The sequence below is a fragment of the Quercus lobata genome, chromosome 4, assembly GCF_001633185.2.
Source record: "Quercus lobata isolate SW786 chromosome 4, ValleyOak3.0 Primary Assembly, whole genome shotgun sequence".
Taxonomy (NCBI): Eukaryota; Viridiplantae; Streptophyta; class Magnoliopsida; order Fagales; family Fagaceae; genus Quercus; species Quercus lobata.
The window spans coordinates 43,319,148-43,463,326 of NC_044907.1; the positions used below are offsets into that span (position 1 = coordinate 43,319,148).

Here is a 144,179-nt window from a genome sequence, read left to right on the forward strand (position 1 = left end):
TCTATCCAACTAACAAGAAATCCCATCTTTTCCATAATTCTCTGCAGAAAGTGCCACTCAACCCTGTCATATGCCTTGCTGATGTCTAACTTCAATGCTAAGGATCCCTTCTTCCCCTTTTTTCTGGATTGCATAGTGTGGAGTGTCTCAAAGGCCACCAATACATTGTTTGTGATCAACCTCCCCAGTACAAATGCACTCTGAGTGGGTGAAATAATTTGAGGGAGTACATGTTTCAATCTGTTTGCCAACACTTTGCAAATAATTTTGTAAATCACATTACATAGGCTTATTGGTCTAAAGTCAGACATTTTCACAAGATTTTTAACTTTAGGGATAAGCACAATGTTTGGGTGATTAATTTCAGGTAACATATTCCCATTATTTAAAAAATCCAACACAGCTAAAACTACATTATCACCCACAACATGCCATATTTTTTTATAAAATAAAGTATTCATACCATCAAGTCTTGGAGCTTTTGTTGGTCCTATTTGAAATAGAGCCACCTTCACTTCTTCAGCTGTAAATTCACTGGACAAAACTTCCCACATATCATCAGTTATTGTACTCTGAACTGCATTCAGACACTCATCCATCCATATTGGGAATTTGGGGATTTTGATGAATATGAGTAGTTTTGATCTGAACTGGTTCATGGGTTGTTGTGTATGCATGTTGGCGACACGTTTTTCTATCGTTTATATTCAAATTTTTCACATCTGGGTATGCATGTTGGTTCATTCGCCAATCTTGTTTTTCATGGAATTTGGGTTTTGTTGAATTGGGTATAATTGCCTGAAATTGACCACCGTGCTAAGTTTGATGGATTGGTAGTCATTGGTTTTACACCTGCTGCACAATGTGCACTATGGGTTCGCATGTTTTTCAAATAACTTGACTGCATAGGTCAATGTTCATATATATAACGAAAATTGATCATTTCAATGCATTCATTCATGCCCCAATTGTATCCATGCATCATGTAGTCTTTTTCCCATGCATATGTACATTCTGTTTATGTGTCTCTAACGCAGTTCTGAATATTGGTTTTCTGTTGTGCTTTCGTTCCGTCTCTATAGATCTTATTTATGGCTCCTAAGAAGTCTAAAACCGTTAAAACCAAAGCCAAAAGAGTGTCTGCTTCCTCATCTAAGCCTGCAATTGTGTTTGATCAAATAACATTTCAAACAGTTATAAACGAGTAAATGTTTGAAAACGTAATTCAATATAGGAATATTTGGCCAGAACGACAAATCAATCCAGATGAATTACCTCTTTCTGTCCATAGGAATCTACAGTGTAGGAACTGGTTGTCTCTATGTAAAGATTTACAACCCCCTCCAGCTGCCTTGATTAGAGAGTTCTATACTAATACCCATATTGGTTCTGATGATAAATTGAGTACTTGGATTCGAGGTCAAAGTTTTATCATAACTAAGAATGATGTATGCAATGCTTCTAATGTACCTCGTGTCAGTAGACCTGCTTATCCATACTCGGAGCGTCCTCCTATATATGATGTTATGACTCTTCTTTGCGGAAGATCAATGACATGGGGATCTGACCCAAGAATTAACTCGAGTGAGTTAATCGAGCTTAATTATATCTTCTTTAGGATAGCTTGTCACAACATCTTCCCCATCTCCCTTGTCCATACTATTTCTATAAAGAGGTCTTTTTGTACGCCCTCGCCACTGATGCCTCCATTTGTTTTCCTTCCCTTTTCTATCAAACGCTTGTTGAGGCACATATGAGCAAGTGTAAGAAGCATGGTCTATTCTTCCCAGTTTTCATCTATAGGGTTCTAAAGTTTTTAGGGTTAGAAAACTTTCCTTCCCTAGGTTGGAGATAAAGTTTCTTCATGTGATACAAATCTTAATTTGATTACAGTTGAATTACATTTGTTGTGCTTAATATATAATTAAATAGGTTGGAGATATGTCTCTGTGCAGTTTTCTTTAAAAATTATGTATTTCAATTGAAATAAAATTAGATTAACTTTAGACTTTTTGCCTAAGGTTGAAACGTAGTGTAATCCAAACACTTGCACCTATGGATTGGGCTTTGAGAAGTTTGATTCCTAGAAAAACAGTGCATAAGGTTTCAACTTGTACTTAAAGTGGTCTAATACATCTTAAATTGCATCAATGTTTATATATTTAAAAAAAAGAATAGATATTTTTTTTTCTTATCTTTTTTTGGATTAAAAAAAAAGTGATATATGATTGAGTTAAGGTGATTATTTTTCACACCTCCACAAATTAAGTTTGAATCCAAGAGAAATTGAGTTGAACTAACTACAAGAATTTTGGTCTTTTGCGACCAATGTTTTAGCGATGACCAAAAAGTCGTCACTATTAGGCATACATTAGCGACGATAATAAATGGTCATTGCTAATAAGTGTATTTTAGCGACAACACTAAGTTAGTCGCTAATAAGTCGTCGCTAACGCCATAGAGGGAATTTTATTTACTTTTGGAAAATGGAGAGAAACTTTTAGCAATGACAATAAATTTTGTTGCAACGACATTTACTTTGCTAAAATAAAGTTTATTTTAACGACGACATCTATCACCACTAATAATCATCTTTAGTGACGACCTTATGTTTCATCACAGATATGTGGCCAAAAATATATAGTAATTATATTATATATATGCTTTATTTATCAGCGATGACACATTAGTGGTCACTATTAGAAGGCTATTAGTGATGACACAACATGTCGTCGCAAATATATCTACCTAAATATAATGGAGGGTAAAATTTTCACTCTCAAAAAGTGGTGGGAATTATTGGAGGGAAGTAGATTATATATTAGTAACGAATTAGGTGGTCGCTATAAGGGATCTTTTAATGAAGACAAAGATTGTCGTCAATAATATGTGGCTAAATTTTTTTGATATAATATGATTTTTTTTATTTATCAAATCCTCCAAATGCCTCTTAAAATATTTAAAATGACATAAATTCCTCTAAAATATTTGAAATGATTAAAATACCATTAACCTCGTCAAAATGACCAAAATACCCCCAAATTTATATAATGACCGAAATAAACTTGAAACCTCCAAAGTAACTTAAAACTTTCAAATCCATTAAAAAAAGAAAGAAAAAAATGAGACAACGGAGGGCTTGTTGCTTCAAAATACTCTCAAATCATAATGTTACCCATTTGAAACTTGAAATCGATAAAATAATAAAAATTGAGAAAGTTCTGATTCCACTCAAAATACTAACTAATTCTCATAGTTATCAAAATGTGAATTGTATCGTGAATCAATTTTTGATTTTTCTATATCATGTGTCATAAGAAAGGTATTAGTCAATATTTACCAAACTAATAACTTCATTATAAATATATGAAAGGTATATTCATTATAAATTCATAATATATTCAACTAATAATCAATTCAATCATCAATTATGTAATAATATTTACAAAAAGTAAGTAAATAAATCAAATTAAAATATATTTATAACATACATATTCAAATTAAATAAAAAAAGATTTCTCTCTCTAAAAAAAAAAACAAATTAAATAAAATTAGAAGTGATAATACATGATATATGAGCGAAAATAATAAAAATTTTTATCATTTTGTCTAATCAACTTTACCTAAGTTAATGTTAACAAGATGTTCATCATCATTCAAAATTATTTCTTTATTAACATTTTCTAACAACTACTCCAATACCCAATAATCCATTGAAAACCTTCCCACTGAACCTAATTTTACAAAGTCTAGTGGTCTCAAGACCATCTATTAAGTTTGACCAGGTTTAACCAACTTTTACTAAACTTTGACTGTGCCTTTCTCTAAATCTAATATTTTGATTGTGACCATAATTTACTAAAATTAACATTTCATTATACTCTTCAAATCCAATGGTTAGATTTTAAATGTAAATATGGCGTGAGATGGACATGTGTTGTGTATCTATATAACTATGTTCTCTCAATCTAACCATCCAATTGGTCTCCAATTTCACCAACACCAATATGTCATCATACTTTTCAATCCCAATTATCAAAATTTGAATATAAATTTCACCAATTCTAGTGGTCACAAGACCATCTATTAAGTTTGATCGGGTTTGACCAACTTTAACTAAACTTTGACCGTGCCTTTCTCTAAATCTAGCCGTTTGATTGTGACCAAAATTTACTAAAATTATCTTTTCATTACGCTCTTTGAATCTAACTATTAGATTTCAAATCTAAAGATGGCGCATGATGGACATATGTTATGTACCTTTATGGCTATGTTCTCTCAATCTAATCATCCAATTATTCTCAAATTTCACCAACTCCAATATGTCACCATACTCTTCAATCCTAATTATCAAGATTTGAATATGAATTTCACAAAGTCTATTAGTATCGGAACCATCTATTAAGTTTGACCGGGTTTGACCAACTTTAACTAAACTTTGACCGCGCCTTTCTTTAAATCCAGCCGTTTGATTGTGATCATAATTTAATAGAATTATCCTTTCATTACACTCTTTGAATCCAACGGTTAGATTTCAAATCTAAGGATGGCGCATGATGGACATATGTTATGTACCTTTATGGCTATGTTCTCTCAATTTGATCATCCAATTGTTCTCAAATTTCACCAACACCAATATGTCTTCAATTCCAATTATCAAGATTCAAATATGAATTTCACAAAGTCTAATAGTCTCAGGACCATCTATTAAGTTTGACTGAGTTTGACCAATTTTAACTAAACTTTAAGTGCGCCTTTCTCTAAATCCAACCATTTGATTGAGACCATAATTTACTAGAATTAACCTTTCATTACACTATTTGAATCCAACAGTTAGATTTCAAATCTAAGGATGGCGCATGAAGGATGTGTGTTGTGTACCTTTATAGTATGTTCTCTCAATCTGACCATCTAATTTTTCTCAAATTTCACCAACATTTTTACAACAAATTCTAAGTGGTAGGTTGTTACTAGTTATTATTATTGGGGCAAAAAAGTAATGTTAGTGTTTGGTTCAAATTTGAACCAATAACAACTAACCACCTATGATTTGTTGTGAAAATGTTGTGAATGTAACACTTCTCGTAAAAAAAATGTGTGTTTGACTGGGTTTGAAATCTATTAAGTTTAACTGGGTTTGACCAACTTTTACTAAACTTTGAGTGCGCCTTTCTCTAAATCCAACCATTTGATTGCGACTATAATTTACTAGAATTAACCTTTCATTACACTATTTGAATCCAACAGTTAGATTTCAAATCTAAGGATGGCGCGTGAAGGACGTGTGTTGTGTACCTTTATAGTATGTTCTCTCAATCTGACCATCTAATTTTTCTCAAATTTCACCAACATTTTTACAACAAATTCTAAGTGGTAGGTTGTTACTAGTTATTATTATTGGGGCAAAAAAGTAATGTTAGTGTTTGGTTCAAATTTGAACCAATAACAACTAACCACCTATGATTTGTTGTGAAAATGTTGTGAATGTAACACTTCTCGTAAAAAAAATGTGTGTTTGACTGGGTTTGAAATCTATTAAGTTTAACTGGGTTTGACCAACTTTTACTAAACTTTGAGTGCGCCTTTCTCTAAATCCAACCATTTGATTGCGACTATAATTTACTAGAATTAACCTTTCATTACACTATTTGAATCCAACAGTTAGATTTCAAATCTAAGGATGGCTCGTGAAGGACGTGTGTTGTGTACCTTTATAGTATGTTCTCTCAATCTGACCATCTAATTTTTCTCAAATTTCACCAATATTTTTACAACAAATTCTAAGTGGTAAGTTGTTACTAGTTATTATTATTGGGGCAAAAAAGTAATGTTAGTGTTTGGTTCAAATTTGAACCAATAACAACTAACCACCTATGATTTGTTGTGAAAATGTTGTGAATGTAACACTTCTCATAAAAAAATGTGTGTTTTTTTATTGTCTTTAAAAACTTGAAATACATACTAGGTTTAGAATAAATTAATTTAGTTTCTATACATAGCACTTCTCATAACAAAAAATGTGTGATACTTACTAGATTTAGAATAAATTAATTTAGTTCCCATATAAATCAAACATGTCATGCAATGGTGTAGTGGTTAGTTCCTAGGTGCATTAACTTTGCTCATGTGTTCGAATCCCCCTTGTTGTTCATGGATAATATTTTTTGCTCATGTGTTCGAATCCCCCTTGTTGTTCATGGATAATATTTTTTGCTCATGTGTTCGAATCCCCCTTGTTGTTCATGGATAATATTTTTTGTCAGCTTCTCTTTCTTCTTTTTAGATGTATTTTGGTGTACCGTATTTAAATTTTTTTTTTTTTAAAAAAAAGAAGTAATAAAAAAAGAAAAGATGTGAAGTCGTGTTCGAATCCCCCTTGTTGTTCATGGATAAGATTTTTTGTCAGCTTCTCTTTCTTCTTTTTAGATGTATTTTGGTGTACTGTATTTGAAGGTTTTTTTTTTTTTTTTTTTTTTTAAGAAAAGTAATAAAAAAAGAAAAGATGTGAAGTTTGTATTGATCTTAGATGTCAGACACACAAAACAATAAAGAAAAATATAAAATTATTTTATTCAAAATAAATTAATAAGAGCATTCCCATTAAGCCTTCTAAATGCTAAAAGATGCTTTTTTTTAGCATTTATAACCCAAAAACCTACTCCATCAAACCGTGTATATGCTATTAAATTTGCAATCTTGCTATAGTGCACTCTCATTTTTGAGAGCGCATTGTAGCAAGATTGTATAATATTTTATTAATTTCTTTATTCTCTCTCCGGCTCTCAGTCTCTCAGTCTCCCACATCTCTCTCTTTTCTGATTTCTCTGGTTCTCTCTCCGTCTCCACATCTCTTTCATTTCCTCACTCTCTCTCTCTCTCTCTCTCTCTCTCTCTCTCTCTCTCTCTCTCTCTCTCTCTCTCTTATTTCCTCACTGCCTCACAACAAGATTGTACATTTGAGATCTGCTTGGTGGCGAGAAGAACGGCGCGATGGCGTGAGATCGGCGTGGAGGAGATCGACGTGGAGATCGGCGTGTTGTGTGTTTTCTTGTGATGATTATTTGTGGTTCTTGTGGTGGTGGTTTCTTGGTGGTTCTTGTAATGTTTGGTGGGTGTTTGGTCCATCTGGGTTGAAGTTGGTTGTGGTGGTTGGGTTGCTGGGTGGTGGTCATCGGAGAGGTTGGGGTGGGTATGGCTGCGGCGTGTTGGTGGGTTCAGATCGGGGTTGAGGTTGCTGGGGTGGTGGGTTTTGTGGCGGTTTTGTGGTGGGTTTTGGTTGCGGTTTGTGCCGTCGGTTTTTTTATTTTTTATTTGGTGGTTAGGGGTTGAGGTTGTGGTTGGTGGTGGTGGCTATAATTGTGGTCGTGGTTAGAGGTGATGAGCTTGAAAAGCTCAGGCCATGGAGATTTTGAGAGCAAATATCAGAGGGAGGGAGAAGCTTCTAGACCGAGAAAGATGGAGAGACAGTGGGAGAGAGAGACAGAGGGAGAGTGAGAAATAATTAAAAAAAAGAATAAAAAATAATAAAGAAAGAATATTTAAATGAAGTGTTAAAAAAATAGAAGTTTTGATTTTTTTTTAGAGATAATTACAACATGTTGCTAACCCCGTAGCTCGAACATTTTCTCCCTAAACCCCCAAGAACTTTGATGTTAGGTGTATTGTAAAGTGATGTGTTAAATACTATAAATTTAGGTTTTTAGATGCTAAATGCTAAAATTTTTAGTAGGCTTAATGAGGATGCTCTAAGGAGGCTGAAGTTGGGACTTAGAAGAGTAAAGTAAGGTGAAGCACGTAAAAAAGCATAAAACAAATGTTAGGTTGGATAAGAAAGTCTACAAGTGAACAGTGACAAGACAAGAAATCATTAAAAAGAAATGGTAAATGAACCCACAAATTATGTAAAAAATTATTACTAATTTTAATTTAAATCCACCACATAAAATTAATTTTTTACTCACCAATATTTGCTAATAATAATCTATTATTTAAAATTTATTGTGAAAATATTGTGGTAGCATTTCTTAATTGTGATTTCTTATTCTTTATATTATTTTTCCTTTTTTTCATCCATACGTTTTTTTTCCTCCACCCATGTATACTGGTGTACCATTTCGAAATTACCGCTATTTTTAAACAAAAAAAATTGTATAATTATAATATTAATGAATCTAATAGTATATATATGTAAGGACACAATTCTGGTGACCCAATCCTTGTCAGTCAAGTCTTGGCCCAAGAAGTCCCACACAATGAATTTTTTTGTAGAATATGGGCTAAAGAACTTAGTTTCAGTTAGCTTAAACGGTCTGTTGCATGGGTTAAGGGAATACAGAAATAAGAACGAAAAATGGCACCGTAAAGAGAGGTCCCTTACAAATGATAAGGCCTAAAACTTGATTAATGGACACAGATTAATGCAGTAAGATTTCTCTACAGTGTTCTCTCCTCCTTTTTCTCCGTCCCCCTTCTTGGGGGACTTCTTACATATTATATAGGCCTTTTCATATCATCTGGGCTTTACACTTGTTGATCATCTAAACCCCTACTTGAGCACCTGTCCCATTAGACACCCCTATCAATTCTTTGTGAGTTGCGGTAGCCAAGGTAGCACTGTTTAGGGGTCTTCTCCTCATTAATGCGGCCAGGAGAGTAGTTGTAATGTATTTAATGTGATAGCGGCAGCATTTGCTGAGATATCTCGGGTTTCCTTCCTTTTTATGTATTTGGAAGATGGATTGTAGTGGCTTGGACGCGCCTTTGATCTGGATTTTGTAATGTCCGAGGAGAAATTACTCCTCGGACATGTTCTCTTTGCCCTAGTGGGCTTAAATAAGGATTGCTTGGGCCACGACGTCTCCTCGGACAGGCTTTGTTCTCTGACGAGCCTAGGGCCCAACCAGCCTATTATTTTGGGCCGGTCCCCACAATAGCCCCTCAAAATTCCGGTTTTTGATCTCCTTCCGAGAAGAAAAGCGGGGTTTTGACATTACAAAGGATGGAATTAATTAGATCCTGGTTCACGCGTGTGGGGGCAACTACTTTTGATGCACTACAATTTACGAGGCGCGGCTATTTACTCCAGGTGGCTTTGTGTCTCCCTTATCTAACGGCTGACATTCTTCCCTGAATCCTTGAGCAGGAGTGATTTCCTTTTTTCCCCTTAGCTATATAAAGCCTTAGAGAGGCTTATTTTTCTTTTTTATCTACATATTAGAAGTCCAGAGAACTCCAGAGCCCAGAGATTTACGAACACTTCCTGTCACGACCCAAACCTGTATTTCAGAGTTTAGAGCATGACCGGCATGTTAATATCAAGTTTACCTCAATATTAACACGAACCAACCTAACTGAAGGTACATATCAAGAATTGTTTGTTCAATTCCTGCTTATTGTCTTGCATAAAAGCCAATATATAAACAAAAATGATGGCAACCCTGAAATTTCATTTCCTTCAAACTTGGAAACAAATACCACCTGTCTGAAACTTAAGGTATTCAAGTAAAAATTTACATAGCTAAACGTTTAGCAAAACTCTTATTACAAACCTAACCCCAAAGACATACAACTGGGGTTCAAAACAGACTACAATACCGAATTACATATGTGCTCAAAGGATCAAGTACATCTCGATTCCTTCTATACATCAAAAGAGCTAACTACTATACAACAAAACTCTACATTCTAATAAAACGAGAAAACACAGAATCCTTGCCACCTCTCATACTCTCGCTGCTTCCAGGAAGAACCTGTGCACTGAAATATAATAAGGTGAGCTGCGAAGCCCAGTAAGGTTTTAAAGCTCCATGGGCCTTTAATAAGAATGCGTGTAAAACAAATAGTTTATGGATATGCCAACTTTGATCAAATAGCCTTCATACTATTCATATTGCTCTTAAATAACTTATGAACTTTTCAAATAAAAATATTTCATTTTCCTTTCATATAAAAAAAAAATAAAAGGACATAATAGGGAACATACGTATAATTTCGTAACCTTATCTTTATAACAAAGACTATAAAATGTTTCATCATAACTTCTTTTCATGAGAGCTTTTAATTTTCATAATGCATTTTAACAAAATCATTCTCTCATGCTCAATAACATAATGTAGCTATTCATAACATATTAGTTAGTCCACTTTTGATAAGTCTGTACAGAGAAGGCCTCATCACATTTGGGTAACCTCGTGTGCATGATATTGTCCTCTTTGAGAGGCCTGATGGCACATCTCCTCAAGGTTTTATTCCTCCCCGCCGTCCGTACACATTGGGGAGAAGGCCTTATTCAGATTAGAGTTACGGGCAACCCCATTTCCTCTACTTTAAATGGCCTAGAGTTACGGGCAACCCCATTTCCTCTACTTTAAATGGCCAAACAGATAACATATTTCCATGGAAAGCCAATAATTAACCCCTATTGGCTGAGTTCAGAACATAACAGTGGAATAACCCGAACGCTATATTTTTCCGATAGCTATACTTTTACATAATTATTCCATAATAGTAGCATATCCACTTCATTCTAAAATATTATGTTCGTGACATAGGTACTAGCATTAATATGCAAAAATTATCATATACATAAGATTGAACAACTCACGAACATATACTTTACTTAAATCATGCTTATATGTAATATCTCAAATCAACAAGTTTTAATGCATATTAGTTTTCGAAATAAACTTTATACTTATTAAAAGCACACGTCACAAGTCCCTTACCTGAAAACAGAAGGCGCGAGAGATTTTACGCGAGGAGCTCAAGTATCCGTGTTCTCGTTCTCGCCACCTAAACGAAAAGAACCAAAACTTATTATGGACAAACTCTTCCTAATATATAAACTTATACCTAAAACACCACCTAACTCTCAAACTCAAGGAAATCCTAATTCCCATCACATAAAGTTTCCCAAAACATATGATACAATCATCAAACATATTTTGCAGCCAAACCATAGAGAAATCAATCCATAAAATTTATATATACTTCAAACATACCAAAGGATGAGTGTATAAAATTATAGCCCAAAACATACATCCTAACTTGAGAATTAAATCCACAAAGTTAGGTGTAGTATATATTGTTCACTGCTCAATACAGCCACGTATGCTCCATTTGTAAAATACAAACGGGCTGTCTACACACCTCCAATTGTCATGAAATTTTACAGGACTACTCCCCTGTATGTCCAATATAAATCATAAAAATTTCGGAGTCAAAGCATTAACCCATGATTTACTAAAAATCACACAATGCAGTATACTCAAAACTGTCCTGACAGAATTTCTTGCAACTTACAAATTAAACCACTAATTTTATGTTCATCCAAATTCTGTGAGACCACTTCTATAACAACCATATGTGTCTTAGAATTCATAAAAACTACTCCTTGCATCCTAATTCACAAAATACAATTTAATACAGAATTTTCTTGTAGTAAACATCAACTTTGTCACAGAGACAGCTTCAGTACATATTCTTACAAAAATCATCAACAAATAGCAATAGGTCTTAATTTCATTTGGATATTTTTATACCTATAGTATACATATTAAAATACCCTAATAAGCCTTCATTTGATCAAAATATCATCAAGCTTCAAGTAACTAAAACAGAATCACCAATTCAACTTCCAGAAACAGAGTAGAGAACAAAGAGGGAAAATAAACAAACAAATTTTACTATCCAAAATACACAAAATCAGATGAAGTTTAACTTACTTACCCACACACTTTGAAGATAAAATCTTAGGGTTAATTGTCTAATTTCTTCTTCAAAGAAACTAGAATTTTTGGTGAGAAAGGGAGGGAGAGATGTTGCCGTGTAAGGAAGGAAGAAGAAAGAAGAACAAAGAAAGGGGAAATAGAGAAAGAAGAAAAGCAGCTGCTGGACTTCAGAAGCAGCCAAGAAAATCAGAAAAGTAAGAAGACTTTTGGGGCTTGGGTACGTGTGTGGCTAGGGAGAAACAAATATCACAAACACCTTTTCCAATTTTTCTTGTATTCACACACACACATATAAATATATATATATATATATATATATATATATATAAACTTTGCATTCACACTTACTTTTTTCTTTGCATTCACACCAATCTACAAAGAATAAATAACACATTACCCACACACATATATATATCCTTAATTTTATAAAGTTATATCTAACACATTAAAATGGCATATATGTTCTATAATATAACAAAATCAAAGTTTCATGCACTTAAAAGTAATTAAAATAATAACATGCATATAAACCCATAAATTAATTAGGCAGTTAGGTTGGGGTGTTACACTTCCGACCTCCAAATTTCTGTAGCCCTTTCTGCAAAGCATTCTTCCTTGAAAAGATTTCCAAGCATCTTGCTGATCGTTTGTGAAGATACTCGTAAGTTTCGCTCGTTTCGTTGCTTCGAATTTCTCCTCGAATTTCAATTTTCACTTCGGTTTTTCTTCCTGTCCCTCCAGTTTAGCCTAGATGGGTCTTTAGGGCAAAATATCATATCCCAACGGGTGTGGTTCTGCAATACTGTCCCCCAGAAGGAATATTAACAAATAGAGACGTGGGTCAAGTCGTCATTCCCATGATTGCTTTTATAGAAGGGGAAATGACACTTCCCATGCGTAGGATCACCCGGGACTACTTATATCACCATAGGTTGACACCGCATCAGTGCGCTCCAAACATGTTCAGGATATTAGGCTGCGTAGATGTTCTAAACGAGCGGATAGGTCTAGGCCTTACCTGGCACGATGTGGTTCATCTGTACGAGTGTCATTACATCGAGAAGGGGGGGTATTATCTTAAATCTCGGTCCGAGATCGTTAGGTTAATCTCCTGCCTCCCCATATCCAATAAGACTATGAAGGATGATTTCCTCATTACCTCAGGAGAGTGGAGCGATGGTTTTCATTGTCCAACTCGGACAGGAATTCCAGGTGCGGCGCCTTTAGGGCCAATCCTTTAGGGAGGGGGCTTAGCTCTTTGGATTCATTCCCTTTTTTGCTTAAGAATCAAAAAATTTTATAACTTAACTCTAATCTCCTTCTCGGCTATTTTGCAGATAGAGCTCAAGTTGCTCCTAAGCTGAGCCACGTAAACGTTCAGGCCTTGAACTATCTGTTGAGGTCAGAAATCTACGTTACCGAGGACGGGCAACTACGCGCGGCTCATTTGGTTTTGGGCTACCAACCCCTAACCCGCTCTTTCCAAGCCATTGGCCACGCCATAAGAGCTGGTAGTCCAAGGTTAGCTAGGATTGATGTATCTAAGCCCAAGTTTTTGGCCCGACAAGATCTCAAGCCTATCGTGTTACCTGGCGTTCGGAATCCTCCACCAGTTGCGCAATTGCCTCCACCAGACAATCTTGAGGTTGCTGCATAACCTGAAGAAGAAGCTGAATCATCTCGTCTTTCACTAGAGGAGGAGATAGACGAGTTCTACTTCAAAGAAGATATTCCTAAAGCTTCTCTGATTGAGCTTTCTGATCCCGAGGAAGAGCAGGACCGAAATTCAGTGGTCGGCGCGCCTATAGTTATAACCTGCTTGGACGACTCCTCAGACGAAGAGGTAGATAATATGGCCGGCAAAGGAAAAAGCCTTCGAGAGTTGATGGCTACCCAAGGAAAGGGTCAATCATCAAAGGCGCCAGCCCAGTCACAGACCCCTGTCCTTCCTCCAGTTGCCCCTCAACTCCCGTCTGATCTCGGCCTTAAGGTTAACCCGGACCTAAAGAAGAAAAGGCCGGTTGACACCCTTGAGGAAGGCGAGGTGGTCCCCCACCCGGTCAAGCAGCAAAAAACCACCCGAGGGCAGAAGAATAAATGGGCTTCCTCTGTAGAAAGCCAGGAGGAAGAGAACCGGGCCGAAGTGCGTGTTAATCCGCGCACTTGGAGCCCGAAGCTGGAGGTAGATGGGGTCGCTATTCCTTATACTACCTCGGTCCGAGAATATAACAGGGGCCGAGCAGGATACATATCTGAGGCCCTGGAGCAGCCAGTGCTCCTTCCTTAGGACATGGAGGCCTACAGGCGATTCTCCCAGCCCGAGCTCTTTCTATCCCTCAAGAGGGACCTTGCAATGGTAAGTGACTCTTCTATCCTTCCATTAAATCATTAGACCTTGTTGCATTCTAAGACATTGTCTTGTTGTTTTGTGGGCAGATCACTCAGCAGGTGTTTGTGGCCGAGGAGTACTGCCGCAACAACCGCAACTTAGCTGAAGCTGAGGCTCAGTCTCGTGCCGAGGTTGAGAGATCTGTAGGGTCCCTCAAGCAGGAGAATCTTGACCTCTCAGAGAAGTTCAAAGAGTCGGAGAAAGCCCGCAAGAGCGCTTTGGCTAGGCTGAAGAATGCTGAAACCCAAGCCGAGGACCAGCGCCAAAAATTGTACGTGACCGAGACCAACCTTGCCACTGAAAGGCAAACAGTGTTGGATCTCAAGGCCGCATTACAGAAAGCTGAGGAGGAGGTCCGGCTGGCTAAAGAAGAGGCTCAGCTAGTCCGAGAAGCAGCCAAGGCTGAAAAGAAGGCTTCTTATCAGCTTGGGGCGGAGGAGACTGAAGCCAGGTTCTTTGAGGAGCCTCCAGAGGTATGCAGGTATTACTGTAGCATCTCATGGGCTCATGCACTTGATGCTGCAGGGGTTCCTGCAGACTCGGCCTTGAGGTTGCTCGAGAAGGTCTTCTTCCCTCTTGAGATCCGAGAGATCCCTGACGGTGCGCCTGAAGCTTCTGAGCAGGCCCTGGTTATTCCTGATGCTATCCCTTTGCTTGATAAGGCCAAGGATCCTGCCAAGGAGTCCGTCTCCGAAGGTCTTAGGGCAGATTCCCAAGTCAAAGAGGTTCCTCCTCCTCAGCCAGAGCAAAAAGAGAATCCTCATGCTAAGGCTTAGCTTCTAGGGTTTTTATTACTGTATTTTCTTTAGAACGGGAGTTGTCTTATTTTTTGTTCTTTTGTAAAGACTTCCCTTTGTATTGATCTCGGTTTATTAATATAGAATGATCTTTTTTCCATTTCTCTTCTAGTATTTATGACTCATGTTGATATAATTTCATTATTTTGTTCAAAGTTAATACTGTTCCTCTAGTTAATGTTCGCAACAATATACACAAATATAAACGAACGAGAAAAGGCAATGTTGTGCGGTGAACTTAGAACGATAGATGCCATTATACTAAACTACGCACGTACCTTGAAATCGCACAAGAGTCCTAATTTGTATATTTCTCGTCAGTCCGTGGTCCGAGGAGCCATGCTGGACTTTAGTTCTATTTAAAACTTGTATAAACGTCATAAGTTGTTAATTTTCCCTAAGTCTGTGGTCCGAAGAGCCATGCAGGACTTAGGTTCTGTTTAAAACTTGGAGAGATGTCATAAGTTATTAATTTCCCCTAAGTTTGTGGTCCGAAGAGCCATGCAGGACTTAGGTTCTATTTAAAACTTGGATAGATGCCTCAAGTTGTTAATTTCCCCTAAGTCTGTGATCCGATGAGCCATGCAGGACTTAGGTTCTGTTTAAAACTTGGAGAGATGCCATAAGTTATTAATTTCCCCTAAGTCTGTGGTCCGAAGAGCCATGCAGGACTTAGGTTCTGTTTAAAACTTGGATAGATTCCTGAAGTTGTTAATTTCCCCTAAGTCTGTGGTCCGAAGAGCCATACAGGACTTAGGTTCTGTTTAAAACATGGAGAGATGTCATAAGTTATTAATTTCCCCTAAGTCTATGGTTCGAAGAGCCATGCAAGACTTAGGTTATGTTTAAAACTTGGATAGATTCCTCAAGTTGTTAATTTCCCCTAAGTCTGTGGTCCGAAGAGCTATGCAGGACTTAGGTTCTGTTTAAAACTTGGAGAGATGCCATAAGTTATTAATTTCCCCTAAATCTGTGATCCGATGAGCCATGCAGGACTTAGGTTCTATTTAAAACTTGGATAGATGCCTCAAGTTGTTAATTTCCCCTAAGTCTGTGATCCGATGAGCCATGCAGGACTTAGGTTCTGTTTAAAACTTGGATAGATTCCTGAAGTTGTTAATTTCCCCTAAGTCTGTGGTCCGAAGAGCCATACAGGACTTAGGTTCTATTTAAAACTTGGAGAGATGTCATAAGTTATTAATTTCCCCTAAGTCTATGGTTCGAAGAGCCATGCAAGACTTAGGTTCTGTTTAAAACTTGGATAGATGCCTCAAGTTGTTAATTTTCCCTAAGTTTGTAGTCCGAAGAGCTATGCAGGACTTAAGTTATGTTTAAAACTTGTATAAACGCCATAAGTTGTTAATTTTCCCTAAGTCTGTGGTCCGAAGAGCCATGCAGGACTTAGGTTCTGTTTAAAACTTGGAGAGATGTCATAAGTTATTAATTTCCCCTAAGTCTGTGGTCCGAAGAGCCATGCAGGACTTAGGTTCTATTTAAAACTTGGATAGATGCCTCAAGTTGTTAATTTCCCCTAAGTCTGTGATCCGATGAGCCATGCAGGACTTAGGTTCTGTTTAAAACTTGGAGAGATGCCATAAGTTATTAATTTCCCCTAAGTCTGTGGTCCGAAGAGCCATGCAGGACTTAGGTTCTGTTTAAAACTTGGATAGATTCCTGAAGTTGTTAATTTCCCCTAAGTCTGTGGTCCGAAGAGCCATACAGGACTTAGGTTCTGTTTAAAACATGGAGAGATGTCATAAGTTATTAATTTCCCCTAAGTCTATGGTTCGAAGAGCCATGCAAGACTTAGGTTATGTTTAAAACTTGGATAGATTCCTCAAGTTGTTAATTTCCCCTAAGTCTGTGGTCCGAAGAGCTATGCAGGACTTAGGTTCTGTTTAAAACTTGGAGAGATGCCATAAGTTATTAATTTCCCCTAAATCTGTGATCCGATGAGCCATGCAGGACTTAGGTTCTATTTAAAACTTGGATAGATGCCTCAAGTTGTTAATTTCCCCTAAGTCTGTCCGATGAGCTATGCAGGACTTAGGTTCTGTTTAAAACTTGATAGATTCCTAAGTTGTTAATTTCCCCTAAGTCTGTGGTCCGAAGAGCCTGTAGGTTCTGTTTAAAACGAAGAGTCTGTGGTCCATCATGCAGGACTTAGGTTCTGTTTAAAACTTGGAGAGATGCCATAAGTTATTAATTTCCCCTAAGTCTGTGGTCCGAAGAGCCATGCAGGACTTAGGTTCTGTTTAAAACTTGGATAGATTCCTCAAGTTGTTAATTTCCCCTAAGTCTGTGGTCCGAAGAGCCATGCAGGACTTAGGTTCTGTTTAAAACTTGGAGAGATGCCATAAGTTATTAATTTCCCCTAAGTCTGTGGTCCGAGGAGCCATGCAGGACTTAAGTTCTGTTTAAAACTTGGATAGATGCCTCAAATTGTTAATTTCCCCTAAGTCTATGGTTCGAAGAGCCATGCAGGACTTAGGTTCTGTTTAAAACTTGGAGAGATGCCATAAGTTATTAATTTCCCCTAAGTCTGTGGTCCGAAGAGCCATGCAGGACTTCGGTTTTGTTTAAAACTTGGATAGATTCCTCAAGTTGTTAATTTCCCCTAAGTCTGTGGTCCGAAGAGCCATGCAGGACTTAGGTTCTGTTTAAAACTTGGAGAGATGCCATAAGTTATTAATTTCCCCTAAGTCTGTGGTCCGAAGAGCCATGCAGGACTTAGGTTCTGTTTAAAACTTGGAGAGATGCCATAAGTTATTAATTTCCCCTAAGTTTGTGGTCCGAGGAGCCATGCAGAACTTAAGTTCTGTTTAAAACTTAGAGAGATGTCATAAGTTATTAATTTCCCATAAGTCTGTGGTCCGAAGAGCCATGCAGGACTTAGGTTCTGTTTAAAACTTGGAGAGATGCCATAAGTTATTAATTTCCCCTAAGTCTGTGGTTCGAGGAGCCATGCAGGACTTAGGTTCTGTTTAAAACTTAGAGAGATGCCATAAGTTATTAATTTCTCCTAAGTCTGTGGTCCGAAGAACCATACAGGACTTAGATTCTGTTTAAAACTTGTATAGATGGAAACGGACCAATGGGTTTGCGATGATCATGGAACAAAACATAGGCAGAGCTGTTTTCATTAATAATAATATCTTCTTAGATTATTTACATTCCGCGGGCGAGGTACAGTTTTTTCATCTAAGTCTTCTAGGTAATAAGCACCTATTCCGGCCACAGATGTGATGCAATACGGTCCTTCCCAGTTGGGTCCCAGCTTGCCCCAGGAAGGGTTCTTAGCGCTACCGAGAATCTTCCGCATCACGAGGTCCCCTGGACTTAAAGGTCGCAGCTTTACATTAGCATCATATCCTTGCTTTAGCTTTTGATGATAATAGGCCATATGGATCATTGCTTTTTCCCCTTTTTCCTCAAGTAAGTCTAGACTTTTCCCTAGTAACTCGTCATTGTTTTCTGGGGTGAAAGTGCTAGACCTTAATGTGGGGAAGCTGTTCTCGATTGGGAGTACGGCTTCAGCCCCATAAGTCATTGAAAAGGGAGTTTCGCCCGTTGACCATCGCGGCATTGTTCGATAGGTCCATAAAACCTGCGGGAGCTCTTCCACCCATCTCCCCTTTGCATCATCCAATCTCTTTTTCAGACCGCTCACTATGACTTTGTTCACGGCCTCGACTTGCCCATTTCCTTGGGGGTAGGCAAGAGTGGAGTATCAACTTGTGATGCCAAACTCGTTGCAGTATTCCCTGAAGTTCTTACTATCAAATTAAAGACTGTTGTCCGAGATGAGGGTGTAAGGAGTTCCGAAGCGCGTAATAATGTTTTTCCAAATGAATTTCTTGGCATCCACGTCCTTGATGTTGGCCAAAGGTTCAGCCTCTACCCACTTGGTGAAATAGTCGGTGCCGACCATTATGTATAATTTATTCCCTGCTGCTTTAGGGAAAGGACTGACAATATCAAGACCCCACTGAGCAAACGGCCAGGGGCTGGAGAGGGGGTTAAGGACTCCTCCTGGTTGGTGGATATTTGGGGCGAATCTCTGGCATTGATCACACTTCTTTGCGTATTCTTGAGCCTCTCTTTGCATGTTCGGCCACCAATATCCTTGGGTGAGAGTCCTGTGCGCCAGCGATCTCCCTCTTGTGTGACTTCCACAAATCCCCTCATGTAGCTCTTCAAGCAAGGACTCGGATTCCTCTGGGTGTATACATAATAGGTACGGCCCAGAATAGGAGCGTCGGTATAGCCTGTGACCTTCTAAAAACCAAAACCGAGGAGCATTCCTCCGTATCTTCTCGGCCTCCAGTTTTCCTTCTGGTAATGTATCGTCTTTGAGAAAGTTCACTATAGGATCCATCCAGCTGGGACTCTTTCTAACCTGATGGACCTGAGCTGCGTCTCTTCTAATTGAACTCGTTTGGCCTAGATCCTCAACAAGGATCATTCGTGGCAGATCATGCGCCGAGGACGTGGCAAGAGTGGCCAACGAATCTGCATGTGTGTTCCCACTTCTGGAAACATGTGTCAGATTGAAGGATTCAAAGTCTGACTGCAAGCGTTTGACTCGTCCGAGATACTCTTGCATTCTAACATCTCTAGCTTCTAACTCACCCATCACTTGGCCAACGACCAATTTGGAGTCCAAGAACGCTTCCATTGCCCTTCTGCCCACTTTTTGAACCATCATCATTCCTTAAAGTAAAGCTACGTACTCGGCCTCGTTGTTCGTAGTCGAGAACCCGAGTCTTAGCAATTTTTCAAGGGTAATACCTTCGGGCGATATTAGAACTAGCCCAATTCCAGATCCTCTTTGGTTGGCCACGCCGTCCACGTAGACTTCCCAACGCGAGATCTCTCGTGCTGAGATTGTGCCAACCGATTTTCCATTCATGTCTTCCCTCTCAGTTATCGTTTCTATAGAGGGTTCTGCGAATTCTGCGACTAGGTCTGCAAGGACTTGACCCTTGACAGAGGACCTCGACATGTATTTAATATCAAAGGCCCCCAAAAGTGCACTCCACATGGCGATCCTTCCTGTGTAGTTGGCGCTTCGAAGCACCGATCGAAGGGGAAGCTGGGTTAGAATAATGACCGTGTGTGCCTAAAAGTAATGAGGGAGTTTTCGCGTGGCATGCACCACTGCTAGAATTGCCTTCTCCAATGGTAAGTAACGCACTTCAGCCTCGTGTAACGATTTACTTACGTAATACACTGGTCGCTGTACTCCATTATCATCACGTACCAGTACCAGGCTTATAGCATGAGGGGCTACCGCTATGTATGCAAACAGTACCTCGTCCACCTCAGGGCTAGACATAATGGGTGGTCACGACAAGTATTCTTTGAGTTGCTAGAAGGCCAGGACACAATCCTCCGACCACTTAAACCCTTTCCACTTATTCATTAAGAGGTAGAAAGGTCGGCATCGGTCTGCAGATCGTGATATGAACCAGTTCAATGTCGCGACCATGCCAGTGAGTTTCTGCACTTCTTTCGGATTCCGAGGAGCCTGTAGGCTATTAATCGCTTTGATTTGATCTGGGCTTACCTCTATCCCTCTGTGGGTTACCATATAGCCTAGGAATTTCCCAGATCCGACCCCAAATGAACACTTGGAAGCATTGAGCCGCAACTTATGCTCCCTTAAGATGCCAAAAATGATCTCTAGGTCTTTCACGTGCTCGGACACCACCTTGCTTTTTACCACCATATCATCTATGTAGACTTCAATAACTTTGCCTAGTTGTGGTTCAAACATTTTGGTCATCATCCTTTGGTACGTTGACCCTGCGTTCTTTAGTTTGAAAGGCATCACCTTATAGTGGTAGTTTCCGACGGGTGTCATGAACGCCGTTTTCTCCTGATCCTTTAATGCTAGAGGTATCTGATGATAGCCCTGGAAGGCATCCAGGAAGCTTATTCGAGGGTGGCCTACAGTCGCATCTACCAGTCGGTCTATTCGAGGTAACGGGAACAGGTCTTTCGGGCATGCCTTGTTCAAGTCTGTGAAGTCCACGTAGACTCACCACTTCCCCGTTTTCTTTCTTACCACCACCGTATTTGCCAGCCATTCGGGGTAAAAGATTTCTTTGACAGCCCCTGCCTTTTTCAGTTTTGTCACTTCGTCTCTAACGACACTGGCATGTTCCTTTGAGGGACGTCGGGGTGGTTGCTTCTTTGGAATGGAAGATGGGTTAACATTCAAGTGGTGACAAATAAGGCTAGGGTCAACCCTCGGGGCATCGTAAGCGTCCCATGCAAACACATCAACATTTCTTCTCAGAAACCCGACCAATTCCTCTTTTTCTTGAGGAGGCAACTTGGAGCCGACCTGGAAAAATCTCTTTGGGTCATTGTCAACGATAAACTTTTCCAAACTTTTACACCTTATCTCCTCGGTTGGCTCACTAACTTGCCCTGCCGAGGTGGCTGGTTGCTATAAGTTCTCAGAGGCCGAGGACTCGGCATTGGACTGACGTGAGATGGCGGCCACCATACACTGCCTGGCCATGGCCTGATCTCTATGAATCTCTTCTACTTGGCCTCTGGATGGGTATTTTACCTTTTGGTGAAGTGTGAAAGATACGGCTTCTAGGGCATGGATCCATGGCCTGGCTACTATCGCTGTGTAGGGCAAGTAGGCATCGACCACGATAAAGTCACCTCCACCACCTCTGACCCAGTCTGTATGGGTAGTATGATCTGCCCTTTTGGTATAACAGTCTTCCCTTCGAAGCTGATAAGGGGAGAGTCATAAGCTGTCAAATCCTCCGGCCTTAGGTTCAGCCCCTTGTATAGATCAGGGTACATTACCTCTACTGCGCTACCCGGGTCTACCAGCACCCTTCTCACATCAAAACCTCCGATTCTCAGCGTAACCACTAAGGCATCGTTGTGAGGTTGGATAGTTTCCCTCTTATCCTTGTCCGAGAATCCTAATATCAAAGAGCTTCCCTTTTTAGACCTTTTAAATTCTCTTTCCTTGTCCTCGGCGGAGAGCCGAGCCACAGATAGCACCCTGGAAGGAAATGACCCGGTTCTTTCTGGAGCGGCGAGGATGACGTGTATCGTCCCTGTGGGGGGTCTTAATGACACATCTTTTCGAGGCTCTTGCATTGCTTGGCCTGGATGACCGCTTGAGGGGTGTAAAAGGTGACATAACTTTCCTTCTCGGATCAACTGATCTAGGTGATTCCATAGATTCCTGCAATCCTCAGTGGTATGTCCATGGTCCTGATGATAGTGGCAATACAGGTTCTGGTTGCGTTTCGAAGGGTCCCCAGCCATTTTTCCCGGCCATCTGAAGAAGGGTTCGTTCTTCACTTTCTCCAAAACTTGTTGTACTGGCTCTCTGAACACGGCATTAACCGTTTGCATGTTGTTTTGTCCAGCCTGTCTCAAAAAATCTCTCCTCAGCTAGTTATGGTTATATCGTTTCGACCTGAAATCATTCCCTTTGGGGGGAATGATCTTCTCCTTTCCCTTTCCTTGTAGTTGATCTTCTTCCACCCTTTTGTACTTGTTAATCCTATCCATCAACTGATGAACGTTGGCAACGGGTTTACCAGTGAGAGATTTCCTTAAGCCATGCTCGGTGGGGAGATCGCTTTTGAATGTGCTGATAGCGACATCATCCTGGTTCTTATCCAGCTCGTTATACATCTCCCAATATCTATCCGAGTACGCCTTTAGGGTCTCTCCTTCGCGCATGGATAAGGACAATAATGAATTTAGGGGTCGAGGGACCCTGCTATTTGTAATAAAGCGAGAACAAAAAGCCTGAGTGAGCTGCTTATAAGAGCATATGAAATTTGTCTTTAGGCTGTTGAACCATCTCATCGCCATTGGCCCCAAGCTCGACGGGAAAACTTTGCACATCAGAGCCTCATTTTGGGAGTAGATGGCCATTCTTTGGTTAAACTGGCTTATGTGCTCCACCGGGTCTGCTCGGCCGTTGTAGATGGCAAACGTTGGTTAATTAAAGCGTCGAGGTAACTTAGCCCCTTCGATTTTGTGCATAAAAGGTAATCTGGAGATCTGATCTAATGCCTTATTCATAGCGTCATTTCCCAAACCCTTGTTGGACGGGCTCTCATACCTTCGCACAGGGTAAGACTCCTTCTCGTAAGAAAAGGTCTCACTTGGGGGTGTTCTCGACCTCCGTCGATAACTCATGTCTTCCTCGTTAGAGGATGCATCTGAGCTGGAGGGAGATTGCTTTCGCTGCGCATGTCGCAACTTTCTTTTCAGGTCATCTATCTCTCGCTGCATGGCCTGATGATTGTTTCGCCTTTGGGATACGTGACTACCTATTTGGGTATGACTTTGGCTCGTCTGGGTAGTATGTACGATTCCTTCATGATTCCTTCTGTTGCCTGGGTTGGCAGGATTGTTTTGCCGCTGAGACTCAATGGGTTCTGTTTGTTGAGGGTTAGCTGGGTGAGGATTCTCCTGGTGTGGACCTAGTCCTACCATGCTCAACCGTTGTGCTTACTGACACTTTAGTTCTTCCCACAGACGGCGCCAATTGTAAGGACACAATTCTGGTGACCCAATCCTTGTCGGTCAAGTCTTGGCCCAAGAAGTTCCACACAATGAATTTTTTTGTAGAGTATGGGCTAAAGAACTTAGTTTCAGTTAGCTTAAACGGTCTGTTGCATGAGTTAAGGGAATACAGAAATAAGAACGAAAAATGCCACCGTAAAGAGAGGTCCCTTACAAATGATAAGGCCTAAAACTTGATTAATGGACACAGATTAATGCCGTAAGATTTCTCTACAGTGTTCTCTCCTCCTTTTTCTCTATCCCCCTTCTTGGGGGACTTCTTACATATTATATAGGCCCTTTCATATCATTTGGGTTTTACACTTGTTGATTATCCAAACCCCTACTTGAGCACCTGTCCCATCAGACACCCCTATCAATTCTTTATGAGTTGTGGTAGCCAAGGTAACACTGTTCAGGGGTCTTCTCCTCATTAATGCGACCAGGAGAGTAGTTGTAATGCATTTAATGTGGTGGTGGCAGCCTTTGCTGAGATATCTCGGGTTTCCTTCCTTTTTACGTATTTGGAAGATGGATTGTAGTGGCTTGGACGCACCTTTGATATGGATTTTGCAGTGTCCGAGGAGAAATTACTCCTCGGACATGTTCTCTTTACCCCAATGGGCCTAAATAAGGATTGCTTGGGCCACGACGTCTCCTCGGACGGGCTTTGTTCTCGGACGGGCCTAGGACCCAGCTAGCCTATTATTTTGGGTCGGTCCCCACAATATATTATTTGAAAGTTTATAAATTTAATTTTTGGTAAAAATCCATATAATATGTGTAGGTACTCAAGAATTCTTTGCCTTTGGCTTTGGTTTTTTTGGCTTGATTGCCTTGCCTTGCCTTTGTCTTGAATTCTTTTATCCCACATTGGAAAGATCTCTTTCCTCTTTCTACTTTATAAGGGATGAACCAATGGAGTTAGAGTACCATTAGCTTGGCAATATTCTTTTATTGTAGGTACTCAAGAATTCTTTGCCTTTGGACTTGGTTTTTTTGGCTTGATTGCCTTGCCTTACTTTTGGCTTGAAACCAAACTAATGATACTCTAACTCCATTGGTTCATCCCTTATAAGGTAGAAAGAGGAAAGAGATCTATCCAATGTGGGACAAAAGAATTCAAGCCAAAGGCAAGGCAAGGCAATCAAGCCAAAAAAGCCAAAGCCAAAGGCAAAGAATTTTTGAGTTCCTACAATATGTTATGCATATTTATAAATGATAATAGTAACTAGTTAGTTTATATTCAGCAAAAAAAAGTAACTAGTTAGTTTATATCTAACCCAATGAGCTTATAAGTTATATATATAATTAAAAAAAAAGAAGTGAAAGAAAAGACCATGAGACAAGACAAGACAACATTAAAAATGAAATGGTAAATGATATATTGATGGACACGTTGGGAGTAAAAAATGATAAAAAATTAGAAATTTGTGGATGAAAATCCTAAAACTCTTTACCTAGTTGTTACTCCTCAGAGTCTTCCATTTCCCCCTTTATAATTTATCCATTTAGACATTTGATATTATTTTGGAATTTTTCTAGGATCACATAAATGAGCGTGACTTTGTGCCACAACTTACCATATGACGAATTATGATTGGCAAAAGTGTGTCAATAGACCATGTGAAGACACTTTTACAAATCACGCTTTTACTTATTCTTCATCGAGTTTAATTTATTATCCATGGAACAACAACTTTGTACTACATTCTTCTCTGCCTCAAGAGCAAGAGAGTTAATAACGTATCAGAAGCCGTTTCGGTTTAGTCAAAGAAACAAAATATTTTGGTACCTGATAGGCCACAAACTGAATGACCCCTTGTGATAGAAATTAATTAATTAATTAGCCAAGTTATTAATTAATCAATTTCACATGCAAACGCATGGTAGCACAAACAAATCACCAATAAACTAAATATGCAGCGAAAAATAAATAACATGGTGATTTGTTTACAAATGGGGGAAAACCTAACGGCAAAAACCCCACCGGATGATTTTCAGGTCATCACTCTCGAAACTCCACTATTATCATAACAAGCGGTTACAAGTAAAGGAATCCAAGTACCTTATCAACTTACAGTTGAATCCTTACCCCAATACCCAATTGGACTTGTTCTGTAGTGACAGTTCCCCTTTCGATGCACGACTCCCAAGTACATGACTAACCAATTGCGTAGATCCCAGTACGTGACTTCAATCACCAACTAAGAAAGTTGTTGGTTGCAAAGTTCTTCAGTTCATCCACACGATGAAGATCAAGAAGATACTTGGTTACAAAACCCTACGGTGCACATACACGGCAAAAACCCCACCGGGTGATTTTCAGGTTACCACTCTCGGAACTCCACTATTATCACAACAAGTGGTTACAAGTAAAGGAATCTAAGTACCTTACCAACCTACAGTTGAACCCTTACCCCAATACCCAATTGGACTTGTTCTGTAGTGACAGTTCCCCTTTCGATGCACGACTCTCAAGTAAGTGATTAACCAATTACGCTGATCCCAGTACGCGACTTCAATCATCAACTAAAAAGGTTGTTGGTTGCAAAGTTCTTCAGTTCATCCACACGATGAAGATCAAGAAGATGCTTGGTCACAAAATCCTACGGTGCACATACACAGCAATTTCTTCAAGAGAAAGAGATGAACTAGGGCAAAAACTTCGTCTCCGGTCACAATTTGCTTGAACAGAGTTTGCTCAAAACTTGTGCAACTTGTGAACTCTTTGACGACCCTTAAACTGATCCTTTTATATGTCTAGGGTTAAGAGAAAAGAAAGCCCAAAGACAAATTCACGGATCCCAAGAAAATCAGATTGAAATTCTGAAAATCTTAAACCTTGACAGATAGAAGGTGTCGAGCAAGTGTCGAGCACACCGAATGTAGAACAGCTTTCTTAAGCTCGATAGATGCAGCTGTCAAGTTTTAATGATTTTGCACTATGAACTTGTTTTCTTGAACAGACTTGAAGACTTCAATATTTGATCTTGAAACAAGGTTTCTTGAAGTATTTAAAGACATCCTAAATCTACCCAAATACAAGTAAAATGCGTTTTGTCAAAAGATAAGCCAATTACATAAAATCATGATATATGTTCTTAACATGTGAAACACATATATCCTAACAGTACCGATCAATACTGATATACCATTTAAGAACTACCACTATTTAAAAAAAAATTATATATTCATGAATTTGAAAACATATATATATATATATACACACTTTCATATTTAATTATTTGATAGAAACCCATATATTTTATTATAGATCTTTACCAATACATGCTACAACACTTACAAGTTTATAAGTTATAAAAATAAAAAATTAAAGGATCTGTAACTTTTATTAAAAAGTTAAACAAAACCACAAAATATCAGTTAGAATCAATAGATGAGATGGGTAGTAAGGGCGTGGGGATTTGCCATGGTCAGCAAAATGGATTAAATATGTTTTAAAAGAGCTAATTAGTCAAAGAAGGTGATAAAACCTAAAAAAATGACAGCCTATTCTTACTGTTTTTTCACTTCTCCCAACCTAGCTTCCCAGTTTTTACTTATTCAGTTCTTCTTCCAGTGTTTAGATCAAAAAAATCTCTGAGTCTCTTGCTCAAGAGTCCACCTTGGCCATTGCATTCAATGGGTTTGAGACGTCCCATCATAGTTTCTAGCAGTTATAGGCTATATTATATATGGTCCACCTTGGTCATTGCATCCAATTTTCAGTCCTGACTTTTATGTAAAATAAAAAAATAATAGTAAACAGTAGTTATAGGCTAGTAATACAGTTGGAAAGCATTATAGTTTATACTCCCGAGGAATTTTTTTAAGTTTTTACGTTTCATCATTGCTCTCAAGTCTGTCAATCTGTTTAACATTTTTATTTTTAAAATTTTTTTTACTATTCTCCTCTGACAAGAGATAAAGTGCAATCCTGTCCACCAATAAAATGCCATGCCCTTATCCTATCATGTCATGCCTTTCTGACTTTTCAGCCGTGTACAAAATGCCCTTATATAGTTTTTTTTTTTTTTTTTTTTTTTTACTTTAAAATGCTCTTGTATGGTTAACCCATGGGGGGAAGTCCTATTTAGCAAACGAGCTTACAACGTATGTGGACTCAACTTTCTTCAGGTAATTTCTCTATAAAAGAAACTTTCTTCAAGTAGTTTTTAGTAGAAAAGCTTTTTACCAATACATAGAAAACAAGAAGACTATAATAAGTTTTCGTATTTTATGTTTTGGTCGGCCAGAAAATATTTCTAGACCAGAATCAATCTGATCATCTTGGAGCAGGAGCTCAGCTCAGCCGTTCAGGTTCATGTGCTGACTTATTATTACGAGCTTTTAATCATTTACATATGCGTTAGATGCATTTTTAATCCTCTTGATAGCGTTTTTGAAGCGACTTATTATTATTATTTATATATATATATATATTTATTTTAAGAACATAAAATAAAATGCAAACTTTTATTTTTCTTCTTCCTTTTTTGAATTTAATAGAACCAAGAAATACAACTTAAAATATCTAAGCTCACTGATGGCCTTTTCTCAAAAAAAAAAAAAAAAAAACCTTATTGATAGCCAACTAAAAAGCATCGGGAAAAAAACTCCGGTAAGAAACACCATTGTGCAGAGAAAACCCGCCAAGCTAGCGCAAAACCCACAACCACTAGGTAGAAAACAAACCCCACAAGGAGGTCTGGGGGCTAACTCGGAGAAACCTCACAAGAGGTGCCAGAGAGGAACTTCAGGTCTGTGAACCGTAGGGGTGGGAGACCCCTGGCGGTGCAAGAGCTCGGATCTAACCCGATCCGGTCAAATTGGTCCGAAACCACCACTAACAAGCTAAAGAGGGAGGCCTGACCACCCCTAACGGGAATGACACTGTCGATCTAGGACGGCACGAGACCGACGGAGGGGACGGGGACAGAGATCACGGAGGTGGCGGAGCACACGACGAAGCCGGGAAGATCTCTCGGGCATCTAAACGCTCTCTCTCTCTCTCTCTCTCACGAGAGAACATTTCCAAAAACCGGTACACCTCCGCTGAACGACTTTTTTCTTCTCGCTTTAGGGTGACTTTTTTTTCAACCTTTTGAAACTCCAATTTTTCGAAAAAGTGGAGTTTAAAAAAAATTGCGATATAAAATTGGAATTTTTGAAAAATTTAAATCTTAGGAAAAAATTGTTAAAAAATACTTTTTAAAAAAATTGAAGATTTGACTAATATTTATAAAGGTGATGGTTTGATTGGTAAATTAAAAAAAAAAAAAAAAGACTATATATATATAAAGTTTATTTCATATTGAGTATCAACTTATTAATAATAATAATAATAATAATAATAATAATAATAATAATAATAACTAGTCGGAAACTCGTGCAACACACGGGAACTTACCTATTTATAATAGACTAAAATAATTTTATAAAATTTTAAATTGATTATGAAACTATACTATTGCCTGAATTGCTCCTATTTTTTTGAGTTACAATTTGATGAATAAGCCAAATTTAGATATTGAAAAAAAAAATAACTAAAAAGTTTTGATGTTAAAACGTTTGAAAGGGGAAAAAAAATCAGAAAATTTACTGGCACTGTCTAGAAATTATTGAAACAAAATAAAATATATATGACTACCAAATAGAGAAATATAAGAGAAAGATAGGTTACTTTCAAGAGAATAATCCATAGTTATAACAGTTGAAATTTGTTAAACTGTTTCAAATATTACAAAAAATTGAACCCAAAAATTTAGATGGTCAAACTTTCAAAAGATAATAAAATTAAAAATCAAAACATTCAGATCCTACAAATTATAAAAACAAAACAAAAAAAAAGTCATTATTGCGAGACAATTTCAGTAAGGATGGAAAGTTTTTCTAAGTTTTTTTTATCAAATTCTTCCTAATTGATGAAAAATTTGGTTCAAACATTGTTGAACACTTTGAAGGTGCAAATAACATAGGCTTCCAACATAATTTTTAATTAATAAACAAAGAAGCATGACATCATAAGAGAAAACATAAGATAATATATAGTGCATATACCTTATTTCACAGCTGTGAGAAAATATCCACATAAAAAGAATTGAAAACTTGTACATATGTCTCCATAAGGCAAAGCTTAAGGTTATATAATCTAAAATAATATAGAATATAGCATCTTTGAACCACACAAAAAGTTAGCAAACTTACTACAATACTTGTAGTTATACTATATGTTGTAAAGTACTACTCCATACAAAACAAAAGCAAAAAAATCTAATTCACAAAAAATAGAAAAGGTAATAGCAAGCGTACCAAAAAAATTGAAGTTTAGAAGTTTAGGGTTTTCTCTCTTAGTGGAGACGGACAGAAGAGATTGCTTTAGGGTTTTCAAAAATTTTGTCTTATATATATATATATATATATATATATATATATAAAAGAGATTTCTGTTAGGACTCTCTCACTATTTAGTTTTAAAAATTAAATTTTTTTAAATTAAAATGATGATGTGAAAAATTGTGAGAGTTTTAAAGGTTTCGGTTATATATATATATATATATATATATAGATAATAAAAAATGACTCTTAATATATTTTTTTTATTATGTTCATAATATTATCACAATAAATTTTCACATATTATTGTAAATTGATGTACCTCAAATATATTTTATTTTTTTAATATATTTATTGACACCTCGCCCACACCCGATTCAACCCAACCCATTTTTATTTTTATTTTTATTTTTTTTATCCTTCCGTTTTTCCTCAGCCACAAGAGCCAACCCTACATCTTTTGTAACTACCCAGCTCAATTCAAGAGTAAAGAAAAAAGAAAAAAAAGACCCATTCTCCTCAACCACACATCTCACAAGAATCCTCACTCTCTTGGCCGGCCACTCATTTGCTTTTCCCTTTTTTTTTTTTTTTTTTTTCATACAACAAACACTCCTCTCTATCACTCTCTCATCTCCTCATCTCCTTCCACCCACTCCATAGCACCAGGGACGGAGCCATTCATTGGCTTGGCCCCCCCTAAATTTTGAAAAAAAAATCAATAGTTTATATATAGCAACCTAATTTTTAGCAATTTGACTCAATAAAATTAAACTTGCCCCTTCAAACCAAAGAAAAGACTCATAAAAAAAAGAAAAGAAAAGGCCCATAAAAAATTACAGATCTAAAATTCAAAAAACAAATTAGATAGCCCAAAAATATTAACTCAACAACAAAATCAATAATAAAAAGTTAAAGAAAACTTAACCCAATCAGCAAATTTTACCAAAAGATTATCCCAGCCCTTAAAAATATTTGAAACAAAATCAATGTGAATCTTACATACCAAATCATTCTATCAAATTCCCAAAAAAAAAACTAAACTAAACTAAACATGAGAGACACAGAGAGTGAAAGATGCAGCAGCTGTGAGCTTGATTGTTGAGACTTGAGCTCTGGACAATGAGTGTCGAACCTGATGAGCTTCTGAGATCTTGCAGTGTATGGATGCAACAACGGTGAACTTCTTAGATCTAACAGTTAAGGAAGTAATGAACACAACAAAAGATTGTTTAATTGTGATTTGATTTGATTTCTAGACTTCAAGTAGGTTCAAATAAGAAAGAGGAAATTTTTGTAATTGTGATTTGATTTATAACTGAGATAGCACGTGAAAAGCTTTGAAAAGGCTGTATAATTTTTTTTTTTTTTTTTTCTTTCTAAAACCAAGATAATGGGTAATGGCTGTAACTCACTAACTGTAATAACATGTCTTTTTTACTTGATACTATTTTTTGTTTGTTAACCTTTTTTTAAGTATTTGTTTACTTTAAACTTTATTTACATTTTTTTGGTTTAGATTCGTGGGACATATTTATTTGGTTTTTTTGGTTAGGGATTAATTTCTAGTAAAGTATATTTGTAAGACATGAAAATAACGAAGCATCCTAAAAATAAATAAATAAATAATGGTTTTACTTCAATGAAATTAGTAATATTTCATTGTAGCGTTATAATGAAAGTGAATGAACTTACATTAAGTTTGCCCCCCAAGATTCAATTCCTGGTTCCGTCCTTGCATAGCACCACCTCCACCATCATTTTCCGGTAAGTATCACCGGAAAATTCCATAGAAAAAAAAGGTAAGACTCACTTATTTCTAAAGGAGTTTATTTCAGATCTGAAAGATTCACCTATTATTTTCTGTGTTTGTCATTTCACTGGAAAACTCTTCTCTATCACTCTCTCATCTCCTATTATTTTCTGTGTTTGTTATTTCAGTTTTCAGTGTATTTTGTGGTTAGTGAGATGAGGGTAATTTGGGTCATTCTTTGCATTTTCAATGGTAATATCGATCAAAAGCGCTTTTGCTTTTGCAAAAGCTTGAGAAACCTAGTTGCACATTTTGGATGAATTCTTTGCATTTTAAAAGACAGTTTTTTTGAGGAAGCATGTTTTGAAACATTACCAAACACTTGGTTTTTTTTTTTTTTTTGGTTTCAAAAAGTGCTTTTTACAGTGTGAAAGCTGAAACAAACGGGTACTTACCCATAAGGACATACGTCTAATTGTATACTCTGGTTGTTCCATTTTCATTTCAGCCACGGTTCTAGGAAATTTTTCTAGTTTTTTTTGGGTTAAAAAAAATAGCCAATATTTTCACAACAAATCATAGGGGTTAGTTATTACTTTTTCAAATCTGAACCTACCACTGAGATTACTTCTTTCTCTCAACAATAATAACCAGTAAAAACTTGTCACTTAATATTTGTTGTGAAAATGTTGTAAATATAACATTTCTCTTATAAAAAATGAGTAGAAGGGGGCGACCGGTGTGAAATTTACTTATTATTCTTTGGACCGTTTGGGTTTGGATGAAGACAGCTAATTGTTGAGCCTCAAACCCAAATCCTAAGACTTGTTGGCTTGATATCTTACTAGCCACCCAAATGTTGGTATTTTTCTAGTTAGTCATTAAGACAATATAAGTTTCGTGGATCCGATTGTAGAATCGGATAGAATATTGTAGAATTCTACTTTTATCAAAAAAAAAAAAAAATTATAAAGATAATGTATTTCATATTCTAATTATTAAAAAAGAAAAATAATAAGTTTTATATAATACAATTTTCATATTTTATATCCCTGCTAACTAAAAAACTATTACATATTTCTTACCAAAAAAAAAAAAATCAATGAAATAATTAAATGTTTGCATAACTCTTTTATGAAAAAAAGACTTCCATACAATAAATGATATATAAGTTTTTATCAACTAATAATAATAATAATAGATATACATGGCCTAACTCCTCTTAGGTGACGAAATAGATTCGTCAGCTCCCTTTTAGGGCTTTGAATTTCGGCCCTTACCTCCTCCATACTCCACAAGCACTTATATTTAAGAAGTAACCATCGTACTAAGGGTGTGTGGTGGTTAAAAATAATAATAATGTTCAAACTAAACGATTTTGGTTGGTATTAGAGTAATGCTAGATGTACAATAAAATGTCACAATAATTTCACATCTCTAAATTAGCTTACCAACTTACAAATGGACCAAACTCAATCTCTTATTTAAAAATTTTGGTGTAATAATTTAGGAATGTTTTGAAATTATTGTGATATTTTGTTGGGTCCTTAAGTATTACTCTTGTAATTAACAACACTAAAATGGCAAAGCCATTGAAAAAATAAAATTCTTAAATAGTTTAAAATTGTAGCATGCTTTTTCACTACAATAGAGTGAGAGAGCGCTCAACTATGGGTCTGTTTGGATATAACTTATTTTGCTGAAACTGAAAACTGAAAACTGAAAACACTGTAGCAAAATAATTTTTAAATGTGTAAATAGTACTGTGGGACCCATTTTTAATAAAAAAATTGATGAAAAGTGAAGTTTGTGGGTCCATAAACAGTACATCCGTGTACTGTTTATGGGAGAAAAGTCAACATAAGCTGCTAAAAAAAAAAAAAAAAAAAAAGGAGAAAACGCAGTGAAGAAAACGCAGCCAAATTTAAGTTGGATCCAAACATACACTATGTGTGAAGAAGACGAACGAAGGAAACGAAGAAGAACTCACCTATGTTTCCTAGTGGAGAATAAATTTGGGTTTAAAAATTTATTAGTTGTAAGCCGTGTGTTTTAATGTTGCTATCATTTCAGTTTAAAATTTTGGTTTATAAGCCATGTGTTTTAACGTCTGGGGTGTTCAAATTTTTTTTTGGGTAGTTAAAACAAAAAATATTTTATATATAAAAAAATTTCCCCAAATCAGGGTATTCATTTGAACACCCTTTCTTAAACGTGGTGCCGCCACTACAAGTAGCTTAGTTGCTTGGGGAAAATGAAAGGAAACGATGGTGTAACAGATCTCCCTATTATTAAAGCGCCTCTTATTTCTAACCTCTCTACCCAAAAAAAACCCTCTTGCCTCTTGCACAATATATGTCTTTAGCTAAATTGACACAAAAAATACTTTGATTATGTATGGTAAAAGTTTTTGTTTTCTATTTTCAAAAATTTATTTTTGAAAATATAAAGAAAAAACAATTTTTTTATATTTTTGAAATAAAAAACATGTTTGGTTAGTTGAAATTAAAAAATATGGTTTTAAAAAAAAAAAGAAAATACTAAAATATGTTGTTAGTATGATTTAACTTTAGTGCTAACTCATTAAATGAGACAGATTCATTAAATTAAATGCATGTTTTCATTGACTTTTGAATATTAGAAATTGAAAATGGCTTTTTGTATGTTTTCAATTTCCTTCACAAATTGAGTTTTGAAAACAGTTTTTATTTTTTATCTATTTTGGATTGCCAAACAAATTTTGTAATCTCAAAAATAAAAAATCATTTTTAAAAATAAAAAATAAGCGAAAAAATAGTTACCAAACCAATTTTTCTACGCGCGTACATTTCTTAATATCTATCTCTTACTTCGGTTAAATATTAATTTTTTCACTCATTATCTTTCCGTTTTATCATATTTTTTTTTCTTATATTGTTCTTCCCCAATATCAAACAACAAGACCCAGCACCATCACTAGTCAAACAAATCAGCCCAAATTATCATCCACCACCCAGCCACCACTGCACGTAGTGGAGATTAAAGACCTAGCCATGAACCAAAAGCAACCCAAATCATATTTACACAAATCACATACCCAGATCTAAACCCCCATCAACTACACCGTGAAATCCACCTCCACCAAGCCTCCAAACACCAATATCAATAAGACAAAGGGGCTGCATGCGGTGGTGCTAGGTAGACAATAGGGCTACGTGCAGTGAAATTCACATCCACCAACCCAAACGCTTCACCGAAGGATGTGATAACATCAACTAGCAACGACTATCGTCGCTTGAGAGAGAGAGAGAGAGAGAAAGAGTAGGGAAACAATAGAAATTAATATGAAAGTGTTTTGGCAATGAACAATGCAACATTAAGTGTGGTGAGTTACTGTACATTGTTAACTTTTTTTTTTGCTATGTGAGATACTTTTACTCGGGTTTACTTAAAAATTTGCTGAAATGTTACAATCTATCCAATTAAAATAATCTATTTTCTAGCTAATAACAACCCACGGCCAAATCCACCACTACCACTATCTTCGGCCAAAACACCACCATTGCACGACCAAAACACCACCCCATGCTCCTTCATCCTTGCCACCTTGTCCCAACATTGAGACCCACGTGATTCATCGTGACACAAGGTCGAGACCACCCTAAAGTCAATCTGAACCCAACGCCATCATCAAGCTGAAGCGGAGAGAGAGAGAGAGATAGATAGAGAGAAGAGAAGAGTGAACAAAAAATAGAAAAAAAAAATGAAATAGATGTTGCTACAGTAAGATCTATATTTAGATCTTACTGTAATAAGTTGTAAAATTTTTTAGCATTTTGTGAGAGTGAATGGAAATGCTCTTACATTACCACTTAAAAATATACTTTACATCCTATTCTTTATTTTTCAGCCTATCCCATTAAATTAATTTATTTTGTACCCACACCAACAATAGTAACACTAGCAACGACCCATGGCCAAACCCACCTTTGCCACCAACTTTGGCCAAAACACCACCATTGATGGCCAAAACACCAAAACCCAACCCAATCCATCTCTGTTAACCCTAAAACCCCAAACCAAAACCAAACCTAACAATAACCCAGAACTAGAAAATGAAGGAGACAAGACAACCACTGCGACCATTGCAACAACCCAAATCTGGATCGATGACCCAAATAAACAAAAAATCCATATTACTACCTACACAACCACCCTTGTGCTTCTCCATCGTCGCCATCATGACACAATGTTGAGACCCACACCATGACACAATGCTAAGACCCATGCCACAACCAATCTTAACCCGGGGGTAACCCGGGGGGGGGGGGGGGGGAGAGAATTAAAAAGCAGAAAAAAATAAATAGATGTTGCCCTAGTAACATCTAAAAAGTAGAAAAAAAAATGTAGATGTTACTATAGCATTATTTTTGGGCTTATTGGATGAAAGGGTGGTTTTGGAGTCTTTTGACTAAATATTGGTTAAATCGGAGTTTATTTGTGATATGTGTACTGTTCAAAGTTTTTTAGCTACATGAGGAGAGGTGAAATTCGATAATGGTGTAGCTTAATTTGTAAAAAAAAGTAGGAGAGGGGAGAGAATGATGTGACTAAAGGGGAAGGAGAGAAAAAAGCAAATTTGGCAATACTATTGTCACAATTCCTACTGCTCATTTTCCTCCCTTTAACCGACTGCCCATGACCAAAAATGAAGGGGAGAGAAAAATTTGTATTGTGGCAATACCATTGCTAAAATAGGAGAGAGACAAAAAATTTGTATTGTGGCAATGGTGTTGCCAAAATAGGAGAGGAGAGTGTGGGTGCAAGCGCCCGCAAATGGGTCCTTCGGGAGCACATTGCTTGTTTTGGGGGAGTACGCCTTGGTCGATGGATTGGGCAGAGGGTATGAAAATGGAGTTGCTACCTAGATTAGGTCTAAGATCCATATGTATAAGTGCTTCTTGTGGAGGGATTGATCTTACTAGAGCACATGTTTAGAGTTTAGGTATGGATATGGGAAGATGTTAGGCACCTAATCCCACCCGACTTGTGGGTCAGCCTCTGCTCATTTTGTTCCACATCCTAAGTCTATCAAAAGGTCCTCTAATAGGTTATCTTACACACACACTAAACCTACCCTAACATGCATCTAACATACAACCTATCATTCATCTAAGCATGGTATATTACATACATCACATGGTATCTCATACATGTCCTAACATGAATCTAAACATGAGATTTTAGATAATCCACATGCATAACCTAACATTCATCTAGGCATGGTATATCCTACCATTCATCTAAGCATTTCATGTCATATCTCATGTTACCATCCACTTCATCATATCATCATCATAGACATTTTATCTCATCAAAGCAGCAAGCATCATCACAAGGCAGCAAGGACATCATCACAAGCAAGCACATATGGCATCTATCATTCATATTCATCAACAAGTTCATCATGTTTATCATCACAAAGATCAAACAAGTATGCATGTTCATGTTTTTTATGCATGATTTACCTCACTGCATCTCAGCACCACAACACCAATGCATCATGTGCATGTTCATGTTCATGTTAAAATGCATGTTCATGTGCTCATACCAACATTCAGGGTCATATAAACCCTGTTCATTGATTTAGACTAAGAATGTAATAAAACATGTTATACTATTGCATACTTACCTACATAAACATAAACTAACCTAAACACGGGGCCAGCCCTAGGCTTAGGCCAATTAGGCCATTGCCTAGGGCCCCCTTACTAGAGAAGGCTCCAAATTTAAGGGCAAATTTATTTATTTTTTATATATAAATATTTTTGGGAGATATTAAAACATTTTAGTTTACATTTTTTTAACTATTAAGAAGGCTCAAAGAATTAAGTAATGGTAGAGATAGAGATAAGACAAATTTAAATAAATAGGTCTTATAAATAGACATGTTACTAATCACAAGTAATTCAAATACGAAAATGTTTAAAATACTATAAATTTTACTATATAACTTTTATTTATTTAATTATTTTTATACAAGATAAAAATTATACTTTAGCCTATTCTAAGTGTATATGTGTACGAAACTCTCTTCTAGAGACTTAAATCTTGGCCATTGCCCCCTACACTTCACAAAAATTTGTATTTGTGGAGTGATCACTGCACCAAGGGTGCTTGGTGGTCTCCATAACTTTTATAATTTGATGTGGCAATGAATATGATAGATAGATTTCAACAAACTATTGAATGCATTTTTGAATGAATATTTGTGATTGATGATATATTTTTGTAATTCTCATGTTGTAAATTTTATAATATTTCTAGTATTTTTGTAAGCCTCATGTTATTAATCGCATTTATTATAACACCAGTTTGTAGTAAAATTTGTTATAACTTTAGCATTTTCTCAAAAAAAAAAAAAATCATATTAAAGAGTAAAAAGAATGAATTTTAAAAAAATTATTATAGAAAATGCTAGATAAATATTATTTAAGTGAGAACATAAAAGCCTCATTTGAAAATTTCGCATTAGGCCTAGGAAACGCTTGGGCCAGCCCTGCCTAAACAGACCCTAATCATGCATTATAACTAAGCACAATAGAAAGAAAACAAGAGCAGACAATTCTGGGTTTTCTAAGTTGAACATGTGTGCACATACCTAAGCATGCGTATGCATGTTTGTGCATGTGTACACATCCCTACCCACAAATTCGCAATAGACAACACACAAAAACTACATCTATTCTACACTTAGCATGTTCGTAATTAAAAAGTAATAAGCCTAAGCTACGCAGGAAATTATTAAAACAATAAAATAGATATAAAAACGAAGGAAATGAGAGAGCCAAGGTTGAACCCTTACGTCAACCAAAAGAGCTCTTAGATCTTTGATTTTAATCACTCCCTTCAATCAATTTTTTGAATCTTTTTTTTTTTTGGAGTAAATTCGGTGTGTTTTGGGAAAAGGGCCGTGAGGCCTCTTTATAGTGTTCAAAGAGAAGGGGCAGGGATTTTCCTAAGCAATGTGGGATTAGCTCTGTCGTATTTTTTATCAAAATTTTCCTTACATAGCTTTTTGAAACACTAATGTGTATGCATGCTCGAGCATGCGTACACGACTTAAGAATGACTTAAGAATGCATGCACACGCTATGAACATGTGTACATATGTTTAGGGTTCATGCAAGGTTTTTCTCTTCCAAAACATCCTTCAAATTAAAAAGTTTCTTTGGTTAGGCTATAGACTAGTCTTGGACCCATCTACTGATATTGTCATTGGAGAATGGGAGCTTGAGTTATAAAGGGTACAAAATTAGGTTTCTATAGAGAAAAAAATTTGTATTATGGCAATGGAATAGCCACAATACACATGTTTTTTTCTCTTTTCTCTCCTATTTCGGCAATGGTATTTCCACAATACAAATTTTTGTCTCCCTTCCGTGGAAATGGGCAAAAACAATAGTGGCAATGGTGTTGTCAAATTTGCTTTTCTTTTTCTTCCCCCTTTGGTCACATTATTCTCTCTCCTCTCTCCTTTTTTTCTCACATATTCGGCAACACTATTGCCGAATTTCGCCTCTCTCCACATTCAAATAAAAATATTTGAATAGTACATATATCACAAATAAATTCATATTTAACTAATATTTAGCCAAAGTACTCGGTATTTTTGTTCATTTTGCATAAAAATGGGTTTTACTCACTCAAGCTTCAATAGATCGTGGAGGTGTCGAGCTTCTATCACAACCATTTGCAGTTTATAATATAGAATGACATTATAAGTTTTTAGTGACTCATCCTTAAATGTATATTTGTATTCTAATGTTATATCAATTTTTTTTTTTTTTTTGAGATGAAAAAATTAATGACATTACTTGTCAATTTGATATGCAATTTTCAAATAAAAATATTCTTAACATTAGATTTATTACTAATATTAAGTATTTTTTTTTATAACTTTATTAAAGATTTTTTTTTTTCATTTTTTTTTTATGGATTTTATTTCTACTTATTTATTTATTTTTCTTATCTAGTATGTTGTATTCTATCCTCAAAGTTTATATATTTAGTTATTTTTATGAGAGATTTAATTTTCATGTTTTTTACAAATAAAATGGTAGAATTTTCATGTTTTATATATAACATGTGTACACGTTGCCCAAAAAAGACTAAAATTGTTTTTTTTTATTTTTATTTTTTATATATACAACTAAAATTGTTGTCGTTGTCAACCCGAAAAAGACTAAATGTTTGGAAGACAGAACAATTTTAGTTGCCCCGATTTTAAACGTGTGCCTCATTGAGTCATTGTTATTTCTGTACTCGTTCAACCGGATTTTATTGCCAAAATGTAATCCTAATGCCATGTAGGTACACTGACAGAAAAAAGATGGAAACAAGATTTGCCTCAAGTCCAGCTGTAAGTGAAGTTCTAAACATAGACAATTACTTGGTTTGGAGCGTCCAAGTGAGAACTTATTTGATGGCTCATGATCTTTGGGAAATTGTTGAAGCAACGGACGGACGTCCTAAACCAGAAAATGATGAAGCTGCATCTAAGGCTTGGACCAGGAAGAATGCCATGGCTTTACATGTGATACAGATTTCCTCCGGGCCACGCATGTGTTTGCTGATTAGTCTGATAACTTCGGCCAAAGATGCTTGGGATACTTTGGCAGCAATATGCAGAATCTCCCAAAGTGAATATTATGGTATCTCTCTCTCTCTCTCTCTCTCTCTCAGCTGCACATGCTCAAACATTTTATACGTGAATTAAAATAGGCCTAGGGTCGGGAAGATATGATAAACTTGCACACAAAATAATAATAATAATAATAATAATAATAATAATAATAAAAGACTCTGAACAGTTGCTCTCGAGAAGGAAGAAAGAAATAAAAATGAAATACAGAATCATCACGCTATTCCTATCTCTTTGTCTTACATCTCGTTGTCACCACCTGTAAAACCTTAAGACACCATCAGGCAGCAGTACCTACGGATCCAAAGCCGATGGTTGAACAGCAGTAGGGGCAAATGATGATGGCCAAATCTATGATTGGAGCTGTTATGATTCTAATATCCCACGTGTTAAGTGTAAGCTTAACCATATGTATATAAGCTTTTGGACACCCTTCTATTGCAAGCTAGTTTTCACTGGTGAGTTTTACTCATGGGTTTGTACAAGGAGCCTCACCTTTTCCATGGTAAGGAGACTTCTCCATGAATTTTAAACCACCTTTATATTTTGTTGATAAACCATCTTCATTATAATTTAAAAGACAACAACTCAAAGAGCAAAACCTTGTAAGTAATTAAAGCATTTAATTGAAATATTACCTATTAAACTTTAAAGAACAAAAATGCCCTTCATCTTATTATTTATGTCTCTTTAATCCTCAAAACTTTTGTGATAACTCTTCTATGTAGCTGACTGTGATTGGTTGCTTGTCACACTCTCATGAACTCACTAGTTCTTCTCTACCAGTTCTTCTATTTGACAAATTTTTGTTACATGGCATACTCAAGTTGATATTGCATTAAAAATTGGTTCATGCGATTTGACCACAGAAGAGCATAGCTTTCAAAAAATTATGGAATAAATTGCAATTAAGGTGGTACTAGTGATAACCTAGATCATAATCCTTTTTTGTGATGCTCCAGGTCTATATTTTGAATGCAAGAGATGAATAGAAATTCTTTATTCCACTCTTAGTGCTCTAATATATAACTCTATCAGCTGTTGTACGGCATATGTTTGATTATTTTATTTATTTTTATTTTTTCATTTTAAACCCTGCTTATTTTATATGAAAAAAGAAAAAAGAAAATCTAATAAATTATAATTGATAAAGCATAAAGTGGAATGCTCAAAATGAGATAAATACTTTTTTTCAAAATAGATTTTCTAACACGTGGCTAGTCAATAACTGATAAACATTAATGTAGGGACGAAATTTGGAGCCCAAGTCTACACTGAGTAAACTCCTGGGTCAAAAAGCCCAATGCAATGAATTTCATAGAGTGTGGATTAAAGAACTAGGTTTTGATAAGTTAAGCAGAGGTTTGCATGAGATTAAGGAACACACAGTCAAGAACAACAACTATTATGATGAAATAACCTCTGATCCAAGGAGACATAGAATTTTGTTTATGAATTAAGATCACTATATTAGGGTTCTTCGGCATGTTACAGTATTCTCCTCACTTTTTTTCGTCCCTTCCTTATGGGGGCTTCTATACGTTACATAGGCTCTTTCCTATCATCTGGGCTTTACACTTGTTGATTATCTAAGCCTCTACTTGAGCACCTGTCCCATCAGACACATTTTTCAGTCCTTTATGAGTTGTGGTAGCCAAGGTAACACTGTTCATGAGTCTTTTCCACATTAATGCGGTCAGGAAGGTAGCTGTAGTGCATTTAATGTGGTGGTGATAGCTTTTGCTTAGATATTTTGTGTTTTCTTCTTTCTCATGTATTTAGGGGATGCGCTTCAGTGGCTTGGACATACCTCCGGTCCGGATTTTCAGTGTTCGAGGAGGAATTCCTCCTCGGACCTTCTTTCTTTGTTTCCCGTGACAAGGCTTAATGTGGATCGCCCAAGCCACGTTGCCTCCTTGGACAGGTTGGCGTCCTCGGACGAGCCCAAGGCTCAACTCGTTACTTTGGGCCGTAGCCCCCACAATTAACATTTCAAAATTTTCTTTTAAAGAATCCAACTGGTTTTTCTAAAAACACCTGATCAAAATTGATTCATAGTCCTTTGTTGGTTGCACACTTAAAAATCAGCTTGAAAATATTTTTTCCATTGAGGCTGTTTTGACTTTTGAGATCTCTCTCTCTCTCTAAAAAAAAAAGAAAACCATTGGAGCATGTGTGTATTAAGTTTTCCACTGATAAAATTAGCTAACATTTTTCATTTAAAAAAAAAAGATTTACTATTGACCAAGCACCCACTTTTACATTGACCAAAATTTTCTCTTTACTAACCAAGGAGGGCCTTGAATGAGGTACAAAGGGCCCAAGCATGGGTGTAAGGTCCACAGAGGGCCCAAGCATGGGTGCGAAGCAGAAGATGTTAAATAAGATCACTACGGAGCCCGAAAAGGAGTGGGCACAAAGGTCCACAGAAGAATGGGATGGCCATGAAAGGCCAAACCTCCCTCTGAAAAAACCTAAAAGGGAAGGAGATAGAACCAAGCGGTTACATAGGAACGATCATAACTCATTACAAAGATTCATCATATTTCTGGGTCAATATGCGTATGCATGGAGAAGGTTGTGTATGCATTTTTGTGAGCATGCGTACGCACCTTCAACCATGTGTGCACATATTTACTAAGAAACATGAATCCAAAATCATTCACATGTTCATATATATATATATATATCTCAATTTGACTATTTATTCAAACCAAGATCAAGGACACATCAAATCAAAAATCTATTTCTAAACATGCATTGGATCTAACAAGAACAAGAAAATACAAACAAAGCATATTTATTGATTCATATAACTATTAATATATTCATATTTTCAAAACAAACATAGCACAACATATCAAATTCAACTAAACCAAATCCTAATTCTATGGATGCATAAGTACTCAAATCTACATAAGAATAACAAACCACAAAGCAAAGCATGTTTAATGTTCACAGATAGGGCATAAGGAATAAAACTGATAAACATGACTATTAGAGGGAGGTTTTGAAAAACTGATAAACGTGCATAGTGTGGTGGTGTGCAGAAAATTGAGAGAGAAGAGGGTTTTTGGAAGACTTTTTGTAAAAATGACTCGCTCTCTAGCTAGAGTTTTAGTTGGAGGCATAAGATTGTGTTTATATACTAAAAAACTAGGGTTTTTGGGGTTATTCAAAGGGTTTTAGGGTTTTCTAAGGGATTGGGGGTTGCCTCCTAAAGATTGGAGTGATTGGGGAGCTAAAAAAGGAAATTTTTGTGACCTAGAAACTGAGTATGCGTGCGCATGGTCTTGGGTGCACGTGCATACTTTCAGAGTCATGCGTACATACTCACCAAGAACCCTAATTTTGATGCCCCAGCTTCAAACGGCTATAACTCACTAATTTTAAATCTAAAATACACAAAATTTACTGTTGGAAAATTTAGACTCCGGTTGATAGAATTAACTAGTTTTAAACTCAAGTTGTTAATTAGATTTATTATGAATAAAACTTGTTAAAACAAACAAACATCAATATCATGTGAATATCATGCACAGCGGAAAAATAAATAAGACAAGATATGATGGCTCAGGAAAACTAATAAAACAAACTAGTTTCACAGTAACAAAACCTGGGGGGAAACTTTTCTGAAAAGCTATTCACTATTATAATGAGAAGTTTCAGATTTAGTATAAAACCTTTGTCCCTAGACTCTACAATCCCCGTAGATGAACTTACAGTAGAAACTTTCTACCGCTTCAGAACCTTTGAACTCTTCAATATTTGAACACCACATTTTTGCACGGATCCCAGTACATGATTAACTAATGATACACGGTTCCCAGTATGTGACTAACTCACTAATTTGAAGAAGATGTTGGTTGCAAAGTTCATCACTTCATCAACAATGAAGATCAAGAAGTACTTGGTTATAAAACCCTAAGACGCAAAGACGCAGTAACTTTTTTTAGAGAGAATAAGGCCTTTGGTCACTTTTTGCATGTGTTCTCCTTGTATTCTCTTATATGACGGTCTTTAAAATAAGCTTTATATATGTCTAGGGTTGTGAGAAAAGAAACTCTGCACGTACATGTCAGCATGGACTGAAAATCAGATCTGAAATTTCTGATTTCGTAATTCTCGATAGATATAGTTGTCGAGCCATCTGTCAAGACCTCGATAGATATATCTGTCGAGACCTCGATAGATATATTTGTCGAGCTACCTGTCATGATTTATTAAACCTCGAAAGATACTGTCTATCAGTAGTTGTCGAGAATCTATCCAGTTTTAATCAACAGTTTTTCTTCATTTGTTTCTTGGTCCAATCTTCATGGCTTTAATGCTAGACTTTGAATTCTTGTTCCTTGAAATATTAAACACATCCTAGATCTACCCAACTACAAGTAAAGTGTGTTTTGTCAAAAGATTAGTAAATTCTAAATGATATATGTTCTTAACATGATTCACATATGTCCTAACATTTATGTTCAAATCGAAGCCTAGGATGTCTAATTGCCAATGAAACAAACTTAACTCAAAAAGGTTTTGGGTTCAAAAGTTATTATCAAAATGATGAGCAAATGTCATTTTTTAGAATCGTTTTCAAAGTGATTTGCAGCACTTTTAAGTTGAGATTAATAATGAACTATCAAGATAATTTCAATTACCTTTTGTTGATATATCAAGCTCATCATTATTAAAGAAGCATCTAAACCATTTGTGTATAAATGATTTAGGACTTGTTGAGTCACTTTCACTACCCAAAAGCTTCGCAATGTCGCTCTCACGATTCTACAAAGGGACCAATACCCACTAATCTTGGCAATCACATGATCTGTTTGAGGAAGGATCTTCTATTAAGAGAAGGAGCCAAGATACTTTCAAGGGTTGATTTACTAGGAGAACAAATCAAGAATGAAAGAAGCAAGAGATCGTGTAGTTGCAACTACCTTAAGGAAGTTAAAGAGGACGAAAAGAGAAGTCTACTGTTCCAACAGTAACTTCAGAATCTAACGGTAATATTAGACAAAATGATGACGTTTAGTTTAATGTTAAATGGCATCGTTTTGGTCCAAGTGTTTCTATTTAAAAACAATTACTGGGCAAAGGCCTCCTTTTCTTTCTGAAGACCAGTCTCTGGGCATATCACTGGGCAAACGCTTCCACCCATCATCCCTCGATGATCTCTCTCTAGCAAAACGCAAAGCCTCACAAGGCATTAACAAAAATGACAACCACTCTCCAATGGCGGTGGCTGCTCACCAGCCCCACCGAGCTCAATGAGTTGGCTTTGCTGGAACATGCGCGGGCTTGGGAACCAGTGTATCGTTCGAGAACTTGGATCCATGGTTCGAACTTAAGATCCCACTGCTCTTTTCTTGGTCGAGACTTGGGCAGGAGAAGATCGTTTGAAACGGCTGTGTCGGGAGCTTTTATTTGATCATTTTTGGATCATCCCTAAGGTAAATAAAACGGGATGTCTAGCTCTGTTTTGGAAAAAATCGGTCCACATTGAGGAAATCTCTTCCTTCCCCAATCATATTGACACAATTGTTGGTAGTAATCCAGAAGTCCAATGGCGTTTTACAGGTATTTATGGCTTTGCGGAAGTAGCAAGAAAACCCGAAACTTGGTCCTTGATCAAGTCTCTCCATCTTAGTGTTTCCTTCCCTTGGCTGTGCGCAGGGGACTTCAACGAAATTCTATGGTCTCATGAAAAATTGGGTCTCGGTCTGAGACAAGAAGGATGTATGAAGGCTTTCCGCGATGCCCTTGACGAATGTGGGCTCAGGGCGGTATGGTGTTGGACAGGCTGGACAGGGCAAAAGTCAGGGCGGTATGGTGTTGGACAGGCTGGACAGGGTAGTAGCTAACAACTAATGGTCCTTCCTCAACCCGGGCACGGCAATTCACCATCATAAACCAATAGTCATCAACCCGGAAGGTATAATCCCGAAGCTGAATAGGCCTTTCAAGTTTGAAAAGATGTGGCTAAGTGATGGGGGTTGTGGCCTGACTGTGAAGGACGCTTGGGGCCTCTCCTCTCTCGAAGCTTCAATGCCTGTGGTAGCAGGTAAACTAAAAAATTGCGGGGATAAACTCCTCTCTTGGAGTTGCCAATCTTTTGGTAATATTAAAAGATCAATTGCTATGAAATCGAAGAGGCTTAATAGAGCCGAATTAGAAGTTGCAAAAGGAAAGGGAGATGCAAATTTAATTTGGGCTTTGAAAATAGAGCTCAATGATTTGCTGGACAAAGAAAGTCAAATGTGGCACCAACGGTCTAAAGCTCTTTTTTTGAAGGAGGGGGACCAAAACACAAGATACTTCCACAGTAAGGCCTCCCAGAGATTTCGAAGAAATAGGATTTTGGGTTTAAGAAACGAGTCAAATGTTTGGTGCTTGGAGGACTCCCAAATTAAGGAGATTGCAACCCATTACTACCATGCTTTGTTCTCCACATCTCACCCCATAGAATTCGACGCTGTACTAGAGGCAGTCCAACCCTCAGTTACGCAGGAGATGAATGACCAACTCCTTCGGCCTTTCTCATGGGATGAAGTTAAGACAGCCATGAATCAAATGGAACCCATCACGACCCCTGGCCCAGACGGTATGCCCCCCCTATTCTATCAATCTTTTTGGTCTCTTGTTGGTGATGAGGTTTGCTCTGCAATTCTAGATTGTTTAAATAATTGCAAAATTCCTGATGTGATTAATCATACCAATATAACATTGATTCCTAAAGTAAAATCTCCAGAAAATATTACTGAATTCAGGCCCATCAGCCTTTGTAACGTGGTCTATAAACTAGTTTCCAAAATCCTAGCTAACAGACTCAAGATGGTCTTGCCTGCTGTAGTTTCAGAGAACCAAAGCGCTTTCCAAGCTGGGAGAGTCATCACTGACAACGTTCTCATGGCCTTTGAAACCCTTCATTATATGAAAAATCACCAGCTCGGCAAGTCGGGTTTCATGGCATTGAAGTTAGATATGAGTAAGACCTACGACCATGTTGAGTGGCTATACCTTGAGAAAGATGGGTTTTGATGAGAAGTGGGTGGCTTTAATGATGGAATGCGTTACCACAGTGAGCTACTCCATACTTATATACGGAGATCCTACAAGTGTGATCTGCCCATCGAGAGGCATCAGACAAGGGGACCCACTCTCCCTATATTTGTTTCTACTATGCACTGAAGGTCTCCATAGCCTATTACACCAAGCGGAAGCTGCGGGTTATATCCATGGAGTCTCCATTTGCAAAAAAGGCCCAAGACTCGCTTGTTTTTTGCCGGCGATAGCCTGATTTTCTGCTGAGCCTCCATGCTTGAATGCCAGAAAGTTCAGTCTTTCCTTTCCTGCTATGAGAAAGCTTCGAGGCAGCTCCTAAATATGCACAAAACGAGTCTCTTCTTTAGTAAGTCTACCCACCTGGACACCCTTAACCAAATTAAAGCTTCTCTCGGAGTCCAAGAATTGAAGCAATGTGAGAAATACTTGGGTTTACCTACCCTAATTGGGAAAAACAAGAGGGCAAGCTTCAGGTACATTAAGAAAAGGGTTTGGGTGAAGCTTCAAGGGTGGAAAGAGCAACTCCTCTCTCAAGCAAGCCGGGAAGTGCTTTTCAAAGCAGTCATCCAAGCAATACCGACTTATGCCATGAGTTGTTTCAAGCTCCCAATCACCCTTTGCAATGAAATAGAATCCTTGATTAAGAAATTTTGTTCGGGGCAGCGAGGTGAGCAGAGGAAAATAGTGAAGCATGATCATAATAGAGCCCAGCCCAGACCAACTCGTAACCGTGAACCCAAACCGGTTAGTGGTGTGCCTACTTGTGTTAATTCAGGTCAACGCCTTCCCATTCAGAGTTCAGTGAAGGGCAAAAAGGATTTAGCACGGCACAGGGGTACTCCTATTCCATCTGCTAGTGCTATAGATAGGAGGTTAGAGAGTGAGTGCATCGGTGAGCATTTGAAGGGTAATACAGAGGAGCTTTTGACGGCAGTAGGGAATAGAGATGGAGAATCATATGGAAGAGCTTCTAACAGTTTTCAGTTTACTGCTTCTAGTGGAAATCCTCGTGATTGTTCTGGTGGAGAGGGAAGTTTATCGGTTTCGAGCTGTGGGTTACAGCATGATATTAAAGGAAGCATTAGAGAGCATTTGTCCACTGATCGGAATGATCAGAAAAAGCGTGAGGAATGGGTGGAGTCCTCTAATAACAATCCCATGGTGATAGGTTCTGGTGGTTATACTTTCGCCGGAGGAAGAGCAGAGGCTAGTGTGGGGAAGCTTACATCAGTCAATCCTGATGAGTGTGGAATGCAATGTGAGTTTGAAGGTGTGCCGATCGGAAAGGAAAGTGCTAGAGAGGCAGTTAATACTCAGGCTGATGGTGTGCTTCAATCTCCTTGTGATGGCTCAGGAGGTGTTACGGCGGACCAAATGGATCTTGAGGGTGTCGGTGATGTTGATGCCGACTGTTGATGGTTGCCCTTTTCCTATCACCTGTTTCCCCATGAATGTCATCATCTGGAACTGTAGGGGTGCCCGTAAACCCTCTTTTCAAAATAGAATTAGTGATTTGGTCTTTAATCATAATCCGGCTGTGTTAATTGTCATGGAGACCCGGGTTGGGGGAGATAGAGCTAAGGAGTTGACGGACAGGCTTCCTTTTGATGGGGCGATTCACACTGATACCATCAGATATGCTGGCGGCTTATGGGTTTTGTGGAACTCAGATCGGGTGGAAGTTTCCCCACTTGCTAAAACTGAGCAAGAAATCCATGCCATGGTTAAGGTACGTTTTTCAAATACTGCTTGGTTATTGTCTGCTGTTTATGCTAGTCCTAGGAATGCAGAGAGACAGATTTTATGGGATAACCTTAGAAATGTTGCTGATCTTCATAGTTTGCCTTGGGTTATAGCAGGGGATTTCAATGAACCCCTGCTAGATGTGGATAAGTTTGGTGGGAGAGCAGTGAGTGTGAATAGGTCCTTGGTGCTTAAAGAATGTCTGGATAGGTGTATTATGATAGATATTGGCTTCTCGGGGCCTCGTTTCACTTGGACAAATTAGAGGGAAGTTCAAGCTTTAATTCTAGAAAGAATTGATAGATTTTTTGTCAATCCTAGTTGGTGCCTCTTGTACCCGGAGGCTAGAGTCACTCACCTCACTAGAAGCCACTCTGATCACTGTCCCGTTTTGTTAGAGCTGCTACCGAGGGTTAATCGAGTTAAAAAAAGGCCTTTCAGGTTTCAGACTTGCTTGCTCTTGGATGCAACCTTTCCAAGCATTGTTTCTCAAGCTTGGGGAGGTGGTAGTGCGTTGTCTGATGCTTTGGAAAATTTTTCTAAGGAAGCTGCTGCTTGGAACAAAAATCAATTTGGGAATGTTTTTACCAGAAAAAAGAATTTGATGGCTCGTATTAATGGTATTCAGAGGGCTGTTGCAAATAAGCCTTCAAATTTCCTTCTCAATTTGGAGAAAGATCTGCTTAGGGAGCTGGATATGGTGTTGAATCAGGAGGAAGAGCTTTGGGCTTTGAAGTCTAGGGTTAATTGGATGATCCAGGGTGACCAGAACACTGCTTTTTACCATGTTTCGACCCTAATAAGGAGGAAAAAGAATCAGATTTTGGCTATAAAGAATACTATGGGGGAGTGGCTGAATGTAGAGGAGGATATTAAGAATTTCATTAGAAGTGGGTTTGAAGAGATTTATTCCACTTCTTTGGTTTATGCTCCTAGAGATAAGCCTTTTATTTCTCAATGGCACTTGAGGCTCACGGAGGAGGAAAAGGAGGTTATTAGTGGTGGTGCTTTTGACGAAGAGATTAGAGGTGCTCTATGGACTTTAAAGCCTTTTAAGGCGCCGGGACCGGATGGGATGCATGCGGGTTTCTTTCAAAGGTTTTGGCCTATTGTGGGGAGATCGGTGATTAGGGAGGTGCAGAAGATTTTTGCTGATAGGAAGGTTCCCAAGTTTTTGAATTGTACTCATATTGCTTTAATCCCTAAGAATCAAGGTCCAGAAACTTTGGGTAGCTATAGACCCATACGTTTATGAAACACGGTGTATAAGGTGGTGACAAAGATTCTTGTGAATAGATTGAGGCCTTATTTGGATAAACTCATTTCTCCTTTTCAATCGGCCTTTGTGCCAGGAAGGAAGGGAGTTGACAATGTTATCATTGCCCAGGAGATTATCCACTCCCTTGGGAAAAAGAGAGGTAGAGTAGGATATATGGCACTAAAAATTGATTTGGAGAAGACTTATGACAAGCTGGAGTGGAACTTTATTAGAGAAGCTGTTGTTAGGGCTAATCTCCCTTGCGATTTAATTGACATTATTATGAGTTGTGTGTCCACGGTCTCCACATCCATTTTGTTTAATGGTGAAGCTATGGACCCTATTTTTCCTTCAAGGGGGATTAGGCAAGGTGATCCACTATCTCCTTACTTGTTCATTCTTTGTATGGACTATTTGGGTCAGCTGATTGAGGAAAAATGTAGTGCTAAGCTGTGGTGTCCTGTCAAGGCCTCCCAAAGTGGTCCTGCCTTCTCTCATCTCATGTTTGCAGATGATGTTATCTTCTTTGCAAGAGCTAATGGTACTAATTGTTCAGCTATAAGAGATGTGCTTGATGAATTTTGTGGCTTATTGGGGCAGACGGTTAGCGAGGCTAAATCCAGAGTTTATATTTCCCCGAATGTGGATAGGGATACTAGGGAGTCGCTTTGTGACATTCTTGGCTTCTCATCCACCCCTTTCCTTGGTAAGTATCTTGGATTTCCTCTTAAGCATCCTGGGTCCTCTTCCCAAGACTATAACTTCATCCTTGATAGGGTGAAGCAGAAGCTTGCGGGGTGGAAAGCCAATTTGCTTTCCTTGGCTGGCCGGGCTGTTCTAATCCAAGCCTCCTCAGCTGCCATACCTGCTTATATCATGCAAAGCACCCATCTGCCAGGCAAGATCTTGGATGGGTTGGATAGGGTAAATCAGAATTTTCTATGGGGTTCGTCAGACACAGTTTGGAGAATCCATTGGGTTGGTTGGGATAAGGTTACTAAATCCAAGGAGAATGGGGGAATCGGTTTGCAATCAGCTAAGGGAAGGAATGTTGTCCTCCTCTCCAAGCTCAATTGGAGATTTAATACGGAGAGGGAGGCTATTTGGGTTCAAGTGTTGAAGAAGAAATATTGTAGTGGGAGGAGAAGCAATGCCCATAATGCTAACGCTCTTCCTTGCTCGACGGTTTGGGCTGCAATGAAGAAAGGTATGGATACCTTTAATAGGGGTAGTAGATGGATGGTAGGCAGAGATAGCAATTTAAGTGTTTGGTACAGCAATTGGACTCTTAGGGGTTCTTTAAAACAGCTTATTCAAGGTCCTCTTACCCAGGAAGCAAGTCTCTTGGAGATCAAGGACTTTATGGTGGATACGGGTTGGGATTGGCAGAAAATTCCTTTTGAGCTTCCTCATGATGTTAAGACTATGATCCAAGCTACTCCTATTGCTCTCACTTCTAGAGGAGTTGATAAATTGGCTTGGGCAGAGTCACCAAAAGGCTCCTTTGAGCTGAAAAGTGCTTACAATATTGCTATGGGTTTTTTGGATGCTCCCTCCTTCCTGGCTAATTGGATTTGGAAAGCTGAAACTCTCCCTAGAATTAAGACGTTCTTATGGATGTGTGCCCATAATAGCATTGGGGTCAAGGTGTGCCTTGAGAGAAGAGTAGTTCAAGATAACTTATGTCCTATTTGCCATAATGGGTCCGAAACCATCCTCCATGCTCTCCGTGACTGCCTTCATTTAAAACCAGTGTGGAATGAGTTGGGGATAACATCCATGAACCATGGCTTCTGGAGGAGTGATCTTCAGACTTGGTTGTCTTTCAATGGCAAGGAAACTCGAAGCTTGCTTAATTCTAATCCCCCTTGGAAATTGGTTTTTCCCTTTGCTGTGTGGAGTATTTGGAAAAGCAGGAACAATTTTGTTTTTAGCAACAAGCAGAGAAACCCGAATCTGGCTGGGGATATTTTGAACCAAGCTTTGGAGTTTTTGCACTGTTTTTCATCTCCAAGAGCTCCAATGCAAAAGGTTTTGAGAGGTGTTTGCTGGGAGAAGTCGCCTGTAGGTTGGATCAAGCTTAACACAGACGGTTCGGTGGATGGGAGTAGTGGGTTAGCTTGTTGTGAAGGAGTCATCAGAGATGCTGAGGGACAGTGGATTAGAGGTTTTAGCAAGAGAATTGGCACCACAAACAGCTTTGTAGCTGAACTTTGGGGGCTGAGGGAAGGGCTTTTGATGTGTAGAAACATTATTAGTTCAGGCATTGTCATTGAAGTAGATGCTGCATCCATTGTGACTGTTTTGCAAAACTCTGGCTATGCGAACAACATTATCTCCCCCATTTTGGATGATTGCAGATCGTTGATCTCCCACATGCAACAGACTTGTATTAGGCATTGTTTCCGCCAAGCTAATCGTTGCGCTGATAGTTTAGCTAGATTGGGTTTCAGTCAGTCTTTTGACTTTTCTTTTTTTGATAGTCCGCCTGTGGACATGATTGATGTGTTTGAGGATGACCTCAATGGGGTGTATATAGATAGGTTATGCCCTGCCCCTTTTGTTTTGTCCTAGTTTTTTAATGAATCGCCGTTTACCAAAAAAAAAAAAATAAAAAAAGACAAGAAGAAATTCACCGGCAAATTTAAAGAATACAAAATAGTGAAGAGGCACTTTCACAAAACCCAAATCTCAATACAAAATGGTGTATAGACACTTACACCCATTTACATCGTCACCCTTTTTTCACTCCCATATTTTTGTTGTTTACACAACGTTGTCGTTGTTTTCACAGCTTGCAATGAGCAAAGTTTCTCATTTCACAACTTGCTTCGTCATTGGGTTTAATGTGTTTTCTCTTTTAGGATGTTAATTGGATTAAGCATCAATGCTGGTAGTCTCCTTGTTTTGTTGCCCAAAACAAAAGACAAACTAATAGATCCACAAAGTGGTCAAGAGATGGGTTGGGGGTTGAAGTTAGGGGTGTAATCGGTTTGGTTCGGCCGGTTTTCTACGTGTTGGCCAATCGAAACCGAAATTTTCGGTTTGTGAACTTCACCGAAACCGACTAAAGTAATTGGAAATCAATCGGTTTCAGTTGGATTTCGGTTTCGGTCGGTTTTTTCGGTTACCCAATTGAAGAGAATCTTGGTCTAAAGAGTGTTTGGGTTCAAATGATTTTTTGTTTGGATGCTAAGAAAGTGATGAGAATATTCTAAAATGATTTTACTTTATTTTAGATTTTTAATTTTTAAAGCAAGTTTTGATTTAAATATATTTGATATTTTAACAAATTCTTTAATTTAATTTAATTTTTTTATTCCATGTGACAGTACACATGTCATCTAAAGTGGCATAAAATAATTTTTTATTTGGGTCGATAGTCACATCAACATTTTCCATTCATTATTTAATGGTAGGGATCATTTTGACACAATACCAAAAAATTAGAGACCAAATTTACATATTTAAAAGGTCAAGGGTTAAAAGAACACGTGGCGGCTTAAAAGTTAGGGACATATACGTAATTTAGCTATGATAATAATAAATTGCAAATAGGTGCTGTGGGGGATGAATGTAACGATAAGAAGCCACATCCGAGTTAATAAACTTGCAATAGTAGGGGGATTATCTTCCACCCAATCACCCATTACATAGCTTGTTCATACAACTCAGCATCTTGGGCTAAACCTCTTTCTGGTCTATTGGCACGATTAGAATAGAGAACATAATATATATTGCGAAAAGCATTGGATGGCACTTAAAGGTCATAGATTCTATTGTTTATAGAAAAAAGAATGCTAATCATGAACTAATAAGTGTTAAACTAATAATGAACTAATAAGTGTTAAATTATCAATTGTCTCAAAAACTCAAGCTATAAGAAAATTTTGAGTTTAATCACTGAACTATAATTCTAATACTTCCTCACTTGTGGGCTCAAACTCCCTTTTAATAGGTAAGACCCAACATATGAGATTTTTAACATTTTAAATGACAGGTAGAGTGAAGACTGTGATTGAACTTAGGATCTCCTACTTTGATACTATATTAAATTACCGTGTGACCAAAAGTTTAGGCTATTAGAAAATTGTGAGTTTAGTCACTCAATCATAATTTTAACAATAAGAGCTCCATCAGAATAAAGATTGATGCAACAATAAATAAATCAATGATATAAAAACAAGTGAAACAAGGGTTGAGATTGAAGGGTTATTTTAAGAGTTTTAATATAATTTTCATTAAACCAAAACTTATTTCCTCTAATACCTCCCAATTTGGGGGAACAAAATTTTGAAGTTACGAGAGAAATGGGAGGAATGAACTTTCCATTGCTCCCATTAAAGCTCTCAGATAAGGGAAGAAAATGAATATTCTAAAACTATTTTTTTCATTAATTTCTATTTTATTCTGTATTTCCATTCACTATTTCCAAACGGGCTGTTAAATGTTTTTGACGCATCTTATCTCTCAACTATCGAATTATAAAAATATGTATCATATGTGAAAATTACTTATTTAATTGCTACTGTTCTTTCAGATTCTGATGAAGAAAGTTATATGACTTGGGCCGATCGGATGAAAACATGTTTTACAAAGAACGGTCTTTTGGAGATTGTTGAAGCAACCCCCGAACCTCCTAAGCCTGAAGACGATGAAATTGCTTTTAAGGCTTGGAGCCAGAAGAATGCATTGGCTTTATTTTTGATCAGAGAATCGTGCGGCTCGAACATATTTCCTCAGATAGGGAATATTAGTGAGGCCAAAAAGGCTTGGGATACTTTGGCAGACGTCGGGCATTATATGGACTTTTACTCAGGTAGCTGTCTCCATTCTCTGGAAAATTAACATGCTCATCGCTCAAACATTCTAAACTAAGCTTAAAGTCTACAAGACTGATAAATTAAAATTATTTAGTAAAAAAAAAATTGATTGAGAGTACCAAAAAACAAAAAAATGACGCTCTTGGTAGCCCAAATTGCTTCACGGAGAGAACGCTAGGCCGACCTATGCGGCTAGGTGTAGTCCTTGTCTGCACCACTTTGCCGCCATGTTGTTTGTCTAAAATTTCTTTTTGGTTTAAATTTATTTCTAAATCTTAGAAAAAGATTATATATATATATATATATATATATTTTCTAAGAGCATTCACGTCAAAAATATTAAAAAATATAGCATTTAGTGTGTGTTTGACTTCAAATTAAAAAGTCAGTTTATTTTACTATTTAGCTTATTTTTGCTACTATTCATGAGTCTCACTGCATTTTTTTGTACTATTCATAGGTCTTATGGTACTGTTTCAGCTAACTTTTACCTTTATTTAAATTATTTTCAGCAAAAAAAATTTCAATTTCAGCAAAATAAGCAGATTTTAAGCAGACACTTAACAACTCAACATATTACTTTATCTATTTTAACATTCCATTTTATATTACACCTAACATCAAAGGTTTTATTTTAACACTTCTATAAAATATTCGTTCTTTATTTATTATTTATTAATCATCTATTTCTTTTTCTTTCTCTTCCTTTCCTTCTTACTCATCCTTTTTGTCTCTCTCTATTCTTGGAAGCAATAAGAACAACCACTTACCACCACCACCCACCAAAAGCCCACCAAAAGCCCACCACAACCCACCACACAAATCCAAGCACCCACCAAAAACACATCATCCATACCACAATCACCACAAACCTCAATCACCCACCAAAAACCTACCGCCCATACCACAACCACCACAAACCCACCATCCACAAACCTCAATCACCCACCAAAAACCTACCGCCCATACCACAACCACCACAAACCCACCATCCACAAACCCCAATCACCCACCAAAAACCCACCACCTATACTACAACCACCAAAAACCCACCATGCATGCCACAACCACCACAAACCCACCACATAAACCCAACCACCCACCAAAAACCCACCACCCAATCACAACCACCATAAATCCCACCACCCACCAACTGAACCACCGCAAGTCCCACCAAATACTATTGCTACCACCCACTCTCACAACCCAGGCACTTCCTCTTCCACCACCATCACAAAACCTGGTTCCTTTCTCTTCCACCGCCATTTAAAAAAAAAAAAAAAAAAAAAAGAACCTAGCAACTTACCTTTTCCACCACGAGTGACAGTGGCGGTGATGGAGCCACAAAGAGAGATGGCTATGAAGCTTGGACTTGGGTTTAGTTTTAGATAGAGAAGAAAAGGATTGGGTGAGAGGGAGAAGGGGAGCTGGGGAGGGACTGGAGCCACTAGACTCGGTGTTAGAATCATCCTCAGGAAACTCTGATTGCGCACTTCGTCGGGTTCAACTTCATCTTGTATTGCCTTAGTGTTTTGAAAATTTCCTTGAGGTCATCCAGATGGCTTCCCTCTTCTTTACTCTTGACAAGTGTATTGTCAACATAAACCTCCATGTTCCTTCCAATTTGTTTGCTGAACATCTGGTTCACCAACTTCTGGTAGGTAGCTCCTGCGTTCTTCAGCCTGAATGACATGATTCTATAGCAATAGAGTCCCTGACTAGTGATGAATGCGGTCTTCTCCTAGTCATTTTCTGACATCTGGATTTGGTTGTAAGTTGAGAATGCGTCCATGAACGTTAGGAGCTTATATCCTGCTGTTGAGTCAATGAGCTAGTCAATTCTCAGCAATGGGAAGCTGTCCTTTAGGTAGGCACTATTCAAGTCCGTGAAATCCACACATTCTCCATTTTCCTTCTGCCTTTTTTACCTTGATGACGTTGGCCAACTAGTCCCAGTAATAGACTTCTCTAATGAAATTGGTTGCCAGCAATTTGTCCATTATGGCCTTATTTCGTTTGGGAGCGAAAACTCTTATTCTTTGCTGGACTTGCTTTCTTTTGGGATTTACATTCATGCGATGCTGAATAATATCTTCGAATATGCTAGGCGTGTCTTCATGGCTCCAGGCAAAGATGTCTAGATTCTTCCTCAGGAACCTGACTATCTCTTCTTTCGTTGAGGGATTAAGGCTCGTCCCTACTTTTGTTACCTTCATTGGCTCTCCTTCTACTAGCTCAATTGTTTCCAGTGCCTCTACTACTTCCGAATTCTTCTCCTCGATCATTCACGTGTGGTTTTCCTTTGAAACCAGTATTGCTTGGTAACATTCACGAGCTAAAACTTGGTCTCCCTTTATCACTCCCACCCCGTGTTTTGTTGGGAATTTTACCTTCAGGCAGTATGTCGAGATTGCAGCTTTCCAATGGTTGATCGTAGGTTGTGCTATGATCATATTATAGGATGAGGGACAGTCGACAACCAGAAAATTAAGTTGTTTGGCTACTTGGAGAGGATATGAGCTAGCCGTGACCATCATCGTTACTATTCCTTTCAGGTATACTCTATCTCCAATGAAACTAATGAGGGGAGAGTGAAATGGATGAAGCTTCTTTGGATCTACCTTTAGCTACTGGAAAGCTAAAAGGTAAATGATGTCAACGGAGCTCCCATTATCCACTAGTACTCGTCTAGTGTTGAATCCTTCTATCATAAGCATGATAACCAATAGGTTGTCATGTGGTTGTTTCACTCTAGCATTTTCTTTTGAGAAAATCATGTACATGGTTTCTCTTCTTCTATGTTTCAATGGCGATGGTGTGTGGACGCCGTTGTCCTGTCTTTGCTGTAACTTTTTGAGGGACTTGAAAGATCCCCCTACTGTTGGACCTCCATTGATCATCCTTATTTCTCCTATAGCGCTCTTTGGACGGTCTTGCTGTTTTTCTTTGTCTCTGGGGTTATCTTCTGATCTTACCTGTTGTTCATGCTTGTACCGTCCCAGCGTGTTTTTCTTCACAAACTTCTTTAACTTCCCTTTCCGGATCAGCTCTTCTATCTATTCTTTTAAGTTTCTGCACTTGTCTGTGTAGTACCCGTGATCTCGGTGGAAACGAAAATACTTCTTATCACGAGCACTAGGTGAAGAGTTCAGTGGCTTTAGCCATTTGAACAAACGGTCATCTTTAATCTGCATCAATATTTTGTCAACAAGCATTACTAGGGGTATGAAATTTACCGTCCTTCTAGTCTTATCGTTCTTTGACTTGGCATTGTTGTGGCTGGATGAATAGTCTCTTCTTTCCCTCTTTTTTCATTTTGAGTCTTCTTGAACGTATCTTCTTTCTTTCCGCGTGTCCCCCATTCTGATCGTAGCTAAAGTATCCTCTGCATTCATGTATTTTTGAGCTTTCAGTAGTATCTTTGTCATGGAGTTTGGATGGCTTTCTTCAAATGCGACCACAAACTCTCTAGACTTTAAATCGGCCTTGAAAATAGTTAGTTGAACCTTGTCCTTAGCTTTGTCCACTTCTAGCACTTCCCTGTTGAATCGCTTCACATATGATCTCAGCGATTCCCCTTCTTACCTGATCGTGAGTAGGTGATCTACTGGTCTTTTCTGTCGCTGTCCATCGACAAAGTGGGTACAAATGAATTGCTCAGTTGCTCAAAGTCGTCTATAGATGATTGGGCCAATTTGCTGAACCATACTTGTGCTGCTCCCTTAAGGGTTGTTGGGAAAGACTGGCACAAGATCTCGTCTAGGGTTTATTGCAGGTTCAAGGTCATCTTGAAAGTGGTTATATGATCCAATGGATCCTTCAAACTGTCATATGACTCAAGTTGAGGAATGCGAAACTTCGGTAGCAAAGGGCACTCAGGACCTTTATTGTGAAAGGAGAATCAGTCCTTTTCACCAGTTCGTCCAAATTCTTAGTCGTTTTCTCCTTCATTGCATTTTTTTAGTTTGTCCATCTCCTTTTTTTCATGCTTTTAAGGAGGTCGTTACTCGCCCCATCAGATGGTTTCGTCCTCCTTGAACCATCTCTCCTGTGGTTGTTCTCTGGGCCAAAGGCCTTGTCTTCGTTCCTATTGATTTCGATCCTTGTTGGTGACTAATTTTCCTCTTGTTACAGCTGCTGTCTCCTCTCTTGATTTTGCCTAGTGAGTTCTCCTATATTGGTTGTGAGCGTTTGAATCTGCAGAGCCAATGTCGTTGAATCTTGTGGTATGTTGGATTCCATCTAGATATTGAGAATGGTAGAGCTACGTTTTTAAATTGGACTTGGAAAGTCGTCCCCACAGACGGCGCCAAACTAATGAAGCCAAATTCGTCAGTTGATAGGTTCGTCTAGATGGAATATGACCAAGCGATTCTGGATTCCTACACAAGATCAAAGAGGTGTGCTTCTCTAGGAAAGGTCATCGATGTGGTGCCAGTCAATGAGCCTTCGATGGTAAAGCTAAACACTGAGAGAGAAAAATGATACCGAATTACCAGAGTTATGATATGTGTAAATACCTTTGTTTGAGGTCTAATGTGGATTATATAGGACTTTGCCTTTCTAGCCGTTGGAGGCTTTCAATGGTGGCTTAAATGCCTTCTTGTAACGCCTCTGGCAATTTAATTGGGTGATGATCTCTCTAACGGTCATGTCTTTATGTTCGTCTATGTGTAATGGCTCATGCATTAAATGTTCTTTTATGGTGCTTTGGTCGTCCAATGGCTTCCATGGACGACAGGAATTTCTTGGTTCATCACCACAAGAAATCAAAACATCCATAACACACGAAGGTGTTAGCGAAGAGAAAAACTTAAGTATCGAGTGTAAAAAATCTCTCTGCGACCTCATCGCTAAAAATGATCCATTAAGACAGATAGTTGTATTACACTACAAAGACTACCAGTAAGCTAAAATGCAAACAATGTACTCTAGCCTTCCAAGATTCCGCTCGCATTCAACTCCATGAGTCCTCTCTCCACTCTGGCTTCGGATTTGCAATTAAGCCTCCAATTGCAAAATCCAAATTTCCTTGGTTGTACTGTAGTAGCTCCAATGTCACGACCCAAATCCATGGAACATGAATTTAGATGCATGACTAACCTGCTAAACTTATATAATTCCATAAACATAATTAATCCAAAATAAATCAATACTCCAAAGAAATAATACTCTTAAAAACCTCTTACAAAAAAAAGTCTAAACTCCACAAATGGGAAATAATCTCCATAAAAACATGAATTACAAAATAAGGTAGCTAAAATTCTATAAGTCTTCAATGCATACTGAAGTCGCCTACAACTTCCATGCTCTACCTTGCACCTTACAAAGCGACCCAACGGTTCTATGTTTCCAACTATACTTTAATCTGAAAAATAGTAATTGATGGGGTGAGCGACACATCTAGTAAGTAATTATACAGAATACACAACGGAATAGAGTCAAGCCAGGCACGAGTATTTTGATTTTTCACAAACTCATTCAATGATATCAAAAATAATTATTCCAAAACATATAATGAATCACTTAATATAATGGTAATCACATCTTAAAATCATTAGAAAACACATACGTATAATTGATTAGAGCACAGTGTCACATATACACATCACATATTCTCACATACAATCCTGTGAGCGGATACCAACATCTAACCCCTGCTGGTGAGGGATCAACACATATTTTCACATACAATCCTGTGAGCGGATTTACACATATATCTGATATATCTGATCAAATCCAAAAACACTTATTTTGAGTCACATATCACAAAGCAAAATTTATACAAAATATAATAATTTACTTGATATTAACAATTTCTTTTCAAATACAGAGGCATATCAAAGATCACAATATCGAATAGAACATAAATCAAAGGATGCTTGACCCTCTTAGGGAATGAATAAGAACTGAAGAGTTTATATAAATATATTACAATTCTTGAGTAAATCTGAAAATTCAATTTGCTAAAATAAACGTTTCAAATATCATTTGGAGAATAGGAATATGACTTTAAAATTACTTGGTTTTAACAAATTTAAAGGACAAGAACCTTTTTAGAAAGCTTACATTGAAACTCAATTATTTACGGAAAAATAGTTTAGTTTAGAAATCATCTTTTAAATGAGATTTGGACATTCAAAACTTATTTAAAATTCAAAGTATCTCTTTAAAACATTATTTAATAGTCAAAATTTCTCTTTCAAAGATACAAAAATACTTTTGACAAACTTTAGAAAATCTAAGCTTGAAATACAAAACTTTTGAAAACTTCTAAGAACCTAATGGACAAAACTTGTATATATTATGCATAATTATTTACAGCACTTGAATCACTCTGAAAGTCCAGTTGAAACACCCTCCAAATAGTCTCAAAATACTCTTAGATGGGACCTAAAATCAATCATGGAAATTACTTAATATCCTCCATAAAATATAAATCTTACTAACCTATACAAACTGACTCACGAGTAAAATACTTTGCTGAACTAAATGATAGCACTAATGCCAAGCATCTCAACCCAAAAATGTGTTTCCTTGAATTTATCAAAACCCATAGGCAGCAGCTAATACTATAAGATTTAAATATATAACCCCAAAGAAAACTGTGGGCCAAATCTATTATGACTTTGCTCAAGGACTTAATTTCATTGACCCTAATGGATTTAATACCACAAATTTTTGGGATGAAATTACAATTCAGATAAAAAAAACAAATCTGCCATTAACTTTTTAAAGAATAGTAGACGTGTTGGACCTTAAGGTATCATTCTGATTGGAATTAGTCAACACCTAGGCAATAGACCATTAAAGCTACAATAAAAAGAATAGGACCTTGACAAAAATGAAAGATAACTAGTGACATAAGGGTGGGGTCGGGTGCAAATTTCCAGTAAGTTAGAATTAAAGCTATGGCAGCCCAAAAATTCATATGGCCATACAAAAGTGACGCTAGCCTTATACATGGATTTAACAATTTCGGCTTTTGCTCAAGGGTCCGAACAGTGGCAATCAAGATTTCTGAATAATTGAAACCACGTAAAACCATAATCTAAGAAATTACCAATTCAATAATCTACACATGACTAAAGTTTCTTTTATAATAAAATTCTAACTCCTTAATTCTTGTTTCTAACGGTGAGAAATCATACCTTGAACAATCTGATTGTCCTTTCACTTGTATGTGCTATAAATTCCAAAGAAAAACCTCTTAACCTCTTTGATAAGACCCTTTCTATGAAAACCCTGACTGTCTCTTCTTCTACCCTGTAGTTTGTATTAAAGATGTGGGCTTAGTGGGGTAGCGGGCTGCAGTTACTAATAAAAAAAAACCTATGGCCCAACAATTATATTTAAAAGAAAACTTAATAATAACCTCAAATAAAAGTATGCGGGGTATTACATCCAATGCTTCCAAGCTCCAATTAACACTCACAATTTAGAGGTAATGATGGGTGTGGTCGGTTTGATCTCTTTCTTGAATTTGGCAGTTGGGAGAGGGAGAAGATAGGTAAATAGATGAGAGGGTTTTACTGTAAGGTTTAAAGGTTCTCTCTAAATCTTTAAATAGGAATTCAGAGTTACAAATTCTCGGGAAATGGGACTTTTATAGGTAGGGTAAAGGGGTTGAACTTTAGGCAAAACATAACTAAATTATCTTAGCTTCGTATGAAGAAGTGGTGAACTCACTTGTTGGAAATATTTTAGAGAATAAAACAAGTTTTGATACAACATATAATAACTAGAATAATTTACAAGAATATAAAATAAAAAAGAAGAAGTTTAGAACAATCTCACAATGTTATAGAATTATGCTGCGAAAGTGTTGTTCTTAAAGGTTGTTTTGTGCCACCCTGAGTAAAATTCGGTGTGACTGGTTCTTTTGACAAAACAACCCCCCAGGATTAGACTATAGTGTCAACCTTCATGATGGATGCACTTCCACTCACGGAGGTTCAAAAACAACCTTCTAATATTATTTTTCCATAAGCAAATAAAATTGTAGAAAAATATGTGGGAGATAAAGAGAATAGAAATTGTGTATTTGGAAATATAGAGTAGTTAAATGATTTATAGGAAAGGGTGTTGTGATGGAATTATATTGGCTATTAATGACAATAATGGTTTATAATTATTGGTTGCTAATAACCCATAAAAGCCCAACGGCTAATTTACCCATTATTGCCCAACGGCTATTTTCCTCATAATTACCCAATGGTTATTTTATCTTTTATTGCACAATGTTTCGAAAATAAATAATAATAAAAGTGTTTAGAACACATCCATACCAACATCACTGTCCAACAAATTTTCAAACTTGAAGTTAATTTGTATCTTGTTTCGCCTCTTGCCTTTGCCATTCATAGAGGATGAGGCATACTTCAACTGTCTTCCATTTTTTCACTTTGACCACCACAATCCACAAGCTTAATACAAATCAAAGCCAACAAAATTACATGAAATATTGAGAGTTTAAGACTTAAAATATAATCAAATTTGTTTTGGAATTATCCAACACTACAAATACTTAACAATAACTGTCTGTACTTGTTCTTGGATCTAAAAAACACGTTTGTATGCATCGGAAGATCAACCCATTAAAACAAACACTTCTGTAATGTCTTATGTAATTTTATTAGTGTTGGATGGTAACGTTCGAAATTAGTTTTGTTGATTCAAATAAGAAAGCTTGAATCAGTATCCTCTATGATTTGTTTTAAATTTTTAATTATAAGTTTTAGAAGATAGAATTTATCTTTATTTCGTTTGAGGTTAATGTATAAATTCATGTACGACTTACTACTGTTCTCTTCACCTAGTGTGGCTCTGATTGAGTGATTGTTGCCCAGACTGTACTTATATTGCCTAACTTTTAACACCCAAAATCCAAGCATAAGGTGTGCGTGAGAGAGAGAGAGAGAGAGTTTATTAATTCTTTAAGTTTTGTCTTAATTCTTTAAGGATTATTCACGCCAATGGATCACTTCTTCTTCTAGTTGTTATTAGGTCTTCTCTGATTGAACATATGTATTCCGGTTGAGCTTGGGGGAAAACTTCTGTGCATATAATATTTTTCGTTTAGTCATTGCTGAAATTTAAATGAATAATCATCCTGTAATTGCTATCAGATATTCCAAATCTTTTGATTTCTATAGTTAAAGTATGAAAAGCTTGGCAGATTTTCTGGACATGGAGGAGATAGAGGAGATGAGCCACCTTAAATATCAAACCTTCGAAAAAAATATCCGAGAAAATAAATGGGAAGATGTTGATCTGTTCCTTAGGTCCAATGAGGAGGCAGTGAGTGCAAAAATTACAAATATGGGAAGAACGGCTCCGCACGTTGCTATCGTTGCTGGACGTGATGCTATTTTAAGGGAGTTGTTGAACATAACGACCCAAGAAAACTTAAAAATAACAGATAACGCTGGTTTTGCGGTTCTAGATTGTTGTGCTGTTTTTGGAAACAAACAGATGGCAGAAATTATAGTTACAAAATTTCCGGCCTTAGTTAGCATTGGAAATGGACCTAAGCAAATCCTTCCCGTGGTGTTGGCTATTTGGCGTAACTCCAGTGCAAAAGATTTGGTTAGCTATCTCTATGAAGAGACTCCTAAGGAGGATCTAAAGTCAGAAAAAGGCGTCAATGGTGCCACTTTTATTAACAAGTGCCTTTATGCCAAAGCTTTCGGTGAGAACTTAAGAATTAATTGAGCATATATTCGTTTGCTATTTCTATGTCCGAAATCTTAACAATAATTCCATTTCAATTTATTACTTCTGTTTGCCACTCAACAGATCTGGCTTTGAATTTGCTCAAGTGTGATCCAACACTCATTACTTCTCTGGATTTGGACGAAGTATCCCCTCTGGTGGTATTAGCTACCTTGTCTTATGCATTTCCGAGTGGAAATCAGCTCGTATTTTGGAAACAATGGATCTATGATGGTGGTAATTATGTTTTCTCATACTTTCCATTAAATTGTTCTGCTATTTTGTGCAAACCTTGGATGGATTTAATTTTTGATAAGATTACCTGTAGTACCGCACAATAAATGATCCGCATAGCACATCGGATCAGATTTTTTTTTTTCCCCTAAATTAAAAAATTGAAATTTACATAAAAAGAAGACAAATCATAGCCTAGAGTTACAACTTCCATTAAAAAAATTAGCATAGGTACATATTTTGAAAATCTAACCATTAAATTGCATGCTCTTTATACTTTTAACATATGTGTCAAATTTTGTGCCAATTGAATGTTATTTATTGTATGATTTACAAATGTATTTTTCATGCATAATTTTATACTACAAAAACTTGCATAATTGATTGATGATATAGTTATTAATTTTTAATTTTTTGAAATTTTGGAAGTATGGAGAATATAAGAAGAAAATGTAACCTATTGGTGGATTTATCAAAATTCACATCCAGTAAAAAGATATTGGGTGAAGTTGTACTTTAAGCTAAAACCAAATTTGTAGCCAAATTTTGTCATATTTTTATTTTATAAAAGAAAAAAGCATATGCTTTAAAAAAAAAAAAAAAAAAAAAAAAACTATGAGAATGTGCATGGATTAATTTCAAATTTGCGGAACAAGCAAAATCTCCATATTTTAATAAAGAATGGCGATAATTAAATTAAAATATTTTAATAATTTTTTTTATAAGAATTGTAGGGGTAAAATTCCCAAAGTCAACAATGGGCCTTGGGCCCCGCACGGAGCCCAACCATGATCAAAATGGAAAAGGAGGACCAAAAGACTTCCAGCCCAATCCTGTTGAGCCCAGCTTATTTAAAAAGACGTTCGAGGAGGAATGTCTCCTTGGACACACAAATACAGGCCCAATGTGCGCCCCTTCCACAGTGAAGAACTATCCCAAACAAACGTGGGTAGTAGGATGAGCCTCACACAGCAGGAAAAAAGAGGAAAATGTAAGACGTCCAGGGAGAAACCACAACTGCAGCATTAAATGCAAGGAAACTACTTTTTCAGTCGCATTAATGTGGAGAAGACAGGCGAACAGTGTTACATTGGCCAATACAACTCACAGAAAGATAAGGTGGATGTCCGATGGGACAGGCACTCAAGTGAAGGTCCAGATGGTTAACAAGTGTAAGACTCTTATCAATTTAAGGAGACTATATAAGAGAAGGAAATCCCCATGAAGAAGGGATCGGAAAATTTAGAGGGAAAAAAGAGAGAGATTAAAGAATTCTGTAATCTTTAATCAGAGTAAGAGGTGCACTCATACGTCTCCTCGAACCGGTATCCTGTGAACATAAATGAAATATTCTCGCGTTCAGACTGTTGCATGGCATACAGCTAATTAACGTTCACTTCGTCCAGTCCTAGTTCTGTAACCCGTTCTTTACGAATTCATTTTTTAGGGTTTTTTGGGCCAGAAGCACTTACTTGCTGGGCCTGGGCCCTAAAAACTGACCCTACAATTGGCACTGTTTGTGGGAAGAACTTGTGTCTCGATAAGTGAAACTGTAAGAAATGGAAGGATCAGGTCCGCGCCAAATCGGACGTGCAGATTCCCAACGGCAGGACAATTTTTTGAATCTCGAACGAGAGAAAGACCAAGATAAGCAACGAGAGGGCAGTGTGAACACCTCACACGAGTAGAAGCCGCTCGAAAGGGAAAGGTCATGCTTCCCATGAGCAAAACGATTGAAAGGCTCTACAGCAAGAGATTGATGATTTGAAGAAACTGCGCTGAGCACAGCGAAAACGTCCTTCACCCGGCTCGGACACTAGCAGTGATGAGGATAATGAATACAGGCGGAGATCAAGAACCCCTCCAAGCGAGACTTATTCCTATGAGGAAGAGCGACCTTGCAAACGCGGCCACAAAAGCCCATCTTACCAAGGCCTGGCCAACGATACCATGAGCAAGGCCCTGGATTGCATCTCCCAGTCGCCTTTCACGCATAGAATAGATAGGGCAGAGCTTCCTCAGCGGTTCCATCAACCAACGTTTGCCATATACAATGGTCGGACTGACCTAGTAGAACATGTAAGTCAATTTAATTAGAGGATGGCCGTCCATTCCAGGGATGAGACGTTAATGTGTAAGGTGTTTCCGTCTAGCTTGGGACCTATGGCGATGAGATGGTTTGATGCCCTTAAACCGAATTCCATAGATTCCCTTAAACAGCTGACACAGGTTTTTGGTTCCCGCTTTATTACCAGCAGTAAAGTCCCTCGGTCCCTAGATTCCCTCATATCCTTGTCCATGCGGGAAGGGGAGACATTGAAGGCCTACTCAGACAAATATCGGGAAATGTATAATGAGATAGAAGGAGATTATGATGACGTCGCCATTAGTAAGTTCAAAAGGGGCCTGTCGACAGAGCATGGCTTAAGAAAGTCTCTCACTGGGAAGACAGTCACCAGCGTGCGCCAACTCATGGACAGAATTGACAAGTACAAAAGGGTCGAGGAGGACCAGCAGATGGGGAAGGGTAAAGCGAAGGTTGTCCCTCAGGAGAGGAGGGACTTCAGGTCGGACCGCTTTAATAGCAGTAACAAGCCGAGAAGAGACTACGCGGAACAGTCTGTATCCACTGGGGCTCAGACAGTCCATGCTATGTTTCGAGAACCATTACACAAGATCCTAGAGAAGGTGAAGTGCGAACCTTTCTTTCAATGGCAAAACAGGATGGCAGGTGACCCCTCGAAACGTAATCAGAGTCTGTATTGCGCGTACCACCAAGAGCCAGGTCACACCACCGATGACTGCAAGAATCTGAAAAACCATATGGACCGGCTTGTCTGAGAAGGGAAGTTGAGGCATTTGTTGCATCGCCTTGAAGGATGGCAGGAACAGTCAAATATCGAAACCAGACAAAGTACATTGAGGCCACCCATTGGCACAATAAATGTCATTCTTGCCGCACCTGGAAGGACCAGTTCCAGCCCTTTAAGAGTAATGTCAATGGGCAGGTTCCCGACTGAGCCGGACGACAGGGAATCCAAGAGAGCCAGAGTGGTTGCCACGCCCTTAATCGGGTTCTCGGAGGAGGACAAACAAGGAATCCTTCAACCCCACGATGATGCCCTAGTCATCACGCTCAGAATTGGAGGTTATGACGTGAAAATGGTGTTAGTTGATCAAGGCAGCGCCGTGGAAGTAATGTACCCTGACTTGTATAAAGGGTTGAACTTGAAGCTAGAAGACCTTTCGCCGTACAATTCCCATCTGGTCAGTTTTGAAGGAAAAACCGTCACCCCGAAAGGCATGATTAGGCTGCCTGTGCAAACAGATTCAGACGTGGTGGAGGTGAACTTCATTGTGGTAAATGCGTACTCCCCTTACACAGCTATCGTGGCCCGACTGTGGCTTCATGCACTAGGAGTTGTGCCGTCAACCTTGCACCAAAAAGTGAAGTATCCGTCAGGAGGTCAAGTCAAAGAAATAATAGGGAACCAAGGAATGGCTAGGCAATGCATGGTGTCGGCAATCTCACGACGACCAAATAGTGAACCTTCCACTTCAGCCAAGAACGGCTTATAGCAATTAATGACCTCAGTCCCAACTGCGGGTGGTGGAGGACCAGCCACGGAGGTGAGCTGTGAGGATCTGGAGAAAGTACTCGTCGGATCAGACCCTGAGAGGTTTTTTCAGATCGGCTCAGAATTAGCACCCCAGGAGAAGTCAACACTTATTGATTTTCTCCGACGGAATGTGGACGTATTCGCCTGGGATCCCTATGAAGCCCCCGGGGTTGACCTAGATCTCATCTGCCATCACCTTAATGTTAACTCGGCTATAACGCTAAAGAAGCAACCCCCTCGGCGATCGTCAAAAGAGCATGCAGACGCTGTGAGAGAAGAGGTCGTAAAATTGAAGAAAGCAGGGGCTATCAAAGAAGTATTCTACCCTAAATGGTTAGCCAACACAGTCGTGGTAAAAAAGAAGAGCGGGAAATGACGGGTCTGCGTAGACTTCACGGACCTAAACAAGGCCTGCCTGAAGGATCCTTTCCCCATGCCACGGATAGACCGATTGGTAGATTCGACTGTCGGACACCCTCGAATAAGTTTTTTGGACGCCTTCTAGGGCTACCACCAGATATCCCTGGCGGCCGAAGACCAAGAAAAAACTACTTTTGTCACCCCAATCGAAAACTATTATTATAAGGTGATGCCCTTCGGTTTGAAGAATGCCGGGTCGACCTATCAAAGGATGATGACTAGGATGTTCGAACAGCAGATGGGTAAGAGCGTTGAAGTGTATATAGATGACATGGTGGTAAAAAGCAAATTGGTGGCCGACCACATCAGAGACCTCGGTGACGTCTTTCAAAATCTGAGAAAGTACAAGCTACGACTAAACGCATCCAAATGTTCATTTGAGGTGGGTTTAGGAAAATTCTTAGGCTATATGGTGACCCATAGAGGTATAGAGGTTAACCCTGTCCAAATAAGAGCCATTCATAGCCTACAGCCTTCTCGGAATTCCAAAGAGGTCCAGAGGCTCACCGACATGATAGCTGCTTTAAACCGTTTCATCTCTCGCTCAGCGGACAGATGCAGGCCTTTCTTCCTCCTATTGCACAAGTGGAAGGGCTTCGAGTGGACTGAGGAGTGCTTTAGCTTTCCAACAGTTCAAGGAATACCTCACCCGACCACCGATTATGTCCAGTCTCGATGCCGACGAGGTGTTGTTCGCCTACATCGCAGTAGCCTCTCATGCAGTGAGCTTAGTGCTAATCCGATAAGACAACGGCACGCAGCGACCCGTCTATTACGTGAGCAAATCACTGTAGGAGGCAGAGACTCGGTCTCTCCCCCTCGAAAAAGCTATCTTGGCCATCGTACAAGCCACGCGAAAGCTCCCCCACTATTTTCAGGCACATACTGTAGTTGTGCTAACTCAACTTCCGTTGAAGTCCGTCCTCTGCAGCGCCGACTACACAGGCAGAATTGCAAAATGGGGAACGATTCTGGGCGCCTTCGACATTAGATACATGCCTCGCACTGCTGTAAAAGGTCAGGTCCTCGTCGATCTAGTAGCTGAATTTGCGGAGCCCACACTAGAAGGAAAGGAAGTGTCGGGATCACTAAGTGCTGATGAGAAACTAATCAGCACAGTCTCTTAGCATGAACACGATTGTTGGAAAGCACACATCGACGGTGCAGCGAACCAAAGGGGCTCAGGGGTGGGACTCGTTCTGGTTTCTCCCGAAGGGATAACCATAGAAAAGTCGTTGAGGCTCGGATTCTCAGCCACGAATAATGAAGCCAAGTATGAGGCGCTATTGGAGGGAATGTCAATGATCCAGAAATTGGGTGGAAAATTCGTAAACATGTTCTCGGATTCGAGACTCATCGTGGGACAAGTAAACGGGGAGTTGGAGGCAAAGGATGAAAGAATGCAAGAGTACCTAGTCCGGGCTGAGCACCTGCAGACCCATTTCCATCACTTCCGTTTGACGCATATACCCAGGAGCGGGAACACCCATGCTGATTCTCTCGCAACGCTGGCCACCTCCTAGGCTCAGCCACTTCCTCGAGTTATTTTAGTAGAAGATCTCTACCGCCCGACAACAGAGAAGGCCAACGGAATTCGGGTACACAACGTCAGGGCAAGACCTAGCTGGATGGACCCTTTGGTATTGTTCTTAAAGCATGACACCTTGCCAGACGATAAGGTTGAGGCCGACAAAATCAGGAGGAAAGCTTCTCGATTCTGGTTGTCCGAGGACTCCAAACTTTACAGACGCTCGTTCTCAGGGCCATACCTGCTGTGTGTACACCCAGAGGCTACTGAACTTATCCTGGAGGAGTTACACGAAGGAATTTGCGGAAGTCATACAGGGGGTAGGTCCCTGTCCCATAGGGCCATAACGCTGGGTTACTGGTGGCCGAGCATGCATAAAGAGGTTCTGGAATATGTGAAGAAGTGCGACCAGTACCAAAGGTTCGCCCCGAACATACACCAGCCAGGCGGAGAACTTAACCCGCTGTCCAGCCCTTGGCCATTCGCACAATGGGGCCTAGACATACTAGGACCATTCCCCAAAGCGGCAGGGAACAAGAAATTTCTTCTCGTCGGCACCGATTACTTCACAAAGTGGGTCGAAGCTGAGGTGCTGGCAAACATCAGGGATGTCCATGTCAAGAAGTTTGTTTGGAAAAATATTATCACTAGGTTCGGGACCCCACACACCCTGATCTCGGACAACGGCCTCCAATTTGACAGTAAAGCCTTCATAAGATACTGTAATGAGCTGGGAATTATCAATCAATACTCCACACCGGCTTACCCACAGGGTAATGGACAGGCGGAAGCCATCAATAAAACTATAGTGAATGGGCTAAAAAAGAGGTTGGACAACGCGAAAGGAAGGTGGGTTGAAGAGCTAGCCCATGTCTTGTGGACATACCGCACCACACCTCGCAGGTCCACGGGAGAAACCCCCTTTTCAATGACCTACGGAGTCGAGACTGTCATTCCACTGGAGATAAACTTCCCAACACAGAGAACTACTGTCTTCTGCCCCATTGCTAATAGCAAACTTCTGGAAAAAAGCTTGGACCTCATCGAAGAAAGAAGGGAAAGTGCAATGGTCCACCTAGCATACTATCAGCAAAAGCTTAAGCAGGGTTACGATGTCAAGGTGAAGTCAAGGCCATTGGCGCCCGGGGATCTGGTACTGAGGAAGGTCCTGGGCACCGCGAGAAACCCTGCATGGGGAAAACTCGGACCAAACTGGGAAGGCCCATACCGTATCACTTCCATAGCTGGCAGAGGAGCCTACTTTTTGGAAGATTTGGATGAACATGTAGTGCCACGCCCTTGGAATGTAAATAACCTGAAAATGTATTGTTATTAATGAAGAACATAATTCTTGACGCCACATTACTGTACAGCTACTTCAGCTAAGTGTTAAACAGAATCCAAATTCTGCCTGGCTCCTCGGACCACAGACTTGGGGGAAATTAACCTCGCAGTCGTTTTCACTAAGTGTTAAACAAAACCCAAGTCCTGCCTGGCTCATTGGACCACAGACTTGGGGGAAATTAACCTCAAAACTATTTTCACTAAGTGTTAAACAGAACCCAAGTCCTGCTTGGCTCCTCGGACCACATACTTGGGGGAAATTAACCTCGCAGTCGTTTTCACTAAGTGTTAAACAGAACCCAAGTCCTGCCTGGCTCCTCGGACCACAGACTAGGAGGAAATTAACCTCGAGGCCATCTTGTCTAATTATCGACTATCATTTTCTACATATTCATTCACTCATGCTTGGTTTTCAACAGTTAATGGCAGAATAGACATCCATTCATGATGAAAGCAGAAGAGAAAGTAAAACAACAAGATTTAAAGGAAAAAGACACCTTTCACTAAAATCCAAAAGCGATCATTTTACAAACATTAACAGAACAAAATATGAAGGGTAAAACAAATGAAATCCTACACTACTTTACTAAGTCTGAACCCTGAGTAGGCCCGGGTTGATCATCTGCTGCTTGGGGTCCCGGAACAGCCTCTTTAGCCTGTGCAACGACCTCCCTGATTGAAAGACTGTCCTCGGGCAACTTGTCCTTCATGGCCGGCTGCGCATCCTCAGTTTCAGGCATAGGGGAGTCCGAGTCTTTCGTTGGGAGAGGCTCTTCAGGGGCTACCACGTCGGGAATCTCACGAATATTCTCTGGAAAAAAGATATTCTCAACTTTCCGAAAATCGGAGTCCGTTGGGACTGCTGCCCGATCCAAGGCTACACCCCAAGACATGGTGATGTAATCCCTGCATACAGCGGCCACCTCCTCGGTAAGCTTGATCTCAGTGTCCCTGACTCCGCGATCATAAGAGGTTGCCACTGCTTTCTCGGCCGCCTCCCTGGCCAGGCGGGCCTCCTCCTTGACCTTCGCAAGCTCGGCCTTGAGATCTGAAACCGCCTGCTTCTTTGTCACGAGCTTTTCCTCGGACTGGCGGAGCTGTTGGCGCAGATCCTCAGCCTGCTTAGTGGCGTTTTTAAGGCCGGCCTCCGCGCTCACACGATCCTTTTTTGCCTCCTTTACTTCACTGCTCAGGTGATCATTTTCCTGCCTCAGGTCGCCAACAGTCTTCTCGGCAGCACAGTGGGACTGAGCCTCACTGTGAAGGTCCTCACGAGCCTTCTTGGCCCATTCCTCAGTAATAAAGATTTGTTGATTGACCTGCGCCAGAAAAGTAAAGGCCTAATTAAAAGAGAATGACGAATAAATAGATACGTAATAAGAAAACCAAACAGGAGAAGTCTTTACTTACCATAGCCATGTCCCTCTTCAGCGACATGAAAATGTCTGGTTGCCGAGTATACTGCAGGGCCTCAGCCAAGAATGACGCCTGCCCTTATTGGGATTCCCACAGGGTCGCATCCCAGGAAACTGGGGCGCCGTCCAACTCTAGCCGTGGCGACCATGTCCGCTGTTCCCTCCGAATAGCTGCCTCGTCTCGGCTATCAACGGACCTGGTCCTCTTCTCTTTAGGCTCTTTGGTCTCCTTGCCTTTCTTCTGGGGCTTGGCATTTTCGCGACCAACCTCGCCCTTCTCCAATTCTTCCACAGGCATTTTTCGCCTCAAATTGGGCATAGGCTGTAGTGCCGCATCCGATGTGGGAGGAAGAGGAGGAGGAGGAGGAGCCTCGGAGGTAGGCTGTTCCTTTGGGACATCCTTGGAGGACTGCCCTTTGTTCCTGTTGGAAAGGAGACCCTTGAGACCGGATCTTGGTTTCAGATCCATTCCTTCTTCCTGGATCTCTTGGCTGGTGTCATCTTGTGCAATTACCAGACCAAGATCAAGGGCTGCTGAGGCGCGGTCTAAATCCGAATCAGAGTCCGAGAGCTCTACTGGCTTGGCCGACACCTCTCCCTCCTCGGCGAAATGGAACTGGTCTATCTGATCTTCCAAAGACGAGTGCGAGGAACCAGTTTCTTCCCCTAGGACAACTGCTGCGGGAAGAGCACGCTGAGCAGGCAGCTGGACGGGAGGTAAATCTCTCGAAGCGAGAAATCCTGGTATGGAAACGTCTATTTGTGCTAATCGCGGATTGCCAGCCTTGATTGCTTGACCAGCGTCCACTAAAGCGCGTGAAAGGGGCTCGTAGTCCAAGATCAAAGGTGCAGCCCGCAGTTGCCTGTCTGCACTCACGTAAATTTCAGACCTTAGAAGGAAATTGAGCACTGGGACGTTGACCAAACTTAGCCGAGGAGTCGTATGCGCCTTGTCTGCAAAGCCCATAGAAAGGGTTACGTTAGTCTGAGGAGGCAAACAAGCGAAATCAAAATTGAAACGAAGGAAAAGAAAAATCAAAACTAAGATCCCTTCCAAGGGATCTAACTCTATGGTGCCCCACCTGGTTTTCCTGCCCTGACTGGGCAGTGAATACCGTCGTGTCATGGTCCGGAGACGATCAAAAGGTCGTCCTTCAAGCCTTTGTTGGACTTGGGAATGCAGGATATCAACCTCACCTCATCGAACCTAGACTTCAAGTAATATGAGTCGCCGAGGCTATGACATTCATATAGATGAACCACGTCATGCCATGAAAGGCCGAGGTTCATCTGATTGTTCAAGACGTCTATGCACCCCAGAATCCGGAACATATTCGCGACGCATTAGTGAGGGGCCAACCTATGACCACGCAAATAATCCCTAGTTATCCTCCCCATAGGGATGGTCATTCCTCCTTCCACAAAGGCTATCACTGGAATGGCAATCTGCCCCGTCCTTCTCTTGATTAAGACTTCCTCCAAAGAACAATACTCTAGACCTACTTCCGGCGGAATATGGTACTTAGCCCTGAAGCCTTCCATACCGGCCGGGGAATTTACCATTTTCTCAAGCTTACCCATCCCCCTAATCCTAGGTGATGCGAAGATGATTTACTTAAGGAAAAACGCCGGGAAAGACAACGGAAAGGAAATAGGCACTTACGGGTGAGGAAATCGCCGGGAATCTTCAAGGGAACGTCTGTGGAGGTTTGAACGCTTTGAAAGAGAAGGTGCTGGAGTACTCTGAGTGCTCGAGTGCTTTTCCAAAAAATGGGAGGAAGTTCCTTTGAAAATCTTATATATCCGGGAGAAACTGAACGGACTCACTCCCGCCTAGAGAAATGGAGAGGATTCAGCCGTTGATTTGGCGCCCCACCGTTGGATCGAAAGGACACGTAGCCGCTAAGCGCAATAATTAGCGCCTCGTGGGTTGCAAAACGCCTTTAGCAGTAATGAGGCACGTGGGGAGCATGCCTCCGCACGGGTGAAGCAGGAATCCACAATAAATGATCCTATGAATGTCAAAATCCCGCATTTCCTCCTCGGACAAGAAAAAAAGAGCTGGAATTTTGAGGGGCTATTGTAGGGGTAAAATTCCCAAAGTTAACAATGGGCCTTGGGCCCCGCACGGAGCCTAACCATGACCAAAAGGGGAAAGGGGGACCAAAAGACTTCCAGCCCAATTCTGTTGAGCCTAGCTTATTTAAAAAGACGTCCGAGGAGGAATGTCTCCTCGGACACACAAATACGGGCCCAATGTGCGCCCCCTCCACAGTGAAGAACCATCCCAAACAAACGTGGGTAGTAGGATGAGCCTCACACAGCAGGAAAAAAGAGGAAAATGTAAGACGTCCAGGAAGCTACTTTTTCAGCCGCATTAAATGCAAGGAAGCTACTTTTTCAGCCGCGTTAATGTGGAGAAGACAGGCGAACAATGTTACATTGGCCAATGCAACTCACAGAAAGATAAGGTGGATGTCCGATGGGACAGGCACTCAAGTGAAGGTCCAGATGGTTAACAAGTGTAAGGCTCTTATCAATTTAAGGAGGCTATATAAGAGAAGGAAATCCTATGAAGAAGAGATCGGAAAATTTAGAGGGAAAAAAGAGGGAGAGAGATTAAAGAATTCTGTAATCTTTAAACAGAGCAAGAGGTGCACTCATACGTCTCCTCGGACCGGTATCCTGTGAACATAAATGAAATATTCTCGCGTTCAGACTGTTGCATGGCATACAGTTAATTAACGTTCACTTCGTCCAGTCCTAGTTCTGTAACCCGCTCTTTACAAATTCATTTTCTAGGGTCTTTTGGGCCAGAACCACTTACTTGCTGGGCCTGGACCCCAAAAACTGACCCTACAAGAATCTTTTAATATGTTGATCACTCTATTTAAGTAAGAAAAAATGAGGTAGTTTACTTATTGACATACTTAGTTTTTACTTCTTAATTTAATTTATGTTTATTATTATACGATAAATTGCATTTAATCATTACAAAAATCTATTGAAAAAGCACAAGTAGTTTTGTAAAACATGATAATTTTTTTACCGAAACTTATTTTTAAGCTAATGATAAGTATTGGTCAGAATTTTTTTGTTCTTATTAAAAGAGTCGGAAGTTGTTCTAAATAGGTTTGAAGCATCTTCTCAAAAAAAAAAAAAAGAAAAAAAAAAAGGTTTGAAGTAACTGTGAGTGGGATTGAAGTAGTTCTAAATGGACTTGAAGTAGTACTAAATTGGAGGTACACTTGATACAAAATTATAATGAATTTGAAATCGAAATTGGGATACTTGGGATACTTGGCACTTGTAGTGGATTGGCTAATTTATTAATAATTACAATGGATTAGCTCAAATTAATTTTTATTTATGAATTCTTAGAATGGATTAGCTTAATTGAATTTTGATTTAAAACTTAATTAAAAGAAATATTATAATTATGACATACCAGAATGTGAGCTCTTAAAAACTAATTTGACAATATTAGAAAAAAATAGTCTTTCAATAATAATAATAATAATAATAATAATATTATTATTATAGATGCCTAACTTATTTTACTTGAGATTCAAGGACCAAATCTGCTGCGATGTATATGCAATTGTGCAACCGACGAACTCCCTTTAACAAATACCCATCAACAAGGGAGAAGGGGAGAAAGTGGTAAGTAAGAAATGATTGGATCCGATAATTGTTTTTAAAAGTTAAAACTCTTTCTTTTTTTTTTTTTTTTGGATAGGATTTTTATCTTTTAGTCAGCCTTAATGAAAATAATATATTGGGAAACTTTATTTTACTTTGTTTTATTTTGCTCCCAGATAGAATTTTACTATAACTTGAATCTCGACTTTTGTTCTCCACATCCCATCAACACTTATACTTATTGAGTGATTATCACGCGAAGGGTGTGCGATGATACTTTATTTTTAATCACATAATGAACAATAATAGAATGATTTTCTTTTCAATATAATTGATAGTGATAAAATAATTACTCCTCTTAGGTATTCAAGAGGAGTGCCTCTCTCTTTTAATCCTTTTACTAGTATTATTCTCGTACGATGTACGGCTTGATAAAAACTCATACATAAACTCAAAAATTTTAAAATAATTAAAACTAAATTATTAAATAAATAGTAATAATATATTATCAAATAAGTATATAATTTTAATAAAAAATTACTTTAAGTTCCGATTCTTTAGAGTTTAGACTTTATCAATGTTTATCTATTTTTCTATTTTAAAATTCTCTTTGGGTTTTGTGTTAATTTCTTAATATGAGATATGAAATGAGTTTGATCATTTCTATTTGAGTTATGTTTAATTTATGCCCTAGTCAATACAAATAATAATAAACAAAATTGTTTCTCAATACTAATTTTTTCATAGTAATAGTCTAATTAAAAAAATCAACACACTCACAAATTAAATAAAATAAACAAAATTGAAAATCAAAACATACACAAAAAGTTCAAAAATAGAGAATATAAAAATTCAATAAAAACTTACATAAGAGAACCAAGAACTTAAATGAGTGTCCATTTTGTTCCTTCTTTATAGTAAACTTCTTTTGGCATAATATTCTGCACGCAAATTCAGAAATAAAGAACAATAAGTAATATGACTTTATTAGATTAAAACATAAGTGTAAATTGCATTTTGAATAGAAAAGAAATACAATAACGTTGGGTGTATTATGTGGGATTCAATTATAAGGATGACTTATTGGTTAAGAAGGATTGTCTCAAAAAATCATGGTTGAATATATATAAGTTCTGAATGTTTTGATAATCGACTTTTAGTTGGAGTAAAATTTAAAATTTAAAACTTAGACAATAAAGTTTTATTTAAATTAAATTATTGTTAAATCTTATCCCTTAGTTAAGAGCTTTGTTGCTTAATATCATAATAAAATATTAGTTTAATAAGATGCGACTTGAGGAGAAAAAAAAAGTGAGGGTTGTATGCGATATAAATTTAGAAAATTTTTATAATAAACTTTTAGTTTGAATAGAATTTAAATTTGTTTTAAATTATTGTTAAATCATGCAACTTGAGGAAAAAGAAAAAGAAAAACGTGGGTTGTGTGGGATTTAATTTTAAAATTTTTTTATAATAAACTTTTATTTTGAATAGAATTTCATTTTTTTTAAATTATTGTTAAATATTATCCCTTAGTTAAAACATAAGTTGTTTTTTTAGAAAGAAAACGCAGGTTATTGTGGATTTAAGTTTAGAAATTTTTTTCTAATAAACTTTTAGTTTGAATAGAATTTAAATCTGTATTAAATTATTGTTAAATCATGCAACTTGAGGAGAAAAAAAAAAAAAACCAAAAATGTGAGTTGTTCGGGATTTAAGTTTATAAATTTTTGATAATTAATTTTTATTTTGAATAGAATTTAAATTTGATTTAAATTATTGTTAAATATTATTTCTTAGTCAAAACATGGGTTGCTTTTTTCTTTTTTTTTTTCATTTTTTTTTAAGAAAGAAAACATGGGTTGTTGTGTGGGATTTAAGTTTATAAGTTGTTTATAATAGATTTTGAGTTTGAATAGAATTTAAATTTGTTGAAACTTAAATATAAAATTCTATTTAAATTAAACAGTTGTTAAATATTATTCCTTAATTGAGGAAATATATCCTACCAAACAATATATAATTAACTTACTAATTACTTTCTCCAAAAAAAAAAAAAAAAAAATACTAATTAGTGAGAGTAGCCACTTGGCGCAATCATAGCTTTTAAGCCTAACTTCTATAATATAGTATATATTTCCCTTGGTATTAACACTTAGCCCATTATGTTGCTTCCATATTACTCTTAACCTTACCAAAATTACTAAAATGCCATTATGTGTTTGAAAAACTAAAAAAATACCCTCACAATATCTAATTTGCACCTAATCTAATTTTAAAAAGACGTCCTACAGTCACTCTTAATTACTAATAATAATGGATATTCCAAAGATTTTCTCACAATTAAAAAAAAATACTCATTATTTTCTCAAAAGAAAAATACTCATTAATATCACATATGACAGCAACATGATTTAAATTACTACTACTCATACAAGTATGAGTTAATAGTATCACTAATAGCACTAGTACATACTCAATATCATAAATGTAAACAGAATAAATGACGGTAGTATACAGAAAGTATTGGACTAGATGGTGTAGGGTATCATGCACACATATTATGGATACAAATGGAATTCATAATTTACTTGTTTGAATGGAAAAATAATGATGAACAAGTCATAGCTAAATCAAATTACCATTACTACTCTGCTACATTTGCATTGAAATCCTTCTCATCCTTATTTTTCAAAAGATGACGATCATTCTTCCCATGCTCCTTATTGTGACAAAAAACACATTCATCTTTCCCAACTTTCTTATTAGTTGTTCCTTTACATTTCGATTTAGATTTACCTCTCCTACCAAACTTCCTATTATTATACATGCCCCTATGTTAAAGCCTTACTAACTATATATCTGTAGGCCTACTAACTAGTAATAAGATGGTCATATGTATCAAGCGGTGAGTTAAATAACAAGAGAAATCTATCCTCAGTACTAATTTCAAACTTCTAAATTTTGCAAATCAGCTAATAGTTTATCATAATCATTCAAATGTTCGAACACAAAAATACGTTCACAGTACTAAAAACAAGAGTTTTTCTTCAAATAAAGTTGGTTCTTCTCACTCTTGGTAATGTACTTGTCCTTCGACTTTTTACATTGCTCCTTAACCTTTATCTGTTGGGGAAAAATCCTAATCCCATTTATGTCTATGTGTGAATTAAAATATATAACTACCAAGCAATAGCAATATTATGAAAACAAAAAATTTTTAGCAAGCACCACATAAACACAACCATACAAGAACACCAAATCTTACGTGGAAAACCCTCTAGTGTAGAGGGAAAAACCATGGGGTAGCTTCGAAAAATATCCACTATAAAATAAAGATTACAACTATCAAGTTTATGCTAAACTTGAGTCCACAATAAATTGGATGTACAACAAATAAATCTTAAGGAGTAAATACAATCTCACCACAAAACTGGTAGCAAAATTTTCTTCTGAATACTCCAACTCTCCATGGTTGTAGCACTCAAAAACTCCATGAGAATTCCACTAATTTATTTTCCTTGTGTGTAACTTGAGCAAAGAAAAATGTCTCATTTTTCTTTTTCACTCTCTCACACTCTCATTGTATTTCTCTCTATCTTTTTGGACTGCACCTCTTGAAGCTCTCACTTGTGTTTTTCTCATAATGGCCGAATGGCTCTCTTGCTTCAGCTCTTCACTCAAGGCCGAATGACCCTTTGCTTCTTTCTTTTCTTTTTCTTTAGCGTGTCCAACACGCTTTGGATCACATCTCATTAAGAGAAGTTAGACCTCCCAAACTCTGGTCATTTCTCAATAAATGGAAAAGCTAGCTATAAAACTTTTTAGATCAAGCTCATAAATGAGCTTTGAAAAATATGTGTGATGGAATCTGAGGGTGTCATGTGCACCCAATAATCTTCCCCTCCAGCATACTACAGAGGAGATCTTCAACCTAAGTCTTTAGTTAGAATTCATGCTGGCCAACCCGACACAAAGCTTGAGCTTCTCTCTTGACACAACCTTGGTCAACATGTCAGCTGGATTTTCATCTGTGTGAATCTTCTCTAATTCAAATGACTGTTGTTCAACAACTAGTCTCAACCAATGGTATCTCACCTCAATGTGCTTCGAGTGTAAATGGTACATAGAATTCTTGCTCAAGTTTATAGCACTCTGACTATCACAATTAACTACATACCCATCTTGCTTCAAACCCAATTCTTGGAGAAACCGTTTCAACCAAAGCATCTCTTTACCTGCTTCATTAGTTGCAATATACTTAGCTTTAGTTGTAGATAAGACAACACACTTCTGCAATCTTGACTACCATGATACAGCTCCCCTTGAAAAAATAAATAAATATCCCGATGTAGATTTCTTACCATCAAGGTCACCTGCCCAATCTGCATCTACATAACCCTCCAAAATTGGTTTAAAATCACCAAAAGTCAAGCACAATTTAGAGCTACCTCTCAAATATCTAAAAATCCACTTCACTGCTTCCTAGTGATTTTTACTAGGATTAACTGTGAACCAGCTGACAACACCAATTGCATGAGCAATATCTGGTTATGTGCAAACCATAGCATACATCAAACTCCCAACTGTTGTGCAATATCTAGTTATGTGCAAACCATAGCATACATCAAACTCCCAACTGTTGAGGAATAAATAGTTGATGCTATGTCTCCCTTCTCTTTCTTTGATGAAGAACAAGATCTCTTTCTTAGCTTGAAATGAGCACCAAGAGGTGTACTGATTGGCTTGGCATGTTTCATATTGAACCTTTCAAGAACCCGCTCAATATATTTCTCTTGTGATAACCATAGCTTCTTAACTTTCTTGTCACGTAGAATCTACATACCCAAAATTTGCCTTGTAGGACCTAAGTCTTTCATATCAAATGACTTGAACAAGTCATCCTTTAAATTTCTAATTACACTTGCATTTTGTCCTACTATCAACATATCATCTACATATAGCAGAAGAATAACAAATTTACCATTGGGAAATTTTCTAACATACACACAATGATCTACATTTGTCCTTGTGTACCCGTGACCCACTATGAATGAGTCAAACTTCTTGTACTACTCTTCTTTAACTTGCAAATCATGTGTTCTTTCCCTTTCACTTTAAATCCCTCTGGTTGATCCATGTAGATTTCTTCTTTCAAATCACCATGAAGAAAAGATGTCTTCACATCAAGTTGCTCAAGCTCAAGATCCAAGCTAGCTATTAATCCTAGAACTACCTGAATGGAACTTATCTTGACTACTGGAGAGAATATCTCATCAAAGTCAATTCCTTGTTTCTGACTGAAATCCTTGACCACCAATCGAGCTTTATACTTTACTAACTTGTCACCATCTTTCTTTAGCTTGAACACTCATTTGTTTTTCAATACCTTCTTGCCTTTAGAAAGTTCCACCAAGTTATAAGTCTTATTCTTGTTCAAAGAATTCATCTCTTCATCCATAGCCTTTAACTAGCTTTGCTTATCCTTATGAGATTGTACTTCCTGAAAACTTTTTGGCTCCCCTCTCTTCAGTAATCATAGTATACTCAAAAGTGGGGTATCTACTTGATGGACGACGCTCTCTAGTAGGCCTTCTCATCGAAGGTTCTACCATCTCTAGTGGAGGAAGCTGCTCCCCCTGCTCAACACCATCTATATCTGTCACATCATCACCATCAACACTTGCTAGCTCATTAGCATCAAATTCAGTTGGCTCATCACCATAATTCTCATCTTGTACCTCTTCCCTATTTGTGGCATTATCTAAGGAAGAAGAGGTAGGTGTAAAATTAGGAACACCTTCAGCTGTAGCTTTAGGATCCCATAGCTTGTAGCCAAATTATGCATCTCCATATCCAAAAAATATACATGGAGTGGATTTGCTATCAAGCTTTGATGCTTGTTCTTTAGGCACATGAACAAACGCATTGCACTCGAATACCTTTAAGTGAGAGTAAGAAACATCTTTCCCTGTCCATACTCTTTTTGGAATATCAAAATCCAAAGGAACTGATGGAGATCTATTAATTAGGTAGCATGCAGTCACAAAAGCTTAACCCCAGAATGACTTAGGTAGATTAGCCATTCTCAACATACATCTAATCTTCTCAACAGTAGTGCGGTTCATCCTTTCTACCACACCATTTTGCTGTGGGGTACCAGAAACTGTCTTCTCATGTCTAATGCCTTTCTCAAAGTAATAATTCTTGAATTCATTAGATGTGTATTCACCACCGTTATTACTATGGAGACACTTTAAAGGCTTTCCTTTCTCTCTTTCCACCATGGCATGAAATTTCTTGAAGTGCTCAAATACCTAGTCTTTTGTTTTCAAAACATAAATCCACACCTTTATTGCCACCTAAAGTCTCAACATCAATGGGACCACATACATGAAAATAAATAAGATCTAATACATTGAGTTTTCTAGTAAAGGGTATATTAAATGAAACTCTATGTTGTTTATCAAATAAACAAAAATCACAAGAATTTAGTGACGTACCTTTGGCAAAGGGAATAAGAGACTTCTTTGCCAAAATTTGCAACCCTTTTTCACTAATGTGAGCCAGCCGCCTATGCCATAAGTTAGGCAAAGAATCCTCCTAAGCTGCACTAACAACATCCTTGCACAACTTTACTTGTGTCTTGTAAAGTGTACAACAAATCTTTCCTCTAGCAAACACCAATGATCCTTTGCTAAGCCTCCATTTTCCATCACGGAAATAATTGCCATAATCTTCTTTATCAAGAACATGAGTGGAAATCAAATTCAGGCGAATATTTGGAACATGTCCACATCTTTCAAAATCAGGGTGTATCCAATGTTAGTTCTAACACAAATATCACCAATTCCCACAATGTCTACATAACTATCATTGCCCATCTTCACTCTCCCAAAGTTTCCCGCTTTGTATGAAGTGAATAACTCCTTTCTTGGAGTGACATGGTAGGAAGCAGTTGAATCCATCACCCATTCAACATAAGGATCTGAAACTGTACAACAATCATCTTGTCCTAAGGCTAGGACCTCATCTTCCAACACTATAACAGCAGCAATGTTCTTATTATCCACCCTTTTCTGATTTTTATCCTCCTTCTGTTTGTTTTGCCAAGCCTTGCAGTTCCTTTTTATGTGACCTTCTTTATCACAATAAAAGCACTTGAATTTTCCTTTTAATTCTGACCGACTTCTAGATTTACCTCGCCCTTTAGAATTTCTACTCTTCTCTCCCTGTTCTTTGTGACAAGAGCTTGTGCAATATCCTTGCCCATATCCTTTCTTCTAGTTTCTTCATTAAGCAAACTATCTTTAACCATGGCAAGTTGTAATGCACCATTCAGAGCAGAATTACTAAGTGACACTACCAAAGTCTCCTAACTGTCAGGTAAGGAATTCAGAAACAATAAAGCTTGCAACTCATCATTTATTACTAGCTTCATTGTAACCATTTGATTAGCCAAGTCCTGGAACTTACTAAGGTGCCTGACAATGGACTTACCCTCCTTAAGCTTCAAATTCACAAACTTTCTAGCAATATTATTTTGAGCTGTCTCTCTTTCATAAAGACTCCTTAATTTTTCCCAAAGAGCCTCTGCATTTGTTTCCTAAGACACATGGTGAAAAACACTGACATTGATGCATTGTCTAATACACCTGATAGTTTTTCTATTTAATTTCTCCCAGTCTCTATTTGACATATCACTAGGCTTGACACTATCACCCTTAATAGGGTCATGCAAATCCTTGCAATAAAGGACATCTTCCATTATCAGCTTCCATATCGAATAATTCGACGCCAAGAGTTTAACCATAGTATTCATAGTCATATTCTCCATTTAATCCAACACAAGACAATCAAACCCAAGCAACCAATAGCTTTGATACTACTTGTTGGGGAAAAATCCTAATCCCCTCTATATCTATGTGTGAATTAAAATATATAATTACCAAGCAATAGCAATATTATGGAAACAAAAAAATTCCAGCAAGCACCACATAAACACAACCACATAAGAACACAAAATCTTACGTGGAAAACCTTTTAGTGTAGAGGGAAAAATCTCGGGGCAGCTCCGAAAAATATTCACTATGAAATAGAGATTACAACTATTAAGTTTATGCTAAATTTGAGTCCACAATAAATTGGATATACAACAAATAAATCTCAAGGAGTATACAATTTCACCACAAAACTAGTAGTAAAATCTTCCTTTGAATACTCCAACTTTCCATGGTTGTAGCACTCAAAAATTTCATGAGAACTCTACCAATTTATCTTCCTTGTGTGTAACTTGAGCAAAAAAAAATGTCTCATTTTTCTTTTTCATTCTCTCACGCTCTCACTGTGTTTCTCTCTATCTTTTCGAACCACACCTCCTGAAACTCTCACTTGTGTTTTTCTCATAATGGCTCTCTTACTTCAGCTCTTCACTCAAGGCCGAATGACCCTTTGCTTCTTTCTTTTCTCTTTCTTCAACGTGTCCAACACGCTTTGGATCACTTCTCATCAAGAGAAGTTAGACCTCCCAAGCTTTGGTCATTTCTCAATAAATGGAAAAGCTAGCTATGAAGACTTTTTGGAACAACCTCATAAATGAGCTTTGACAAATATGTGTGAAGGAATCTGAGGGTGTAACGTGCACGCAACACCATCTACCTCATAACAAAATATTTTTTATAATTGGCCAAAGCGCCAAACACAAATAGATGGTGCCACAAGCTTGAAGCTTTGTCTATTGATCTTCTTCTAATTTTTACTGGCATCCCTTCAAGTTTATCTTACAATGCAATATCCAACTCTTGTTGGATCAAGATATTCATAACATCACGTTGTCACATGTTGAAGTTATCCATTCCACTAAATTTATCTACCCCAAATTTGGCATTAAAGACAATGTTCCTAAGAGCATTAGCATTGAAAAATGCTAATGCTATATCTAAGCCTTTTTTAGCATTTTATGGCTTAAAATGTGCTGCATCAAAGGATGCTAAACACAACTATTGTAAAAATTTTTACAATAGTGCTACAGTACAATTCTATCTTTAGAATTGTACTGTAGCACAATGGTATAAAAAATATATATATTTTAATCCACCGATTTCTCTCTCTTCACTCTCTCTTTCTCCGCTCTCTTCACATTCTCTCTGCTCTGCTCTTTCCTCTTCCTCTCTCTTTCTCCGCTCTCTTCACATTCTCTCTGCTCTGCTCTTTCCTCTTCCAAACCCAAACATCATCTGCTCTCTCCGCTCTCTTCAATCTCTCTGCTCTTTCCTCTTTCAAACCCAAACATCATCATCTCTTTCTCATCTGCTTTGTTTTTTTGGCTGTGACCGGTGCTTAAAGGAAGTGGTGGGTATGGCTGAGGTGAGTTGTGGGTCACGGAGATCGGAGTGGGTCATGGCGTGGGTCACAGAGATCGGAGATCGGAGTGGCTGAAGTGGGTCACGGCGCGGGTCACGGCATGGGTCGCGGAGTCGGAGATCGGAGTGAGCTGAAGTGGGTTGTGGGTATGGCTAATTGGTCACGGCGTGGGTCACGGAGATCGGAGATTGGAGATCGGAGTGGAGATCGGGTTCTGTTGTGATGCTGGTTTAATTTTTTTTTTTTTTAATTGGGATTTTTGTTCCGGTGGGATTTTAGAGAAACTCATTTGTACATGTTGCCGGAATCAGTTAATCGAATCGCCGGCGGATATTTGGATTATGTGTGTTTGTTGCTCTGTTTAAGGTTTGATGGTTGTGTTTGTGCGTGTGTTTGTGCGTGATGGTTCTGTTGTGATGCTGGTTTTTTTTTCTGGCTATGACCGGTGCTTAAAGGGGTTGTGGGTGGTGGTTGGGTCCGGGGTTTGGGTCGTGTTTGGGTAGTGGTTGGGTTGTGGGTTGATCGGTGGTGGGTTGATCGGTGATGGGTCTTTGTGGTTCTGTGAGAGGAGCTGGTGTTGAGGGAGGCAGAGGAAAAAAAAAGAAACGGTTGGAAAGCCTAGGAAAGTAGAACTGAAAAAAAAAAAAAATTGGTTAAAAAGAAATAATAAAAAAAGATTAAAGAATAATATTTTAATAAGAATAGAGTTTTAGGATGTGGGAGGTATTGTAAAATGGGATGGTATAAGTAATAAAGTGGCTTTTTGGGATGGTATAATAGTATAGGATAGCATTTTTCAATGCTAGTGCTCTTCCAATCTGCCATAGGCCTTGCAAAGGATTTACTTGTTATCTCCCAATAATCAAATCAACAAACCAATCAACAAAATATCTAAAGAAAGCAAATACAAAATGTCTAGGCTGACTCTGATACTGTCTGTTGCGGGAAAGGATTTTCGGATTGCACTCCCACACAAAATTGATTGTGAAAACTTTTATAGACATTAGAAGATTTCCAAAACAAATGGTATAAATAAAGAATTTATACGATTTGACCTTTGACTTGTGTAAGTTATGTCCATAGGTAGCAACAAGGAGAAAATTTAACACACACATATAGAGATTACAAAGAATAGTATAAAAAGGCTCTCCTAAAATCCAAATCCTAAAAACACCCTAAAGGCTCATACCAAATAACAAATAAATATTTCTATTCAAGCTTTATTTAAGCTTTATTTTTTGTTGAGAATAACACTCAATGCAAACACATATTCAAGTATTCACAAAAATATAATAAGAGTATTTATAGTAGTTTCTCTAAATTTTTTTCACTATTTGAAGAATGAACAATATTGCCTACTTTTTCATATTCACTTTCTAACAGACTTTCTATCATTTTTTTTTTATCCCCATTTAAATATTGTTTCTTTACTTCCTCCCCCCCCCCCCCCCCCCCCCAAAAAAAAAAAAAAAAAAAAATCTATTACAACTCCATGGCTACAATTAAATCAACAACACCAAAATCTTCTGCATTCAACAACACCCAAATCTCCTAAAAGAAAAAAAAACCACCCAAATCTTGAAACCCAGATTTTATCATCCAACATTATGCAAATCTTAACCCAGATTGTATCATCCAACAATACCCAAAATCCACAACACCCAAATCAACAAATCTTTAAAAACCCAACGTCTGGCAAAGATCTTTGGAACTTGCTTCAAAACCAAAAAATAAAATAAAATTGGCCTTGGAAAGCTTCGCCAATTCTGGAAGTCATGATGCAAATAGGAGGACCAGAAAACTTTTGTTGTTCCACTAATTTTGTAACAGAATGCTGTGTGCTTGGCAAAATATGCCTCCAAGTCTTTTGTTGAGTGTGACTTTGAGAGTGAGACTGGGAGAGACGGAGAGCTGGTCTGTATGAGAGAAGAAAAAAAAAAAAAACTTGAATAAAGAATTATAAGAATGAATGTTTTATATTATATTAAACTTGTATAGAGAAGCTACAGTGCTCTCCACACCAAGAGAGCTACCATAAAACAACTCTAAAAAAAATTTAAAGTTTAGAGAGGTTGTAGGAGATAATTTTTTGTGTGTTTGGTCCAAAAATAGCTTTAGAATATCTATTGGAGATGCTCTTAATTAAAAAAAAAACAAAAAAAAGTCTATTCAAGTGTTGCCATTCAGAAAAAAAAAAAAAAAAATTCAATCCGAAAAAGCTAATATACTTTTAATAAGAACCCCATTAAGTCAGGTTAACGGAATCCTGATCCACTTGAGCCAATATCTTACTTAAATTTTTTTAAAATTCAAAATTCCATAGTTACTTAATAATTGAAAGTAGAAACTATTGGATTAAATAAGAGAGTAAGCTCCAAAAAAAAAAAAAAAAAAAAAAAAAAAAAAAAAAAAAAGAACAAAACAAAAACTAACTAATTAAATTGAGGGTAAAGTAGTTGTTTCCGACGGTTGATTTTGCAAGAATGGTGCTGTAGCTAGATTCTAGAAGCTAACCAACCAATATTTTTCTTTTTTGATTTTGATTATTTTTCTTTTTTCACTTTGCAGCTCCTGGATTTGTCTCGGATATCCTCAAACTCTTGGGTATATATGCTACATTTAGTCAATTAGTTTCATATGTTAGTGATTGACTGTGTTCAAAATTTTTCTATTTTCTTCATTTTGCTCTATCTTATTTATTTATTTTTCTTCATTTAGTTCACTAAACAATATTGTTTTAATTATTAATTGATTCAGGATTGAATCAAATATATGAATCGAAGTCGCTTCATAAACAATCCAGAGCTGTTCTACGCCACATGTGCCGCGAGTTACCAAAAGTCAGTGCTGATCGACTAGAAAAGGGTCTTGTTTTTGAAGCCATCTGCATCGCTGTCAAGAGAGGGATAGTTGAGTTTGTTTCTGAAATACTGGATACATTCCCTGATTTTTCAACGTTGTGTCGGGAAAAGTCCACGAAACGAAACATGATTATGATTGCCGTTCTACATCGTCAGAAAGAAGTATTTAACTTCCTATACAGGTTTAATGAAAAGAACTTAACTACTTCAAATAACTCATTATTAGCTGCGACAGATAACAAGAAAAATAACATATTACATATAGCTGCCATGTTCGAATCTTCCGCTGCAAGTAATAGCGTTCCAGGCAATGCTTTTCTTATGCAGAGTGAACGTCAATGGTTTAAGGTAATATCTCTCGCTTTATATGTATTTAATATAATTTCAGTGATGAGTTGTTTTTGAGTTTTTATTTTATTTTTTTTATAGAGAGTTTAAATATATGACGTCTACTTATGATCTTTACCATCAGACTAAGATTTAGTTTTTTAAAACTCCATTTGAGTTCTATTAAAAAAAAATTAAAAAAAATAATTGTAATATTTCCTCTCTCTAGCAGTATAAATAAAAATACTATTGAAACTTGCAATGATTCACTTGAAACTTTAATAGAACATACACCGTAGCGTATACATATTATTGTGCCACTTGTTGTATTGACCATATGTAGTGTATAAGTTTTACTTTATTGAAATGCAAAATTATGATAAATGTTCAAAATTATTAAAATAAATATAAAATTTTTATTTTAGATTCCATGAATTTTTTTATAAAAAATAATTTTAATGAAAGTTTAGCCACTTGTACGGGTGTAAAAAACTCCGGCCAATTGAATGGAGTGACCAAAACTGCAAAAAAAATTGGTTTTCTGTTTCGGTGGCTATGCTAGATTTTTCCACCTCGACACCGACCAAACCGAACCAATATATTTATTTATGTATTTATTTATTTATCTACTTATTCATTCATTTTTAATTATAAAGCATTTAAGGGTTAGTAACTTAGTGGTGAGCCTTAGTTCGAGACTTTGCGCAACCCTTTTGAGTTGTTTAATTTTTGATAACCCTATCATCTTTTCTTTAACCCTGGCATCTTTTATACTCCTAGCCACTTGTCCCATAGTGAAGATAACCTAGCCACTTGTTCCATAGTGAAGATAACTACTTTGCAGAGTCTCAATTTCTAGAACTCGGCTTTCTAGAACTCAGCTTTTACTATATAGTATTGAACTCGGCTTTTAATAATTAGTGACTTACTTGACAATTTATTAGATTTTTTTACCTAAAATAAATTAAATATATAATAATTAATGAGTCATATGACAAAATCATATTAAATGTAAGATGTTCAAAAAATACATACATATATTAATATTAAAACACTTGGTGCAAATATGGTGTGTAGTGCGTAAATTTTAATATATTAAAAAAATATTATATAATCACAATAATTGACATAAATATAAATATTAAATTTTATTTTACATTATTTGAAATTTGGTAATAGTATTTCAATTGAAGTTGAGTTTTAAATTTTTTGAAACTCGGATGATTGAGTTTAACATAGATTAAATTACTGGCAGTTAACTTTAATTTAGGATAAATCATCTTAACATTATCAAAAAAGAATAATTAATAATTAATTAGATGGTAAGCAATTGTCGTAAAGAAAAATGTGTCACTTGGCACAACTTCTTCTAAGACCAAATATATATATATATATATATATATATATTAAAGATTATGTTAACGGGTGCTCTTAAAGCAATTGTTAACAAATCATTTTAGAAAAGTTTTAACATAACTTTTATGAAAAATAGAAAAAGTTGTTAGTGCGATGGTTATTCCCTAAGTATAAGTGCTTGTAGGGTGTAGGGGGTAAGGGCCAAGTTTAAGTTTCTAGGAGGAAATTTCACACACATATACACTTAAATTAAGTTAGAGTAGAATTTCTATCTTATATATATATTTAAAAAAATTTGTAAATATATTAATTGTTTTTTTTTCTTTTTTAATAAAACATTTCTTAAAATGATTTATTAACAAATGCCCTTAGGGCATCCATTAACATTTCTCATAAATTAAAAGTGAGTTAAAGAGTACAAAACTTTGAATTTGTGTCAATTTAAGAGCCTCTAACAATTTTAAGATGATTGAATCACTTATAACAAGAGCAGAAATAAAAAATAAAAAACATTAGGAAGAAAATTAATTAACACTGAGTTAAAAAGTAGAACCAATTTATGAGTCTTTATTGGATGATTAGAATTTCCGATAACAAGGTCGAATAAGGTTATCTCTTAGAATAAAAAGGTTAAATAAGTTATATCATTCAACTTCAGTTTTAGGTACATAACCTTCGTAATCACAAGGGGAGGGGGGAATTTGTTTTACAATGTTATGATCCTAATGTCCCACATAAATTAAATGTAAGATTAATCATGTGTGTATAAATTCTTGGGTAATCTCTTCTTGCAAGCCAAGTGATATGGAAGAAAAGAAATTTTCACCATCAACCAGGAAAATAATAACTATGTTGATCTCTTAGATTAATTAAAAATTAGAAATAGTTGTGGCCAGTGACCTGTTGAAACTCGGACTCACCACGGTGACATTATCCTAGCTGTTGGGTTGAATGTTTAGTGTTTTTAAAACAAGTCGTAAAGCACATCAAAGTGTTTTTTTTTTTTTTTTTTGAATACTAAGTATTTTTAACACACACAGAGGGAGGAAGGTCTTAAAGAAACTTACAATGGTGTATATCCAAAAGGGCCTAACTCTTGGATATATAGCATATGTTTTAGCACATCAAAGTTGGAAAGGATAATATTCAGTGAAGCAACATTAATGGTGGAATTATTAAATAAAATTAGATAGAGTATAAGAGAAGGAGAAAATTGAATTAGGAATAAAATTGTCACTTAACGTAACTAAAAAAAGAACAAAAAAAAAAAAAAAAAAAAAAAAATCAACAAAAAGTAAAAACAAAATAGGAAAAAAGAAGGAAGTTGATGATATCAACAAATTGTAAAAGATAAGAAAGAAAAAAAAAAAGGAAAAAAAGGAAAGAAAAGTTGATACTAATCATTAAGCTTTTGTATTTATCTAAAGCAAAGAATGGATAATGCGGTAGAGTAAAATTTCTTTAAAGAACAATTAATCTATTGCTTGTGTTTAAAATTATTTCTAAAAACACTAATTATTACTTTATCTAATAAGAAGAAAAGGGATTAAGTAGTAGAGAAAAAGTTCATAAAAACAAATAAGTTGTTTTTATTTAAAAAATTGTAGTAATTTGGTGAGGTTACTTGGCGCAACCATGTGTTATAGACCTAACTTTTATTATATAAAATAAGTATATATGATAATATTTTAAATAAACATTAAATTTTAATATAAATTACTTGAAACTTTTGGTAATAAATTTAGTTGAAGTAGAGTTGTATATTTCTTCAAAATTTAGAGTCCGTTTGGTTGGAGCAAAAATAGGAGGGATGAAAAATGGAGGAGAGAAAGATTAGTGTGTGTGTGTTCGGTTCCAGGGAGAGAAAATGGGGGAGAAAACAACTTTTTCCTCGAGCCCACATTTTGTGAAGAGTGACTTTTCTCCCCAAATTTGGGATAAAATGGGGAAGAAAGTGGGCTTAATATGAGAAATTACCTATCTGCTCTCCCTCTTCAACGTTGGTTTCTATTTTTTTTATTCAAGCTTAATGTCAATTAAAAAAAAAAAAACCTTTTTCCCCCTTATAAATTATTAGTTTTCTTTTAATGTAATTGGGGTATAAGAGTAAATATATACAAACACAATTTTCTATCCTCTTATTTTCATTTTCAACCAAACAAAAAAGTTTTTCACTCCTTCACTTTTCCACCCCAACTAAACACATATGAGAAAAAACAAAATTATTTTCTATTCTTCCACTTTTCCATTCACACTATTTTCTATCCTCCCACTTTTCCATCCCCTAACCAACCAAACCCTAATAAGATTTTATGAAGAGTAATCCATTGGTAAGAGAGAGTTTCATCTATTGTAAACTATCGTAATAAATATTGAGGGTATAAAAACTTGTCACAAAGCAAAGATAGTCACCTAAAACAACCACATTGTGGTAATAGAGAGTTTCATATAATGTAAACTATCTTAATGATTAGTGAGTATAAAAAATTGTCACAGAGCAAAAATAATTACCTGACACAACCATGATAATCGAATTTTACATACAGTAAACTATGAGGGATTTCACAATTCGTTTTAATACCAATGGATTTGGTCTACGATCGAATGCTATAAAAGATTTGTAACCCTTCATCCTTCACCAATTGGTCATTGGATAAATCGGTAAGGCACACAGTTCGACAAGTAGTATCAGAGCCCGATCATAGGTTTGAGTCATTGGAGCTGGATTGTGAGAGAGGGATTGTGAGGGATTTCATAATTTGCTCCAATACCAATGGGCTTGGTCTGTAATCGAATGTTATAAAAGATTTGTGCCCTCTCATCCTTCACCAATTGGTCGTTGGATGGATCAATAAGGCACAAGGTCCAACATAAACTATTGGTAATAGAGTTTAATTTAAGGCAAACTAACTTAATAATTAATAAAAGTGTAAACACCTATCATAAAGAGAGGATAGTTACTTAGCAAAACTATAACATTTATTTGGTAGAAAAATGGTTGTATGCAAGTGTTTAACTGGTCCTTTTTGAGCAAAAATAAAAGAGGGATTGATCCTTTGAGGTGGGTATGCATTGGAATGTGTTCTCTTTCATGAGAAGATAAACATCAATGGACACTTGCCAAAAGTCATTAAGGAGTTGTTTGGAATCCAATGATTCCTAATGGGAATGAATGGAAATTATATGAAAATGGATGGAAATTAAAAGGAATTTGATTACATTGGAGGTAGTCGCCCTAAAGAGAATTGAGAAGAGAGAAACACATAGAGAGAGGAAATGCACTGAGCAACAATTTGGTATATTCATATAATACCTAATTAAGAATTATAATTGTAGGGACTCCATTTGTAACGACCCAAAATGATACTGGGTTCGCATGTAAAAATGGACCAAACAATATCATTTGTAGTGCGTGGGCTTGAAAGGCTAGGCCTTGGTCACCGGACAGTAGTTAGTCATGGTGTTCATACAGAATTAAACCGTGTTCGCTCGAGGAGTCTTTCTCCTTGAGGCGGTCTAGGAGGCTCTCGTTCTTGGCCTTTTTTCCCCCCGTCCTTTTTTTGGCGCATCAACCTTCACATTATATAGCCCTTCTTGGTTGATCCTAGCCCTCCACTTGTTGATCAGGCAGGTGCCTACTTAAGTACCCGTCTCATCAGCTGCCTTCCCTTGCTTTTTGTTAGTTGCGATGACCGAAGTCACCCTGTTCAGGCGTCTTTTCTTATTAATATGGTTAGGACGTTTGCGGGCGCATTTAATGCGGAGGGAACGTATTTATCTTGAACTAGTTCCGCACCGTACCCCCACGTGGGTCCCATTCTATTCGCCTCTTCTTCAGGGGGCTTTTTGGGGGCAGCCTTCAACGAGATGTTGCTCTTCCCTTTGAAGTCTTGGAATGCCGAGGACAGGGTCATCCTCGGCTATGCCCCCGGCATTTCGGCCTTTCCCTGTTCGTCCTCGGCAAATACCTTCCTCGGCACGGGCCTTGGGCCCTAGTAGAGCGTGGGCCGGATCATAAGTTCTCTGGCCCCACAATAATCATGTATTTATAAGAGACTAATTATAATCTCATTGGCCTACATGATTAAATTGGCTATCTAATTCAACATGTTCCCTAAGAATTAAGCCAAGTGTAAAATGTGTCTTATGTGTTCAAATTTTAACTAACACATTCTAATCTCAACTAATTAACTAACTTCATTGAAGGGATTATAATTATTAGGAGATTACAAAAATTAAATTTCTAGGCCTATATTGTCCAACATAAGTGAATGAAAAATTGACTCCTAAATTGCACATTTGAACATGGTTTAAAGAGGTAAAATTTGTAATTTTTAATACAAAAATTGTAATTTTTATATTTGATCAATAACATAATTAAAGATTTTAAATTATCTTGAAATTTTGTAAGCATGTAGAGTGTAAAAAAAATATAATCAAATGGTTGATTTAAGTGGTGTAACATTCCTTAGAGTTATACTAGGTATAACTTAAGCTTTCCTAAATTATTAAAAAAACACAGTGTCCCCCTCTCCCCCAAAAAAAGAGAAAAAGAATCAATTGGTAAGCCTAGTGGTTTTTTTTATTTTTTTTAAGCTTTTTCTTACCTCTTGACTGATGAGTTCTACTTGTTGAGTAAAGAGTTTTTAATAAAGACAATATCTCGTGCTCTTTTAACTTTTAATCATTGTGGCTTGAAGTGATTGGTCCATTAGAATTTTCTCTTCTTTGCTTTGACGTATGAATAATAATTAAGTTTTTTTTTTTTTTGTTTGAGAAACAACAATAATAATTAGGTTTGATTTGCAGTCATATCATATATGGAATTGTACCACTATAAATATTAAATTTATTATATAGTACTTAAAAAATAGCTAAACATGGAAAATTTAATTTTACAAGTATTATAGTATTGGAAAATGTAAGAAAGACTTTCAAAAATTACATTAAATTTTTTTTTATAAATTTAAATAATGTTATACCACTCAATATTTTTTAATTAGATATGAATTTTGATAAATCCACCACTATATTACATTATTTTCATAAATTCTCCATACTTACAAAATTTAAAGATAATTGTAGATCAACAGTCATATCATCAATCAATTGTTTAAATTCAAGTTTTTGTAGTTTAAAATAATGCATAAAATATGAGTTTATGGATTGAATGACAAATTACATCCGATTGGCATGAAAATTGGCATGCATATTAAGAATATATAAAACATGCAATTTAACAGTTGAATTTTCAAAATATGAATTCACACAACCTTTTTTTTTTTTTTTTTTTGAGAAACAAAAACACACACACACAAGGGAGACGAAAGGGGTTTTAATACAAATATACACCACAACTTCACTCAAATGCTATGATAACTTTTAAGGGAGTGTGGGGCAAGTTATACTACACACAACTTGATATAAAGGCTTTCTAACATTTATTTTTGTCACTTTTAAATCCTATAAACCTTTCATTCATGATAGATTATTGAATCATAGATCTTTTCAAATAAAAGAAAAAAAAATCATACATCTCAGTCTGTTTAAAATTATAGATAAAATATGTTTAGGGCATGTTTGATAAACGGTAATAAATACTGTAATGTAATAGTTATTCTTATGATTTAATTATTCTTTAGTTTGGTAATGTTTTTATTACAAGGAATAATCATTCCTGATAAATAGTTATTTTTTAAAATGAGAAATAATTATTCTTTTATAAAAGGGTTGTAATAGCTATTCTTTAGTAGGTACAATTTCTAAAATTAATATATTTTCAAATGAACAAACTTTCCATATATACGTAACAATTATAAAAATAAAAAAATCATAAAAAATAACTCATTTTTCTCTCTAATTTAAAAAAATATTATTTTTAATGAAATATAATTATATGAGTAAAATATTTCCTAAAATAAATATTAAGTTCTATTATAATGTTACAACTCATAATCAAACTTATGAATATGTTTAATTATTTCATTACAATACATTTTATTCCTATTAATAAAAATTAAAATTGCTATTGTATTCCCCATTTAGTGTGAGTTGTAACATTAGAATAAAACTTAAGATTTATTTTAAGAAATATCTCATTCATACAATTATATTTCTTAAAAAATAATATATTTTAAATTTTAGAGAGATGAGTTATAATTTTGATGATTTTTTATTTTTATAATTGTTAGGTGGATATAAAAAGTTTGTTTATTTAGAAATATATTAATGTTAGAAATTATTACATCTGTTAAGGAATAATTATTACAACTTTTTTAGAAATGAATAATTATTCCTTATGAAATTATTCATCGTTTTAAAAAATAACTATTTATAAGGAATGATTATTCCTTGTAATAAAAACATAACCAAGATATTGAATTACTAAATCATAGGAATAGCTATTATACTACAATGCCTATTACAGTTTATCAAACATACTCTTAATATTTTATATACACTAACCTTAGAGACAAAAATTAAAAAAAAAAAAAAATTTACAAAACTAGTAAGATGACAGATCGTTAATAATATATGATAAAATAATGTTAGTAATGAGTCAAGATTAAAACCAACAAAAGCTTCCCAACTATTATGAAAAAAATATTACGAAAGTTATATTGTTATGACTATTACTCTTTCATTTAAATCTTAAACTGTAGTCTTTATGTGATATTTTTTATTAAATGCAGGAGGTGGAGAGAATGGTTAGTCCTTCTCTATTAGAATATACAAACAAAGATGGTAAAAAACCTCGAGAATTGTTTACGGAGTGCCACAAAGATTTAGTGAAAGAAGGAGAAAAATGGATGAAGGAGACAGCAACTTCTTGTACTGTGGTAGGTGCCCTAATTATTACCATTATGTTCGCAGCGGCAATTACCTTTCCAGGCGGTTACAATCAAAATACAGGCTGGCCAGTGTTCTCAAACAATAAGGTGTTTATGGTCTTTATAATATGTGATACATTGTCTCTACTTTCTGCCTCAACTTCAGTACTGACGTTCCTTGGCATCCTCTCGTCACGTTATGCAGAAGACGATTTTCTTAAATCTTTACCTCTAAAGATGATTAAAGGCCTTTTCACCCTTATTTTCTCTATGGCAACCATGATGATAACCTTTTGTACTTCTCTTTTCATTATTCTGCCTGGAAAATCATGGATGGTCATTCCTGTTATTTGCCTTGCTAGTGTTCCGGTCGCAAATTTCGCATGGACGCAATCTCACCTTCTTTATGACATGCTCATTTCAACTTATCGGTCAAGAATCTTAGACAGGAAAGCGAAGACTGGATCGTAAGTAATTCAATGTGCTACAGGATGCATACGTGTGTCTTGAATAATTGGCATATAGCCAGAAATTGTTATTTTTACTTTATTTGGAAACATAGCTGATGAACTTTCCTCTTGTGATCCCTATTGCGAGTTATATGTGTGCCTTTAATAATTGGCATGTAGCCAGAAATTGTTATTTTTACTTTTTTTGGAAAGATAGTTGAACTTCCCTCTTGTGATCCATATTGTGTGTTTTACGTGTGCCCTTAATAATTGGCATGTGGCCAGAAATTATTATTTCAACTTTATTTAGAAGATAACTGATGAAATTTCCTCTTGTGATCCATGTTGTGTGTTTTTCTCAATTTATAATTTTTTTTTTTTATCTTAATTCAAATAAACCATAACTCTGTGATATATTTTCTCTTTTTATTATTATTTAGTTTTATCTTAGATCAAATAAATCATAACTCTGTGATATATTTTCACTCTTTTTATTATTTATTCATTTTCTAATTTAGTTCTTTATTTTGATCAAGGATAGTATAATCCCTGATCCAATAAATCTCATCCACAATATAAGGGTAAAATATAGATCTTATTTTATTTTATTAGAGTTTCAATTTATGTATTTCGTTTTTATTATTGTTTTTAATCGTCAGATTAAAATATCAATCAAGATAGAATAAAAATCTTCTTTAAAAAAAAAAAAAAAAAAATCTTTTTTAAGAATACACCATTTCTTTATATTGATACTTGATTAATGGGTGGCCCAATATGGCTTTTCTTTTTTTAACGTGAAAAAAATACATTTGGTCCAGATTCTAATTTACTTCGTGAAATTGAAAATGTTTTTTTTTTTTTCCTCATAAAATATAAGAAATAGCTAGTTAATCTTTTCGTTCCCTTCCCATTATATACACTGCTTGTTTATGAAGATAACTAGTGGCTATATAACCTCTTTTTTACTTGGTTTTGACCTTAAACGGGTTGGGAAAATGTGGCCAAACATTTTTCACATGTTACGCTTGGATCCACAAAATGTGGCATCATTTGTCATGGTTAGCCATGTGATCAAATTACTTATCTCCCCTGTAGGAGCATCTTCTCTCTTGTCATGGAGCAAGACTTTCCTCCCTTAGGTGTCAGAGCTTAAGAGTCTTTTCTCTCCCCTGTTTTCCTTGGTTGCTTTCTCTTGTCTCTCTTTCCCTTTCTCTGTTTCGTCTTGACATGGAGCATACAATTGTTGACAGTCTCAAAAACCTATAGCTTACTAAAGAAGAAGAGGAGGATATCTTCATCTCCTCAAATAGCTCACCGGACCTGCTGGAGGAATGTGCATTGAGCTTGTTTGGGAAATTATTGGTAGATCGTAATCAAAACCAAAGAGCCCTAAAGAACACTCTGAGATCAACATGGAAAATGGGTTTGGATCTTCGAATAGTTGAGGTCGGAAACAATGTTTTGCAGTTTAAGTTTAGCTCAATGTTTCAGTTAGAGTGGGTGAAGCGAAGCAGGCCGTGGAACTTTGAGAATAACCTCTTGCTCTTGTGTTGATGGAGGAAGGGTTTATCCTCAACCAACTTGGTCTTCACTCACGTCCCATTTTGGATTCAAATCTAGGACTTACCATTCGAATACATGACCGAGGAAGCTGGACGTGATATCGGAAGCAAGATAGGAAGGGTTATTGAGGTGGATAAAAGGTCATGGCAAGCAGATCAAGCAAAGTTCATGCGTGTAAGAATTGACTTAACAATTGAGAAGCCTCTGAGAAGAGGCGGATATGTTACAAATATGGATGGGGATAGATGCTGGGTTTCCTTTAAATATGAGTGATTGCCCACATTCTGCTTTTCCTGTGGAAAAATAGGACATGATGAGAAGCATTGTGGCTTGGTGATGGAGAAGCAACCTATAGAGAAGCAATATGGTGACTGGTTGAGGGCTGGGAGCATCTCAAAAGGAACTAATGAAGGGTCTAGAGGTTCGGGTAGTAGCAGTCACGAAACAAAAAATGATGGCTCTAGAGGCTCGGGTAGCGAGAGTCATGAACCAAAAAATAGTGGAGAGGCGGGGAAGATGTCTCAAGCCATGGTGGGGGAGATGGTAGTTTCCGTTCAAAGCAGGAATGAGAGGAGTAGCAGCTTGGGCAGAAAAGTCAGCCTCGAAGGGAGGGAAAAGTTTAATTTCTGGAAAAGAAGAGACATGAAACACGGCTAGAGATGGGTGCAGCAAGCTATCAGAGTGGATGGGATACTTTGGGTGCTGAGAAGCAGGAAGGAAGCAAGGGAAAGGAGCCACGTAGCACCCAAAAGCTAACTAAAAACCATCCGGTTAGAGACCTGTCCAATAGCAACGAGGATGAGTTCTCAAAAGTGGGCCAATCTGTGAAGCCCAACTTGAAGGAATAAGAGGCTACTAGTCCATTTAAGCCCAAGACAAATATGAAGGAGCAAGAGGCTGTAGATTCACTTAAGCCCAAGTTAATTAAAGCAAACAATGAAGAAGAAGTAGTGCTGGCCGGCCCAAACAAAGGGAAGTGTGGGATGGGTAAAGCAAAGTTAAAAAAGGTGGCTAGAGAGGTGGGAAAGACCCAAGGAGCTGGTATGAAGCCTCTGGAGATGACAGTAGGCATTAAGAGGCGTGAGGATACTGAAATGCTGGCAGAATGTGAAGGTCGACCCCAAAAGCGAAGTTGTGATGAGGAAGGTAAGAATAATGTATTTTTATGTGAAAATTTCTTTGAGGAAACGGCGGTGGCTGCTAGGCAGCACCGTCGGGAACAATGATTTCCTTAGGGTGGAATTGCCGGGGCTTAGGAACCTCCGAACAGTTCGTGTGTTGGGCGAATTAGTCCAACGATGGAATCCCAATATTATTTTCCTTTCAGAAACTAAAATTAAAAAGAAAGCTATGGAGAAAATTATGGAAAAAATAAATTTTGTTAATGGGTTGATTAGTGCCTAGAAAAAGCAAGGGAGGAGAGTTAGCAATGCTGTGGAAAAGAGAAGTTGATTTGGAAATTATGGGTTATTCAAGAAGCCATATTGATGCGATTGTCTCAGAACAAGTCTCGGGTTTTAAGTGGAGAATTACTGGTTTCTACGGGAATCCAGAGACTCACAGAAGGCAGGAATCTTAGGATGAACTTGCAGCCTTGAATAGGAAATTTCAGCTCCCATGGTTGTGTTACGGTGATTTCAATGAGCTTCTGTCTAGGGGGGAAAAGATGGGGGGGGGGGCCCTCGGCCTCAAAGGCAAATGGATGGGTTTCGGGAGGTGGTTAATGCATGCGATTTTAAAGACTTGGGGTATAGCGGTCCGGATTTTACGTGGTGTAACATGCAAGAAGGGGATAACCGCATATATCTGAGGTTAGAGCTTTTGCCACTAATGATTGGATTAACTACTTTAACGGAACAAGAGTCCTCCATTTGGTTGAGTCGACTTCCGACCATTGTGCGTTATTGATTGCTGATTCCATAGCTGTGCAGCCCTCTAGGAAGCGTAGGTTCCATTTCGAGGAAATGTGGACAAAAAAAGAGGAGTGTAAGGAAATCATCAAGAATGCTTGGGAGGGGTGTTTGCACTGGGGTACACTTGAAAGCATATCTTCAGGTATTCAAAACTGTGTAGCTGATCTGGCAAGATGGAATAAGTTGGTGTTTAGGTATGTGCCAAAGCAAATTCAGAGTCAAAGGAAAGCCTTCAATGATTTGACCATCCAAGATAGAGATGGAATTATGGGGAAGGAGATAAATAGGCTAAGAAAGGAGATAAATGATCTTCTTGATAGTGAGGAGACTTTTTGGCACCAGAGGTCCAGAGTTCTTTGGTACGGCCAGGGGGATCGCAACACAAAGTTTTTCCATTCAAAGGCCTTTCAAAGAAGGAAGAAAAACACTATTAGTGGCATCTAGGATGAGAATGGGACTTGGTGTGATACAAATGAGAGTATTGTAGCGACAACTATAGCTTACTTTGAGTCACTGTTCACTACTTCAAATCCTTGTCGCATTTCTGAGGTTACTGATACAATACCCACCAGAGTAACAGATGAGATGAATTAGGGGCTAATTGCAGCATTTACAAAGGAGGAAGCGGTGATCGCTCTGAAACAAATGCACCCCACAAAAGCTCCAGGCCCGGATGGTATGTCAGCTATTTTCTTTCAAAAATATTGGGATGTGGTTGGGGATGATATTACATGTATGGTGTTGAATGTGCTAAATTCTGATATGTCTATTGCTGATATAAATAGAACCAACATCACTTTGATCCCTAAAATCAATAATCCATCCAAAATGTCTGAATTTAGGCCGATTAGCTTATGCAATGTAGTTTATAAATTGGTATCTAAAGTTATAGCAAACTGCCTAAAAAACATCCTTCCTCAAATTATATCGGAAAATCAAAGTGTCTTTCTTTTAGAGAGGCTCATCACTGATAATGTACTAGTTGCCTATGAACTAATGCTCTATCTTGAACATAAAAAGGAGGGGAAGGAAAATTTTATGGCGGTCAAGCTTGATATGAGCAAGGCCTATTATCGTGTGGAGTGGGGTTTTATTGAAGGAGTTATGGAAAAAATGGGATTCCATGGAAAATGGATCCAATTAATTATGAAGTGTATTACCACTATTTCTTATTCTGTGATTATTAATGGCGCAGTCCATGGATGTATTTTCCCTACAAGAGGTCTCCGACAAGGAGACCCTTTATCTCCTTATCTATTCTTATTGTGTGCAGATGGTTTTTCTTCTCTAATTAAGGAGGCAGCAAGGACTCAGATGCTAAGTGGAATCTCTATTTGTACGGGATGTTCTATGGTTACTCACCTATTTTTTGCGGATGACAATCTCTTGTTTTGCAAAGCATCCGAGCAAGAATGCCTTAAACTCATTGAGATCCTTGAACTTTACGAAGCTGCCTCGGGCCAGAAAGTTAATGCGGAGAAGTCCTCTATTTTCTTTAGCCATAATACTCCTCAGGAAAGAAGGTGTGAAGTGTTGGACATACTTGGGCCGATGCAAGACACAAGACATGGCAAATATCTGGGACTTCCATCCATCATTGGAAGATCTAAGACTGTAGTGTTTGCAGAAGTGAAGGAAAAGGTCGGAAGGAAATTGGCGGGGTGGAAAGGGAAGTTATTGTCCATAGGAGGAAAGGAGATTTTGATAAAGGCCGTGGCGCAAGCAGTCCCCACCTACACTATGAGTTGCTTTCTAATCCCAAAAGGGCTATGTGAAGAGATTGAAGGGATGTTAAGAAATTTATGGTGGGGGCAAAGGAAAGAGGAGAAAAAAATTGCTTGGGTGAGCTGGGAGAAAATGTGTATAGCAAAGGCAGATGGTGGTCTGGGCTTCCGTAACTTCCAAGCCTTCAATCTTGCAATGCTTGCTAAGCAGGGCTGGAGACTCTTGTCAAACCCGGATTCCCTTTGTGCCAAAGTCTATAAAGCTAGATACTATCCAAATGGAGACATTTTGAACTCAAAACTGGGCTGTAGCCCTTCATACACATGGAGGAGCATATTTAAAGGTCTTGAAGTGGTTCGGAAAGGTTCCCGTTGGAGAGTAGGCAACGGGAGACTCATCCACATTTGGGAGGACAAGTGGCTTCCCACTCCAACAACTTATAAGGTAATTTCTCCTCCTCGGCCTTTTGATGATTTTCCTATGGTTTCGGCTTTAATTGATATGGATACCAAAAGATGGAAGGTTGATACTTTGAAATCCTTATTTCTCCCTTTTGAGGTTGAAACAATCCTGAATATTCCGCTAAGCTATAGTCTTCCTGAGGACAAGATAATTTGGGTGGGAAACAAAAAAGAGGAATTTTCAGTGAAAAGTGAATATTATGTGGCACTCACTGTGATAAAACCATCAGATAGGGGTGAGTGTTCTCATGGTGACCCCAGAACGCCCCTTTGGAAGCGAATATGGCTACTTAAAATCCCCCCAAAAATAAGAATCTTCACTTGGAAAGTTTGTGCTAATACTTTGCCAACAATGTCAAATTTAAGGAAGAGAGGGGTGAGCATGGATGGGCTGTGTCCCATGTGTGGTTTGGAGGAGGAAACTATAATGCATGCTCTGTGTAGATGTAGTGCTGCGAAGGAGATATGGAGTTTGTGGAAAGATTGTCCACTTGTTATTGGGGCTGAACCATTGGATTTTTCTGATCTAGCTATGAAGTTCTTAGAGGCAAGTAATCCTAAAGATCTTGAGATTTTGGTTGTGGCTGCATGGGCCATTTGGCATAATAGAAATTTGAAGGTGTTTGAGTTGGTTAGTCAGGGGGCTGAGCAGACTTGGAATTTTGCCATTAGTATGATCATTGATTTCAGAGAAGCTGCAAAATTCTGTTCCTTGGGTCTGGCTGTTTGTGAGGTTAGCTGGAGAAAGCCTCCTGATGGAGTTTACAAGATAAACTCTTATGGAGCAACGGCTGACGATGGGAGGCTGTCTAGTATAGGCGTGATTATAAGGGACTGTAGAGGTTAGGTTGTTGCAGTCCTTTGTCGTGTTCTTCCTGGCTGTTTTACAGTGGATGAGACTGAGGCTTTGGCGATTGAAGCTGGAATCCTCCTTGCAAAGGCACTGGACCTTAATTAGATCATTATTGAGTCGGACTCTTTGTCCATTGTCCAACGCATTTTGTCTAAGGATTGCAGTGGGGGTTTCGGTCACATTGTCAATGGTATTGTGAGCTTCCTTGATGGCTTTATGAGCTGGCAGATCCGGCACCTGAAGAGGGACTTTAACAGGGTGGCACATGAGCTTGCCCGGTTTGCTCACTGTAATAATGTTTGCCAAGTGTGGAGGGGTGTCTCTCCTCCTGTGGTGGGAAACCTGCTGCACTTGGACTGCATGTAGTTGGTGCAGCTGTTTGAGCCTTGTTGTAGTTCTTTTTCTGTTTAATGGAAGCTTCCTCATCCAAAAAAAAAAAAAAAAAAATTACTTATCCATGACCATTGAATAGAATAAATAATACTCCCATGGCTGACCCAATAATCAACCTTCTCTTGGGCGTGGTCCCCTATTATTTGTCTTCACAGTTGGGCTGAAGGTAATTAACTCAAATCCAATTACAATTGGGCATGCGATTTTCAAATCCCTCTATTTAGCGTTGTCCACTCTTTCTTATTTTTGTGATTAGCCCCACTCGATAGAATACACATGCATCACCCAAAATTCATGTGTTACTTTGTGGACAATGTTCGGCAGTAGTGTACCCAAACGAGTAAATTAATCATGGGTGGCTAATCACAGCTCAGTTTTTTTTTTTTTTTTTTTTTTTTTTTTTTTTTTTTTTTTTTTTTTTTTTTTTATCAACATTTTAAAACTTTTAGACATCTTTCCTATTGTTGAAGATATGTCACAGCGATAATAACCTGGATGAGTAAAAAGAGGAACTAGACCAGCTTATTTAGTCATCCAGAAGGGCTGTATTATGTGGATTAGTATTTGGAGCTAGAAGTTGATAATAGTGGTAAAGGCAAGTCAAAGTTTAATAAGCTGGCAAGGAAGATTCTATTCGGAAAATGCTATAGTAGAAACCTGATGGAGGAAATATTGCTGAAGGCTTTGTAATCTGACGCTCGGCATCGAGGTAAGTCAGTCAGGTTGATCAAAATGTCGTTGTCATTTGGTTTCAAACATGAGACAAACAAGACGAGAATGTATCAGTGTATGAGCGTAGACCATGACCATGGTCTATTCAGAAATCTCACATGATCATCAAAAACTGGAAGCCAGAATAAAGTGTCCATGAACTGGATATATTTTTCCACTACAAATTAACATGTTGGTCCAAATTAATTTCATATGGCTTACCACTTTAAACACAGTCAATGTATAATGTCCAAAAGGTGTGGAAAATTGCAACAAGGCTGCCAATGCTTTAGCTTTAAGTGCAGAGTCCTATTCAGTGTCGGATTCATCACTAGCCAGTGGTCAAATTACTTTTCTCCTTTTCCCCTCTTTCTTCAGCACAGTGATTAAAGCTACCAGTCCCACGGTCATTCAGTCCACATCCTCATCTCATCTTCCTTGCTCTCAGATACAGAAAACTCACTCAAGGCACGGCAGAGTACTCTCAGCCACAAATCACATTCACACACATTATTCGAAACCCATATCACAGTACACTACCATCAACAATCGCTGCCACAAACTCGAAAGTCAAATAACCAAACCACTACCTCGCCTTCAACTTGAACACCACACCAGCAGGTAGCAACCCACACAAGCATATACCATGGACGAAACATTCCAACACTCACAAGCAGTTAACTTCACTCGCACTCTTACAGCAATTCCCAGACAAAGCGAAAGGAAGGCGGGAGAGAAAAGAGAGCCTGAAAGAGAATTTGGGTTTCGGCTGAAGCCTGAAAGCCTAAGCCCAACTCCGAAAGTGAGATCCATTATTCAGAGCCCACCCAAGTTTCAAGAAGTGTCCAAGAGCCCTGATCCGATAGAAATCCCATTACCGACACTGATCTGATCGTGGTCCAAATTCCAAACCCAATTCCCAACTTAAGGTATGGATGTTCCTAAAATAGATAAGTATGGTCAACCAAAGTATACTCAGTATGGTTTATCAAAAAAAAAAACTCAATATGTTCCCCTCTTTAATTGAAGCCCCCTTTATTTTTAAATATTATTATTGTTGTTGTTGTTATTATTATTATTATTACTATTATTATTATTATTATGTTGGGATAATTAATAATACGGACACCAAACTATTCTTTTATTTTTAGAAAAATGAAGATTATGGATTTTGTGGTTAAGTTTTGGAGATCCTCATTGCATTTGTTATCTATGAAAATGAAAAATAAGGGTTTTTTGGCTTATCTTATCATCGGTATAGGTTTAAGTATGTAAAGATTAAAGTGATATTTGTTATTTAAATTATTTCAAATTGATAATATTTATATATGTTTCATAAATTTTAAAACTATTAGTGCGCTTTAACTGTGTAATTTCTAATTTCTTTAACAAAAAAATTCTTGTTCTAAAATGTTTAAAGAAAATTAGTTATGATTAATATGATTAAAAGAGAATTCACAAGTTACAACTTACAAATTGACTAGATGAAAAAAAAAAATTAATAGTTTTTTGACCAATGATATAAATATCTTTGTAATGAATATATATATATATATATATAGAGAAAGAGAGAGAGAGAGAGAGAGAGAGAGAGAGAGAGAGAGAGAGAGAGAGAGAAGATTTTTTTTTTTTTTTTCATTTAACTCGGCCCCTAGAATAAACTTCTGACTTTGGATGGCAGGTCTGCTCTTTATCTCTAGATTCTCTACATATAGATCTATAATATAAAATAAAAGGCTTTAAATATTATATATATATATATATATATATATTTATCAAGTTCCTTACATTGAGCAAAATTTCAAAATTTCAAAAAAAAAAAAAAAAAAAAACTATAGCATATAAAAAAATTAAAATTTTATTTGGACATTAAAAAATTCAACCACTAATGTTTTCAAAAAAAAAAAAAAATATAATAATCAACCGGTAATGAAGATATGTAGGTATGTCTTTACCATTATATGGTCCATTTGGTGAAGTGAAGTCCTATATAGCAAAGGTTATATACCAAAAGCAGTGTCAACTTTCTTCAGGTAATTTTTTTATAAATTCCAAAATCAAAGAGTGTTGTCTTAATGATAAAGGACAATTATCATAAAGCAAATGTCATAAATTCAAATTCTATCATTTTTATATATATATATATATATATAAATAATTCTTCAAGTAATATTTTACCAATACATAGCAAACAACTATGAAAATTACGATTTAAATCCCTAAATGCTTAACTACTTATTTTAAACAATTGGTTCACATATTAATCAAGTAGTTAATTGATCAAGGTTCAAATTAGGGGCAGTGCTACAGCCTATTCGGGGGATTCAAATGAATCCCCAGACTTTAAAAAAAAAAAAAAATTATATATATAAATTTTTTTTTTTTGGTTAGTTTAATACTTTAATTTATTCTTAAAAATATTTTTTTGCACATTCTAACTTAAATCTTGTGCATATTTTCGACTCTAAGAGTAAAGAATAAATATTTGTGAATTGTAAGTGTAATTCTTTTTTATAAATTTATATTATATGTGTGTGTGTCTAATATTGATTGTGTATATTACTTTTTGTTATAATGTTATTTGTGTAAATTATGATGTGTGTGGATGTTTGCATCTATAATATAAATATAATATAACTTTATATAATTTAATAATTAGGAAATGGAGAGTGTTTTTTACATGAGTGTGTATTGTTATCATATTATAAAAACTTTTTGTTATAAAATTAGTAAAATTCAAGAAAAAAAGAAGTAATGTTAGTGATTGTTCAAGCATTTGATTAGTTAAGTAGACACGTAGTGTATAATTTTATGTATGAATAGGTGTAATCGTGTGCGTCAATAATTAATACAGAGCCAATGAGTTAAGATTAGTCATTTAGTCTAAAATATTTTTATTAAAACAAAGACAAATAGATAATAACAACTATATAAAAATAAAAAATGTTAAACAAACTTAACAAAATAAAACAGTCATAGGCTCATAGCTACACATATTGGCAATAGATACTCATAATGAACTATCATGTAATATTTAAAATTTGAAAACTTGTAAAATAAAATTATAAAACTTCACATATTATTTTTTTATTTTTTTTTATTGATGACTATATATATTTAAGTTCTCTTTTTATTAAAACTTTTTTAATGACCCCCAAAACAAAATTTTTGAAGCTACGATTGGTTTAAATCACAATAATTTGTGTATAAACACATAAAGGCAACATGAGTAAAAATCCTAAAAGGTGAAAACACTCTGATGATGAATCCCAATCTGCAAATCCACCATAGAAGATGGGAACATACCTTACTTCAACTAAAGACTACAGACTTGATTCTTTATTTGTCTGAGTAGGCTAGGACCTCTCTTTTTTCTTTAGATCTGTCTTTACTCGTTAGTTAATAATAATAAAATCCTCTAAAGAATAAAGACCGATCCAAGCCTACTCAGACAAGTAATGAATCAAGATATTTGGTAACCTATTGCCAACTAAAAAGAGATGCCAAAGATACAAAACCTGTAACTATGTTTCTCACAACTTGTCAATGTGGCAATATTTGATTGGAGCAATATCACATTTATATGAACACATATTAACATTATTTTATTATTCACAACATACTTAACCATCACTTCTTTTCCTTTTTTGCTATTAAATTCACATTTTTCTATACCGACTTTCTAAGCATCGATTCTGAAGTGAGAAAGGTCGGTGCTACACCAAATCCTGTCTTGAAACACATGCAGTCCATTTGAAAGTTCTTATTGGCTTTTGATAACCACAATTCTCCCATTTTATCTTTTGGTTGGCCAGAAAATATTTCTTCACCACAATCAATCCAGTCCTCTTGGACCAGGAACTCAGCTCAGCTTTTCAGGTTCGTTTGTTGACTTTGTATTACACTATTAATAGCTTTTAATCACCTCTATATGCTCGAATGCATTTAAAATTAGCTATAATTGAGCACATGTGAAACATTCATTATGATACCATCGAATTTCACTTTTGAATTTAATTTATTCATTGAAAATATCTTGTTTATTTATTTATATACTTGATATTTTCTTCTTAACTTAAAATTTTAAGCTATAGAATGAATTTTGCTGACATTTATTACACAAATTATTTACTTTATAGTTCAATAACACCTCCTAAGTTTTTTAATAAAAATGACCAATGTCCATTTTCTAAAAAATAAAAAATAAAACATGTACTTCAAGTTTCAACTAAGTTAAGAAATTTAGTCATTATGAAAAAAATTATTGAAAAGGTAATACTAATTTTAAATTATGGGAAAATTTTCATTAAAGTTTACATATATGAGTTACAAAGTTCTAGCTAGTAAGAGAAGTTGAATTAGTTTCAAATGGGTTGGAAGTGGTTTAAATAATTTTGAGGTTGTTTCAAGTACGTCGTAAGCAATTTATAATGGACTAAAAGTAGTTCTAAATGATTAAAATTCCTCCGTCCCGATTCTCAAAAAAAAAATTAAGTTCTTTTTTTCTTATAAAATAACTAAAATTTAAAATGGAAAAATAAAATCACACCAATAAATTACTATTCTGTTTATAGAGTATCTAGTTTGAGACTTTATGTGCTAAAAGTCTTATAACTTAATTGACACATTTTCATGTATAAAGTGCTTGGAGTAGAAGGTTTAGGATAGAAAGAATTCGAACATCAGAATTATCAACATATTGTAACTATCTTAAATAAAAAAAGTTTAAGACTCTAAGCTAAAATTATAGTGAATAACCCTATCCTTTGTTTTAATTCCACTTTAATTATGGTACTAGTTTTTAACATCAATCCTACATATGCAAGAACACCATTAGATGCTTATTATTGTAATGAATTAAATTTATATAATGTTTATATTTTAAAAATAATTTTTGAAACTTGCGATTATAAAAATACATAGAAAAAGAACTAGTAATTTTTTACGTATGGAAATTTTTTAATTGATGTGAAATTGTTAATACTATATTTTGGGTTTGTGTTCTTGTGTTTACATTTAAATCTAGGTTTGTGTTATTGTTTGTTCTTAATCTAGATGAACCGAGATCTAAATTCCATTTTTTTTTTTAAATTATGTCTTGACATGAATTTTTTATTTTTATTTTATTTAATGGTCATGTAGGCACTCTGTGTGTCAACAGTATACTCTGTCTGTCACATAGTCTATTTTAGTTTGTGAAGTAATTGTATGAACCAAAACAATAAAGCTTTTCAATTTTAGGGTGCGTTTGTTTTGGCTTTAAACCACTTCCAGAAATGGTTTTCCGTAAATGTATGTGTTTGGTAGTTATCGAAAATTGGGTCAAACTGAAAACCATTTCTGTGTTGACTGTAAAATAAGGGCTCACTCCTGTAAAAGCATTTCCAATTTTATTTTCACTTCAAACCATTTACACTCCTCACACAACACTCCAAGCTCCTCACAGATCACGCACTCCTCACACAGTCCGATAGTACTCTCCATCCTCTCTCACACGCACTCCTCTCCGATCGCACATCCAAGCACCGGCGAGAGCTTCGATCGCACATCCAAGCACCGACGAGTGCTTCAATCGCACATCCCAGCACCGGCAAGTCGCACCCCAGCACCGGCGAGATCGCACCACGAACCCACCCACCGATTGACCCACCTCGTCCACCAGCAAAATCGCTCCACGAACCCATGAACTGATCGACCCACCTAGTGAGTGATCCACTCCTAGATCGACCCACCTTGTCCACCAGCGAGTTGCACCCACGAACCGATCTCTCTCTGTCCCTCTCTCACGATTGGTCTTGTGATTTTGATTTTTCTTTTTTGATTTTTGTTTCTTGTGTTGTTTATATATTTTGATTCTCTGTAATAATATTTGTTTGGATCCTAAGAAAATGTGAGAAACATGATAAAAATGGGTTTTCTAGAGTATTTTCAGCAACACAACCAAACACTAGAAAATATTTTCCAAAGTATTTTTTGGAATACAATCAAACACTTGAAAATATTTTCCTTTCCCGAAAAAATTTTCACCTAAAAATATTTTACATTCAACCAAATACAGCCTTAAGGACTATACGCAGGAAAATAAAAAAATAGAGACCAAAATGAAAATATAGTTAAAATGGAAATATGACCAAAATGTAGGGATCAAAAATGCATTTACACCCTAATTTATATATGTTAGAAGTAATTTTAAATAGTCAATAAATACATTTCAATAAGCTAGAAGTAATTTTAAATTAAACCGTACTTAGCACAAAATTAGAACATGTAAAATCTAATTGTAAATAGGTCTATAACTTAAATTGAATTGTAGGATTAAATTGGAAGCTAGTAAAAGTATAAGATTTAATTTGAAACCACTTCTACATTGTGTAGTTTTAAAAATATAATTTGTATTAATAAAAAAGATATAATTTGTCCCAAAAAGAAAAAAAGAGTCATGTGATTGTTTGCCTCGGTAGTTCGGCCATATATAAGTTTTCCTATTTTATCTTTTGGTCCACCAGTAAATATTTCTGGACCAGAATCAATCTAATCCTCTTGCAGCAGGAACTCAGCTTAGCCGTGCTGACTTATTACTACGAGCTTTTGCAGTTGATACGTGATAGCGTTAAAAAAAATAAAGTGCTGACTTTTTATTTCTTCTTCCTTTTTTTGAATTTAATACAATCAGGAAATACAACTTAAAATATCTAAGCTCACTGATACCTTTTTCTCAAAAAAAAAAACCTCACTGATAGCCAACTAAAAAGCATAAGAAAGAACTCCAGGAAGAAACACCATTGCGTAGAGAAACACCATTTTCCAAAAAGTCGTACATTTCAGCCGAGTGACTTTTTTCTTCTTCCTTTACCCATAAGGACATCTGTCTAACTCTCACTTCTTTGGATGTTCCATTTTCTTTCTCTTTTACCTAAAATTATTTTTTTCATAAGAAAAAGTAGGGTCAATAAAGGAGCATGCAAGTAGCTTAGGGAAGTCACTCGGCAACCAAAAAAAAAAAAAAGGTAGCCTAAGGAAGTGATGTCACAGAAACCTGAAGAAAGCATGCACAATGCTTTATTTACTGGATATAAACTAAATTGTTAGTTTGTAGTAGTAAATCTTGAATTCACGAGAGGTTTCTTGAGTCCATAAGGTGATAAACCGGAATTCACCAGAGAAGGAAATTGACAAAATGTCTATATTTATTGATAATAATTTGATTTGCCTTTTGAGCCTACAAAACATATAAATACCAAGAAAGTAAAACCCTAGGACGATTATGAAATGTCTGAAACTCTAATTTAAGTGGCAAAATACCAAATTTTACCAAAAATGGTAAAATTGAGTTAAATGCAAAATTATAAACTATTGACCTTAAGAGTTGTCCCAAAACAAGCGAGACTTTATTCTGACTTTTGAGAAAAAAGTTTTTAAGGAAACAAAAATTACTAAAAAGGCAAAATCACAGTTTTAGGGGGCTAAACAGAGGAATTTGCCAAAATCAGGGGGTACCTCATGGCAAAGTAACGACTATTACTCAGAAGACCATTTCCCTTCAACCTATAAAATTTCATGCGATTCCAACTCCATTGTCTAAATGATTTCTACTAGTGCCTTGTTGCTTTGCACGATTTCAGGCGCACTTGAGTGTCCAAGAAGCCCATGGTAGTCCGTTCTATATCAGGAAATCGACATAAACCGATGATGTAAATTGCAAATTACACCCCTAAAGTTTGGGGTTGTTTGGATTTTACACCTTGACATTTCAGAATTTGGATTTTATCCTCTAAAGTTTGGCAGTGTTTGGATTTTACTCCCCCAAATTCTGAAAATTTAAAGTGTAAAATCCAAACACCCTCAAACTTTAAGGGTGTAAAATATAAACACCCCTAAATTTTAAGTAGTAAAATTCAAATTCTGAAATGTTAGAGTGTAAAATCCAAACACCCCTAAACTTCAGAGCGTAAAATCCAAATTCTGATACTTTAGGGTGTAAAATCTAAACACCTCAAATTTTAAGGGTGAAATTTGTAATTTACCCTTTTATTAATGGTCTTGCTATTTTATTATTATTTTTTTTACCAATTTATATATCCTAACTCAAGCCCCACCCCAAACCCACCAAATGGTCTTACCTCTGGCATAATAATTAGACTTTGGTTATTTCTTTAAACCTGGGCAAGTATCTTCACCCTCTTAAATCCGCCTAAAGAAAAAAGAATAACGATTTATTGAGTTATTATTATTAATATTTTTTTTTTTCGGAGGGGGAATAGTGAGAGAGGACTAATTAGATAGAGGGGGTGCTAAACTGACAAATAGTTTGATGTGCAATTCTCTAATATAAATTTTTTAATTTTATATTTATTACTAATATTGAGTAGTCTTTTTTATATAAATTTATTGTAGTTTTTTTCTTCCAATTATTTATTTATTTATTTATTTTCTCTTTATCCAGTAGGTTATATTCTATCCTTAAAGTTAATGTATTTAGTTATGTTTATGAGATATTTAATTTTTGTTTTTATTTAATTTTAATGTTTTATATATGACATGTGTTCACATTATTTTTTGGAACCATTTGGACAAAAATTATGACATAACATCTTGAATTGATCTGACCCATAAAAGGCTATAAAATTATAAGTGTTTAAAAGAAACAGACAACAATTTTAGTTGCCCCTATTCTAAACCTATACCTAATTGGATTATATTCTAACCAGATTTGATTGCCAAAGTGTACTCCAATCCTAACACGATGAGGTATATTGACAGATTAAAGATGGAAACAAGGATAGCATTAAGTGTAGCTGTAAGTGAAGTTCTTAACGTAGACAATTATTTGGTTTGGAGCGTTCAAGTGAGAACCTATTTGATTGCTCAAGATCTTTGGGACATTGTTGAAGCAGCTGACCAAGAAGATGATGAAGCTGCTTCCAAGGCTTGGACCAAGAAGAATGCCATGGCTTTACACGTGATCCAAATTTCATGCTCGCAACGGATATGTCATGTGATTAGTCTGATTACTTCCGCAAAAATTGCTTGGTCTACTTTGGAAGGGATATGCAGAATCCCCAAAACACATCTTGTTGGTATGTCTCTCTCTATACTGCATGTGCTCAAACATTTTATACCTCAAATAGACCTAAGGTCTAGAAGTAGAAGATATGATAATAAACTTACCCAAAAAAAAAAAAAAAAAAAAAAAACTGAAAGCTCGAATATGTGTGAAAACACAAGAGCTGTTTAGAGCCTCAAATTAAAAATTACGGCTCGGTTGATCTTACTCTAACTTAGACTAAGAGCGGAATAGAGTAAATGCGAGTGAACAAATAATAAACTACTCTAAGCCATATTCATCAAATATCAACAATAAAATGAAAGCTAAAAGAGTAGGGAAGAAGGATGCAAACACAGATAACATTGAGACGTGTTATTGAAGAGGAAATTGAACTACCTAGCAAAAAACCTCTCCGCTGCCCTCCAAGCGGTAAACCGATCCACTAAAGAATAAGTTAGAGTACACAAATAACAAAAGACCCTCCAAGCCTAGTCTACCCCATGTACTTGAACCCTCCAAGCTCCTGCTATCAATTGACTTAACGAAGCATTGTCTTCTCTAACTCTTTGGATCACGCAATTCAGCCCGATTGCATCCACCAAACAAATGGCTTCTTCTAATACTTCCCAGCAACACCAAAACCTCACTATACACTCAGAATGGTGTGGTAAGTGTTTGGGTTATTAACCTCTCAAAGATTTGGATATGGAGAGGTAGGAGTTGAGGAAAACCACAAAGGATTATATAGAGGATTGTGGATATGACAATCTCTAACTCTCAAGTGTGTATGCTAGGTTTTTCTCTCTAAAAAGCACTTCTTACAGTACGTGGGTAATGTGGGTATATATAGTGTGGGTGAAGACATGGTGTAGTAGATATGCCAAAATAGCAAAATAAAATGTTTCGCGGGTATCTCACGGGAAGGCCTTACCCATGAAATACTCGCGAAAACCAGCTGTCATGACTCTTCACATTCCAATCATGTGCTCTGCGTGTGGCTCACTTTGCGGGAAGGCTTCTCGCGAAACTTCTCTCGAAATCCACACTTTCTTTAATAGGCGCTTGAGTCTTCACACTCTTTCTCACACACAACCCATACAATGACATCCCACATAAAATACAAGGTACATATGATTGAACAAAAATACAATCAAATTTGGCATGGAATAAAAGCCAACACAAATTAGTTGTAAATAACAACTTTACAAAAACTTTTGAAAGAAAGAAATTAATTGAAATACAGAATCATCATGCTTTTCCTCCTCCCCTCTGTCTTGTCTGGTTGCCACCACCATTACAACCTTAATAATATACTAGCAGACAGCAATATTAACAGAAGTAAAGCCAACATTTGAACAACAGGAATGGCCTTATTCCGGAGGACATGTGATGGGTGCCAAATCCATGATAGAAGCATTAGTAAAAGACCCATTCTGATATTGCCGCAGAAATGCCCCATCCTCATGGCAATTTTATTTAGATATAAATAAATTATAATTCGTGGTCTTATAATATGCTTTTATGCTATAATCATAAAGTTAGGCTTTTTTTTTTTTTCAAAAAAATAAAGTTAGGCTCTTTTGCGGTCAAATCTTATACTACTTATCTAATAAGTTTTGGGTTAAATTACAAATTACGTCCTCTAATTTTGTCTCAAATTCAATTCAATTTAGCTTTTAAACTTCACTTTTGTTTAATTCAGTTCTTTACTTTCAAGTTTATTCAATTCATGTCTTCCTGTGAAACGTAATTTCCTTCGAGATGGAATTGAAGATCCATGATAGAAGCGTAGTGTTATAGTGCCTCCATGCATTAAACAATGGGCTTAAGGAATCCAAGGGTTGCAAGATTTTTCCATCAACATAACAAATCTTATTTTTGGTAGTCACTACCATGAGATAATATCTACTTTCAGGTGCTGTAATTGTGTCATCCATAAAAAGTTGAGTGACAAGAATAGTGCTTGGATTATCCTACATTGCACAAATAGTAAGGATTTCAAGCATGTTAGGTTCTAAAGATTTTGGATTAAATGTTTAGATTCCTATTTTGTTTAAGTTGGAAAACTGAGAATAAAAACATGTCTAGATAAGGTGTTAGACATTACTCAAGGTGATACAAGTCAAGTTTCAAGAACATTCAAGCTGCAGAAAGAAGAGTCAAATTTCAGTGAAGCTAGACCGATCAAGAATTAGATCTGATCGATCGAAAATCGTAGTAAATTAGTTTTTGCAGAATTTTAAATCAGGCCCAAGCCCGCAGAAATGTTTAGGATTTTAGTCCAACACTCCTAAGTATAAAAGCTATATTTTGAAGACTCTTGGAAGACTTGTGAGTTACTCATGTGAGATCTGAGAGGTTCTGTAACCTTCAAACTCCACAATTGTCTACCGAAGCAAGATCTATAATCAAGTGCTAGTGGAATCTAGTTGTTGCTATAAGATCAACAACTGATAATCTGAAACCTTTGAGTGGGATCTCAAAGTCATATGTGTGGGAGCTTTGTGCCGCAAATCCAAAAGAGAAGAGTCTGTAGAGTCGGAGCTTGCACGTAGTTGTGTTAGTAAATTACTACAAGAGGTAGTGATAGATTTAGAGTTAAATCTGTTGTAAAAATTTCAATTCTCTATTAGCAGATTCGTTTACTTTAAGGATAGCCAGGTCAAATCCTCCCTAAGTTTTTACCTTGAAATAGTTCGTTTCATTAGTATTCCTAGGTGATCATATTATTGTATTCTTTGCTTTACCACTTGTGCATGATATGATCTATTACTGTTTAACCTAAATCTCATAATTAACCTAAGTAAATACTTGGCTAATATATTAGGTTAAAAAATTTGTAAAACTCTGTTTTAAGAGGTTTAAATAAACAAACAAGTGGTATCAAAGTGGATTAGCTCTTGATTAGGTAGTTTACCTTGAGTTGATCATTGACTTTTGTTGTTATGGAACATAGTCACTCTCTTGTGATCCCTCTTCATTTTGACGGGAACAACTATGCCGATTGGAAAGTAAGGATGAAAGCCTTCTTGAAATCTCTAGATGAGAGAGTGTGACTTTCTGTGGAAAATGGTTGGAAGAGATCTACTACTGCTGTAAGTGAATGGTCTATTACTATAAACAAAAAAATAAATAAATAAATAAGTGGCAAGCTTTAATAGCAAGGCTATGAATGCTATATTCAATGCTATTTCTATGGAAAAATTTAAAAGGATTTCTAATGTAGAGGTTGCTCACATTGCCTGGAATGTCCTGTAAACTGTGCATGAAGGCACTAAAGTAGTAAAGATTAATAAACTGCAACAGTTAACCTCTAGGTTTCAAAGCATTAGAATGGCAGATGATGAGACTTTTGATGAGTTTTTTATGGCAAACTAAATTACAAAGTGAACTTAGCCTTTAATTTGGGTGAAGTATACGATCAACCTAAGATTATTAGGAAGATACTTAGATCCTTAATTGAGGACTTTAGATCCAAAGCCACAGCCATAACTGAAAGCAAGGATGTTAATACTATTCATGTAGATAAGCTAGTAGGATCTCTTCAATCCTATGAGTCTAACTTACCCAAAATTAGCAAATCCAAATCTATGGCTCTAAAATTTGTTCATGATGTAGATAATTGTGGATTTGATGATGAAATCTCTTCTACAGAGATTGTTTAACTTGCCAAGAACTTTAGAAACCTTCTGAGGAACAATGATAGAAGGGCAAGAAATCGAAACAATGTTGACCCTAAAAATGTGAAGAAGAATGAAACAACTAAAAACAATAATTCTGAAAAATCAAAAGATAAAGTTGTTCAATCCTCTAACAATTCTTTAGGTCAACAATGTTTTGGTTGTCAGGGATATGGTCATCTTAGGTCAAAATATCCTACTTATTTGAGATCTTAGGGAAAAGCTGTGGTTGTTACTCTTAGTGGTAATGAAATTTCTGATCATGAGTCTGAAAGTAATCAAGAAGGAAATTTCATGGCTTTCATTGCTACTACTATAGTAAGTGAGTCTGAAATTGTTGATGAGAACTCTTCTGATGGAGAACTCTTTGAGAATGCTGACTTGCAAGAGGCTTATAACAAGCTTTGCAAGATTGCAACAAAGGATGCCATAAATGTTGACTTAGGTTTAAAAAAGATAAATACTCTTGAGCAAGAAAAGAAAAATCTATTGGTAAAATTGTTTGATGCTAATGAACTAATAACCTCTGTTAAGATTGAGAACATGTCTTTCATTGAGAAAGTTAAAAATTTAAAATTTGAATTATCTGTTGTTAGAGAACAACTTGATAAGACTTCAACTTCTAAACTGGATAACATGTTCAATGTTCAAAAATCTACTTCTGATAAGATACGATTAGAGTTTGATGAGAGTTTTTCTGCTTCTGTTGTTCATCCTACTAAGTTTTTACCTGCTTCATCTATTCCTACACCAGAAGTTAAGATGCCTAAGGAAGAGATTCTAGCTACTAGGAAGATTAGGGTAGATCTTAGTAAGTCAAAACCCAAGAAACCCAATCATCCTGGAAGTAAGAAACAACACAAATCTCAGTGGTTTTGTCACTTTTGTGGTGGAGTTGGGCATACTCTCCTAAATTGTTTCAAGTTGCAAGCCTCAAAGCAAGCAATCAAACAAAAAGTGTGCACCAAAAAGCACAAGATCCTATGACACTTATTCATGAATTGGTAAAGGCTCTTAACCTTTATGCCAATGTTGGAGTTGATCAACAATCTAATTTGTCTAGAAACTCCAATTCTAAGTTTGCATCTAAGAGAGTGTGGATGCAAAAGACTCAATCTCAGTGAGTCTGTCTGACATGGTCCTTGTGCTTTAACTCTCAATTATTTGTGCCCAAAATGTTTTTGACAGGATTTTCCTTTGCATTACATTCATGTATTTCATTTTAGAGTTGTTAGGATGTTTTTAAGTGTTTATTTAAAAAAAAAAAAAAAATAGAAAATATAAAAAATATATACATTTTGAGATATTAAAAATTAGTAAGTTGCCTGTACGATGCACGGATAATTTTGTGAATTTTATGTAAAACAGTTTTAGAGTTTGTTATACATATATTATAAAGAAAAAGTAAACTAAATTATAGTAAAGAAACATATACATTTTGAGATATTAAAAATTAGTTTATTAGCTTAATTGCACATATGTAGCCTTCTCAGTTAAGATGAATTATTTTAAGAAAAATCATGAAACCAATAATAAATGCAAAAGGGTAATAGAATTATGAAAATCAACTAATTTGTGTTATGTTCATAGATTGCATATTACCACTTTATGATAATTGATAGTTGAATGTTAGCTCCATTTTGCACGTTCAACAATATTAATTCATTCAAAACAAAAAAGGTTCATTAATATTAATTTTTCAATATTGATTGATAGTTGGGTGGCATTTTGTGGTCAGTATTAATCTATGAAATTGGAATTAATTTGATAGAATTGGCTTGTTCGTGAAATTTTTTTCTTTTTCTTTCATTTTTATTTTTGAGAATAAAAGATGTATCATTTTATTTTCTTTTATATAACTTTTATAGAGTTATTAATTTTTAAACAAAGCACATATATATATATATATATATATATTAATTATAAAATTATAAAATTTATACTTAATAAGATAGATCCTTCTCCCACTTGTTGTTTTTTTAGAAATGTTAAGCATTTTTTTTTTAGAAAAAAAAAATGTTAAGCTAGATACACAAAGAGTGTAAATATAATTTTGTAAAATAAGGGAATTTTAGGAAATCTGACTTAAAAATGATTTCATTCCACCTTCTTTTCATACTCGACCAAATTGTGGATATACATATTCAGTGTTCTATTCCTAAATAGTCACCAAACAAATTAATAGTAATAATTATTGCATTCCAACTTCGTGCATTTCTTGTAATAATTATTTTTATTTCCATGTAATAACCATTTCAGTGTACTCCTTGTAATTGCTGCTGTTATTTCAGTTATTAAGGACTTCAATTATGGGACTTGGAGGAATTTCATTAAAACCAATTTACATTATTCCTGGGACATTTTCGAAGCAACCACCAAAGGTGATGAAATTGCCATCAGAAATTGGAAAATAAAGAATGCTTTGGCTTTATATTTGATCAGGGAAACATGTGCGTCAGACAGACTTCCTCTTATAGAGAATATTAGTAAGGCCAAAATTGCCTGGGATACTTTGGAAGAAAAGTGCAACATAAACACAGGTGGTTATCTTATCTCTCTCCTCTCTCTAGAAAATACACATGCTCAAACATTCTGCCAACTCCACTTTACTCTCTTCCATAGTTTTCAGACCCGGACTGTTCATTGAACCGTTAAAGGGAGACACTACAAAAAATACGTTTTTTAGCTGTGTTTTTTTAAGCTGCGTTTGCAAAAACGCAGCTATAGAGTGTGTTTGAGCCGCGTTTCACCTAAATGCAGTTATAACATCAGAAGTATAGCCGTGTGCCCAAGATCAACTCTGTAGCCGCGTTTCTTGGTGTTTTAGCTGCGTTTTCTTGGGTTGGACTTAAGCCATGTTTCAAAAATGCGGCTATAGACCTATTTGATTATTATTATTATTTTTTTAATATGTCTTAAAGTCCTAAAGCTACGTTTAAGAGTCAAATGCATCCATAGGCACCCCTGAAGCTGCGTTTATGTAAACGCAGCTACAGGACCAAGTATAAATTAAAAAAAAAACCTCTATGTCTAAGCCCTTCGAACACCCTAAGCGACTCCCAACAATCTCCACCACCGATCCTACTCACCAGTGCCGACAAATTCTAGTCCTCCATCATCGACGCTGCCTTGGGTCTCTCTTTCTCTCTCTCCAACTCTCAATCTCACTCAAGACACTCACAAGGCTGACTAACAGTAAGATTTTTAAATTGTTTGTTTTGATTTTTGTTTTAGGGTTTCCATTTTTGGTTTAGGGTTTCAATTTTAGGTTTAGGGTTTCGATTTTTGATTTAGGGTTTCGATTTTTGATTTAGGGTTTCGATTTTTGATTTTGGGTTTCGATTTTGGGTTTCAATTAATTGATTCTTTATCACTATACTCCCTAACTTTTTCTTTGTCTCTTACTTGAGAAAGAGGGATCCAAAGCAGAAACTTTGTTTGTTAGCTTCATCTCGGCCATCAATGGCATGCTAGGTCTAATCAAAATGATATTATAAGGTTAACATAAAATAGTACATTATAAGGTTAATAAAAAATAGTACAACATAAATAAGCATAAAAAGAAATTTTATAATAATCCTTCAAGAGAAATCATTTCAATTAACTAAAAACGACTTTTAAAATAAATTCATAAATTGCATAGGTATTATTCTTAAATAGAAAGTTAATTTAGCAGTGAAAAAAAATTTAGTAATATTTAATATGTTGAGAAAGATGACATAGAAGTTTAGAAACTGTAAATCATGTAAATTTAATAATATTGTACATTAGCTCCCAAGAAGGCCACTTGGTCCGTTGGTCATGGCTTCAATCTTGGTGCTTAGTGAGAGAGCTCAAGTTTGGAGCCTAGTGTCGGGGGCGGAAAGGTTTTCCTTCCGACAAATGATATTTATGTTGGGTTGGGGGCCTAAACCAAAACTTGAAAATGGGCTTGGAGCACGGCCCAAGGGCTATCGGTGAAGTTTTTGAAGAGTTTGCCTTATTTTATAGCTTGGGCTTAGGATGGGACTAACAAGGGTTATGAGATGGCCCAAAAATACTTCCTACAGTAGATACGTCAGCACGATAAAAAGCACAATGCAATAAAGAAATAACCCAGCAGTAAAATATTTCACCAATAAAGTATCCTAGCGATAAAATGAAACAGAGCAGAATAAACCTCCAGCCTTTAGCTTTTTACAGATTAAGGAAAGTGTCTACATCTTCAAATTCATCATCCATAGGCTTTGGAGAAGAGTCTTCTAATACAATAATATGAGGGAAAAAAATCTATAGTGACAGTTACATCATAACCTTCAATAGTAAATGAATAGACAAATACCATAGGTTCCATTATAGCAAGTAATGAAGAAACTTATTGTGAGATGAAGGGAGAGAGAGAGAGATTCTAGCTAGCGCAGCAAGATCATTATGATGTCAGGGTATGCTCGTGGATATAGTATATGTAGTAAGAAGTGAGAGAGAGAGAGAGAGAGTTCAGTAAAGTTGCTGGAGCTTTCTGCTAGAGATAGATAAGTGATTTATGAGTAGAGGTATGAGGGCTATTTGTGAGCTAGGAGCTGAAGCACTTTGTTTCTAAGCTTAAAGCTAAGAACTCAGTGACTCAGAACTTTGCTAGAGTTTAAAGAGGGCTAAACAAAGAAGTTAAGGGAGAGTTCTTCTCTATTAGTGTGTATTTGTCTATATTGGTCCCTGTTGGTCTGTCTTGAAGTATCAGTGGAGTGCATCTATTTATAATTGAGTTTTAGGGAGTGACTAGCAAATAATCTTTACTAAATCAGCCCCAATCTTCAGAAAATCCTTAGAGAATTGTTCCTAGGATTTTGACCAAGAGTAGTAAGCTCAGCTTTTAGAATGTTCTTACTGTTTTGGGTAATAATGACTGGGGTTCTAACCTATCATTAAATGCTGATTGGCCTTAGCTGATGGGATTAAAACATGTATTAGGCTAATGATTTTGGTTTTGCTGTTGCTAGAATCAGAGCTCCTTAGGGTAGATTGTATCACCCGGATTGTATCACTCCAAGCTGGGTGTCAATCTTGGTGCCCTTTATTGGGCTCTTGGAGATCCCTTTAGTGCCCTCCAAACCACATTTCCCTAAGTTTCCCCATTTAAGGTTCATGTGCTTGGTCCATGAACCAGAGAGTACACATTTTTGGCATGAAAATGAACTAATTTCCAGTTGTTCTAGGAGCTTTCATGGCTTGGTCATGGTTGCCCTTGATCCTTGACCGAATGGGTTGAAGACGAAAGGATAGACAGCTGGCTGAAGCTTCCCAACTTTATGTCATGTCACCTTAGCTTTGTGTCACATGAGAAATGATGGAATTCAGCTTGGCAAGGAAGGGTTTAACTCCTGTTGGACATGTGTCCTCTTCTGATCTGATTGGACAAGCTGGAATTGATGGGAATGGGCTCCAGCTGTCAGGTTATGCTGAAACTTGACTGGTCAGCTCACGTGAGCTTCAGCTACTAGGATTTGTATGTGAGCTGGGCTAGCTCAGCTAGGCTTTATAGTTGAGCTTCATTGGGATTGGTCATCCCTAAAAAAATGAGTAGTTTTGTCATGGATGATATACATGGACTTTTATAAATTTTGTAAGAGAAGTATTTTTTGGGGAATGAGTAATTATATTTTCCATGAATTAGAGACTTTATTATATGAAAATATGTTTTTGCCAAGAAATAGTTTTGGGCTTTAAGCATAATTGTTTTTGCCAAAATAATATTGGGCTTTATAAATAAATGCCAAAGGAGCATTTGGGCTTTGTAAGATTTTTATAAAATAGTATTTGGACTTTGTAAAATAGGTGCCAAAATAGTATTTGGGCTTTGTAAAATAGGTGCCAAAGTGTTATTGGGCTTTATGAGTAGTTGCCAAAATAATATTTTGAGCTTTGTAAAATAGGTGCCAAAATAGTATTTGGGTTTTGTAAAATAGGTGCCAAAATAGTATTTGGGCTTTGTAAGCTTTTGTAAAAATATTGTCGTGTAGCAACGGGCTTTGTGAGATTGTCGTGTAGCGATGGGCTTTAGAGGTGTTGTGTAGCAACAGGCTTTAAGAGGTGCGTGTAGCAACGGGCTTTAAGAGGTTCCGTGCAGCAACGGGCTTTAAGAAGTGCCATGTAGCAACGGGCTTTAAGGTGCCATGTAGTAACGGGCTTTAAGAGGTGCCGTGTAGCAACAGGCTTTAAAGGTGCTATGTAGCAACAGGCTTTAGGGTGCCATGTAGCAATGGGCTTTATAAGAGAGTTTTGTTGGGCCTTTTGGGTTTTACCCACAAAGTAAACGATGTTGGGCTTTTCTGTGGAGATAGTATGATTTTGTGGCCCAATTTTGGTAGTAGTGTGATAAGTATTTTTTGTGAAAACCTAAGTTGGATAATATGTGGGATGCAATGGGTAATATTTGTGAGAGGGCCTAAGATAATTTATGGGGCTTATATGGGAAATATTTGTGGGTACCCAAGTTGGGTAATAATATGGAGAGTGTGTGGTAATATATGGGAAGTGTGTAGGAAACATTTATGTGGGCCCAAAATAGTTTATGGCCTTGTATGGGTATTTTTTATTTTAGTGAGTGGGCTAATAAGATTTGGGCCCAAATTTGGTACCTCAACATTTAGCCCCATGAGTCACGTGTGAGCAGTTTCTATTTGGTCACACGTGCGAGTTTAAAATTTTGGTGGCAATTGGGCTCTTGTATCTTTCCCACGTTCAACACTTGGTGCGTTTCCAGTTATTCCCTAGGTTTCTTGCATTAAATGCTAGTCTCTTCCCCTTGTCTTGTCACTTGAAACTTTTACGTTTACCAGTAAAAGGCTGGCCTTGGTTACTTCTTGTTTTATTTTTCTTGGACCGAAAAATAGAGAGATTAAGGTAGAGAGAAAGAGCCTTTTCTTCTTCTTCTTCTTATTTTTGGCCAAGGGTGAGAGTGTAACACCAACTTCAACCAAGGCAGAGAGAGTGACTAAGATTTTTGGCAAAGCAGATATAGAAACAGAGCCTCTTCTTCCTCCTTTTCCTTGTCTTCGACTAAGAGTGAGAGAGGCAAAGGGGTGTAGCTAGGGTTTAGAAGGGAACTAATATTTCCTTTCTTTCCTTTTTGCTTTCGGCCAAGTGAGAGAGAAACCCACAATTTCTTTACTTCCTATTGTGGCCGTGGGTTTTTTTTTTTTTTTTTTTTTGAGAAAATTATACTTTTTCTACTGTGAGTTATGGCTAAAAGAGAAAAGCATCTGGATTCTTATGGTGCTAGTACCGCTGGGGTGGCTATGCCAGGAAGTGAGACTACGGCTGGGGGCATAGTTGAGGCAGTTGCTATGGGTGCTGGTATGGAGGTTAGGCTAGGAGAGCCTTTGTTGCCGTTGCAAGACCCATGGTATTGCTTAACTTCTCTATTTCTAATAGTTGGGGTTCCTGAGGTTAGCCCACTCGATGTGCCAAAGAAGTGGATTTTGAAGGGTGAAGCCCCCAGCCATGAGACAACATGGGTTCTAGCAGCTTATGGTATAATGGACTTGCGGTTCCAGCGAAAAGAGCTTATGCCAGCACCTATTCAATTTTTGTGTCCTTATGGCACAACCATTGGTTGGTCCGATTGGGTGGAGCAAGGGGTTGCCGATGAAGGATTCTGTCAAATTCTAAGGAATGCCAAGATTTTTGAAGCCATAGTTGTGTCTCGTAGGTGGAACATGTATAGAGATATAAGAGCACTTCGATTTCTGGTACGCCGTTGGAATCCTGATACCCACACTTTCTTTTTTCCTTGGGGTGAGACTACAGTCACCCTTGAAGATGTGGAAAGGATTTGCTTGCTGCCTAGCATGGGAGATGTGAATCTGCTGGAGCTAGGGCTGTCTGATGAGGAGTCTACGATTGCTGGAAAGTTGTCGGAGACTTTTGGAGGTACTTCTGTGTCTTGGCCAGGTAATAGGGTCAGGTTCTCCTTTTGGATTTCTGAATTTAGAGAATCTGAGGATGTTGATACAAGAAGGGCTGCATTCTTAGCTTTGTGGATGAGCAAGTGTGAGTTTGATTCTGACCTGGTATAATTCATGAAGCCTTTCACATTTCGTCTAGTCATAGTAGTACGCAGAGGTGTGTCCTTGCCTTTAGGTACTTTGTGTTTAGGTACCCTTTATTCTGAGCTTGATAGATTACATAGTGATGAGCTTGAGGGATCTCCATACCACATTATTGAATCAAGTGTTAATGTAGTATGGACCTAATGGTGAGCTTCAACATCCTTTGTATAAGAGCACTTCACCATTGGGTCCATCACCATATGGGAGCATTTGAAAGATTAAGTTGATGTTGGTAAAGATGTTGGCGATGTAAAGATGGCCAATTGGGTGGTCGGAGCTGATGGACCCAATGGTGAGCTTCAATTCCTTGGTTTTGAAAACAGTCTTCCTTTACTTATGAAATGGATGGGGTTGAAGGTTTGGAATCTACCTTCAATCACTTTGCTGGATGACGGGGCTCACTTTGCTTGGAAGCCCTATTCTTATGTTGTTGCTGGGTTTTATTGTCCAAACCCTTCTCTAAGTGCTAGGCCCAGATCTTAAGAGTTTGGATTGGTTGATCATGAGAAGATTCCTAATTTCTTGCTTATTACATCCCCTTCATACATCCCATATCCGAGTGGTGCCGGGTTTGCTTTGACACAATATAATCCCCATAGAGTTTTAAGGCAATTCAGGTTTGATCAAGATGTCCTGGACATCAATGTCACAAGGTGTCCTTTGAGTGATGTAATGAAGCCATTGGTTCATAGTACAACATTGGAGTATTGGGCTAGACATGGTTGATGAAGGTCCTACTGTCACTAGTGGAGAAACCGCTGCTGGAGTGTCCAACAAAGAACATGCTGACAAGGATCTTGATGTCACTGTCTCTGCTAGAGAAGCTATTGCAGGAATGCCCAGCAAGAAACATGCTGGCAAGGGTCCTAATGTCACTGTCACTGTTGGGGAAGCTATTGCTGATGTGCCCAGCCAAAGACATGTTGTTTCTCCAACTGTCCATGATGTACACCAAAGCAAAGAACCCCCATTTATGATGTCTTTAAGTCATTTGCACTTAATAAAGCAAGTTTCTTGTTCAATAATACTTAGCCGCATGAATGCTTTCTGTTACTGCTAGAGATATAATCATGCTTCTTTTTGTAGAGTTGCAGAGTGGATCTTCTGGTGCTGCCGTTAAGAGAATGAACCTAGAAGAATTCTTGGAGCAATTTTCTGAGGATGAGGAGAATGAGAAAGTAGCAGCTGACTTCTATCCTCTTTCAAGTAATACTGTCATGTTCCAACGGTCTGAGATTCCTGCAGAAGGTCAACCACTGCTGGAAGCAATTGTAAGAAAACATCCTCACTTCATGACGGGATGCAAGCTAGGTGCTTCTTTGAGGAAATCTGGACTTCAATTGCTCGTTGCAGTATTGCTGGATATGCAGCATACAAAGCTTGAAAGTACAAACTTGAAGAGAGCACTTGAGTGGAAGAATGCTCTTAAGGATTTGTTGTTCATAAAGTTTGGAGTTCAATTCATCCTTGATAAGATTCAAACTGCTGCTGAGGCTTGTATTGCTCGAGATAATGAGGCTATGTTGAATGAGCTTGCAGTGAAGTTAGCTGATCTTGAGAAAGTAATTGCAGCAAAGAAAGTTGAGCTTTCTCTTTTAGTGAGCCAAAGGGATGAAATGATGCAATCATCGTCAGCTAGAGGTGCTTCTTTCTCAGCGGAAACCTTTGGCGATGGCTTATTAAACTAACTTTTTTATTAGTAGGTTAGTATATTGAACAATTTGTCCTTAAGTTATGATGTAATGAAACAGGTTATGTATTTTGGGTTTATTTAGCTATGTAGGCTGTGTTTTGTGCAAAGGTGCACCAGCCATATGAACTTTATGTGGTAACTCAATATTTCTCCAGCCGTGCAAGTTGTGTTTTATGCACAAGTATATGAACTTATTTTGTGAAAAATGCTCTATTTATCAAAGAATAGTATGTTCAAGCTAAAATGTAGTCATGGAAATCATCTATATATATATATATATATATAAAACCGAAGCCTTTGCTGGCACCACAATTTTCCACGTCAGCACAATATTTAAAAAATAAAAAATAAAAATAAAAACATTATAACACCTCAAAACCCTAGCAACCTTACCCCTCTCTCAAGTTAAGAAATATAAAGCCACAGTTTCTGCAAACTCTCTCTCTCCAAACGTAAATATCAAATTCAACCCCTTTAATTTCTCTTTATATTTTTGAGGCTTCTATAGAGTTATAGTGAGTTATGCTGATTTTGTTTTTTTTGTGTGTGTGTATAGATGGTCATAATACTCCGGTATTCCAAGAAAAGTTTGGGTTTTCGTTAATTAAAGGCCTTAGAGAGATAAGTGTTGCAGTTTGGAACAGCAATACAAATACGATTTCATTAGCAGTGGAAAGTAATTACTTTGTCTCATATTTTTGTTTTTTGAATTGATTTTGTGTGCTTTTTAGACCCTTTTGGATCAATTTTGTTAATTGGGTGTTTTTTTTTTTTTGATAGGGTCCAATTGGGGAATGTTCTTTCAAAGGGTTATGACAATTGCACTTGGTATCTGTATACTAATAGTGGGGGGGTAAGTGCTATAAATTACTAACCCTTTTAAGTGTATAATTTGTTTCTAAAATTATCTATAATATTTTGTCCTCCGAAAATTTTATCTTTTTAATTTTATTATATTGTGTTTCTTAAGCTATAGACAGATTTTCTTTGTTTCTTATTTTCAATAATAAATTATTTTATTGCAATACCGGTAATTGTTTGAGAAATCCAATATGTTCATATCTTTATAGAATAGAGAATAGTAGAAGCCAATTTTATTACAACTACTTAAATTGAGTTGACTTAATTCCGTACAATTACAAAGTATAGCATGAAAGATAATGGAATTAATTGTTGTAATTTTTATTTTCTTTCCATGTTTTGAATTTCCATGTTTTTATTGTTGATGAGAAATTAAGGCTCAGTTGCACAATATATGTAAATTCTTCAGAAGGCTACTTTAAATAGTAAGTCAATGTGTCTCTTACATTTGAGAATTAGTTAGAATTATTTTCAAATGATTGTACCAATAAAAGTGAATGTGTATAAATTTTGTTTAACTATCCCGTGCATCGCACGGGTTAGCGACTAGTATACATAATTTTGAAAATATTTATTGTGCTCATGACTATTTCGGTTCAAAATACCTAGCTGTTAGGGTCGTAACTCTATTCATAGTTCAAAGTATGCATGTTCATGTATGGAAAGTAACTTGTAAATATAAGAAATTCATATTTGAGGCAAAAGGCAATGCTCATTTCTTATTCACATAGTAGTAGTTTAAGATCATACAAAAGAGAGTTACTTGGTACATACTTGAAAGTTAAGTTAAGCATAGTACAACTTAAGCCATTTGCCATTGATAGTTTCCATGAGACTTTCACCTTTTGCTGTAGATAGATGATAATAACCGCTATCATTGGCTTCCTTTATGATATAAGGCCCCTCCCAACTTGGGGCAAACTTAGAGGGTGTTGAGAGATTCCTCCTGATATGATCTGCTACTTTTAGAACCATTTGTCCTTTGACAAAAACCCTGGATTTCATGGCCTTGTTGTAAGCATTGGCCATTTGTTGCTGATACCGTTGGGTATGACTATAGGCAAGGTTTCATGTCTCCTACAAGGTTTCAAGGTCCACAGTTCTGATTTCTGCACAAATGGCAACATCCATGTCTGTTTCTTGTCCGTGAACAATCGTTGGGGTGGGAACCAATAGCTCAACTGTAGATATAGCCTCGATACCATATACAAGAGAGAATGGTGATAGTCCGATGGTTGTTTTACTTGAGCTTTGGTATGCCCATAGGGTTTCTAGTAGGTGTTCTATCCAGCCACCCTCATATTCATGCACCATCTTGCTAAGAATTCTTAATAGCACTCGGTTGGTAGCTTTCGCTTGACCATTGCCTTATGGATAATAGGAAGTGGACTTGCGCTGCTTGATGTGGCGATGGTCAAGTAACTTCTGGACATCTTTGTTGGCAAAAGGAGTTCCATTATCAGTAACAATCTTGTGAGCAATACCAAACCTGCAGATTATATGCTCTCGGATGAAGTTTGCAATAGCTGGGCCTGTAATCTTCTTGAGGGAAATGGCTTCAACCCACTTTGTGAAGTATTCAGTAACTACTAGTATCCAAATATGAACCTTGGATGGTGGATTGATTGGGCCTATTAGATCAAGCCCCCAAGTATGGAATGGCTAAGAGGTCATCATGTTTTGGAGGTTGGTGGGGTGAGTGTGTATGAGATTCCCATGGACTTGGCAAGCATGGTATGTCTTCACACATTCAGCTGCGTATTGTTTTATAGTGGGCTAGAAATACCCAAGATTGAGTAGCTACTAGAGAAGTCTCTTTTTGCCTTGATGATCAACACACTCTCCCACATGTACCTCTTGCATGACTGATTGTGCTTCGGGGGTCCCTAGGCATCTCAAAGACTCCCCATTGAACCCCTTCCTAAAAAGAATACCTCCTTCCACAAAATAACAAGTAGCCAATTTTTTCAAGTAGTAGGCCTCCTCATGATTGTCGGGCAAGATGCCTTCTATGAGGTACTCAAGGAAAGGCACACACTAATCACTGGTGGTAAAGACTACACAGGACTCCATCTGATCAAAAGTGTATTGGCAGTTGGTGCATTGCTCTTGGACAGTGGTAGCTTGCTTGCTCATTTCTGGCCAGTAATAGCCTAACCGCTTGAGGCATCTGTAGAGACTGACAGAACTGTTGGAGCCACAAGATTTTTCTTGAACTTCTTTTAATCGTTTAGTGGACTCACTAGGGCTCAAGCATCTAGCTAGAACTCCTCCAAGAAGTTTTTTTGTACAACTCTCCTACCATTAGAGCATAATCTTTGTGCACCTTCAAATGGTTCTTTTCATCTGGTGATAATAGTTCTTCTTTAAGAGAAGACCGTCAGTCAGTTTGTTCCAGAGATTGATCAAAGAACTCTTCTTTCAGCATTTGTACAATTAGGATAGGCATTTTTACAATAGTGACATTTGTAGTTGCAACTTCAAAGTTGAATTTTGATCCCAAGGTGGCTAGAGCATCGACAAAGTGATTGTCGGACCTTTGGGAGTGTTCAATATTGAATTCTTCAAAAGAGTCCTCCAACCTTTGAGCTATAGCTCTATATGGAGCTAAAGATGGTTCCTTGAGTGCAAAATCTCCTCTAGCTTGGCAAACAACTAGATTTGAGTCTCCAATTACTCGAAGATGTTTGATACCCATTTTCACGAGCCATTGTTAGACCCGTAAGATATGCTTCATATTCAACCATATTGTTGGTGCATGGAAAATCAAGCTTGAATGACATAGCCACCGTCACACCGGTGCTTTTGGATAGGACTATTCCAGCCCCTCCTTCAAAAGTGGGATCCATCAAAACGTAAAGTCCAAATAGCTCCAGCTATTTCCATCAATGCAATCTCTGGCAGCTCGCTAGGTACATCATTAGTAATATCCCAACTGTCTTCACCGGGAAAATTTAACTGCAAATCAGCGATGGCTTGACCCCTTATAGCTGTGGGGGTGATCGCGATGATCTCAAACTCAAATAATTGTGAAAGCCATTGTGCTAGCCTTCTGGAAAGAACCGAACGTCTTAAGAGTGAGTGGATTGGATGAGATTTTGTTAAGAGTTGTACCATGTGAGCTAGCAGATAATGACGCAGCTGCTGGGTAGCATATATTAGAGCAAGACAAGCCCTTTCAGCCCTTGGGTAGCGGGTTTTAGCATCTTTTAACTTTCTCTTAATATAATAAACCGGTTGCTCCATCCCTTCTTGATCATCTTGAGCTATGAGCGCCCCTATTGCTTCATCATTGGTAGCCAAATACAACTTGAGTGGTTTCCCTAGTATGGGTGCACATATGGTTGGCAGTTTGGTCCTGAGTTACTGTAGCTAGAGGAATGTTTGCTAGCATTTGGCATCCCAGCGGAAGGGTTTTCCTTTTTTTAGCAGTGGTGTAAAGACAGCTGTGAGGGCAGCGAGACCTGGAATGAACCATCAGATGTATGAGAGTTTACCAAGGAAACTTTTAAGTTGTGTAAGTGTGGTAGGTAGCTTCATAGTAGCAATTGCTTGCACTTTGCTAAGATCAACATCTATGCCTCTTTGGTGGACAAGAAATCCTAGAAATTTCCTAGTTGTAACTCCAAAGGCACATTTAAGTGGATTCATGCAAAGCTTGTAGAGTCGACACCTTTCAAAGACTTTTCATAAGATAGCAAGATGATCTCCTCTGGTATTTGACTTCACAACAATGTCATCCACATATTCTTTGATTTCTTTGTGCATCATATTATGAAAAATTACGGTCATAGCCCTTTGATACATGGCTTCGACATTTTTGAGACCGAAGGGCATAACGGTGTAGTAAAAGTTGGCAATGGGAGTTCGAAAGGCTATTTTGGCTGCATCTTTGGATGACATTCTGATCTGATTATAATCGTTGAAGCCATCCATGAATGAAAACATAGCATGTCCAGCAGCTGAATCAATGAGCATATCCATGTTTGAAAGTGGAAACTCATCTTTGGGGCATGCTTTATTAAGATTCCGGAACTCGACATAACATCGTATTTATCCATTCTTTTTCTTGACCAATACAATGTTGGAAAGCCACTTTGGTTGCATGATGGGCTTAATGAACCCAACTATGAGAAGTTTCTGGACTTCTTGAATAATTTAAGCTTCAACATCAGGATGGAAGGTCCGCATGGGCTATACTACTGGCTTTACCCCTGGTTCCACGTTAAGAGCATATGCTGAGAAGTTGGGATCCAAACCGGGCATCTCATGGTACTCCCAAGTGAAGACATCAATGTATTCCTTTAATAATGAGATGAGCTGAGCTTTTTCCAGTGGTGGCAAAGTTGCATTAACTAAAGTTGGTCTCTGGACATCATCATTGAGATTAATGGTTTCCAGCTCCACATTAGATGAAAAATTGGCCATTGCTGGAGGCTCTTCAAATAGTTCTACCAGACTGTTGGGTAGATTCTTTTCTACTGCTAGGGCTCTGTTTCTTAAGTATAACAACATGTTGGTGTAATGCTTGCTTCATTCAGTCTGAGACCTTTCTATTTGAGATAGCTAGGCCTCGCGTACCGTCATAAACGATACCCCAAACGACCATCTGGCAGCTAGACTTGCACACATCGTGGTTGTGAAACACTGTTGGAGGTTTCCCCACATTCTCTTTTCTTTTTCCTTTGATCAAGGAAAGACCTCATGTCTATTTCTGGATTATTCTCAATGTCTTGCCAGCTAGGTAATGGGGTCCCAACAGGCCTTGAAGTAGAATCTTCCCTACTTGGGGTGAGCTCATCATAGAAAGTAGCCTCAAAGTAGTGTGCCTCGGATAGATCAAATGGCGTAGGATTAGCAGGGATGCGTATGGGCTTACCATGAAATCTTCCTTTGACACATTGGTAGTAAGTGGATGGCACAAGCTTGTGTTTATAGAGCCATGGCCTCCCAAGTAAAGCATGATAAGAAATGGGTGAGTCGATAACATGAAATCTGGTGAGAGCAACAATGGGCCCCACTTTAAGAACTAACTGTATATTCCTAATAGTGCATTCATGAATTCTAGCAAAGCCAAAAACTTCAATAGGAGTCCCAACTATTCTGCTGAGTGGGATTCTAGCTGCTTTGAGTGTGCTGGTTGGAATAAGGTTAAGCAATGTACCAGTGTCGACTAGTGCCCTTCTTATGTGAATATCATTAATCTGAGCAGCAATATATAATGATCTACTATGATCAGGGTGTTGTACCTCCTTGTCCTCGTCGGTGAAGATGATGGCATTAGTAGTCTTTAGGAAGGCTTGGCTGGCAGAGCTTCAGCTGTGAGGCAGTGTGTTCAAGAGCTAGCAGCGATGGATATAAGAGCTTCGGTCGTTATTCTCCTTGACTCCTCTTTGAGCCCCAACTGGTTGAACAAAGTCCAGAATGTAGGGTTTCTTTGAAGAGCAGAGATAGTGCTGGAGGCATACTTGTACCACTGGCCATTTCATCCTCATCGGCCCCATTATGAAAAAGTACAACTACTATGGCTTTATTCACTTGAACGATGTTGGGGATATAAAAAATTTTGTCACGTAGGCATTACAGACTAAAGCGTCACCAATAAATAAAAAAAATTGTTTCAACCATTCATTTATTATGTTTAAGTGGTACCAAACTACCAGTCTATTTTAGCCACATCATTTTGTAAGTATTTTTTAGTAGAATTTGTAGCAGTTTTAGCATTTTTCATTTGCTTAATGGTGATTTGTTGAATTTATATTAATCATTTTTTTTTTGGGTGAGAAAATGCTAAAACTACTACAACCTTTATTACAAAAATATTACAAAATGACGTGGAAAAAAAAGTAATTGGTATCAATTCAACAAAATAATAAATGAATATATAAATTAGTTCTTATAATTGGTACTACAATAATTTGTAAGACCCATGCAATAAAATTTGTAGTATTTTCAACATTAATAAATAAAAAAAAATGGCATTCTTAAAAGGAAAAAATAAAATAAAAAATTGTTAGGGTCATATTTTATGAATTGGCATATCATATGACAAAACATACTTTACTTGTAATTATATAGTTTTAAGTGGTTTTACAAACAATACGAAGTACTTTGAAGAAGTATAACAAGTGGTATTATTGAAGATATGAAGATTACTCAAGAAGCAGTACAAGAAAAGCTGAAATAGGTTGTCTCGATACCTAACTCGACACCTCCAATCTATCAAGCTTTAATGAATTGCGATACATACCTCGTCACCTCTCAATCTATCGATTTATGTAGATTCTAAATTTGCAAATCTGTTTTTTGGTCCATGATGACAAGACTTTTCTAGGGTTTCATGCTCTAGGTCTCCAGAGGATATAAAAGGAATTTCATTTTTTTTTTAGCTGTCATCATAGACACAGAGACTACTATTGGGATACACGCTTTCGTGAAGCTGCTGCGACATCTTGTGCATTTTTGGGTTATGTTTCAAGCTTTTTTTAGATCTATAAGCGTGAATTGAAGAACTTTGCTTCAAACAAAAACAATCAAGTTGTTGTGCAGTTAGTTACGAATTGAGATTCGTGCAAAGGAGAAGTTTCTACAAGATCAAGTCTAATTAGAGATTAGTGTAAGGGTTCAACTGTAAATTAGTATTTTGGAATAGGCAGGATAGTGGTAAGATTCCTTATACTTGTAACCACTTATTCTTAATTAGTGGGTTTTTCAAGAGTGATGATCTGAAATTTACCTGGTGGGGTTTTTATCTACAAAGGTTTCCCATTCATCAACAAATCATTGTGTTGATTTATTTTCAACTGCACTTTAGTGTAGATTGGTGATTTTTTTTGTGCCTCCATGATATTGCATGCATGAAATAATTAATCAACTTGGATAATTGAATAAATTAACTAGGATTAATCTATTTTTAACCCAACAAATTTGAACAACTCACTTTTAAAAAAAAAAAATAATAAATAAATAAGTACTTATTCACGCTAGCATTTGGGGGCAACTTATTTGCCTAAGGTGTCCAGGTCTAGGGTCAGCTAGTGATCAATTGAAGAAATGGAAACAATTTTTGGTTCTTTCAAGGTAATGGAGATTTGATTCTCTACTCTGCATGAATTTTACAGTTCTATGTATACTGTTAAGCACGTAAATAGCTTCCTCACTACAACAAACTTTAGTTATTTCAAGGGTGTTTTAACTTATTTTGAGGGACCTAATAACCTTTGAGAGAAAGTCTAGTAATTTATGCTACCTCATTTGTATTTATAGATTGTATCGACAGATTTTAGTAAACCCTCGATAAAAGAGGGTTGAAATAACTAAAGTTTGTTGTAGTGCTTGGGTGGTAGGATTCAAAACCATGGTTATGGTCAGATTGACAGAGACTGCGAACAAAGAGAGAGACAAAGAGAGATAACGTTTGAATTTGAATTTAAGTTTGAGTTGTTAGAGAGATAGAATTTCACTTCTTGTTAAGTTTTGACTAAACAAAAATAATTTTGTTTAATAAAATGATAATGATGAGTTTGAGTTTAAGTTGAAGTTATTAGAAAGATGGAGTTTCACTCCTTGTTAAGTTTAGACTAAACAAGAATAATTTAATTTTTTTTTTAAAAATGATAATAATGTAGCAAGCTCTAAAGAGATCAATAAAAAGTTAAAAACTTCAATTTATTTATATATATATATAAATATAAGCAATGTAAAGCTATATCATAAACCTGCGTATTTATTTAATTTATAACATGAATCTTGAACTGAAAGTATAATGTAAGTTAAGAATTTTCCTTTCTATAATTTTTACTACGTAGAAAGATAAGACTTGTTATATCATAATTTTCTTTCAAGGTAAAGAATCTTTTGTAGAAGACGCAAAAGCAAAAAAAGAGTATAAAAAAGAAATGAGCAAAAACGACACCAATACAAATCCCACGGAGAATGATCCCGAGAACACATTTCGGAGGGACAATTCGAAGAAAAAAACTTACGTTGAAGCTACCGTGGATGCAATCATGCATGAAACACTCTATGAGGAGGAAGAAGAAGAAGAAAACGATGATGGAGATAATGATACGATGGAGACTGAGACAAGGGGTAGCAACATAGACCAACCTGGGGATGAGGAACAGTTCAACAAGGAAACATGGGAAATCAACGTCTCGACGGAGTTGAAGCGGAAAATGGCAAGTCCATGGCAAACCGGCATTATCATCAAACTTATGGGTAAACAATTAGGCTATCGTGCTCTGCAAAAAAGGTTAGCTGGTATTTGGCATCCTTCAGGTAATATGGTTTTAATTGAGATCGGATATGGATATTTTATCATGAAATTTGATGTTCTTTAGGATTACCATCATACTCTTATGGATGGACCATGGTTTGTGGGAGATCAGTATCTCCATGTCCAAGCATGGGAAGCTGATTTTCACCCCGGAACAGTCAAGGTTACATCCACTGCAGTTTGGATTAGACTACAACACTCACCTATTGAATACTATCATCATAAATTTTTAAAACACGTTGGAAATAAAATAGGCAAACTTCTAAAAATAGATGTGATAACTAATTCTGCCACGAGGGGAAGGTTTGCTCAGATATGTGTTCAAATCAACCTTCAAAAATCTCTTCCCAAGCGTTTTAAGATATGGACATTTTGGCAAGATATTGTATACGAGAATGCTACAAGTGTGGTCGGATAGGGCATAAGGAATCTATTTGTTCGGAACCAATTATCACTTTGAATCAAACTCCAAACACAGGATCTGCACCACACCGAGTTGTTACTTCGAATTCTGAAACAAACCAACCTCGAGCGCCATGGAAGATTGTACAAACACGCAGGACACGTGTTCGCGTAATAGGACAACGTGAATATCCTTTGAAATCCAAAAACCCATCTGATAGCTATCCACCGAACCCCAAAGTCAACTTCAAACAAACTTCTAATACTTTCCAAGCTCTTCAAATTGATGAAAATGATATGGTGGCAACCACGGATTCAGCTGAAACAGGTACACGTCAAGCCACGATAATTAGACCAAAAGAGGTGGAAGATAATGGTAAAAGTTCAAATTCACTGCTGCCACCTCACATACACACGGCCGGACAGCATGCATGAAATCACCGAGGAAGAGAGTCCACAACACTCACATGCAAGGCTACGTACACCTCAATCATTTACCCCTCAACCCGTAAATAACTTAACCCCTGTTTTACTCTTCACAAAACAGAGCATACCGAATCACAAGCATGGCCCCCTCATCAGACCAAAACTCCACGACACCAACACCAACACCAACAGACCCGGAGCTCCAGCTATCACTCTCACCAATGGGGAGTCCTCTTCACCCAAACACGAATCCCATGCCCATGCAACTCTCTCCCCCTCACGACCACTCACTCCCCCTGGATTACCTCAACCGCCTAATGAGCTGCCTTTCCATAGAAACCTCGAACAACGAGGAAGTGACATATGTTTGTATTCCAATCCATCCACGGACGTGGGTTGCCTGGAATCAGATGACCCAAACTCCCAGCTTGCCTCTTCGGGTAGACTCAACCATTCACCACTGCCAAAGGAGGAACGTCAAGTGCCATGCACGAGCCCGACGAGTGGTACAACATCCATGAAAGCCAGTACAAGCTCCACTGCCACCCATACAGAAGAATATGCAAGAAGGCTCCAACAATGCAATGTCTCCGGAAACACTGCCAAAAGCCATTTTCGCTTCTTAGACTTAAGCGAAATCAACCTCGCTCTGAGGGAGGAGGAGGTAAAACTTTACATCATCATGTTCTCCAACCAAAGTCCTCCATTTATCGTGTCCGTCACGTACTGGCCAAGGCTCGGCGAACTCGAACCAATGTACAGGATCAAGACAATGACAGCGACTCATCAATGCATCACTCCCACAACCAGGACTCCAAGGACTTTCGGGAGAGTCACCAATGATTATCTAAATCCAAACACATCATCCATGAAGATAGGTGCCCAAGCAGTCATAGACACTCTCCTGTATTCCCATTCCCAAAAGGTTGACCCAATAGGCTACTCGGTAGGAATGGCAACGGGTCAGGTTCAGGCCGGGTTTTTCCATACCCGGACCAGACCTACGGGTCTGTCCCAAAAACCCGGACCCGGCTCGTTTTTTAAATGGATTTTTTTCTTAACCCCAAACCCGTCCCGTTGGGCCTCCGTGGGCCTCGTCCCCTCATGCCTAGCCAAGCCCAAAATCAAAAACACAAACTTCGGTTTATGATTTTCCGGCCCAAAATCACAAACACAAACACAAATCCAAACATGATCACAAACATGAACACAGAAATCCTAAACACAAATGTCAGATCTATGATTTTCCCTTTCAAAATCACAAACCAAACACAAATTTTAGATTTATGATTTTCCCTTTCAAAATCACAAACACAAACTCACATTGAGACAAACTGAAACCAGAAAAAAAAAAAAAAAAAAAAAAAAAAAAAAAAAAGAAGGAAAAAATGGAGATCGAGGTGGAGCGAGGCCGTGAGGCCATGGGCGAGGAAGATGAGAGGGGCAAAGAGCTGTGCGACAGTGTGAGATTGGCGATAGTGAGGACAAAACGGAGTTGAGAGAGTAGAGAGTTGTAGGCTTGTGACCGTGTGGCAATAGTGTGAGATTGGCAACGGCGACTGCTTGTGCTTGACTGCGTGACGACGACTGCCTGTGCTTGACTGCTTATAGGCTTGTGGCCGTGTGAGACAGTGAGTGAGAGAGTTGAGACAGAGTGAGTGAGATTGTGAGTTGGAGATGTGAGGCTGAGGTGTGAGGCTGAGGGTGTGAGTGGCTAAGGGCATGAATTGAAATAAGATTAGATTATGAGAGGTAGCTGGGTTAGGCACATAGGGTTTATATTACAACTATATATATAGGGGGGGTTTGTAATTTCAGGGCAACCGAATCATATCCGGGTCGGGTTTCGGGTTTTTTTGTTTTTTTTTTTTAAAAAACCCATACCCGGCCTTATTTTTTAATGGGCCGGGTAAAATTCGGCCCATTAAGGTCGGGCCGGGCCGGGTATCCGCAGGTTGGATTTAAATTTCCATCCCTACTACTCAAGTGGTATCTGGTTACTGTGGAATGAGGATAGTAGACTCATATTGAAAATTCTCACCACCAATGAATACAGTATCCACGTGCTTGTCAAGATACCTACCAACTCATGTAATTTTCTTTATACAACTATATATGCTTCACCAAATTTTAATAAGCGTAAAATTTTATGGAATTATTTAAAAGATTTATCACCATCTGTTAATATGTCTTAGGTCCTTTTAGGTGATTTCAATGATATGCTTGTTGAAGACAGAAAAAATGGGGGGGCTTCCTCTAAACATATATAGGTTAAATGCTTTTAAGCACTATATTGATTTTTGTGGTCTTATGGATTTAGGCTTTCATGGGCCCAAATTTACTTGGACCTGATTTGGCATTGTAACATTAAGGAAAGATTAGATAGAGGCTTAGGTAACACAAAATGGAAACTTTTATTTCCTAAGTCGGAGATTCACCATCTTCCTCACACCAAATCTGACCACTGTCCTATATTGTTAGATTTTGAGCCTCCTACTCGTAAATCGACCAAACCTTTTAAATTTGAACAAATGTGGCTGACTAATCCTTCCTTCTCAACACTTGTGGACAATAGTTGGAATTCCTCGGCTTTTATACCATCTTCTTCCTTCTCCCTCTCTAGGTTCCAACACTGTCTAAAACTTTTAACTACCAACATTATCAATTGGAATAAAAATCATTTTAGCATCCTGTTTCAGAAAAAGAACCGCGTTTTGGCTAGACTTAAAGGCATTCAGATAGCTTTATCACGCAAACCCTCAACATATCTTTATTCACTAGAACACCAACTTATCCAAGATTACAATCATATCCTCCATAAAAAATTCCTATTCTAGCAACTTAAATCCCGTGTCACACGGTTAAACTATGGAGACACTAATACCAAATTCTTCCACTTAAAAACACTATAGAATCATAGTCAGTCATGTATTACGACCCTTAAAGATTCCACAAGATTATGTGTATCGGGAGACAAGTTAACCACCCACATCACAGTTGTGTTCACCAAACTATTTATGTCCACATCTCCTCATATGGTATCTCATTTCCCTTTAGTTAGATATTACCATTAGAACAATCCCTTTCTTGAACAACACCAAAGGCTCTCTAGCACTCCTTCACCTAAAGGAATAAATCAAAATGTTTTTTCACTCCCCCCTTTAAAATCACTAGGTCTGGATGGATACCATGCAATTTTCTTTCAAAAAAATTGGCACATTCTTGGACCTGGCACTATTCATGCCATTCAAGAAATTTTTGAGACTACGACTATTCCTAAAGATTGGGGTGCCATAAATCTCGTCCTTATCCCTAAAATAAATCACTCTGACATGATCACACAATTTCACCTAATTAGCTTATGCAACATCCTTTATAAATTGGTTTCATGTATTATCCTGCAAAGGCTAAAACCTTACATCACTGATATTATCAATCCTTGCTAAGCAGGATTTGTTCCGAGTCGCCAAACGAGCGAAAACATTATTCTAGTCTAGGAAATTATCCGTACGATGGTCAGAAAGTCTGGACCTAAGGGGCACGTTGCTCTTAAACTTGATCTTGAAAAAGCATATGATCGTCTCGAATGGTCGTTTATTCAGGAAACTCTTGAATTCTTTCAAATCCCCCTAGATTGATTCAACTTATTATGAATATGCTTTCTTTAAATCGTTTTCATATTATATGGAATGGTACTCCTTTACCAGCTATTGTCCCAAGTAAGGGGGTACGTTAGGGAGATCCTTTATCCCCTTATCTATTTTTTCTGTATTTGGAAAGACTATCCATCCTTCTGGAAGAGGCGGTTCAGGACAGAGCTATTCATCCTGTTACTTTTAGGGGTCAAATTAAAATTTCCCATCTTTTCTTTGCTAATGATATCTTTCTTTTCTCTAAAGCAAAAATAACGGAGTGCCAAAACCTTAAAAACATTCTTCAAAAATTCTGTCAATGCTTCGGCCAAATCGTTAGTACATAAAAATCATGTCTTTGGTTTTCACCAAACACGCCTAGGCAAACAGAAGAACTGATTGTTGGCATCTTTGACATCCCTACTACGACTCAACTAGGAAATATTTAGGAACTCCTATTTTTACTACCCGTCGATAGACATTGGCTTACCAATATTTAGTTGATAAAATTCAAAAAAAGATTAAGGGATGGCAAGCTAAATATCTTTCTGTTACGGGCCGAGTTACTTTAATCAATTCCACCTCAGCCTCTTATCCCTATCCATGCCATGCAAACCACCCTTCTCCCGCAAAAAAACAGTCGACAACTGGATAAACTAAATTGCAAATTTTTATAACGAGACACTGTCACACGGTGAGTTGGGAAACCATGACTACTTCTACGGATGCGGGTGGTTTGGGACTTAAATCTGCACATCATATGAATGTAGCTTTGCATATGAATCAGGCCTGGAGGCTTCAATAGAAGTCATCCATGCTATGAGCTCAAGTATTAAAAGCCAAATACTTTCCCCGCACAAACCTGTTTGAGAGTGACATAAACCCTAGAGCGTCTCACATTTGGAAAGCCTTACAAGTGGGGATAAAATGGCTTCGAAGAGGGATGAAATGGATATTAGGGGACGGTTAGACCATTCGAGTATGGGAGGACCACTGGATACCTGGAGGACTACTACAAAGTTATATACATGGTTTGTTTATGCCCAATGAGGAACAGAGGCTAGTGAGTTCTCTATGGGACAATAATAATTGGAAGTTATAAGAACTACAATTTCCCAACCTGATGTAAATTGCACAACTTATACAAGGTATTTTGGTGGCCTAGCTGACTAGGTTGTTCAATTCTTTTATATGGCCTCAAAATAATGGTGTTTGTTTGGTTCAGTTTGCTTCAAAATTTCTATACCAACAAGCCAATGTTCCATTTGCAAAAACTTATTGGAATTGGATTTGGAAACTACAATGCCCCAAAAAAATCCAAATTTTTATTTGGAAATCCATGCGCAATCATTTGCCTACTCGTCAATATCTGGCATTTTCTCACTCGAAAATTAATAACCGATGCCTTAGGTGTAATGCTCCTGAAACTACTATTCATATTTTAAGAGATTGCCATTTGGCTAAGATGGTTTGATGTCACTCTCCAGGTATTTTGTCCCTATCCTTTTTTCACCTTCCACTTCAAGATTGGCTCCATACCAACGCTACATTGGATTCTCTCATCTTCCGCTATTAGCTACCATGGAAAATTTACTTCCCTTTCCTTTGTTGGCACTTATGGTTGGCTAGGAATGAGCATAGTTTTAACAATCAATCTTGCTTTCAATATCGGATCATACAAAAAGTAGTTCAGTGCGCTACATAATTTTTCTTTTTAGTTTGCCCTGCAAAGAAAATTAAAATTGGAATCCCTAGGATTATTAAATGGAATGCTCCTCTAGAAACTTTTATAAAATTAGATATAGACAGGTGGATTGCTACACAACAGCTCAAGTGCTTAGATTTCAAGTTTTTCATTACACATGGGCATTACTTCTAATAATATCATTGAGTTGGAAGCAATTCGCCAGGGTCTCCTTCTGACATGGAATTTGGGTTTTAAATTTATTCATCTGGAAATAGACTCTATGACAATTCTTTCTTAGTTAACGAATGATAAAGATATCTCACAAGATGTTATCCCACTACTATGTGATTGCAAGAACCTTATGGAGCACGACTAGACCATCTAGGTGTACCACATATTCCGTGAAGTTAATGGCTATGCAGATACTCTAGCAAATAGGGGAAATCAGCAATGGCGCATTTTGGAAACCTATGATACATGTCTCACTTTTGTATATGTGGCTTTTGTATGGGATATGGAACATC

General features: G+C 37.0%; 2 protein-coding genes and 1 long non-coding RNA gene across 9 annotated transcripts; 2 read left to right on the top strand and 1 right to left on the bottom strand.

The window, feature by feature from the left end:
• Positions 1 to 9,443: 9,443 nt before the first annotated feature.
• LOC115983913 lies at positions 9,444 to 11,987 on the bottom strand. The gene is made up of 3 exons (XR_004090301.1): positions 11,728 to 11,987; positions 10,725 to 10,791; positions 9,444 to 9,756 (listed from the first exon to the last, which is right to left on the bottom strand). It is a non-coding gene; the product is annotated as an uncharacterized LOC115983913 (long non-coding RNA).
• A 15,555-nt stretch (positions 11,988 to 27,542) lies between these two features.
• Positions 27,543 to 98,561, top strand: LOC115986537 (ankyrin repeat-containing protein ITN1-like). Of its 7 annotated transcripts, XR_004090769.1 has the most exons (11): positions 27,543 to 27,620; positions 27,740 to 27,803; positions 39,925 to 40,265; positions 54,859 to 55,137; positions 64,320 to 64,832; positions 64,940 to 65,092; positions 76,990 to 77,079; positions 88,990 to 89,025; positions 89,179 to 89,464; positions 89,548 to 89,630; positions 97,658 to 97,710. XR_004090769.1 is itself a non-coding variant. In XM_031109661.1 (10 exons), the coding sequence occupies exons 3-10, from the start codon at positions 39,944 to 39,946 to the stop codon at positions 98,264 to 98,266; spliced, it is 2,454 nt and encodes an 817-aa protein (XP_030965521.1). In that variant the 5' UTR covers positions 27,543 to 27,620; positions 27,740 to 27,803; positions 39,925 to 39,943; the 3' UTR covers positions 98,267 to 98,561. The 7 variants fall into 7 exon arrangements, 6 of the variants coding, with proteins under 6 accessions (XP_030965521.1, XP_030965522.1, XP_030965523.1 ...); XM_031109661.1 differs by having other exon boundaries at positions 89,179 to 89,630; positions 97,658 to 98,561; XM_031109662.1 differs by having other exon boundaries at positions 39,937 to 40,265; positions 89,179 to 89,630; positions 97,658 to 98,561.
• Positions 98,562 to 106,269: 7,708 nt separating this feature from the next.
• On the top strand, positions 106,270 to 128,482 carry LOC115987878. The gene is made up of 4 exons (XM_031111484.1): positions 106,270 to 106,792; positions 109,679 to 109,742; positions 114,624 to 114,940; positions 127,763 to 128,482. Exons 3-4 carry the CDS (start codon positions 114,631 to 114,633, stop codon positions 128,362 to 128,364), a joined length of 912 nt encoding a protein of 303 aa, XP_030967344.1. The 5' UTR covers positions 106,270 to 106,792; positions 109,679 to 109,742; positions 114,624 to 114,630; the 3' UTR covers positions 128,365 to 128,482.
• The last annotated feature ends 15,697 nt before the right edge of the window (positions 128,483 to 144,179 follow it).

Excerpts from the sequence above, each read along its gene's own strand:
- LOC115986537 (XM_031109661.1), top strand. The coding sequence starts at position 39,944 with ATGGAAACAAGATTTGCCTCAAGTCCAGCTGTAAGTGAAGTTCTAAAC. Across the intron at positions 64,833-64,939 it reads CCTTTATGCCAAAGCTTTCG|ATCTGGCTTTGAATTTGCTC; the intron begins GTGAGAACTTAA and ends GCCACTCAACAG. Across the intron at positions 77,080-88,989 it reads AGGGAGAAGGGGAGAAAGTG|CTCCTGGATTTGTCTCGGAT; the intron begins GTAAGTAAGAAA and ends TTCACTTTGCAG.
- LOC115987878 (XM_031111484.1), top strand. The coding sequence starts at position 114,631 with ATGGAAACAAGGATAGCATTAAGTGTAGCTGTAAGTGAAGTTCTTAAC. Across the intron at positions 114,941-127,762 it reads CCCCAAAACACATCTTGTTG|AGTTGCAGAGTGGATCTTCT; the intron begins GTATGTCTCTCT and ends TTCTTTTTGTAG.